The sequence below is a fragment of the Phyllostomus hastatus genome, unplaced genomic scaffold (genome assembly GCF_019186645.2).
Source record: "Phyllostomus hastatus isolate PE091 unplaced genomic scaffold, TTU_PhHast_1.1 phas_scaffold_93, whole genome shotgun sequence".
In the NCBI taxonomy this organism is placed as follows: Eukaryota; Metazoa; Chordata; class Mammalia; order Chiroptera; family Phyllostomidae; genus Phyllostomus; species Phyllostomus hastatus.
Window position 1 is genome coordinate 22,222,128 of NW_025334042.1, and position 144,179 is coordinate 22,366,306.

At 42.1% G+C, this 144,179-nt stretch overlaps 4 protein-coding genes across 12 annotated transcripts in view; 1 reads left to right on the forward strand and 3 right to left on the reverse strand.

Moving 5' to 3' along the window:
• Positions 1-3,893: 3,893 nt before the first annotated feature.
• SPATS2 (spermatogenesis associated serine rich 2) lies at positions 3,894-112,208 on the reverse strand. Of its 5 annotated transcripts, none has more exons than XM_045829345.1 (14): positions 111,912-112,208; positions 60,934-61,197; positions 47,918-47,997; positions 43,507-43,615; positions 40,828-40,877; positions 36,647-36,908; positions 35,300-35,467; positions 30,709-30,844; positions 21,223-21,281; positions 14,763-14,872; positions 7,775-7,877; positions 6,106-6,320; positions 4,696-5,055; positions 3,894-4,499 (listed from the first exon to the last, which is right to left on the reverse strand). In XM_045829345.1, the coding sequence occupies exons 2-13, from the start codon at positions 60,956-60,958 to the stop codon at positions 4,744-4,746; spliced, it is 1,629 nt and encodes a 542-aa protein (XP_045685301.1). In that variant the 5' UTR covers positions 60,959-61,197; positions 111,912-112,208; the 3' UTR covers positions 3,894-4,499; positions 4,696-4,743. The 5 variants fall into 5 exon arrangements, with proteins under 5 accessions (XP_045685301.1, XP_045685300.1, XP_045685302.1 ...); XM_045829344.1 differs by adding an exon at positions 80,062-80,169 and having other exon boundaries at positions 3,894-5,055; XM_045829346.1 differs by adding an exon at positions 110,958-111,037 and having other exon boundaries at positions 3,894-5,055.
• Positions 112,209-119,852: 7,644 nt separating this feature from the next.
• Positions 119,853-128,203, reverse strand: DNAJC22 (DnaJ heat shock protein family (Hsp40) member C22). 3 transcript variants are annotated; one of them, XM_045829441.1, is made up of 4 exons: positions 128,083-128,203; positions 126,224-127,181; positions 124,917-125,098; positions 119,853-120,216 (listed from the first exon to the last, which is right to left on the reverse strand). In XM_045829441.1, the coding sequence occupies exons 2-3, from the start codon at positions 127,061-127,063 to the stop codon at positions 124,919-124,921; spliced, it is 1,020 nt and encodes a 339-aa protein (XP_045685397.1). In that variant the 5' UTR covers positions 127,064-127,181; positions 128,083-128,203; the 3' UTR covers positions 119,853-120,216; positions 124,917-124,918. The 3 variants fall into 3 exon arrangements, with proteins under 3 accessions (XP_045685397.1, XP_045685396.1, XP_045685395.1); XM_045829440.1 differs by lacking the exon at positions 128,083-128,203 and adding an exon at positions 127,743-128,006; XM_045829439.1 differs by lacking the exon at positions 128,083-128,203 and adding an exon at positions 127,784-128,005.
• A 10,831-nt stretch (positions 128,204-139,034) lies between these two features.
• C1QL4 (complement C1q like 4) lies at positions 139,035-141,567 on the forward strand. The gene is made up of 2 exons (XM_045829934.1): positions 139,035-139,571; positions 141,388-141,567. Exons 1-2 carry the CDS (start codon positions 139,035-139,037, stop codon positions 141,565-141,567), a joined length of 717 nt encoding a protein of 238 aa, XP_045685890.1.
• A 1,486-nt stretch (positions 141,568-143,053) lies between these two features.
• The window catches only part of LOC123812803 (trophinin associated protein), a 6,538-nt gene continuing 5,412 nt past the window's right edge, over positions 143,054-144,179 (reverse strand). For all 3 annotated transcript variants that reach the window (XM_045829679.1, XM_045829678.1, XM_045829677.1), the window contains 3 exons: positions 143,781-144,179; positions 143,318-143,511; positions 143,054-143,175 (listed from right to left, as the gene is read on the reverse strand). The exon at positions 143,781-144,179 is cut by the window's right edge and continues 205 nt beyond it. In XM_045829679.1, the coding sequence (XP_045685635.1) occupies positions 143,128-143,175; positions 143,318-143,511; positions 143,781-144,179 (641 nt within the window). In that variant the 3' untranslated portion in view covers positions 143,054-143,127. The remainder of the gene's footprint in view (positions 143,176-143,317; positions 143,512-143,780) is intronic.

A 144,179-nucleotide genomic window follows, 5' to 3' on the forward strand; every position in this document is an offset into this window, starting at 1 on the left:
TGTGTTCTAGCAGCACCAGAAAATGGGTCTGTTTGAAATCAAGTTACAGAGAAAGCCTAACTGGGTTACACTGAAGAGTCATAAAAAGGAGACCTGACTTTTCCCTGAGGAATCAGAGTGGGTGGTGTTTTGGTATTTGTTCCTGCTGTTTTGACGGCAGTGAAGGGGCGGGTGGGCGGGCTGAAGAACAGTTGTGCTAGTTGTGGGGATGGTGGGTGAGTTTCCTCACCCAGAAAAATCTTCTTCAGATAGTTTCCTCCTTAGTAAGGGGTAGCAATGCAGGTAATAAAACCCCTTTGCACCTGTATGGAAATAACGTTCCGTTTCTCCCTGGGAAACCCTGGCCCCCTGCTTCACTCCTGCACTCCGTTGTGCTGGTGACTGCGTTGACCCAGGTCAGTGCCATCCGCACCTGGCCTGCCCCATCCAGACAGCTCAGCGACTGGGGACTGGGAGTGCTCCTCTAACAGCTCTGGTGGACAGACAGACAAGAAGGGATATGCACTCTGGGAAAAACCTGTGAAAGGAGTAGGATGACTGGATTATTTTATTTCGGGGTTGATGAGGTCTACATGGCTAGTCTTTCATTGCTTTAAAAAAAGATTTATTTTTAGAGAGGGAAAGGAAGGGAGAAAGGAAGAAAGACTAATTGGTTGCTTCCCACACACACGCCCCAACGGGGAGCCAAATGGGCAACCTAGGCATGTGCTCTGACCAGGAATCGAACTGGCAACCCTTGGCAATGCGGGACAATGCCCAACCCACTGAACCACACCAGTCAGGGCTGCCTTTCATTGCTTTTTAATAGGGCAGGAAACACAAAGACCAGAAGAGTTATGGTGAGTGATTTTTCAACCAGTCATAGGTCAACTGAGACACCAGGGTATTGCTTTACGACACCTGACACAGCAACGAAGTAGTTGCCATTGTCCCCACTTTACAGTCCCCAAAGGGGTTCAAAGATGTTATTTGCCCAAGGTTAGCTGCTCACATGGCTATCAAATTGTGAAGCCAGATTTAAAACCCAAGTGTCTCAAAAGCCCAGGGTCTTTCCACCCTACCACACTGCCTAGCCACGAGGCCTGGCTTCCAAGAGTTAAAGAGCTAAGCGCTCTATTTCCTTCACCTGCATAGTGGCTGAGGTAAGAGTTAGTTTACAACCATTCATCTCAGCCTCAGAACTCCGCATAGTGCCTGCCTAGGATACAGCAGGTGCTTCAGTGTTTGAAGGAAAGTACGTGCTGAGGTGACTAAAGCAACCAGAAGTCAAGCTTAACTGATTTGACAGGTGTGGTCTGGCTACCAACATTATGGTCTGGCACTCGGAACTGGTTAAAATAGTGACAAAATAGCTTCCTTGCATCAGTTGGTGACCTCCACACATGTACTGTTTTGGACACTTGTTTCCTTTTTTTTAAAATATTCTTAAAAGATTTTATTTATTTTTAGAGAAAGGGGAAGGGAGGGAGAAGGAGGGGAACAAGAACATAGGTAAGAGAAACATTGATCAGTTGCCTCCCACCAACACCACTGCCAGGGACTGAACCCACAACCCAGGCATGTGCCTTGGCTGGGGATCGAACCAGTGACATTTTGCTCCATGGGACTGCACCCAACCAACTGAGCCACAGCAGTCAGGACCTGGACACCGGTGTCTTCCATGCAGAGTGCTGCCTTAGGGATACACCCCTCACTAGGCGGAACAGAGTCCAGAGTGGGATGGAGGTTTATTTTTTATCACGCTTTTAAACTGTTTAAATTTTTTAACCATTTTTATATATTGAGTTTTCGTAAAACAAAAACTAGTTATAAAAAGGACAAGTGAAAAAAGCAAGTTTATAGAAGTATAGATTCCCATTTATATAAAAGAAAGGAAAACATATTTGCATGTTTGAATTCAGAAAATTTGTGGCAAGATAAATAACTTGTCAGCGAAAGAAGACGGGAGGTTTTTTTACTTTCCATAATGTATTCTTTTGTACCTTTTAAAAAAACTAGTCTGTCTTGCTTTTTTAAAAAGTGAATTTTAAGAATTGCCATAAGTAAGCGGCCTACGAAGTATCTGATGTTCATAATGAAGTCATGCTAATTTAAATGCTCTCTCTCACATGGCACATAACTGCCAGAGCTAGGGAACCCGAAGTTTCAAGTCCTATCTCTAAGGGGCAAAGGGCAAGACATCGACCTCTAAGAGGCATGGAAAGGGAAGGAAATGGGATGATTTGGTAGGACCTCTCCGACCAGCCAGTGGAAGTTTCCAGGGTTTGGAGACTCCCTTCGCTTGGGAAACCCAGAGCTATTCTGGGGATCAAGGAATGGGCTGCACAATGCAAACTTAAGACGAACCTAACTTACCTTCACTGAAGAAAGTCAGATTGGCAAATTTAGGAGAATATCTACAACAGAAGACCCAAAATGAACTATGATTTAGACATGATTTAAAAAAAGAGTCATAGAGCCCCGGCCAGGTGGCTCAGCTGGTTGGAGTGTCATCCCGTACACCAAAAGGTTGGGGGTTCGATCCCTGGCTGGGGCATGTCCAGGAGGCAACGGATGGATGTTTCTCTCTCACATCAGTGCTTCTCTCTCTCTCTCTCTCCCTTCTTCTCTAAACTCAAGGAATACATCCTTGTGTGAGGATTTATACATACATACATAACTAAATAAATAAAATAATAAAAGAATTGTAGAACACATATAGTATGATCCTTTTATAAAAACAAAACAAAGAACCTATATATTCATGTGTATACACACATGTATGCTTTGAAAAAGGTCTGTAAGAGTATATACCAAATTATTAATAGTCATTACTAACCCTGAGAAATAGAATGCGAAGATGGAAGCTTTAACTTTATCCTTTTATATTTCTGTATTATTTGATATTTTAAATAGTACTTTTGTAAGTAAAAACAAAATGTAGAAAAATCTTCACAATTTTCAATGTTTTTATAGTCACAGAAAAAAATCTTCAAATACTTTTCTATAAAGAGATTTTAATTTTGACTTGAAGACAGCTTTGACAAGCAGTGGTTTCCTGTCTGTCTGGGTGGTTAATACAGTTTTGCCTGGACACAGGGATAGACCTCATAATCCTTCAAGGTTGCTTCAATCTCTGGATTTCCTATAAAGTAAGGTAAGCAATTAATCAGAAGAGCAAGGCTTTCTCCTGACACCCAGCAGGCTGATGGTGTTGTCGGACAAATTCTCCAGAATGAGGTGATCAGCCTTTTAGAAAATGGCTTCCCAGGACTCCTTCACTACTGTTTTTGTACTGAAACACACACACGCTCTCTCTCTTTCTCTCTAAATCTGTTCAACCAACCTGAACCCTGGCAGCTCAGCTTCATCCAGAGCCAGGGGAAGCCCTGAGGCGGCTAAGTTCTGCACCACTGCCACTTGCAGTCAGGGCTTCAGACTTGGGAGAACAAATGCTGGAGAAATAAATAGCTCGGCTGTTATTAAATCAGAGATGCTGGGGGTGGGGCAGGCTGGCAGGGTCTGGCACCAGTGCCACCTGCTACATGCAGGCGCTCAATTATACCATTACATCCACGACTCCTGTCAGGGGGCAGGCCGGGAGGAGAGGGTGCTGATACAGCCTTTGGCTGCCTGGGAGAGTTGCTGGCAGCTGTGGTTTCGCTCAGCTGGTAAGCTCTCCTTTGGAGAGCCGCTGTTCCCTGTCCTATGAATCCTTCCCACAGGAACGGCTGCGTTCGCTCATCCCGCTTCCATATTTTAATTTGGTTCTGAAGCTAAGCAGTGGACAGATGACTGAGGTATCAGAGACCCTCATTTAAGCCCCAAACAAGCTGTCTGTGAGATTCCTACCCCATGAGGCCCAAAGAAAAACAGGTAGTGAAATGAAACCACTCGCTGCTGGCAAACAAACGTAGGACTGTTTATGCAGTTGTTTTTATTTACGCAAGTATAGAGACTGACTGCGGCGGGTTTCTGATGGGTACCACCTTAGATGAACACTAATTACATTGCTATAAATTTGGTTCAGGACGAGATTACAATTCAGGAAAGAGAGAGAATAATAACAACAAAAATCTTCAAACATTGAAACAAAGAAAATTTTCCCCCTTCTTTTAACTTTAATTAAATGCTCCTTTCCCAAAGACTGGCTTGCAGTCTAAGGTATGAGAAGCCGCAGGTTAAGCTACTATGCCAAGCCAGCAACTGCAACCCTGATCGGAGTGTCAGTCTCAGGCACATTCTGGGAGGAGATGAAAGTTATCTGGCCGATGCAGTGCGGGGCACGGCCCCTCGCCGCCTCTCCTGGAGAAACTGTTGTTGAGAGGGAACCTGACAGGCACATGTGGCTCTGCTCGGACTGGAGAGGCAGCAGGGCGGGCTCTGATCCGTCTCCTCCGGAGGGCCTGAGCAGTAGTAGGGGTTGCTGAGGAAGTCCTCTTCGGGCAACGGAAAGGCCTGGTGCCCTGGGAGGAACCCTGCTTCACCTTGGGAAACCTGGCAACGGTTGCCCATGATTCCTGGTAGAAAGGACCAATCAGAATTAATCCATATCACTGGGAAAGGTCAAGGGAAAAAAACAGCTTCCCCTCCAAAATGGTAAAGAGGAAATCAGGAAAGAAGAAACAAAAAATATTCAGAATGGCATAAAAAGTGATAGGCGAAAATTTCTTTTTGTTATTAAATCTAACTATAAGTTCCCCCAAGTCCAGTTACCAAGTTGAATTGTGTGGCACAGACAAGAGAAGCCAGCTGGAGTTTCCCTCAAGAGTTCACAGCTTCAGGATGAGAGGTCCTGGGTCTGCGCTGGGGGGAGCCCCTTTTGAACGAGGGCTTGGGCTGGCTGGGTTCCACACCGGCTCCAGCACCACTGGTCCCTGCAGAGTGAGCCTGGCCACGTTCACTAGCGTTTCCTGGTGCCCGGGATGGCGCACTCTGATACCTGGAGCCAGATGAATACCACGAACTATTTCTGTAACGGCCCACACTGTCATGCTGCCCTTGGTTTGTGGGGTCACCAAACTTTTGGCCTTGTGGCCTATAGCCTTGTCCTCCTCGTCTGTTCGCCGGCAACACCTAAGGATACAAGAATGCTTTGTTCAAAACACTCTGCATTGTGGCACTCCATTTGTTCTAGCTTAGCTGACAGGAGTATTCTGATAGCACAATTGTAGTATTCCATGTTTGAGACTCAGTTACCTCTCAAGACTCACAGAATTCTGCCAGCCACTTTAGCCCTGCCACTACATTAGACATAACAAGCCTTTCACTGTTTTTCCCCTGCCTTTCACCCCTAGGCTCTTCCCCACTGAAGAGGAATTCACTTTTCTTTAGCTGGGCAGGAGCTAAAGAAGAACAAAGAATATTCTTTGGGTTGTTACAAGCACTCAATTGGGCAGGAATCTTATCATGTGTCTGAACTTTGCAGATAAAAAGCAATTTGTACAGATGACAGACATTTGTTATATAATAAAATAAACATCATTATGATCTTCTTTGCTATATATCATGAACCACAGATCCAATCGTGCTGCTGTGACATGTAGCACATTTTTACATTACAGCCCAGAATGCTTATGGCAGGGGATTTTATTCTTGTCTTCCAATTCCGACGTAACACCAGTTTCTGAAGAACTGCTGCCAGCACTGCCTTGAACTGCGCTTGTGTATCTTTTTCAAATCAAGGAAGAGAAACTATGGATTATGCTCCAGCTTTCTGGTGTTCACTCTCCACTGCACCGGGTTCGCTCTGATATATTCTGTGCATTGCTTCTGGGGAGCTGCTGCTTCACTCTGGTGAGCCTGCCACTGTGGTACTCATCCACCTCGAGAAGGGTGCAGGACTCCCGGTGTGACTGACTACCAGGCGATACTACCTATGACAGCTAGGATCTCTGCCAGCATCAGAAAGTCAGCCGTCTTGGCAACAGGAAATCTAAGCTGGCTGGTGGCTTGGAACGTACATACCAAATGCTTCCTCTGGAACTAACTCGGGCTAGAGGAATTCAAAATAGATGTGGAATGGGAATAAAGAGAGGAAGATAAAGTACTGAGAGCTGTCAGCATTTAAACTGTCACAATCTGGCAGCTTTCTTCCTAACCAGCTCTGTGCAGAAGCCAGGTTACCTCTCGATGAGGCTGATAGGGCCGGCCGCTGCAGTGTGTCATGCCCGCAGGAGTCTCTCCTGGTGCCGAGTTTTTCTTGTTGGCACTTGTAAGGCTGGGAGCGGAGGCACAGGTGGAGGAGGAAGCAGCAGAGGCATCACACAGGCTACTCAAGGACACAGATGTAACTGAGCCACATCGAGACCTGGTTGAATAGCTATTCTTTGGATGGGACACTGAAACAGAAATACAAGAAATATGTGGTCATATGATGAAAGAGCATGAAGGGTAAGGTTCCCTATTTGCCCACTTCACAATGAGCAATTTAAGATAAAGAACTGTCTAGTTGAGTAGTTGTAAAGAAAATCTTATAAAATGGATAATGAAAAGGAAAATCTCCCCTCTGCCCTCTCCCCCTGCCCCCTCCAAATCCCCAGTGCACTGTAAAGGAACAGTGTTCCTGCACTAGCAGGACAGTAGTTTCAGAGCAGGGTGGCCCATCCCCCCACCAACTAAGGACTTCTCCACACTTCCTACTATCTAAACTGGCCCTACCTCTGGCAGTTGACTAAGCCTGGGAATAACAATGTAAGCCGTATGTTTAGTTTTCTATGTGAAGAACACTAAAGCAGTGGGCCTGACCTTTTCGGCACCAGGGACAGGTTTGGTGGAAGACAATTTTTCCAGACGGGTGATGGGCTGGGAGGGGAACAGGGGAGCTCAGGGGATCTGAGGTGGAGCTCAGACTCTTTCTCTCACCCATACCCACCTCCTGCTGTGGAGCGGGGGCTGGGGGCGGGTGAGGGTGGGGCAGAGATAGGACACAGGTCAGGTCAGCACCTGGTTCCTAACAGGCTGCAGACCACTAAGGGTCCATGGCCCAGCGGGTTGGGGACCCCTGTTCTAAAGTACAAACTTTGCAGAGAAAGAGAAAGGGGAAGAGCTAAATCTTTTTTTAAAAATTTGAATGATGCACAATATAAAAAAAATGGAGATTAGTTAATATGAACAGAACTAGTTTACAACAAGTATGTATCTTCCCAAGGTTCACAAAAATAATCTCAAATTCAAAATACCAATCAAGCTGAAAAATGTCATTAACATTTCCAACTAGAATGGTGTCTGAATTCAATGGTTTAATGCTGCCCACTAGATTTTTTTCTTGGCGCTAAGCCTGGACTAATGTTGAGTTCACAACCACAGCCCTGGATCCGACATTTCACTTCCATACTGAGATGGGAAGAACGAAGTTGCTGAGCTCAGGGCTGGTGTCACACAAACTCTCAATGTAGAGGCACCACCCCCTTGAGGGTATTGTTTAAGTACCTATTGTGTACCCGGCAACACAGGTACTGTTACCTCTATTTTGGAGAGGAGTAAAATGAGGTTGCAAAAGGGCAGCATGGAGGCAGGATTCAAACTTGGTCTGACGCCAGAGCTCTGTGCTGTCTACACTACATATCATACACCTCTCAGCACAATGGAGAATGCATGGATGAGAAACATCTTACTGCACCCACTGACTTCTTAAAGATCTCAGAACTACTTTTCATAAAAACAAGCAAAGAAACACGAACATGAGGGGCACTGAAGAACCAGTGGAGAAGCTAACCCGCCCCTGAATCTCTAATTAGTCAGGTGTGGTCTTCTCATGGCCATCTCCGCTGCCCCGGATCTCCCGCTCTCTCACCTTGTCCAAATGAATCAATGTTCTTCTTCAGGGTCTCTACATCACAGGTGAACCGGGCCACTCGTCCCAGATCCTCGTCATATTTACGTTCACTAACAAAGTGCTGGAGAAAGGGCAAAAACAGCCTCCAGGTAAGACACACAGTGTACATGGAATCCACAGATTGCTAGGTAAGGGTGAAACAGTTATTTTCAATTGAATTCTTTTTACTGCTTCAAAGTTTGCTCAGTGACCACAATATTACCCATGCTGGGTGATTGACAAATTCAGTTATTTTCTTCAGGACCCAAATATAAGTCTATTTGGGAGCTTTATAAAACACTGATGGTCAAAGCCCACTAAGTACAATCAAGACAAACTGTAGTGGAAGGAGAAAGAATGTACAGTAGAGGGCCGTCTTTCCACTGCTGCCTGGTCTCTACATTGTTCCATTTTGTACAGAAGCAGAGGCAGCAGCAAAAACACTCATAAGTTACAACATTTAAATAGATGGAAACTTCCTTAGTAAACCCACCTCACCTCTTTATAAAGCAGGATTTTTGGGTCCTTGAAACAGAAACAACTTCTTGACATGGAAAATCATTCATGTGAAAAGTCAACTTTACAAATAAGAAATTTATGCTGCAAATAATTTAATCCTTTTAAGCCAACTGAGCTGAGAAGTAACCAAACCCTTAGGTCAAAAACTATACTACAGAAATTGTGGGATTAAATACATATTAGAAATAAAGTGTTTCTGGGAATCTGTTTTCAATAAACAATTTTGAAGGTAGCCTGGAATCTTTTTTTTTTTCAGATGAGAAGGAGATGAAAAGGAAAAGTTGTAATTCTTCTAGATACAATTTAGAAGAAGAACTGAAGCCCTTAGAGCAGTCCTCTGACTGGCAGTAGTCTAACTCCACTTTGGATTTTCGAGGGGCAGAAGTGAATGCATCAGAACCCTTGAGAAGCAATGAAAGGGAAAGAAGAGAGAAAAATTACCTCTGGCCCTCGAAGCCCTAAAGCGTCCAAGTATACTGTGGCCTAGGAAAGCACAGGAACCTCTGTGACAAAGCTTTCAGAAATGTAATATCAGTCTGAGATTAAGTCTGAGGCAAGTTCTAGAGTTGGTTGAGCCAAAAACATAACAGGAATGACGGAAATAAAATTATCTGGAAATAAGACATTTAAATTGTATAGCACCCACTTCAGTATACTGCAAATGTGGAGAGAAACAGATCCTTAGTCAGCCTGCAGAAATATTTCTAGCAGCTTTTCAACCACGTGGGAAGGAGAACAGATGAAGTGTGTGAGAGCCAGAATTCCCACCTAATTCCAAAGGGGTTTCCAACTTCTCCCAGATAGTTGAATGAGACTGATTTGCATCAATGTGAAGACTTTCTAAAAATTTAGCAATATAGCGCTGAGCCGTGTGGCTCCGTTTGTTGAGCGTCATCAGCAAAGCAAAAGGCTGCTGGTTTGATTCCCAGTTAGGGCACGTGCCTGGGTTATGGGCCGGCTGGGCTCTGGTTGGGCACGTGTGAGAGGCAACCATCGTCATTTCTCTCCATCTCTTTCTCTCTCCCTTCCCCTCTCTCTAAAAATCAACAAAATCTTTTAAAATTTTATGTAATTGAATTTTAGTTAATCAGAAAATGGTAACTTAAAATTTGTATTGTTTGGCTATTTCACTCCAAAAGAGTCAAAGAGGAAGAAGTGAGAACAACACCATGAATGAGGGTGTGTGTGAAACACTGGGTCAGAATGACGATGAGGACACCTGCAGGCTTAGGTGATCTTCCAGCTATGTTTTCATTTTACAGAGGCTACTATATTGTTTCCGCAGCAAGTACTCCTCTTAAATATGGCAATAAATCTCAAGTCTTCAGCAAGAACAGAAGTTAAAGGTGCATGGGTAGGGAATGCCAACTCCCCTTGTTCAGACAGCTCATGGTTTATACCAGTTTATACCAGCCATGCCAACTATTTAGAATACCAGTGTCTACAACTACCAATGAATAGCCCAACCTCTCTTGGGTTCCCATGCTTAGTCTCAGAAACACAATTCTTTAGCTAAGAATTTAAAATGCATGAGTGTTAGAGAACCCTAAAGATTCCTCCAAAAAAACTACTGGAACTGATAAATGAATTCAGTAAAGTAGCAGGTACAAAATAAATATTCAGAAATCAGTTGCTAATAATGAACTATCAGAAAGGAACACTAAGAAAACAGTCACACTTATAGTTGCATAAAAAAATACCTAGGAATAAATTCAACCAAGGAGATAAAAAAACCATATTTAGAAAATTATAAGATACTTCAGAAATTGAAAAAAATACAAACACAGGATGGGGCAAAAGTAGGTTTAGAGTTGTTTCTATGGAAAATAATACAATAGTTAATAAATAAATAAGAATAAACTGTGTTTTGCCTACTCACAGCTGCAAACCTATTTTTGCCCCACCTTATAACTAGGAGCACATACTGTGCTCATGGACAGGAAGAACCAACATTGTTAAAATGTCCATACTACCAAAGCAATCTATAGATTCAAAACAATCCCCATCAAAATACCAAAGGCATTTTACAGAACTAAAACAAAAAATCCAAAAATTTGTATGGATCCACAACAGACCCCAAGTAGCCACAGCAATCTTGAAAAAGAAAAACAAAGTTGGAGATATCACACTACCTGATATCAAACTATACTACAAGGCTATCTATAGTGATCAAAATAGCACAGTACTGGCATCCAATAAGACACAGAGGCCAATGGAAGAGAAGAAAAAGTCCAGAGACAAACCCACCCCTCTGTGGTCAATTAATATTTGACAAAGGAGGCAAGCACATGCAATGGGATACAGATAGTCTTCAGTAAATGGTGTTGGGAAAATTGGAATCATACATGCAAATAAATGAAACTAGACCACCTTCTTACATCATAAATAAGAATAAACCCAAAATGGGTTAAAGACTTAAATGTAAGACTCAAACCACACAAATCCTAGAAGAAAACAAAGGCAGTCAACTTGTTGACATTTCTTGTAGCAGTATTTTTTGATATATCCTCTTGGGCAAGGAAAATAAAAGAAAAATAAACGGGACTACTTTAAACTAAAAAGGTTTTGCACAGCAAAGGAAACCATCAACAAAATGAAAAGACAACCTACTGAATGGGAAAATATTCTCACCAATGATACATCTGATAAGGGGTTAATTTCCAAAATTTACAAAGAACTCAGACAACTCAACACCCAAAAAACAAACACTTCGATTAAAAAATGGGTAGAGGAACTGAAAGGCACTTCTCCAAAAAGGACATACACATGGCCAATAGACATATGAAAAGATGCTCAATGTCACTAACCATCAGAGAATGCAAATTAAAACCACAATGAGATATCACTTCATACCTGTCAGAATGGCTATTATCAATAAATCAACAAACAACAACTGCTGGCCAAAGATGTGGAGAAAAGGGGACCTTTGTGCAATGCTGGTGGAAATGCAGATTAGAGTAGCCACCACAGAAAACAGTATGGAGGTTCCTCAAAAAATTAAAAATGGAACTGCCTTATGACCCAGCAATTCTACTTCTGGGTATATATCCAAAATAACTCAAAACACTAATTTTAATAGATATCTGCACCCCCATGTTCACTGCAGCGTTATTTACAATAGCCAAGACATGGAAGCAATCCATATGCTCATCAATAGACAACTGGATAAAACAGTTGTGATACATATATACAATGGAATATTACTTGGCCGTAAAAAGAATGAAATCTTGCCATTAGTGACAGCGTGAATGGACCTAGAGGGTATTATGCTAAATGAAGTAAGTGAGGCAGACAAAGACAAACACCGTAAGACTTCACTTATGTGCAAAATCTAAAGAACAGAATAAATGAACAAACACAACAGAAAGACTCAAAGACCCAGAGAACAAACTGATGGTTGTCAGAGGGGAGAAGGGCTGGGGGACTCAGTGGAAAAGGTGAAGGGATTAAGAAGTACAAATTGGGGACTTCCGGCAAGATGGAGGCATAGATGGAGGCATAGGTGGACACACAGTACCTCCACGCACAACCAAGATTAGAACAACAACAATTTAGAGGCAGAATTAAACCCAGAACTGATAGAAAATTTATCTGAATGGAAGTGGGACAGCCAAGAAGTTGAAATAGACCCGTTCATCCAGACCGGTAGGAGGGGCGGAGAGGAGCAGCCGGGCGTGGCGCGCGGAGAACAGGGAGAACTGGGCACATAAGGCAACCGGGAGCACATAAGGCATCTGGGGCGCGCAAGACCGCAGCGGTTGGACCCTGAGTACGCAAGCAGCAGCTGGCGGACCCAGTGAGGTGGCCATTGTGGACCAGGGCAGAGCGCACAACCCAGGATCCCAGAGAAGGGACTGAGGTCCCAGGAAAACGGAGCTACCACCATTGTTCCCTCCCGCCCCTGCCCCCACATACAACGTCATAATCTAGCGACTGGGATGCCCAGCTCCGGTGAACACCTAAGGCTCTGCCCCTCACCGTAACAGGAGCGACCAGACCAAAAAAAAAAAGAGAGAGAGAGAGAGAGAGAGAGAGACATGTCTCAAACAGAAGAACAGATCAATGCCCCAGGACTCATCCTTTTGAGCGACCAAGAGATAGCCAATCTATCAGATGCACAGTTCAAAACACTGGTGATCAGGAAGTTCACAGAACTGGTTGATTTTGGGCGCAAATTACATGAAAAAATGCAGGTTACCATAAAAGAAATGAAGGAAAATACACAGGGAACCAATAGTGATGGGAAGGAAACTGGGACTCAAAAACAATAGAGTGGACCAGAAGGAAGAAAGAAACAACCAAACAGTAAAGAATGGAGAAATAAGAATTCAAAAAAACGAGAAGCTTAGGAACCTCCAGGACATCGTTAAACATTCCAACATCCGAATTATAGGGGTACCAGAATGGGAAGGGGAAAAGCAACAGATTGAACACGTATTTGAACAAATAATAAAGGAGAACCTCCCCATTCTGGAAAAGGAAATAGACTTCCAGGAAATCCAGGAAGCTCAGAGAGCCCCAAAGAAGTTGGACCCAAGAAGAAACACACCAAAGCACATCATAATTACATTAGCCAAGGTAAAAATGAAGGAGAGACTCCTAGAAGCAGCAAGAGATAAGGGGACAGTAACCTACAAAGGAGTTCCCATCAGACTGTCAAAAGAGACCTTACAGGCAAGAAGGGGCTGGAAAGAAGTATTCCAAGTCATGAAAGACAAGGACCTATATCCCAGATTACTCTATCCAGCAAAGTTTTCATTTAGAATGGAAGGGCAGATAAAGTGCTTCTCAGATAAGTTCAAGTTAAAGGAGTTCATCATCACCAAGCCCTTATTTTATGAAATGTTAAAGGGACTTATCTAAGAAAAGAAGATAAAAACATGTATAGTAAAAGGACAGCAAACTCACAATTATTAACAACCACACCTAAAGCAAAACCAAAAGAAACTAAGCAAACAACTAGAATAGGAACAGAACCACAGAAATGGAAATCACATGGAGGGTTAGCAACAAGGGAGTGGGAGGAGGAGAGGGAGGGAAAAGGTACAGAGAATAAGTAGCATAGATTGTAGGTTGAAAATAGATAGGGGGAGAGTAAGAATAGTATGGGAAATGTAGAAGCTAAAGAACTTATAAGTATGAAACATGGACATGACTAAAGGGTGGGATATGGGTGGGAGAGGGTGTACAGGGTGGAGGGGAGTGAAGGGGGGAAAATGGGACAACCGTAATAGCATAATCAATAAAATATATTAAAAAAAAGTACAAATTGGTAGTCACAAAATAGTCACAAGGACGTAAAGTACAGCGTAGGGAATACAGCCGATAATACTGTAGTGACTATGCATTGTGCTAGGTGGGCACCTGAAATATTGGGGGAATCACTTTGTGAGTTATATGATTGCCCACCACTATGGTGTACACTTGAAATTAATGTGAAATATAATAATACTGAATGTCAACTATAATTGAAAAATAAAGTTAAAAAGTAAAATAAAATGTATGCGTGTTAAACACAAGGAACCATTATAAATAGATTATAACATAACCAACACCTCAAATTATTCATTTTTCTCTTTAAAATCAGAATCGACCAACCAATGTTTAAAATATTTACTCAATACCTATTATGTACCAAGGTACTATGCTAGGCATAGGAGAGACAGCAGTTCCTGCCATGAGAAGTTCACAATGGACTGGGAATGACAGGTTAATCAAATGTATATGGAATATAACTGCACTATGAAGGCACAAAACAAGGGGATATGACAAGAAAACCAGGAAGGGTGAGTAGGTCATGAGTGACTGTGTGTGCTGGGAGTGGCAGGGAGGGAAGAGTATTTGGATGGGTAGGGCAGCCTGTGCAGCAGCCCTCTAGCAAGAGGGAACAGAACATGCCTGTGGAAAGGAAAAGTTAATACGGCTAGAGCTGAGAAAAAGGGGGGCATGGTATGAAATGAGGATGGTGGCAGGACCAGACCATGCAGAGCCCTACGGCCCACGCTAAGGATTATAGTCTTTATTCTAAAAGCAACAGAAAGTTTCCTGTGAGGAACAGATTTGGAGGGATGAGAGGGTGGGGCAGTGAGGAGGAGTAGGGCTGCAATCAGCTAAGGGGCTATTACAGCAGTCCATGCAAGAGAGAACAGTAACTGGATCAAGAACGGCGGTGGGAGTGAAAAGGTCAAATGTGAGACTCAGAAGGAATTCAAGTGGACAAGGCCCGCTGATAGATTTCATGTAGGAAAGGAGACATTCCCTAAGGTTTCCAGCTTGGACAACTGGATAAACGATGGTACCACTTACAGAGAAAGGGAAGCTGGAGGAGGGCCAGGTTTTGAAAGGAAGATCAGGAGTTCAATATATTAGCCATGGCTATGAACTATGGAGATTTGCTACCTTAGTCCCCAAGGACAAGAAGAAAGGCAGAAAGGAAAGGAAATTTTACCTTGATATCAGCTCTGAGCTCAACCAACTGCTCCTCTGACATTCGAACAGCCACATCAGTCATCTTCTTTAAAAGTTCAGCTTTCTTTTGTCGGCCAAGCAAAATTTCCACTGTAGGGAAAAAGTAGTAAAACTCTTGTGATCTGCTCAACAGAATAAAGAACTGGAAGCACAGGCCTTACAGGATGTATGGGACAGCCAGAGGCTTAGCTGCCCAGCCACCCAGAAAATGGAAACACCGAAGGTGCAGTAAATCATTCTGCATGGCGTGGGCCCAGCTCCCACTCAGAGATGCACAGGAGCCACGCCCACGGATAGGTTCTCCTGTGGGGAATCAGGCCTGCAATGCACCTAGGCCGCTATGAGTCTTGCTCTTGCTAAAACTCCCTCACCCTGAATTGAGGACATTTACTGCAAAGCAACTTCCTAAAAACCATGCTAAACCTTCCAAGGATAAGTGTAACTGGTTCAACTACTTTTGCCTTTTCATTTGCAAATATCCTTCTTCTGTGATGTGATTAGCGGCACTGGCTCCTTTGTTTTCTGTAAAAGGTAACCACCCAAAGCGAACCTGTGCACAGTAAATGAGGACCATCTTGTAATGGGCAGAGAAACCCAATAAAGGCCTGCCACGGTGGAGGCTGCAGCTTTTGCTCCCCTTGAGAGAAAAGCTATGCTGTCCCCTTTCCTCCATCAGACTCGGTAGTCCATGTGAATGTCTCATTTCATCCATAATGACTCGGACACTGTGGGCTGGTGTCTGTATCAGAAGGTCCGGCTTCTGCCTTCCTGAGAGACTCTGAAGGCAGTTAAAGGGAAACACTTTATGAAATCATAAAGATTCATAAATCACTTGTCATTTCTCTTTTTCCTCTTCCTAGGCAAATAATTTTTTTTATCAAGCAGCACATAAATTAAAACAAAACATGCACAGTGGTAAAAAAATAATTACCTAGAATAAATGAACATGAATGAAAAGTAAAAGTGTCCTTCCTACTTCTGACTTTGTGGTCCCCTCCCCAGAGGAAACCATTATTAATTTTGTAAGTATACTTCCAAATATATTCTACGCATACATAATATATACTCTTCTCCCCTTCCCTCTCCTCACATATGGGTGTGTATCATATGCATGGTCCCTCCTTTACTTTAGCTATTTTTACTTAATATATCTTGAAGTCCAATCCTTATTAATACATTGGCTCTCCCTCACTGTTTAACAGCCCCTTAGTATTCAACTACATGGATATAGCACAATTATTTACCAAGCTCCCTAATGATGAATATTTAGGTTGTTCACAGTATGTTAAGAAGCATCTTCTGCCTTGGCTGGTGCAACTCAGTGGATTGATGCTGGCCTGTGAACCAAAGGGTTGCTGGTTCAATTCCCAGTCAGGGTACATGCCTGGGTTCTGGCCCGGGTTCCCAGTGGGCAGCATATGAGAGTCAACCAATAGATGTATCTCTCACACATCAATGTTTCTCTCCCTCTCTTTCTCCCCTCTCTAAAAATAAATAAATTCTTAAAAAAAAAAAAGATTCTCTCTTCCTCTTTAACCTTTAGCATTTTAATTATGATGTGTCTTGGAGTGGGACTCTTTGCATCCATCTGGTTTGGGACTCCTGTGCTTCCTGGACTTGCATGTCTATCCCCTTCACCAAATTAGGAAAGTTTTCTTTCATTATTTTTTCAAATAAATGTTCAATATCTTGCTATTTTTCTTCACCTTCTGGCATCCCTATGATGCAAATGTTGGACTTCTTGAAGTTGTCCCAGAGGCTGCTTATACTAACTTCATTTTTTTTTATTCCTTTATTCTTCATGTTCTTCTGATAGGTTGCTTTTTGCTTCCTTATGTTCCAAATCATTGATTAGATCCTTGGCTTCATCCACCCTACTGTTGTTCCCCTGTAAATTGTTCTTTATTTCAATTGGTGTATCCTTCCTTTCTGACTAGATCTTTTTAATGCTGTTGAGGTCCTCACTAAGATCCTTGAGCATCCTTATAACCAGTGTTTTGAACTCTGCATCTGATAGGTTGCTTATCTCCATTTTATTTAGGTCTTTTTCTGGGGTTTTGATCTGTTCTTTCATTTGGGTCATGTTTCTTTGCCTCCTCATTTTGGCAGCCTCCCTGTGTTTGTTTCTATGTATTAGGTAGAGCTGCTTTTGCTCTGTGTCTTGGTAGTATGGCCTAATATTGTAGGTGTGCTATAGGGTCCAGTGGCACAGCCTCCCCTGTCACCCAAGCTGGGTACTTGAGGTGCCCCTTTTGTGGGCTGAGTACACCCTCCTCTTGTAATTGAGCTTTGGTTGCTGTTGGGAGGTCAATGGGAGGGATTTACCCAGGCCAGTCAGCTGCAAGGACTGGCTGTGACAGCTTTACCAACCTCTGTCCTCCATGGTGGATCAGCTGTGTGAGGGTGGGGTGGTGGTGCTCCAATGTAGTTTTTAGCTGTCCACTGGGTGCACAGGCTCTGGGTATTCTTGGGTGGTACAGGCCAAGGTCAGGCCCCACTTGTGTTTTGCCCAGGGCCACCATATTGAGCTGTACAGCAATCTGAGATTGGCTGCTGCTATCTGAGATTGGCTGCAGCAATCTGAGATTAGATGGCTGCTACTTGTGCTGGCCTTGGAGATTCCCAGGCAAGGCCAAGCTGTGAATCTAGGATGGCTGCAGCTAGTGCTGGGCCTGGGGCTCACTGAAGCCAGCTGTTGCTTGTTTGATAGGATTTAGGAGTCAAGGCCAGCCATTCAAATGGAAAAGCAGCTTGGGTGGACCCATAAGTTGGGTGGGGCAGAGTCTCCCGGGATCTCCCTGGCAGGGTAAACAGTGTTAGCCAGGTTGATGGAGTCTCAGATGTGGCATCAGCCTGTGGGCTCTGTGGCTCTGCAGGGGGAGGGCTCAGAAAAGGGACAATGGCCTCTTCTCAGCCCAATGCCTGACACTTCAGCCTCTCCCAGTGTGCCACGGATGCCCTCAAGCTGCCACCCAGGAGCTAGAGTTCAGAGGGAATGACTCTGAGTAGGTAGGTGAGTCTATGTGTGGGCTCTTTAAGAGGAACTGCTTGGGGCTCCAGCAGTTCCTTCTGCTGACTCAATCTCCATTGGTTTTTGCAGCCAGAAGTTGTGGGGACTTCTCTTCCTGGCACTGGAACCCTGGGCTGAGGGTGCTGGTATGGGGCTGGAACTCCTAGCTCCCAAGATGGCCCTCCTGAATTTTTATCCACCATGTGTGGGTGTGGGTCCAGCCTATTCTGTGTGCCCCTCCTACCAGTCTGGATGGATGTGGTTTCTTTAGTTCTGTAGTTGTCAGACTTCCATTCAACTTGATTTCTGACAGTTCTGAGTGATGGTTATTCTATATTTTAGTTGTAACTTTGATGTGGTTGTGTGAAGAGGTGAGCCATGTCTGCCTATGCTTCCATCTTGCCAAACAATAATAATTTTTAAAAAATTTAAAAGAAACTTCTCAGAGTGGACAATAGGGGCAACAGAGGATGTGGGCAAAATCATCCCTCCTAGGAAGCAGAACTAGGGGCTGCCAGATGAACCAAGGAAATTGCTCTTACACCAGGGCAGGGACTCTGCTATTCTTGTCCCATAAGATTTGATCATTGGTTTTCTTTTTTTTTAAAGGTTTTTAAAAAATATTTAATTTATTTATTTTTAGACAGAGGGGATGGGTGGGAGAAAGGGAGGGAAACATCAATGTGTGGTTACCTCTCACACACCCTCTACTAGGGACCTGGCCTGAAACCCAGGCATGTGCCCTAGGCTGGGAATTGAACCAGTGACCCTTTGGTTCATAGGCTGGCACTCAATCCACTGGGCCACACCAGCTGGGGTTGATCATTGCTTTCCTGAGTGGGAATTTTTACTATGATTATTTCTTCTTTCTCTACCAGTGTAATATTGGAAGAGGGAATGTTTAACTTTTCTTTTAGTTTATGGGGTCCCAGACTGCAGTGTGCCTTATCCAGACCTGTTCAAAGGTATGAAATTCCCCAGAAGTCCAGGACTTTCAGCTGAATATACTGACTAGATGAGACTTTGGAGCTGAGGCCATTGAGGAGGAGCTGAGTGTATTCTCATTTTAGGAAAAAGAGGGATATTGGGGGACAGACTGTGGCAAAGACTGTTAGTGACTGCTTATCCATTTTCCTCTTTGTCCTACTGGAAGTTCCATGTTTTGGGGCACCAACCTGCTTAGGTGAAAATCTATAGTTCCTGACTTTGCTACAAATAAGATAGTCATGTAATACAGTTTGGCTGTTGAAATCCAAGCAGAACTCACAGGGCGAGGTCTACAGGAAAGCTCTTTAAAGGAGCCTTAGCCAGCATGTAACACTTTGCTCCTCCTTGACTGGAGCCTCTGACCATAAACACACCCTAAGGATGGCTGGAGAAGGAGAGAGAAGCCTGGGTCCCTCATGTCCTTTTGGAGATGCCCTTTAGCCCTGATCATGTACCTCTGGACCTTTCATTTCATGAGAGAAAAATAAACCCATATTTATTTAAGTCACTCTGTTGCATATAATCAAACTCAATTCCTAACTGTTATACTACTGAGAAATTAGCCAAATTTATTTTATAAAAACCAGAATTCTCAAAGAGCTACATCAGGTATTCCAGAAAGCTGAACCTCTTTAGTAAGTTTTCTTAACCTGATTGCCACATATATGCCCCCCATGGGTTGCCCATACCCATGTCAGGTTAATCAGTAAGGGTACCCTGTCCCAGTAAGTCAGGAATGTGCCCATATAAACACCAAGGTCCAGGAGCCACAAATGATCCATTGGTCTGCCTCCCAAGATAAAAACCTACTTGCTATTTGTATCAAATTCACTTTTTCTCAGCTCCAGCACTCTAGGATTCTAAGATGGAGAAAATTTGTTGAGTAAAGATTTCTACATATATCAAATTAACGCAGAGAACCTAATTACATATGACTGTAGACAAGCCACATTTTTTTCTTCATTTATGAAATGGAAAAAAAAAAAAAAGAAACCCTCAGTACTTTAAAAGTTGATATAAAGATCATATACGAGGAAAAAAAACTCTGAATGGTGAAACACTCTAAACATATAAATTAATAAAACTATAATGTATATTTAAAAAGCAGCACCTCCTTGATAATACTGGTCAATGAGTAGTTATATTAGTGTCATTGCAAACCAGGATTTTTAGCACGGGAGAAAGGAGACATAGATATAAAATTGATGAAGTTAAGTAAAACTATAGCTCTGAATTTGATAAAATAATATTGGCCATGAACTGATAATTGGTTGAAGCAGGGTGATAGGGGTTAATTATATTAGCCTCCCTATTTGAAATACGTTAAAAGTAAGCACTATGCCTTCTTACCAGGTTTTTGTTATCCGAACCTTCATCTTCAAAAAGAATACAAAGAACACATAAGTATATGAATGGACTAAAACCATCACATTTAGAAATTTCAGGATATACCACTAAATTTAAACTAAATCTTACCTCTGAAAACAAGTAGGTAACATCTCTGCTATGCATTGAACCTTTCAGTTTAGAATGAATCAAAACTGAATTCAGCTCAGTGCTTCCAAGTTGCCTCCTCTGGTCCATGACCACAGGCCGAAATGATTTAATTGTGAGTCATCATCTCAACCTATTTCCATTCTTACCAGTTTAAGAGCAGGTTCAGAGAAACAACCTTCTAATTACAGAGCTGGCATTCAGTGCATGAAAGTAAAACCTGCTGCTGGAAAGCCCTAAACTAATGCCACTGTATAAGTCGCAGTTGACATTTCCTTCTTTTCATACAGCTCCATGTACATCTTAGACCTAGGCTTATAGAAATTACCAAAAACAGGTGTTTATTCTTCCATATAAAACCTCAAAAATTACTCAAGTTAGACTCTATTCCTCCAGAATCTACTTCAGTAAGCTTTCAAGGAACCCTAGTCAAGGTATCTTGAACCCTCAGCCCACCGACTTTTCCTCTGCCCAATGCTAACAAACACTGAGTACAAACTGTCCTACAAACCAAGGAAACAGAGTTCTGAGACGGGGAATGACATGAATGTTTACACTAAATTGAGGCAACCTGGTGAAGTCTCTTCTGATTATGCCAAAAAATTCTTTAATCAGTGGACAAATAAATAAATACGTAAATAAATCAAGCAAAGGTGCCTCAGGGAGACCTTATTTTCCTAAGTTGATGCTGTGGTGGCAGACACCACGACAGTCTCTCAGACATGGAACTCTACACCCAAAACGTTAAAATTTGGAAATATTTTAAAAGTAGGCTCTTATAAAGCTGTTTGCCTAAAAAAAATCATACACCAGTGCAGTATAACTGCTCAAGATTGTTTAACTAAATATATAAACTCTAGTTGTGACATTTATATCGAACTTTTGTTATAGGGGTTGAGAGGCAAGTACCTACTAAGTGGTAAGATCTTTAATTAAAGATAAGTCTTACTTGCTTCGGCTTTCACTTTGTCCATTTCAGCAAGCAATGCCACTTCTCGATCCATTAAACTAAGAAGGGGTGAGAAAAAAAAAAAAGGTTTGATCAGAAACTTGAAACAGAAATAACACATTGTAGTAGTGCAGAAAGGGAGTTTCTTAGGGAGTCTGCTCACTAAAAGCATATTACCAAGTAACCACAAGGAAATTCTATTACTCTCAGTAAAGAACATTTTAAGGATTCCAATAAATGTGCCTCATTCTTTTATTTCTGTATGTTACAGTATACCAGTAGATGGCAGTAGCAAGCTAGCAAACACATTTCTTGGTAAACTGCTTAAAGCAAAAGTCCTTATGGAAATTACCTATTCCCACATATGTACTCACATATTTTGTATTTTATATTTTGGCCTATAAAGTTCGACAGCTTTGCTTCTGATGGATTTACCAGGCAGTACTCCAGCTGGAGTTCTGAAATACCCACCACTAAAATTTGTATACCTACAACATTTTGCCGCAGTTGCACTAAGTCTACAGGCACTATGAAGGGAAGTCCAATTTGTTTTGGTTTGGGGTAAACATTTACTAGTAATCCAGAAATACAGGATCAAGGTTTTCTGGTAGGCTTTTTACAGAAAAAGGACATTAAATTGACAGTCAGCACCTTCTCCATGGCAAATGCATACGGCATATACAGCTTTTCCACGTCCTCACAAAAGAGCCCAGACGGTAGACTGCCCTAGTATTCAACCTCTGGATGCAAATAATTTTTCCTTACCATTTTCAGTTTTGCTTAGTAGACAAAAAAATCTAAATTTTAATATCTATGCAACCATGAAATGTTCCAACTTTTTTTCAAGTCTGGAATTCATTCTGATTTCTCCTTCTGAATGGGAATATAATTACAGAGTTAATAAAAATTCTACTCTTGTTTCAGCAATCATACACACACACATACACTACTCAGTTTAGCTCAGCCTGTAGTTCCGTTAGCACAAAGTAGTTAATACAGAGACTACAGTGTAAGATATACAAAAAAGTATAAGGCAGGGATATTTCCTCACAGAGTAAAATCCTTTATAGTGAAGTGTCACAGAACATAGGTTTGATAATCATTATGCATAATGTTAATAAATGGACTTGGGACAAATTTGGTGGTTGGCATATTAATCCAAAAGCACCAGACTACAAAAAAGATACAACTTTTGTGAGGCAGCAGTATTTTGTTAGGAATGCGTTTCCCAAACCTTGGCAAGATTTTGCTCTGACAACTCTAGCAGCACTTGTAATACCTAAAAGGCAAAACAAAAGCACAGCTGAGACAGGAGCTGCTGGGCCTGGAGTTGGACAGGACTTCTCCTCTGTTGCTGAATCACTGTAAGATGCAGACGACAAATTTATCTCTGATAAAGCTTGTAAACTATCTATTACAAGGCTTCAGCAAACAAGTAAGCTTTGTATAGTTATGTTAATATTTATAACAACCTTAATTATGAAAAGTAGATTGTCACATGACCCTACTTTTAGGAAGGAAAAAATAAATTTTGCACTGTCACAATCAGACTTTTTGGGGGCATTATGAGCTAGTATATTGTGATGGCACTTTTTTGCCCTGAGAAAAAGCATCCATTTAAATAAACTTTGTTATTTGACTGATTCACGAGAGATCATGAAAAACTCTTAGGGTAGTGCATGGACAACCATACAACCACTCCATTGAAAAATTAGTTTACAGTTTTATGCAAAAAAAAAAAAAAAAAAAAAACCCTCCGAAAAGCAATAAGCACTCTGCTTCCTTTCGTTTTCAGGTTGCCTTCTATTGGTGACATATACTGAGAGGCCCTGGGGTGTCGACCACGCATTAGACAGAGGAACCTACTGGTCAGCTAAAGCTGTTAGGGTATTTTCTTGGAGAAAAGCTTGATGAATACTTGCAGTTTTGCCATTAAATTTTTCACGGGCCTTTAAAATACAAAAATGAGTAAATGTTAAAACACATGTGGTATGTTTGACATTAAGCTTTTGATTGCTGAGTCCATTTTGAAGGCATCCATCTCTAACAAACACACTGCCAACTACAGAACCAGATAAAAAGCCAAGAAGCTCCCCCACCCCCCGCATGGAGTCCCCCTCTTAGAAAGCCCTGGGTGACCTAGATAACTGACCACTGGAATGACCCTGCTTTCCCTTCTGCACTTTAATTCCCCTCTTATGTTTTAAATTCACCAATAAAGAATGAACCTGCAAAACCCTAGGCACCCACACTTTAACCCAATAAAGGAAGAATCCCAGGAGTCCTTTCTTTCCCCTCACTCCACCTTGCTGTGTGGCCCTGGGAGTGCCCCTACCCTCCAGACTCTGTGAATAATAAGTCTTGTTTTTTTGAAGTTTCTGGATGTTGTTGCTGAGGTGCATCTTGTAACCATAAGAACCAGAAGGGCCAGTCCAGCTACAATGGTTCATAAGGGGACTGCCACAGTGCCCCCAGGCATTGCTAGCTGATGGCACCACTATTAATAGGCTGAGACCAATACAAAACATATAATAATTTTCTTATTAAAAATACATCACATAATGTAATATTATAGTTGTGTAGAAGAACAACCATATTTTTACATCATTCATACTAAAGCATTTAAGGGTGACGTGTCATGTCTCCAATTTCCAAATGGTTCCACCAAAACACACACTCAGAAAATACACTGATCATTGTACTACCAACGTTTCTATTTCTTGAAAGTTTTCATAACAAAAAGTTGGGGAACTATGTGCACTACAAAATAAATAGAAAAGGTGGGAAGAGTCCAAAAGTGGAAAGTAGGCTAAGCACAAGAATAAATATCAGGGAGGGGATAATGGGGGGAGGGGGGAGGGTTTTCAGGAAAATCTATAAAGCACACATGGACTAAACCAATGGGGGAGGGTGGGATCAGGGTTGGGAGGTGGGGATGGCTGGAGTTGGGGGGAGTGGGGAGGGGAAATGGAGACAACTGTATTTGAACAATAAAAAAATTTTTAATAAAAAAAGAATAAATAGCAGAGAAATTTTTTACAATTAAAAACAATTTACTATAATACAACTGACAATGAAGAAAGTTAAGCTAAAGTTTCCCATCTGTACCTAAGCTAAACAGTGGTCCCAGGGTGGATCTGTGGCCAAGAGATTCAAAAGTACCTGTACCTCGAGGTGACAGGTTTTTGATGCGGTAAATGCAAGCAATGGCTCCCCTCTGAGTGTCAGACAGGGCCGTTCAGACTGTCACACTTTCTGCTGCCCTGCTCACTCCAACCCATGAGGCTACTAAGCTTGCAACTGTTTCCTTAAGGCTTTCCTGAATAGAAAGATACCATAAGAAGCATCTGATATTCTGGATTTTGAAACTGCTACTGTAATTCAGCTAAACATTGCTGGCACTCTGTTTAGAAAGGCCTTAGGTCTTATTAAGCCTGGACCTTATAGAGTATAGAGAATTTCCACATCTTTTCTTTAATCATGAAAGATGGCTTTAAATGATTACTCACCATTACTAAGGAAAAGTACTGGTAAATATCTGAATGTTCTGTATTTCCTTCCTTCCTTACCAGTACTTTTTATCACCTTCACCACTTGCTCAAATTACTCTAAAGCTTTTGTGTAATTTAGCTGCTCAGAATAGGTGTTTCTGTATTATTATCATTCATATCTCTATGATATATTATCTATTGTTCAAAGCTAAACCCTTTAATTATTATATTTAACATGCAGCTTACTGATTCTAGCCCCTGCTTTCAGTACCAAAGAACTGTTCACTATCATTTGTTTATGGTTGTTGCATTAGAAAACAATGTTATAATGGAAACACAATTCTGGCAATTCCACAGCCAATGATTTCATAGGATAGTACTATAAGCCACTCAATAATGTTCTTAGAAAACATTTGCACTTGATTTTATTTGCTGAAAACCTAAACCCTATTTATTCTGATTCCATTAGCCAACCAAAGCAGAAATCCAAGCAAAGCCAATGCAAACACCTTCACTTCTCTGGAGACACTTCCCTCTTCACATAATACAACAACCAAAAAAGAACACTGTCAGGAGTTTTTATCAGCAGAGAATTAATGATACTTCATGTGTTTTGTAAAATCCCATCCTCCTCAGCCTGGCCTTACTCGAGCATGGTACACACATCTGGGCTCAAAATAAAAACAAAAAATACCAGTTAGGTAGTCAGGTCATCACAGAGAGCTGAAGAACTAGGGCAGTAGCTTTTAAGCAATTGGAGCGTGAGCATAAGCTGTTCTTGTGGGACAGGCCCTCAATGAATAACCTTTCCTTCTGTTCTTTTCCAGTAGTCAAAAGCATCTTAATTCTGAAGTAACACTGGAGACCATAGGACTCAATAACATTTTACCATACATTTAGGGAAAAAAAAACAGCAGCAATCTAGATTACCAAGGAGTTTATTATTCAACTTTCTAGTTGGTAAGAAAAACTGGTTAGAGGTAAGCCACATAATGAGTGCCTGATGACATCCTCATTTGAAACTGTGATCAATTTTTTTGAATCCTCTCTCTTAGGCAATCGGAAAATACAGGCAAACAGATACCTGATAAGACACAGAGAAAGGAAGCATGGTATAATAGAAAAGTGTCACTTAACACCAAATGTGACTTTGGGCAACGTATTTTCTTCTGTGCCCATCTTTTCTTACCTATAAAATGGGTTTAATACTACATTTTACATCATAACATATACATATGACATATACAGCAGAGATATTGTGCAGGAAAGCTTCTGATATATATTAATAGCCCAAAAATGGCAGCAGCAATTATTCTAATTGTCTGTACTAATCTTGATTTCTCAGTTTCAGAATATCTATTTAGTAAAATGCCTCCATATAACTCCGATAAATCATTATACAGTCCAGATTCATTGTCTAGAAATTCTTAAATAAGCACACACACAATAACGCAGTGTAGGCAGTTATACAGACGTGAATCTAAGATAACTTGAAGGGAAAAGAATGCATTACAAAACTGCAGTCTCAGTATGATTACAACTATTAAGATTATGTATGCAGATAGCTAAGGGACCCAAGGCAACAGAGAAAATTATGTGTTAAGGTGGTAGAGTTGCATGACTTTCATTTCTATTTTTAAAATACTATTGTAATAATTATGGGAAATACAGCAAAAATAAGAGAATAATGAAACTTTTAAAAACAGAAAAACAATTCAGATTCTTTCATCAAATGCTCACATTCTGCCTTGGTCTCTGCCTTTACCCTCACAGCTTTCTAGTACATGTCGTCCCTTAACTCGCGCTGCACCGCAGGCCCTACAAGTCCCTTCTATCCCTTTGCTTGTATCGTATTTCCTAAATGCAGTATTCTGTCCCCATTCTTTCTGCCAATGTAAATTCCATGCTTCTTTCAAAGCTTGATAATGATTCATTTCCTCCAAGAAATCTTTTCTAATTGACTCCATTCCAAGTGAACTTTCCCTTAATCTTCGTACCTTTCCCACAACTAAAATCTGACCTGAAGAATATCTGAATCACAAGTCACTCCAAGTTGTGACTTAAGAAATGTATTATAAAATCTTATGAATTACAAAAATTTTTAAAGAATGAATATTTGGATGGAGTACTCCTTCTTATGGTGTTATTTTTGAACTAAAAAAATCACTATAAAGGCTTCCATAGGCTCAGTTGAAACCTCAGTCCTCCTCGTTCAACTGTGTTTCATAATGACTAAATTCCTTAGTCCCTGAATTCTCCCACAGCAGGGTTTCTCTGTTACATAGCTTTAAGCTGAGGGGGATATAACATATATGACATGTACCAATAACCTCAAACTTTAGTGGGGAAGTGAGCCATCAATGATGGATGGGAGGAAGATCATAAGGTTACTGGAAGTCAGAAATCCTAGATTCGAATATTGAGTCTGCAACTTAAGATGTCATGTTAGGCAAATCACTTAATCTAAGACTCAAATCCCCACCCCCTTTTTAAAGATTTTACATATTTTTAGGGAGAGGGTAAGGGAGGGAGAGAAACATCAATCGGTTGCCTCTCCCACACCCCCAACCAGGGACTTGGCCCACAACTTAGGCACATGCCCTGACTGGGGACTGAATGGGTGACCCTGTGGTTTGCAGAACAATGCCCAACCCACTGAGCCACATTAGTCAGGACTCAAATCCCTTTTAATGGTAAAAGGTGTTTGATAGTAAAGTAGAATGAAAAATTCCTACATATATAGATATATGATTGAATATGTTTGGCAAAATGTAAACTAATTTTCATGTCACTAGTTATTTCTAGATATGATTAAAAAACTTAAAATTTTATTTATTTATTTTATTTTTTAACAGTTAAATTATTAAATCAAAGAACACTGAAATTCATGGAGCTAAGTACTAGTAGAAATAAGGTGTTAATATCCTATACATAAAAGAATTGAAGAATTTAAAACTATAGAATGAGATGTACATTTTTTAATAATACATCAACCCATTCCTTTATTTCTATGCTTTTTTGACATTTTTGAAAGTGTTCTTGCTCATAAAATGATTCCAGCATCTCTGAATAAACTTTAAATGTAAAGATCTGAAAGTCTTTGGTAAGGCTACTGGTAGCTTAATACAGGAAGAAAAGAGAACCTCAAATAAAAGTAACTTTTCTAAAGTCAATGAGAAATCAGCTAGAAAAATTTTCAAAATCTCAAGTACAGACTTACATGGATTGACTTTATGCACTATAAATCTCTAATTTCTTGACAGCCCTTCTCTCCTACCCGTTTTCTCCTTTTCTAAGTACCTTTTGACTTTCAATAAAGTAGGGATTTTTATTTAAAAGGCAGGCTGAGTGTGTGTCCTGTGTGTATTTTTCACCAACACATGACAACCACCCAGAGCAGAGTCTGTGTTCCGGCTTCATGTTCCACTTCATGCCCCGCTCCTTAATAGCCTTACAACCGCAGTCAACTAATAGCTCCATGATGTCAGACAAATTTTATTAGTAAGAAAGTAAGCTTAGGTCCAGAGATGATTATTACTGAATCATCAATATGAACAGGTTTTTAAGTGTTATATACTAGAAAGCTTCTGATTTTACCCTCCCATAGGTATATGTCAGTTTTCATTTGGCCTCGAAGTGAAAGCAGTAATCAGTGTAATTCCCCTAGTGCCCTGTTCTTCTGGCTACAACCAACACAAAAAATGCTTCCTAAGTGACAGTAACTCCAAGCTCTGGTTTGGTGGCAAATAGAATTAGTTCACCTGCCAATTATGTCTTGAACTAACAACTACATGGGGCACTGAAATGAGGTAGTTTAAAAACCCAATCAGCCATACAGAAGGGTTTTATACCAGCAGGAAAGGGCAGGTAATCTCTTTCCTCAAGTTAAATTGACCTGGTTGCTACCTCTGCTAATCAATCCTAAATACACAGTTCCCAGGCAGGAAACCACTGCATTTGTCATTTATCGAAGGAGGCTCCCCCTGGCTAGGTTCCAAGTCAACAGGAACTCACAAATCTCTCTCCCGGAACTGTGTTTCCTGCTCCAGGCTGGTTCTGAATGGAATCAGATCCTGTGGCTAAGTAACCAGTAAGCTAAACAATCACTGGAGACCAGAGGCTTATCAAGGCAACGTTGTGATGACCTACTTTTAGCACTTTATTCTTTTCCAAATGAGCCAACAATATCTGATATGATCATGATCCAGGGCAAAGGGCATAATGCTTCCTCACAGAGGTGCAGAGAGAGAAGGAATCAGTTACCCAGAAAAATTTCCACAAGTTAGAACTTAATTTAAGGTAAGTTTGGAAGAATTAGTTGAATTTAGGTTAAGTTCAAGGATATAGGAGCCCATATTAGGCTGGGAAAGTGAAAGAGGAAGTGTGAATGTTAAGTTTTTGAGATACTGAGTAATGTGACTAGAGTAAAAATGCTTGTTAAAAAAAAATACTAAGAGCCCTGGTTGGCATAGCTCAGTGGATTGAGCACGAGATGCAAACCAAAGGGTCGCCAGTTTGATTCCTAATCAAGGCACATGCCTGGGTTACAGGCAAGGTCCCCAGTGGGGGCCACATGAGAGGCAACCACACATTGATATTTCTCTCTCTCTCTCCTTCTCCCTCCCTTCCCCTCTCTAAAAAAATAAATAAATAAAATCTTTAAAAAATTACTAAATATATGACAGTAAGGTTTTAGCTATACGAGTAAAACCTGAAAGCGGAAACTTGGGATTCAGGACAAAGCATGGGTAGACTAGTACATGAACTATCTATCCTAAAACTACTTTTTGGTTATAATGGTTTAATGGACCATTCTACAATCTGCAAATGAAACACATAGGGGTCAGTAACTTTTTGGAGGCTTTATTCTGCATCCTTATTAATTCACTCCTCTTCAAGTCCAGAGAACGGGAGGCCTGAGGCTACCCATACTCCTCTTGTCTGCTGTGGCATAAAGTAACCAGACTAAGTTCGTGAACAGACACAGTTGAATGTGACCTAAGAGAACGTGACAGGCAAGAAAACAGGTGGTTGGGAGGAAAGGTGGTATAGGTTCTCTCTATTCATGAATACTTCTCCCATTTTTCAGAGATCCAGGCAAGTTTTATAAATAAGCAGAGCAGACAAGTTCTCTATCCCCAAAACATCAGCCTAGCTGCTTTTCTTACCATCATTTTACTTATTTTGCTCCTTAAGTCTTTTCTAGTTTCAAAAAAGCCCCTTGTAAAAATGCAAATGCATTCCAGAAAGGAGTTAGGTTTAAACATCAATTAACACCTAGTATCTAATAATCGAAACAGCTTTGGTATTTTAGAAAAACATTAGAATATATTTCTCCCCCACGAAAGATTCTATAATTGGGTACATCTGAGGAACATCGTGTAGCTCAGCTCCCTCTTGTAGATTCACAATGCACATTAACATTTTAAAGGCACTAGAAGTCCAGTAATAAAATTTCTGTTAAAGGTATTTTAAAATCTCTTTAACTACCAAACCATAGTTCCTCTACAGAATATCTATTAATATATTTTAAGATATGAGTATCTTTTGGTCATGGTTTGAAAAACACAAAATTAAAACAACAACTGGTAATAAAGCACAAAGAGACCACTAGGGTGGGGCGCACTAGGAAGGATGAAAGAAGGTAGGAAAACAAAGACAGATCTTTTCTACGTTACAGTTTTATTCAAAAAATCCTGTCATTGATTATAGATCCCTAAAGAGAGAATGTGTGATCCACTCTGCGATTATTTGTCCCTTTACGAACAATATTAACCTCAGGCCCATTTCTAGAGCATTAGGAGTTCTCTGTCCCACTCCTTCCCACACTCTGGCCAAAAGCAGTAGAACAAAGCAGAAAGCTCAGTCTACCATAGGAATTTTAACTCCCCCACTACGCAGAGTAGTTAGCAGTCAGGAATTAAAGATCTTGGTGAACAGCTGCCCATCTTCATAAATGATCGTTTTTGTGCTACTGATGTCAAATGCAACTTACCAGCTCTGCAACTCAGCAAAAGCTTGTTTCATTTTCTTAATGGAAGCATCCATCTCTTCTTTCACTATAACTCGATATCGTGCAAGAGACACTGTGCAGCGCTGGAGGTCTTTCACAGATTTCTCAATATTGGAACCTTAGGAAAATTCCCAAAGATTAGTCTTACAAAGCACAGGTAACTTGAAAGACAGATCTGAACACCTAAGCATGTCAAGTAACAAATGTGTGGACTATGAATGTTTCCTACAGGGCCACCTTCTTCAACAAAAAACTAGTGTTTTCATAGATTTAAAAATATAATAAGTACCCTGGCCAAGATGGAGTAATAGGAATTTAATTCACCCTCCTGTCTTATACAACCAAACACACACACACACAATATTTGAAACAATGATTTTCAGACAGTGGGCGACAGGCAGTACTTTTTCCGAGAAAACAGAAACAAAAAGAAGTGAGGTCTATGATTGCCCCAAGAGTTTCCAGGCTGTGGTGCAAAGAGGAGAGCTCCTAAACTGAGCCAGGAAACCTCCCTGAATTGAGAGGTTAGCGTTGAGAATTCAAGGGGGCCATGGTTAGAATTCTCAAGGCAGAGTACTAGAGAGGAGAGAACTACAGGAAGATGAGAGAGTTGTACAAAGATCTACAGAGGATTCCGAATGCACGAGTGTGAGGAAACTACTTGAGACAAGGAAAAGAACCACTGGAAAGAACAGGAGAAACAATACCTAGAGCTCATCCAGGAACAGTTGTTTTGTTTTTTTTTTTTTTTTTAGTCCTTACCTAAGAACATGTCTGTTATTTTAGAGAGAGAAGAAGAAAGAAAAAGAGACAGAGACAGAGAGAGATTGAACGGCCCCCTTCTGTATTCACCCCAACCAGGGATTGAACCTGCAACCCAGACATGTGCTCTGACTGGGAATTGAACCTGCAACCCCATGTTGTATGGGACAACACTCCAACCAACTGAGCCACCCTGCCAGAGCCAGGCCAGAAATAATTCATGTTCACAACAGCCAGTGTGGGGCACTAGGTACAGCACTTGGAAATGCTCACTAATGAGTCAAAATTAGCTCTAGAATAAAGGGTGCTCTAGTACCACTCAACAAAGCTTAAAAGCAAGTCTCCAACTGTTTCCAAATAATAATCCCAGAACAAATCACAAGAATATTTTTGGAAATACAAAAATGTCTAGCAATCAACAAAGCAAAACTTATGTTTTTTGGGTTATTTTTTAGTCCTTACCTAAGGACTAAAACTTATGTCTGACATCTGATAAAAAATTACTAGACATATAAGAGGTAGAGAAATATACCCCATAATGAAAAGTCAATTAACAGAAACTGATATAGAAATGACAAAGATGAAGAATCAGGTAGATAGAACACCAAAACAGCTAATATAATCAGATACTGTATGTTCAAGAAGGTAGAGGAAAGCATAAGCATGTTAAAGAGAGACATGGAAGATATTTTAAAGACCCAAACTGAACCTCTAGAAATGCAAAAAAAAACAACAACAACAAAAAAAAACCAACAATGTCTAAGATGAAAAATATACTAGGTAGAATTAACAGGTTAGAAACTGCTAAGGAAAAGATTAATGAATTTGAAGACAGTACATTTAGAAACGATCCCAAATGATTACATGGAGACATAGGTAGATACACTTCCCTTCCTCACACAACCAAAAGAAGGATAACAACAAATTTAAAAACAAAAACAAGCAGAAATCCATAAAATCGAACTGTATGGAAGTCCAACAACCAAGGAATTAAAGAAGAAACACTCATCCAGACCAGTAGGAGGGGCGAATATGGGCAGCCAGGTAGAGAAGATCCATAGCAAGGTGGTGGCTGGCAGACTAGGTGGTCCCACATTTGCATGTGGATAAGTGGGAACAACTGGGGAGCAAGACAGACCACGCAACCCAGGGTTCCAGCACTGGGAAAGAAAGCCTTATAACCTCTGGCTGAAAAAACCTGTGGGGGTTGCGGCAGTGGGAGAAACTCTCCATCTCACAGGACAGTCTGTTGGGGGCGGCCCATGGTATCCTAGAACATACACAAGCCCACCCACCCAGGGATCAGCACCTGAAAGGGCACAACTCGCTTGTGGGAAGTGAGGGAAGTGACCGAAAGCAGGCCAAGAGCCAGCAAGTGGCATTGTTCCCTCTCTGACCTCGCTCCCAAATACAGAGCCACAATGCAGGAAAGTAGATTTCCCCACTCGGGCGAACACCTAAAGCTTGGCTCCTTATGTTGTAATAGGTACACCAGGACAAAGAAATATGGTCCAAATGAAAGAAAAGATCAAAACTCCAGGGAAAGAACTAAGCAATGAAGAGATAGCCAACATCTCAGGTGCAGAGTTCAAAACACTGGTAATCAGGATGCTCACAGAAATGGGTGAATACGGACGCAAAATAAAGGAAGAAGTGCCGGCTAAACAAAATGAAATCAAGGAAAACATACAGGGAACCAACAGTGAAGGGAAGGAAACGGACTCCAATCAACAATTTGGAACAAGAGGAAGAAATAAACATTCAACCAGAACAGAATGAAGAAACAATAATTCAAAAAAATGAGGAGAGGCTTAGGAACCTCCGGGACAACTTTAAATATTCCAACATCCAAACCATAGAGATGCCAGAAGGAGAAGAGGAAGAGCAAGCAATTGAAACTTATTTGAAAAAATAATGAAGGAGAACTTCCCCAACCTGGACAAGGAAATAGACATGCAAGTCCAGGAACCTTAGAGTCCCAAAGAACCTGGACCCAAGGAAGCACACACCAAGGCACATCATAATTATATTACCCAAAGTTAAAGATAAGGAGAGAATCTTAAAAAGCTGTAAGACAAAAGAAGACAGTTACCTGCAAAGGAGTTCCCATAATACTATTAGCTGATTTCTCAAAAGAAACCTTGCAGGCAGGAAGGGGCTGGAAAGAAGTATTTAAAGTCATAAAAGGCAAGGACCTACATCCAAGATTACTCTATCCACCAAAACTATCATTTAGAATGGAAGGGCAGATAAAAGTGCTTCCCAGATAAGGTCAAGTTAAAGGAGTTCATCATCACCAAGCCCTTATTATATGAAATGTTAAAGGGACTTATCTAAGAAAAAGAAGGAGATCAATACTATGAACAGTAAAATGACAACAAATTCACAACTATCAACAACTGAACCTAAAAAAAATGAAAAAATAAAACTAAGCAACAACTGGAACAGGAACAGAATCACAGAAATGGAGATTATATGGAGGGTTATCAGCAGGGAGGGGGTGGAGCGAGAATGGAGGAAAAGGTATAAGGAATAAAAAGCGTAACTGGTAGGCACAAAATACACAGGGGGAGGGTAAGAAGGGTAAGAATAGTATAGAAAATGCACAAGCCAAAGAACTTGTATGTATGACCCATGGACATGAACTAAGGGGGAGGTATGCTTTGGGAGGGTGGGTACAGAGCAGAGGGGGATAAAGTAGAGGAAAAAAATGGGACAATTGCAATAGCATAATCAATAAAATATACTTAAAAAAAGAAGCTACCCAAAATGAAATGAAATGAAATATAGTTAAAGAAAAAAGAACTAATAAAACCCTATTTGAATAGGTTTTAGAATATAATTCACCATGTAGACATTGCAATGTCACTAATGTCAAAAGTTAAATATACAATTAATAGCTGGAATCATGGATCTTAGAAATTTATACTGCATCCAGATACAGATTTTTAATTTTTTATTTAAATTCTTCATATCAACTTGATTTCTTTAAAAATCTAACTAAAAGCTTTCAAGTCTTGTGCCTTTAGTTTGAATATTGTTAGACTTGCTTTTCTGAACTAAGCTGAGGTTTATGTTAGAAAGATGAAAAAGTAGAGCTTCACTAATTAATTTTAGCTCATGTGGAATAAATCAATCAAGAATCACAGGTCACAAGTGTCTTTCACATTTCTATGTTTAATTTGTTTAGTGGAGTGAACCACTACATTTAGATGGATGATACTCAAAAGGGCTATTATCTCTGTTTAATTATTGATTGATTATTTAAATGACTATTATAGTTCAATTTAAAAAAATAATAAAAGCTACCACTAGACAATGGAAGGTGCTTAAAAAAAGATTTTGTTTAAAGCTAGAAAATGACAGAGTGTAGTAAGAGCATGGAATTGTGAAGAGAAATGAAAATATTTCTTTCAAATGTCATGTCAGAGATGGCAGAGGTTTTTACTATTATCAACCAGGAGATAAAAAAGAAGGAAACAGTGCAAAATGTTGCAATAAAGCAAATAAAAGAAACAGATTAATGGTAGCACAGAAGTCATTGTGACAGTAGAGTATCACTTTCATTCACAAAAAGAATCCCCACTATTATAACAAGACTGTACAGCATCTGAACTATTGCACTATTAGACTCCACTGTGTACACAGAGTCAGGTAAGAACTGGAAAGTCACTGCCTGGAAAACTTGAAAAAGATTACCTACAGAACCTTCTCAGCTCTTATCTATGAGAACAAAGAGGTAATTTGCCCTCCTTAGCCAAAAACACTGATTTTCTGTTTTCTCTGAAAGGTAGGCTAGGCCTCTGGTTACCTAGCTTTTTGTTGGTGGGGGAGAATGGAACATCTTCCATGCCCAGATTTGAAAACTGAGGTCTTGTGAGAGATTTGCCCGCATTCCTGTTTTGCTGAGAATTCTGAGTAGAGTGCACAGTCAAAGACTTGGCCTCAAAATCAGAGACACCATTTTGCAGTATGGATCCTGTCAAAGAAACAGGAGAATGTTTTAGCAAGACTTAAGGGTAAATCAATCAAGCAGTCTTAAGTGTAAACAAAGAAAAAGGTAAAAACATTTCAAGCAAAATGATGTTTATTTCTTTCCTTAAGTTTTTCCCCCAAAATTATGCTTCTTAAATTGCTGAGAACAAATCAGTTGAGCAGAATCAGCTGAACGAGGCTGTCTGACTCAGCCCTTGGCAGCGTCCTGAAGGAAGACGTTCGCAGTAACCCATCTCTAGACGGGCTAGCTCCGTCCTCAGACCTTGTTAGCTTCCTGGTAGCTCTGGGTACAAGGAAGTGAACAGGGTCAACATCACCGACTTCTGATAGTTTCTATAAGTTCTGTTGAGGAAAAAACTGCTTTACACTGTTGTAGGGAATGAAGAGTTTTAAAAGCTTTAGGGAACAAAAAGGGCAAAGAATCAGAAAATGAGAGGAGAACTAGCTTCCCCCAAAATTGAAGACTATCTTTAATTGGTTTGAGGTCAATTTAGGTGTTATATTTTAATGAAAGAACATATGAAAGTACAGCATAGTTCTGAAATTGCTGTTATATTTATAAAGCCAATAGCAATAAAGCAAGGGTACCTGGATCAACAAACAAATAATTCAAAAAACTATTTTAAAAGAGATTCCCAGTATCTTCCCAGCACTGATTAAAATGGTCAATAAAATAAAACATACAAAATATTTAAATTTATAACTAACACTAATCTTAATTCTTTGTTAGAAAACAAATGTGAGACTACAAAAACCAAGTGTCTACTTCTCATGAAAGCCATGGGTTTAGGGTTATTAGTACATATTTCTCACCGTGTTGGTACCTAGAATAATAATATCAGCATCAACTCATCATCATAATTTTCCTTAATAAGTATGCAATTTTTAAAAATCTTAATGTCACCTTCTGTAGTCTCTAAGTACTAAAGGACTATTAAATCATAAGATTCCCACAAGACTGCTTTAAACTAAAATTAAAATATGAGACAATGGAAAATATTTATATTTTTCTAGGCCTTTATTACAAGATGTGACTCTTTTGCATGAGAACTAACAAAACTTAAAAAGTAAGACTAACTAGTTTTAATTTATTGATTGCTTTTTAAACCAGGAAGCCCCTGGCCGAGAATGCAACTTTTCAAAGACCTGTTAGTAAACTCACCTGTTCTGCCCAGCACATCTGGCATGGCAGACTCAGGATCCTCCAGTTCTTTGGCATCTATTGAAAGCGTTTCCATACCTTCACTGAGGGAGTCCACAGACTCAGTATCATTGATGGCACCGTTCGCATGGTAACCGTTGATACCACCTTTTTCTGAAGAAGGTGCGCACTGCTCCTCTTGAATGGAAACTGATTTACTGGAGTCTGGGATACTGTTAGTTGCTTCTGCTGCAGGTTTTGGTTTGCTTTTCTTCTTTTTGTTCTAATGGTTGTCAAAGATTTGAAAAAAAGAAAAGAAAGAGAAAAGCCCCCCACCCAGAGAGGAACTCTAGTTACCCAAAGGCAACCAATGTTACCAGTTTCTCAAATGATTTTTCAGAAATTGAACACATTTCTGTGTATATTGAATTGCTAACCAAAAAAACATGTAAAATACTTTGGATAAACCCAAACACATAAGAAATTTATGCATGGCAAAATCCACCATATGCAAAATCAAAAGATAAATTATAAAGTGTAAAAAAATATGTGCAATTTATCTACAAAGAGCTAACTATAGAGAGAGCTCTAACAAAAAAACAAACAAAACAATAACTGAACAGAAAAAAATGGTATAATATATAAACATATGGAATGAAATGCAACCTCAGTAATAAGAGGCATAAATTAAAAATGCACTGCAGAAAATTCTGGGAAGACGGCAGAGAAGGAAGCACCGGGAACTTGTTGCCCCACCTAGCCTACCTTAAATGGGCTCAGAACATTCACATTAGCCTACAGCAGGGCAAACCATCTAATGCAGTAAATACAATGTAGAGTGTCTATCAGTTGTCCACCCTCATTTTCAGGTGGTCGACTGGGTGCTGCAGCTGCCCAGCATCATGAGAAAGTATTGTACTCTATACAGATAGCCTGGAAAATGATCAAAATTCAAAGTATGGTTTCTGCTGAATGCTATTGCTTTGCACCATCCCGAAGTAAAAAAAAAATCATAAGTCAAACCATTTTAATTTGGGGTCCATCTGTATAACATACCAAAACTTTTGTAACCATGTATGGAGACTGATGTTAGAGTTATTTGTGTTTTTTTTTTTAAGATTTTATTTATTTATATTTTAGAGAGAGTGGAAGGGAAGGAGAAAGAGAGGGAGAGAAACATCGATGTGTGGTTGCACCCCACAGTGCCCCAACTGGGGACCTTGCCCACAACCCACACACATGTCCTGACTGGGAATCAAACTGGAGACCCCCAGGTTCACAAGCCTGTGCTCAATCCACTGAGTCACACCAGTCAGGGCAATTAGAGTTATTTCACAATACATACAAATATTAGATCATTATGTTGTACACCTGAAATTAATATGTTGTTATACATGTCAATTAGCCTCAATTTTTAAAAAAAGTAAAATATAAAGCCTTCATTGGCAAATTAGTTCAGATACCAGCTTAGAATAAAAGCCAAAGGGGGAAAAAAGAGAGTTCTGGAGATGGATGGTAGTGACAGTTGTACAACATTATGAATGTATTTAATATCACTAAGCTATACACTTAAAAACAATTAAAATGGTAAATGCCATGTGTTTTCTACAGTAAAAAAACATTTGGAAAAAACTGCACTATGGTATCATTTTTTATCTACTAGATTAGCAAAGGTCAAAAAGTCTGATTACACTGCGGGGCTGACAGGGCTGAGGGTGTGGAGAAACCGGCATTCTCCTGTATTACTTGTGGGAGTGCAAAGTAGTACTCTCTATGGCAATCTGGTAATAATTACAAAGGTAAAATATACCCTTTACCTATCAATCCACATCTGGGAATCTATCCTCAGCAATACTAACACATGTGCAAAATTATATACATACAAGTTTATTCACTGAAGTATTCATAATAATAGCAAAGGATTGGAAACAACCAAAATGTTGATCAATAAAAGGACTAGTGAAATTAGTTACAGTACATTCAAACAGTAGGATGCCTACACATCCATAAAAAACAAGAAAGCTCCTTATATATTGATGTAAGTTTCAAGATATGTTATATTTTTAAAAAAAAGCCCTAGCTGGTGTGGATCAGTGGATTCGGACACTGGCCTGCAAACCAAAAGGTTGACAGTTCAATTCCCAGTCAGGGTACATGCCTGGGTTGTGGTCCAGGTCCCCAGTGGGGGGCACATGAGAGGCAACCACACTCTGATGCTTTCTCCTTTCTCCCTCCCTTCCACTCTCTAAAAATAAATAAAATCTTAAAAAAAAAAACAGGCAAAGAGGAGAATATATATTCATATTTGCTCATATATGCTTAAAATAATTCTAGAAGGTAAATGAGAGATTGATGATTCTGTCTGCCTCTGGGGTTGGGAACCAAAAGTCTGGGGAGCAGGAACAGGATAAAAAACATTTCAGTGTACTAACTTTTGTAGCTTTGAATTTGGAGCCATAGGAATACATTACCTAGGCAAATAATAAAATTAAAACAAACAAAAAAGTCCTTTACCTTTTATTCTGACAAACCACAGCTCTAGAAACAATACTTACTTCTACTCCTAAGGCTAGGCTGCCACGACACTCAGTGTCCCCACACCCTTCTCAGGACCCTGCCTCATGGGAGCACTGCTGGAACTCCGGATGCCACTTTCTCCTCCCCATAGTTCTCGTCTGTCTTTCTCTTAAATACCTTCTCCCATCTAAGCTGGACAAGTTTTCCCATCACTGTCCCATGGATGTACTAACAGTCCCAGCAACTAACTGCTCATGGTCGCACCTGTTGAACTGACCCCAACAGTTAACTGAGTTGGACTTGAGCATGTGGGACTGCTAAACAGAAGCCATTTTCCCTCCTTTAAATTTTAAGAAATTTATACTTGTCCAACATAGGCTTTTCCAGCTTTAAGCATATATTACATCAATAAATAACTTATTATCCTGGATCAATCAATTAAAAAAACTGGTGTTTTCCAGAGCACACAGAGCTATTTATGTTAGGTGAAAGCAATGGGACGAAGTTAAGCAAATATACAAAGTTTCAGGTTGGGAGAGCTTCATGGGAATCTGTAGTTATATTAGGTTCTCCTTCGAAAAAACTCTCAAGGATCATTGGGGCCAAGCATAATTTGGTCAAGACTTAACAGATGACCTAACGAAGTGATTTAGAGTCATCAAGAAAGCAGTCCAGAACTCTAGTCCTAACCTGATATAGGAAAAGAACTTGATTAAAATTCATACTTCAAACACTGACTGGTGTGGCTCAGTTGGTTGGAGGCCGGCCCACAAAGTGAAAGGCGGCTGCCTGGGTTCCCAGTCAGGGCACGTGCCTGGCTAGCGGGTTCAGTCCCCAGAAGGGGCGTAATGAGAGGCAGCAGATCAGTGTTTCTCTCCCTCCCTTTCTCTCTCTCTAAAAATAAGTAAATAAAATCTTTTTTAAAAATCCATACTTCAAGGATTTCCTAAAGGAGCTAGATCTAGAGTACAGAGCTGTGGAAAGCATTTTGAGACCAGCTACCACCCGGTGAGGAAAGCACTTTGGTTTCAAGTGGACAAGGAGAACGAGCATGTCACAAATTAGGTGCTAGTATTGGTTAGTATTAGTTCCCTATTTGGGGGATGAGCAAACTAAGGCACACAATGGTTAAACACACTTCCAGGTTGCAAAGCCAGTAAGTAGAACAGGATATAAAACCTGTCCTGACCGACCTCACAGCCCAAGAGCCTTCTTGCTCCCTAAACTGGAACGTCAGATCCCTCTGTATATCTAATAGTAGCAAAGGCCCTCGCTGGGCTTTAACTTGAAGCTCATCAGTATCAGAGACTATAACAGTTATCTGACCTAAATATCTAAACCATTTTAACTAGTCTATGATAAGAATGACCTTGAAAACCATGGACTACTGCATCACTTTCTTGTGGAGCTCTGCGTTAAATGACACTCCCTCCTGTTTCATTCCTGACTAATATTAACACACCCTCCTCAACTGCGTGTGGCAGGGCCACTCTGTTTCCTGTATGGAGTCACATGGAGGAGATTATAGCGTACTCTATACACACAGCTGTGCTTCAACATCACAGAAGAGTTTTTAAACCAGGTGAACAGGAGATGCACATGTAACCTTTTCTTTCAAATATTTTGCAGAGCCTAAATATTTTTGTAATATCAATATCATGCTTTTAAATTGAATTCATTTTTACCTTTTTCTTGCCTGTTACTGTCCATTCTTTCAGTACTTCACTGGCACTGCCTGAAACAGAAACCAATTACAGATTTTCTCTCTCAGCACGTGCATAGTCCAGGAGGAATTAGTGTCCCTGGATTTTGTAATTGCTGGAGAATTTCTACAGTTCCTAACAGTAAAAGTTAAGGTTCAAGTCTCTGAGCTAATGTAATGATATAATCATATCATTCTGATCTCTTGTCATACCTGCACATTTAGATTCCCCTGCTTCATGTAACTCCCTCAGAGGTAACTTCTTTCAAGAAGAGACTAATGTATCCTCATCATTTTGAATTTTTTCTTCTAAAGTATATTTTATTGAGTATGATATTATAGTTGTCCCATTTTTTTCTCCCCTTTATTCCCCTCTACCCTGCACCCCCCTCCCACCCACATTCTCCCCCCTTAGTTCATGTCCATGGGTCATACATATAAGTTCTTTGGCTTCTCCATTTCCTATACTATTCTTAACCTCCCCTGTCTGTTTTGTACCTACCATTTATGCTTTGTATTCCCTGTACCCTTTCCCCTATTCTTCCCCCAGCCCCTCCCTGCTGATAACCCTCCATGTGATCTCCATTTCTGTGATTCTGTTCCTGTTGTAGTTGTTTGCCTAGTTTGTTTTTGTTTTTTTTTTTAGGTTCAGTTGTTGACAGTTGTTTGTTGTCATTTTACTGTTCATAGATTTGATCATCTCCTTTTTCTTAGATAAGTCCCTTTAATATTAATAAGTCCCTTGTAATATGGAGTATAATAAGGGCTTGGTGATGATGAACTCCTTTAACTTGACCTTATCTGGGAAGTACTTGATCTGCCCTTCCATTCTAAATGATAGCTTTGCCGGATACAGTAATCTTGGATGTAGGTCCTTGCCTTTCATGACTTCATATACTCTCCAGCCCCTTCTTGCCTGCAAGGTTTCTTTTGGGAAATCAGCTGAGAGTCTTATGGGAACTCCTTTGCACGTAACTGTCTCCTTTTCTCTTGCTGCTTTTAATATTCTCTCCTTAATCTTGGGTAATGTAGTTATGTTGTGCCTTAGTGTGTGCTCCCTTGGGTCCAACTTCTTTGGGACTTTCTGAGCTTCCTGGACTTCCTGGAAGTCTATTTTCTTTGCCAGATTGGAGAAGTTCTCCTCCATTATGCTTTCAAATAAGTTTTCAATTTCTTGTTCTCCCTCTTCTTCTGGCACCCCCATGATTCAGATGTTGGAACATTTAAAGTTGTCCTGGAGGTTGCTAAGCCTCTCCTCATTTTTTTTTTTTGAATTCTTGTTTCTTCATTCTCTTCTAGTTATTTATTTATTTCTTCCTTCTGCTCTAAATTGTTGAGTCCCTGTTTCCTTCCCATCACTATTGGTTCCGTGTACATTTTCCTTTGTATCACTTTTCATAGCCTTCACTTCTTCCTCTATTTTTCGACTATACTCAATGGCTTCTGTGAGTGTCCTAATTACCAGTGTTTTGAACTCTGCATCTGATAGGGTGGCCATCTCTTCGTCATTTAGTTGTATTTTTTCTGGAGCTTTGATTTGTTCTTTCATTTGGGCCATATTTCTTTGTGTCAGCACGCCTGTTACATTGTAGGGGCAGTGCCTTAGGTGTTCACCAAGGCAGGGAAACCCAAGTCACTGCATTGTAGTGCTGTATGTGGGGGAAGGGTCTGAGAGGGAACAATGCCACTTGCTCGGCTCTCAGCTGGCTTTCAGTCACTTCCTCCACTTCCCACAAGCAAGTGGGGCCCTCCTGGTGCTGATTCCTAGGTCGGTGGTCTTGTGTATATTCTAGGACTCTGTGGGACTCTCCAACGAATTCTCCCATGAGGCTGGGAGTTTTTCCCGCTGCAGCAACCTCCACAGGTTTTTACAGTCAGAGGTTTTGAGACTTTATTTCCCCGTGCTAGAACCCTGGGTTACATGGTCTGACTCACTTCCCAGTTGTTCCTCCCAGTTTATTCACATGAGAATGTGGGACCACCAGGTCCACCACCCACCACCATGCCCACCCAGTCCTCTAGCTGCTGCCTTGCTGAGAGTCCTCTCCACCCGGCTGCCCAGCTCCACCCCTCCTACCAGTCTGAATGAATGTTTCTTCTTTAACTTCTTGGTTGTCGGAATTCTATACAGTTAATTTTCTGGCAGTTCTGGTGTTTTTTTTTTTTTAAATTTGTCATTGTCCTTCTTTTGGTTGTGCTAGGAGACAAAGTCCATCTACCTATGCCTCCATGTTGGCCAGAAGAGATTGAAATTCCTTTATTTTTATAGCTTAGACCAAATACAAAGATGAGAGCTTTCAGCCCAAGTATGCCATCCCATCTCCTCCTGAAGATTACCTATCACCTTGGCTACACTGTTTTAGAGACCTGTTCACTACCCTATACCCAAATACTAACATTATAAAGAAAAGTGATGCCAATGAAGAGAGACCTTACAGTGTTTGAACCTGTTTATTTCTAGTGGCAGAAAAATAGGGAGACCTAATCTGGTGTAGCTATTCAATGACGAGGTATTGTTTTAAAGTGGCATGGTATGTTATATTCTCATGGGGTCTACTGTATCATCTGTGAAACACCAGGTTGCTGAATGAATGTTATAGAAGTCTGAAGCAACTTCTATTTGAACAAACACAAACTTATTAAGAAACTGAACTAGGATTACCTTCCATAAACGCTTGTACTGTTTTGTCCACGCAATTGTCGAAGTGCTGCAAAACCAGGATGATCTCATTGTTGCTCTTGTTGGGAACTATTGCACGCACTGCATTTATCTGGAAAAGATGACAGGGTCATTTAATTTTAACAACTGAAGCTTATTACACAGTGACATTTCACTCTTAACAATATGTATCACTCTTTAGCATCAGTGAGAGTACATACAAACCATCTCACTGGGCATGATTATAGATGAGTGATAACAGCACATACAAATTTATTTCAAAACTTAGAAAACCAGAACATTTCTAGAAATAGAAGACGTGTGCTAGATTTTATTCCAAGAAAGGAAGATTTAATTTAGGTACCAAGTGTTAATTTTAGCATCAACATTTCCTTGTTTTTAGCATATTGTACAGAAAGGTGGAATGTTTAATGAACTTTTGCCCATGACAACTTAGGTTTTTATATAGCGTTTTTCAAAACATTTTATTTCATATCATTTAATTGTATAACACTACAAAAATAACTTAAATTACTATAAACTATTTCAGGCACACAAAACATAATGAGCATTCACTGCGTGACAGCCAGGGTTTTTTTTATCCTCACCCAAGGACATTTTTTCATTGCTTTTTAGAGAGAGATGAAAGGAGAGAAAGAAGCATCAATGTGAGACAGAAGCATAATTGGTTGCCTCCTGTATGCACTCCAACTGGGGACTGTACTGCTTGGAATGGGCATTGTATGCGCTCAGACTGGGGATCATATGTGCTCAGACCAGGGATTGTAAGCACCTGAGCCAGTGACCCATCCTGAAACCTAGGCATGTGCCCTTACTGAGAATCGAACCCACAACCTTTCAGTTAGTAGACAACACTCTAACCAACTGAGATACACTGGCCAGGGTGAGACAGCTTAATAAAATAAAATACAGGCAAAACTTGGTTCTTGAACAATTCAGTTCTCAACCAAGCTATTCACAGGAACAAGTTCTCAGCTGTTTAACAAAACTTTAGGTCTCAATTCTCTACCCAACAACCTTTTCGTGCTGATAACTATATGATCAGTCACACATCTCTCAAGTGACAAAGGAGATTCAGTGTTTCAAACAAATCACTTCTTGGACAGTTTTCTATAACGAATTAGCAAGTTTGAAGACCAAGGTTCCACTGTAGATGCAACTGAAGCCCCCATGAAGTCCCTCATAAATCCCATCTCCCTTCTCTCCACCTTCAATGTGATGTTACTTCAATAAACGTTTTACATTTTTAAAATGTATGTATGTATCCACAGGTAGTATTGAATATATACTATTGTTTCATATTATGTAAATATTATCATGTCATGCATGATTATATTCAATTTGCTTTATTCATGTAACACTGTTCAGTTTTTTTCATGTTGATAAATGCATCTCTTATTTAACTGCTACACAGCATTTCCATGGTGTGAATATAGCCAATTTATTCATTCTCCTATTGATAGACACTTAACACTGTTTCCAATGTTTAGCCAGTATGAAAAATGCTGAACATTCCTATGCTTATTTGCTGCTGAAAACTCAGTGCCTAAAACAATGTTTAGCATATTTCAAGAAAAAAAAAAATTGAGTCTTGTCCTGGCTGGTGTGGCTCAGTGGATTGACTGCCAGCCTGTAAACCAAAGGGTTGCCAGTTCGATTCCCAGTCAGGGCACATGCCTGGGTTTCAGGCCAAGTCCCCAGTTGGGGCACATGAGAGGCAACGACACATTGATGTTTCTCTCCCTCTTTTTCTCCCTCCCACTCCCTTTAAAAATAAATAAATAAAATCTTTAGGGAATCTACAAATTTATTAGATAATGCCAAACTGCTCTTTCAAATAGGTATGTCAATTTTGTTAGGTTCATTCCCAAGGTATTTTAATTTTTTGAGATTAAAAATATATAATTTGCAATTACTGTATCTTGTTTTCATTTTTTAAAAAAGATTTTATCCATTTATTTTTAGAGAGAGGTGAAGGGAGAGGGAAAGAGAGGGAGAGAAACATCAGTGTGTGGTGATCTCTCACTTAGCCACCACTGGGGACCTGGGCCGCAACCCAGGCATGTATCCTGACTGGGAATCGAACCAGGGTCCCTTCAGTTTGCAGCACACACTCCATCCACTGAACTACACCAGCTAGGGCTATTGTTTTCATTTTTACATATCAATTTTTACCCAGCAACCTTGATGAACTCTCAGTATTCCTAATATTTTGATGCTTTCTTGGTTTATGTACATAAACTATAATGCATATAAATAATGGCAGTTTTTTTTACTTCCTTTCTAATCCTTATAATTTTCATTTTTGTCTTACTGTACAATGTGAAATCAATTATTTCTCTAAAAGGACCTGGTTCTTCTTGGTAGAAACTGGTAGTTAAAAGCCAAAACCTAAGAGCTAGGTGTGTTTACTGCCAGATAGAGCTAGGAGATTTTGTTTTTTACAACATGAATTCATATGTAATATTCAAATATAATATTAAAAGGTTTTTTCTTATATGATTTTAAACATATATCTTTCTTCTAAACTAAAAGTTTTAGTTCCTAAAAATGTTAATTTACTGACTTGCTTTAATTCTGTAATATTCACAAATGCTACTAATAACACTATGATACATTACTATTAATGACAAAACATTGAATAAAATTTAAGATTTATTTGCAATTTGTTTTGTCCTTTAAATATATCCCTCTAATCATGTATAGTAAGAATGTTGTGTTCAGTGGGAAGATTTGTTCTAGTTCACCCTTTCCCTGAAGGTAAAATATTTTTAGGATCTCAATCTTATATAAGCTCTCAGCTCTAATTCCTAACCTAGGACAAGCCTGGAGCTTTATGACCCTGTGTGGTAAAGCCCATTTGTTATCGAGACGGACAAAACACATCCAAATTAGCTAGCTCAGGCTTACTACTCTGCTTTTTCATTCCCTCTATCATATCTATTTAGTCCCCAAGGATTTCCCTTTGTCTGTTCAGCTATGCATTTAAAATGATGTGTTATTTTTCATTCTATATTTATCAGTATTTTATATCATGAATGTTTTCAAGTTACCTAGTCAGCAATACTATTTGAAAAGGAAGTCCTTTCATATGTAAGAAGTATCTTATCCAAGTAATAAGCAGAGTCTGTATTAGAACCTAAGTCTTTTTTAGTATACTTGCTTTCACATCATTCTATGCTTGTTTTTGTTTCAGGCTGATTTAAACAATGATAAGGTTTAAAATCATACAAATGGGGAGGTATATAACCTATAATCCAAAGAGGGATAATTTGTAATTATACATTTCTGAAATGAGCAAAAAACTTAGCACTGACCACTAGAAAATGGATTTTAGGCAAAACTTACAGATTCAACAATAAAAGTAAGCTTCTGGTAATTTAAAATGTGAAAGTTTATATTATTGAAACAATATATGTATCTATGAGTCCATAATCAACAATATACTTTTATTAATAAGACAAAAAGTTTTCAAAGCACATAAAGCTTTTGTTCTATGTTTTTCTCAGTTACAGCTCACTCAGGGTTGTATTACTAAAAAGATCTGGTTTTGCCCTGGCTGGTGTGGCTCACTGTATTGAGCTCTAGCCTTCGAACCAAAGGGTCACTGGTACTATTCCCAATCAGGGAACATGCCTGGGTTGTGGGCCAGGTCCCCAGTAGGGGGCGCATGTGAGGCAACTACACCTTGATGTTTCTCTCCTTCTTTCTCCCTCCTTTCCCCTCTCTCTAAAAATAAAAATGAATAAATCTTTACAAAAGTAAAACTTTTTTAAAAAAGAAAACACCTGGTTTTCTTCCAAAGGAATGTTACTTGGAAGATCTATTTCTCATTTTGCTCTGAAGTCTCCTGAACCTCTTCAACTGAATGGAAAGATCCTCCTCAGTTTGTTCCTTTAAAAATGTTGCCAAAGGAGATACATACATAAGCAAAAAAAAATCATATTTACACTTAAGAGGCTCTGATTTCTCAAACCTTCATGGTATTTACCTTTCAATATACAGTGGCATCTCTTTTGTTCTTAAAGTTTCACTTTCTTAATGAGTCTGTGTAGTCCTGACTGTATTTCTGCCTAAATTTTACTGTGACATTCAAGTTTACTATCTATAGCAGTGATTTTCAACCTTTTTCATCTCAAGACACATGTAGACTAATTACAAAAATTCTGCATGCAGAACACCAAAAATGTATTTTTGCCAATATAACAAAAAATAGTTATAATTTTGATTCATTCACACCAGACAGCTATCGTGTTGGCTGTTGTCCTTTTTTATTTGCCAATCTAAGGGAAAAGAGGTCAGTGCCCCTGACTAAACAGTCAGGTATTACATGCTTTAAAAATTCTTGCAGCACAGCAGTTAAAACCTGCTAATCTACAGTAACTAATCATACCTTTTCTTTCATGTTCTCAAAAGCCCCTCCCTGGGCCAGTACAGTATTGGACTGCAAATCGAAAATGAATCCTGATGAATCTGAAAGAATGAGAAGGAAAAAATATATTCAACAAGATCCAAAACTGACATGTGGTCCATCCCCCAAATGGAAGGGCCAATAGAAACTGCTTTTGTGCCTTAAACAGTTAACTTACTTTGTAAATTCCATTATACAGATCACTGATAACTACATTTGAGTTAAAATTATAAAATTTGATTTTAATAGAAACTGTCACAGCTTGAGAAAAACACTAAATACATCAACTACATTAAACTGTCCAGTAATCCTTGGCATCTTTGTTAATTATTTCACCTTAATTTAAAAGGCCCTCTCGAAATGCTGAAAATAAATGGATCCCTGAGGTAAAATTCAACACTAACAAATCTGAAAATGTGAGCAAGGATGGGAACTTCTGTGGCATTAATGATAACAATAATAACACATGAAAGTAATTTCAACCTTCTTGGCTGTATCACACACATTATTTCTTTAGACTACGAACTCCATGAATACATGTGTGTTTGTGTTCCCAGTATAATGCTTGACAAAGCAACGTACCTGAGTTTACATTAGCAGCGCAACATGGGAAAACTTAGTTTAATGTGACTGATTACAGAAAGAGTTTAGCTTCCCTGTACTTACAAAGAAAAGGCTATCTGCACATTCAATCAATTCCTTTACCGGAGACTACCATGAATTACCTCAGCTTTAAACACTTGACAACTTTGTTTTAATCTAATGAGATGCAATCCAGGAAATGGTTAGAATGCTTCTCAGATTCTGATGTGTACACTTATCTGGGGAATCTCAGCTTAAAATGTAGGTTCTGATTCAGTAGTCTAGCCTGTGGCCTGAGATCTTTACTCCCTGGTGGTATCAACACTGCTGATTCATGCACCATACTTGGGAGTAGCTTGGGGGTTAGAATTTCAACAAAGCAAGTACAAGGGAAAGCTTTGAGAAAAGGGTTGGTATGTTCTGAATGTTTGTGTCCCCAGCCCCCCATACTCTTATGCTGAAACCCTAAAGGGATAGTGTTAGTAGCTGGGGCCTCTGGAAGGTAAGTAAATCATGAGAGTGTAGCCCTCATGAGTGGCATTGGTGCTCTTATAAAAGCTATTGCACAGAGCTCCCTAGGCCCTGCCACCACGTGAAGACTCGATGAGGAGTCTGTGAGCCAGAAGAGGGCTCTCATGCAACCATGCTGACACTCTGATCTCAGACTTGCAGCCTCTAGAACTGTGAGAAATTAATTTAGGTTGTATATAAGCTGTCCATGTTGTTATAGCAGTCCAAGTGGACAGGGGTTTAAAAAATACAGCACTATTCTAGCGTACTTTCCAAGTTCTTTTTTGTGTGTGTAATTTATTTTTAGAGAGGGAGAGAAACATTGACATGCAGGAGATAGATTGATCAACTGATCACACACCCCTACTGGGGACCTCGCCAGCAACCCAGGCGTGTGTCCTGACTGGGAATTGAATGGGCGACCTTTCAGTTTGCAGGCCGGGGCTCAATCCACTGAGCAACACCAGCCAGGGCCCTAACTTTTTTGCTATTATTACAGATGTATTTTAATTAAAGCCTCTTTTACAGCTCAATCTTTATCCTGTGTTTTTGAATACCTCCTACATGCTATGGAAGACTGATCATTTATAAGTTAGAATGACAACACATTTTGGTACTAAAAGTAGAAAAGAGATATGAATACAACGCACGTCATTCCAAGAGAACCTGCGCTTGCCAATTACCAATGAATGAACCGTGAACTCATTCAGGTTTAACCTCTGTAATACTGGCAGATTTGAGAAAGTTAACAAATGAAAAATCAGGTTGCACTTACACAAACTTGGTGTTTAAGCCTTAGTTTTCCAGATGACTACATAATTTCTAATTATCTTTAATAATTGAAGAGAAACAGTATAGGAACATGAAAATACTATCCAGCCAAAATACTATCCAGAAACCTTCTCATAACTGCTACCAGTTAACCAAATGATACAGCTTGAGTATGGTAAGTACTCTCTCCCAAAGATATTAATGAGCAGTGAGATGACAAGGGAATTCAATAATCTTATTAGAGAATCAAAACACCAATCTCTTTTATGGAAAAGGGGATACAAAGGAAAGCAGCATTCTGGTGTCCATACTTAAATGAACTATCGGTATCATTAGCTTCTTATATAATACAGCATCTATCACTATTTTTTCTTTAACAACACACTAGATGAAACAAAGTAAAAGGAAAACAAAAGATAGTTCTGCAAACACCTTCAGTTATTATCCCCCCCAAAATTAGCAGTATTATTAGGGTTCAGCTAGTATACAAATTAGGATAATAATTAAAAATACATAAAGCAGCTATCTCAGTCAGGATCCCAGCAGGAAACAAATGCACACTCAACTCAGGAAATCTGGGAGTTTTTTTTAGAAGACTGTTTCAGAAGGTGAGGATAGGGAGTAAGGGAAGCTCAAGGTGCAGTGCACCACCCCTTGGGTATATATCAGCAATGTGCACTGCTACCCTGAGGGTTTAAATGGGTGTAAAGTGATGGCAACAGCTGGAACCCAGGGACAGAGGACTTTCTCACCTTTGTTTCATCTGGTGTGCTAAGGGCTATAGGACAGTAGCTATTACCTTTGGTCAAAGGTCACAATAAGCCCACAGTGACCCCTCAGGGAAAGATTAGGGGTACAAACACCCCTACCTCATTCTCCTCCTTGCCTGATCTGCCCAAGCTGCCCAAGGGCCAAACCCAGCCAGAAGCCAGAGGGTAAAAGAGCCATTGAGGGAATATTTATCTCTTAAACCATGAGTTCAGCAAAAAGGGAAAGCAATAATTTTACATCTTAACTTGTCTATTCACCAGTTAGTATTGCCTCTTAAACCAACAATTCAAGTAGATATAAAACCGAGTATCAAAGAACTAGAGCTTAAATACCTCCCGGCATTACAGAGAAAGTTACTTTTAATTTCCATAAAAAATATTTAGTGATTTAACAATTTTCTTATTTTTATATGTAAAAAATGCCCAAGATTTACTAATTCCATTAGTAGGAAATAAGGCAGTATTCTCATTCTATGAGAAAAGAGCACGTATACTCTATTAGAAATAAGTTTTTAAAGAAAAAATGCAGTTAAATGCTATTATCAGGGAAGAGTCATAAAGGAGATGAGGAATAACTGAGAATGAGTTTTCTTTTTATCATTTATTTCCCTCTATCAGGAACCATCTCAGAAATTTCTTGGAATTACTTCAAATAGCACATATTTAGGAACATTTTGAAAAAAGTATGTTATTTACACTATCCCTGATATATTTGTAAATACTGCAGGTTTGTTATTATTGTTTTAGCTGGCTTCAAAAATCAGACAAAAGTTATTTTAGGCACTGAGAAGACACAGAAATATCTGAGTTTGATTATCCCATATATCAAACCAACCTTGAACAATTTTTTAAAACTGAAGTATAATTAACATTTATATAACATTATATCCATTTCAGGTATACAACTTAAGGATCTGATATCTGTACATACTGTGAAATAATCACAGTAAGTCTAGTAAACATCATTTACCATCCATGGGCACAAATTTTTTTCTTGTAATGAGATTTACTCTTTTAGCAACTACAAATATGCAATGCAGTATAATTAACTGTAGTCACTATGCTGTACATCACATCCTCAGGGTTTAGATAATAACTGGAAGTTTGTAACTTCTGACCCTCTTTACCCATTTTGACCCCCCCACACCTTACCCCTGCCTCATAACCACCAATCTATTCTCTGTATCTATGTGCTAGGTTTACTTAGTTTTTTATTGATTTGAGGGAAGGGGAAGGAGAGAAGAAGGGAGAGAGGGAGGAGAGTGGGGAGAAGGAAGAGGGGGAGGAGGAGAGGGGGGGAGGGGGGAGAGAGAGAGAGATGGATTTGTTGTTCCACTTATCTATGCATTCATTGCTTGCTTCTTGTATGTGTATGTGCCCTGACCAGAGATCCAACTCACAACAGTGGTGTATCAAGACAACACTTTAACCACCTGAGCTAGCCAGCCAGGGCTGGTATTTTATTTTGTTTTGTTTTTAGATTACACATACGATATTTGTCTTTTTCTCTCTGACTTGTTTCACTTAGCATAATGCCGTCAAGGTCCACCCATGTTGTCACAAATGACAAGATTTCCTTCTTTTCATTACTGAATTATAATCATACATATATGTCACATTTTCTTTATCCTTTAATCCATCAACGAATGCTTAGGTTGTTTCCATATCTTAACTATTGGGAATAATGTAGCAAGGGTGGTGCACATATTTTTTTTCTTTTTTCTTTCATATCTTTTTGAGTTAGTGTTTTTGTTTTCCTCCAATACCCAGAAGTAGAACTGCTGGATCACATGGTAGTTCAATTTTTAATGTTTTGAGGAAACTCCACACTATTTTCTATAGTGGCTGCACCAATTCACACTCCACCAACACAGGGTTCCCTTTTCTCCACATGCTGGATGATGCTTGTTATTTCATGTCTCTTTTATAATAGCCATTCTGACAGGTGCGAGAACTGTGGTTTTGATTTGCATTTCTCTGATGGTTAGGGATGTTGGGCACACTTTCACATACCTGTTGGCCGTCTATGTCTTCTTTGGAACTGAGCAAGCATCATAACAAGTTTTGAACCATAGTTACTCACCAAATACACTGGTTCTCAAGTGCTGTTATTTGGACAGCACCTTGGTATATCACTACCTTTCTTCTAAGGATCTCAGATTCTTCTTATTACTCACTGATATTCCTTACACATACATAAAACAAGTTGAGTTACAAAATTATTCACATTTTACCCAAGCCAAAGAGAGGCCACAAAGGTGAGATCCAATTACATGCAGGTACGCTCTGAGGTGAAGATACCTATCCAAACAGATAATCTAACAAATGTGATGATCACTTGTCATATTTTCTCAAACTGTACAAAATTCCCTCAAAATTAAAAAGTAACTCAAGAGCAGAGGTTAAGTGCCAGTTCTTACAGAAGTGGTGTCTCATGAACAATTAAACAACCTGAAGTTCTCCTTTAGAGTGAACATAGACAATACTCAACCACCAGTGCCTTCAAATAGTTTTTTCTCGTGCCAATTTTGAGAATAATCCACACATATGTCAAGTGGAGTTCAGTTGCTTCCTGTGCACTAGTGGCAAATATGGGGAGGGGCTTATCCTGTGCAAGTGACCCATGGACTTGGACAGCGCTGTGTGATGGCCTGAGGGGAAGAGGTGAGTAAAGGGGGAAAAAGTGGGGACAACTGTAATAGTATAAACAATAAAAAAAAAAAGAAAAAACATTACATACATGCAAAAATCAATAAAAAAATGAGTGCAAGGAAAAGTCATTGTCACAGACACTACTAGCTAAAGCCTAGAAGAGTGTATTTACAACTTCAAAACTGAATATGCCACCAAGGTCAATTTCCTAGGTCATAATACTCTCTTCTGGAATTTGCCACCTAAGCTTGGAAGAATTATGCCTGTTTTGGTGAGAAATAAGATATTTACATATTTTTAAAGGGGAGAAATGTGTAAATGGGAAATCAAGTTTGGAAGGGGAGCAAATTGGAGACAGGAAATTTTGAAAGACAACTATGTCAAAGCACCATTTTGTAAGGCTTCTGTGAGTCTGTTTGCAGTAATTCTATAGTATTTTACTGTACTGTTCTGGCTTTCTGAAATGTCAATACATTTTTATATTTAGATCTTTAAAAGTTATAAAGAAACCTCCATCTTGGCTGCCAACGGCCAAATACATGACTCCTCTCAGTACAGGCTCATCAGCTGGTCTTCCTGGCCACCTCAGAGGACCACCGTGGCCGCACGTTCTGAAGAAGCCACTCTTTAATGATCAATCTGCTAAGTGGGTCTTTAATGACAAAAGCAGCCTTTTTTTTTTTAAGCAGCCTTTTATCTTCCTGTTAACTCTGCTTTCATTTGTCATATAGTGTTAACAGCTGATTAAATTTTTTTCTTTGCTTTGTTCCTTTGAGTGCTTCTTCAAGTACATTCTAAGATGTTGGGCCTCTTCTTATAAGACTAAGTACTTAGGCTGGGAAATTTCCAAACTTTTAGAATGAGTTCTGACTTTTTCAGGTAGAACTTGATGGAAAGTCAGGGTTTTTATTAAAGATACACACAAGCAATTAAATCCTACCTTACTCACACCGATAGATTTTCCTGGGTTTCCAGCAGGGGCAATAGAATAAGCTTCCATTTTTTAAGTTCCAAGAATTTTTGAGGATCTCATTGTTTAAAAGGTTTGCTACTTCTAATAACAATTCTGTCAATTCTTCCACAAATGGTGATTGGATAGGAAACTCCATCCACCTTTCAAAAACTTTCTTATTAATATACACTAGAGAATAGCCAGGAGGCAATAATATTGATTTTAATGCCCAAACTCTTCTAACTCAATGCCACTTAGCATTAGTCTGGAATCAGTTCTCCCACATATGAAATAAATGATTTAAAAAATTCTTTCCTACTCTTTACTATCCTTCAGATACTCAGGAATTCTACCAGCTGTTCCAGGAAAGAAAGTCAACTTCGTAAGTCAAATATTTAAAGCATTTAAGAACTGTGATTTAAAAAAAAAAACCTCAAATTTTTTTGCATTAGCAAGATCAGTACGTATTCTCTGCTGACTCTAGATCATCTCTGAGTCTGTTTATTTAAAAAACTTTGCATATATCCCTGGATGGTGTGGCTCGGTGGACTCAGTGCCAGCCTGCAAACCAAGAGGTTGCTGGTTCAATTCCCAGTCAGGGCACATGCCTGAATTATGGGCCAGGTCCCCAGTGGAGAGTGTGTGAGAGACAACCACACATTGATGCTTCTCTCCCTCTCTTTCTCCCTTCCCTTTCCCTCTCTCTAAAAATAAATAAATAAAATCTTTTAAAACAAAATAAACAAGAAAACTTTACATATCGTTCCAGAGATTACATGAATTCAAACAGTTAACTTAGAAAATTCTGAAGCCACATGATGATTATTTTGATATCTGTTTACAGCAACATTCAGAATTTTTAAAGAAAAGGTACACTAAAATAAAATTAAAATCAAAATATTCAGTCATGTCTTTCTTTGTTTCCAAGTTGTGATAAGGATTGATGTGAGTTTTATCTTTCTACTTGCAAATCTCACCCTTTCATTTGGGAAAGGTAAAAATAAATTGTGATGTTGCTAATAGATGGACAGCTAGTAAAAAGAGGGGAAAAGAAATCAAGAAACCTGGATAATCTAAAAGACAGAAAAATCAGTCTGCAAATAAATCATGTTTAATAAAATGCCCCTGTGTGAGCTGGTCAGTTAAGTCTGAAGAAAAACACATTTTCAGCTACTAAGGGCTTATTTTCAGTCTCTCTTACAAGTCAAACCTGCATTTTTAGATTTCATTAACATTTCTCCATTTAAGGGGATCTCCTATTTTATGGGATTATTACTCTTGGATGTTACTCTTGGATTACTCTTGCAACACATGCCATACTCCGGGGCTTAGATGGATTAGATGAGTTGAATGCACGTCTTTTTAAAAAAAAATTTTCCTACTCCTCACTGTCCTTCAGACTCAAGAATTCTACCAGCTATTCCAGGAATCTCAATTACATAAGTCAAAAAAAAAAAACCAAACCCAAACCTAAAACATTTAAGAACGGTGATATTTAAAAGTCAAACAAATCTGCCCTGGCCAAGTAGTTCAGCTGGTTAGAGCATCATCCTGATATAGCAAGGTTATGGGTTTGATCTCCAGCCAGGGCACATACAAGAAGCAACCAACAAATGCATAAATAAGTAGGATAACAAATTGAGGTTTCTCTCTCCCCACTCCTTTCTCTCTCTCTAAAACAAATTTAAAAAAATTTTTAAGTCAAATTTTCAATTACTAAGATCAGTACAGACTACTTGGTAGAATCTTTGAGAACCTGAGGGAGAATGAGTGGGGAATAGGAAATTATCTTTTTAAAACTGTATGTTAGATGTAAGAGATATTCTCTTATCATTGTAAAAGACTGCTTTGGATGTTCCTTCTAGCCCTGTCAAATAGTCAACGTCATCCCTCTCCACCGCATCCCATCCCCTTGTTTCAAAGTACAGAAACGAACAAGTCAATTCTAGTCACATGCTTCTGTCTTCAACAAAACACCCTTCCCATTAAAAAACCCACGGCACTGCAAAAATCTGTCAGTCTTCACTCATTAACCTCATGCATGTAAGAATTAAATCTACTAGATTCTTCTTTCTTAAAATGACTTATGAACCAATAATCTACTTTAATTATAAATATTTCTATTTCCAAATAGTTGTTATAATTATCACAAGGTGAACCCCAGCTTTTAAGTATTATACTTGTGAAGGTAGGAAACTTGCTACTTAAATAACATTCTTGTCTAACCCATTCTGTCCTGGAATTTATTGATTACACCAAGGTTGCAGGATACAAGATTAATATACAGAAATCCATCACTTTCCCATATAACAGCAATGAACAAGTGTAATTTAAAATAAAAACACACAATATCATTTACATTAGCACCCTCAACATACTTGGGTATAAATCTAACAAAGTATATATGAAGGCAGATCCCCTGCCCTCAAAATGGAATTATCCTCTGGAGGGCAGGCCCCTTGTAGTACAGGCTTCCCCCACTAAGTGAGTGTTCTAAGAACCCATCTGTATCAGTATGCCATCAGGTGTTGTTGTGAGAGGCTGCATTCAGCTTCAGTGAAATTTTTTGATGACTCTTTCAACACATCTGCCCATCTCATAGATGATTTATGAGTGCACCTGCCCACACTGTATTGAGTATTCATCAGCTTTCAACCAAAAATGACATGACCTCTGTGCCCCACACCCCCTATTCACCTGATTTCACCCCAAGTGACTTTTGTTTCTTCAGATGAAAAAAGTCCTCAAAGAGAAAAATTTTGCCAATGTGGAAGAGGTGAAAGAAAAAAAAAAAGCAGAAGCATCAAAAGGCATCAAAATCAAGTTCAAAAACTGTTTTGAGCAGTGGGGAAAGTGTGTTGATAGGTATATTTCATTAAGTGGACCGTACTTGGAAGGTTATTGAAGTTTAAACGTGTAAGAATAAATACACAATTTTTAATAAATAAATTCCAGTTTTCTGGGGGTCCTCCCTCTTGTGTAACACCTAGATGTAGAAAACTACAAAACTCTGAGGAAAGAAGTAAAAAAAACCCTAAATAAATGAAGAGACATTCTGTGATCACAGATAGTAAGACTCAGCATTGTCAAGATGTCAGTTCTTGCCACCTTGGTCTGTAGATTAAAAGCGATCCCAATCAAAATCCAGTTATTTACTTTGTGGATATTGACCAACTGATTCTGAAGTAAATACAGAAAGACAAAAGACCCAAAATAGCCAACACAATACTGAAGGAGAACAATCTTGACCTGACTTCAAGACATACTATATAGCTACAGTAATCAAGACATTTTTATAGCTCTGGAAAAGCACAGATATGAAATAAACAGACTCTAGTTTTTAAAAGGTCAAAGCAATCTGCTGAAGTTAACATTTTTAGGAAAAATTAAATGCTAAACTTTTTAGATGAAATTATTTTAAAGTCTGGAATCCTATTGTTACTATAGTATTCTCATATGCAGAAAAACAAAAGCTCAGCATTTCAAGCATAACTTGGAAAAAAGCAAACTGAATTATGATAAAATTAAAGTCTGAGGAAGAAACGAAAAGCTGATAAAAACTTTTCAGTTGATATATCTCATTTCATAAAACAGTTCAGCTTCTTTAGTAATCTAACCATTCCTTAGAGGCTAGATTTTCTTTGTATGGAGAGCTTTGTTATATTATTTTCTTATAATGAGGTTTTTGAACTGCTAAGTGAAAATTAAGTTTAAAAGCATTTCTTTCATATTTAACATGTGAGATCGGTATCTACAGCCTTGTTTTCCATTAAAGAACATTAAATTCAAAATTAAATTGAATGAGTGTGGGGGGGGGGAGCCAGAATAGCTCTGATCATTCTTTTTTTTTTTTTAAGATAGTATTTATTTATTTTTAGAGAGCAGAGAAGGGAGGGAGAGAAACAGCAATTGGTTGACTCTTGCACACCCCCAACTGGAGACCAGGCCCGCAACCCAGGCATGTGCCCTGACTGGGAATCAAAGTAGCAACCTTTTGATTCACAGGCCAGCACTCAATCCACTGACCCACACCAGCCAGGGCTCTCTTAACAAACACTTTCCAGTTGAGTCCTGGCCAGCTCAGCTGGTTGAGAGTCATCCCACAAAGACAAAGGCTGCCAGTTCAATTCCTGGTCAGGGCACACACCTGGGTTGCAAACCTGGTCCCTTGTTTGGGTGCATGCAGAGGCAAACAACTGATGTTTCTCTCCCTCTCTTTCTCCCTCCTTTCCCCTCTCTCTAAAATAAAAATCTTTTTTAAAAAAGCAAAAACATGTCAGTTGTGTATAACCATTGTATGCTATTGTTAAATTTGTCCCTTATCATTTTTGCAGCTATTCAAAGAAATTGGGAAAGTAATTTTATACAGTCTTTGTTGTCCTTCCCCTCCTTATAACTATTCTTGGTATTTCTTGACTCTTTGAACTTTATATTTTACTTTCAACAAGAAGCTAGAGCAGTAACTCAGAAGGAAAGCTAAAGAAGGAATAAAAACCTAGAAGCATTTGCTCTTGCTTCATTTCCTGTCTCCAATGAAACTCACAGGCTACAGAATATTCTGCAGTAAATTATCTCCTATCACTTTCCCCAACGTATGTTCACTCTCCAAAAGAGTGCACTTTGAAGAGGCATTTGGCTTTCCTGGAAGTATATTCCAATTTATTAGGCTTATAAGACTAGAAAAGCAACTGTTACATGAATTTATAAATTAGTAATACACAAATCTGTAATGTAATATCTACAGATACTTAATGAGATAACACACTATTATGAATGTTCGTACTTTCTAAAATTAATTTCTTTTGTTGTGCCAAAACTTTTTATTTTGATGTAGTCCCATTTTTTTACTTTTTCTTTAGCCTTTCCTTGCCTGAGGAGCTACAACAGAAAAAATATTGCTACAAACAATGTGAGACTTTACTGCCTATGTTTTCTTCTAGGATTTTTATGATTTCAAGTCTAACATCTAAGTCTTTAAACAATTTTTAATTTATTCATAGCATAAGAAGGTGGTCTAGTTTCATTTTTCCGCACATATCTGTCCAGCTTTCCCAACACCATTTATTGAATAAATTATCTTTAGCCCATTGTATATGCTGGCTTCTTCTGTCAAATATTGACTATAAAGAAGAGGGTTTATTTCTGGGCTCTCTATTCTTTTCCATTGACCTATGTGTCTGTTTTAATGCCAGTCCCACACTTTTTTTTAAATTACTATGGCCTTGTAGTATAGTTTGCTATTAGGTAGCATGATTCCTCCAACTTTGTTCTTCCTTCTCAAGATCACTGTTGCTATTCAGGGTCTTTCATGGTTCCATATACATTCTTGAAATATTTGTTCTAGTTCTGTGAAATACGTCATTGGTATCTTGATAGGAATTGTGTTGAATCTCTAGATTGTTTTGGGTAGTATAGACATTTTAATGATGTCAATTCTTCCTATCCATGAGCATGGTATGTGCTTTCACTTATTTGTATCTTCTTCAATTTTTTAATTCAGTGTCTCCAATTAAAAAATGGGCAAAACTTTCCTGGCTGGCATAGCTCAGTGGATTGAGCGCGGGCTGCAAACCAAAGTGTCACAGGTTCGATTCTAGTCAGGGTACATGCCTGGGTTACAGGCCACAGCCCCCAGCAACCGCACACTGATGTTTCTTTATCTATCTATCTATCTATCTATCTATCTATCTATCTCTATCTCCTTCCCTTCCATCTCTAAAAATAAATAAAATCTTTAAAAAAAACTTTAAAAAAAAAGATCTTTGATCACTGCTCTGGAAAAAAAAATGGGCAAAAGACTTGAATACGCACTTCTCCAAAGAAGACATACAGATGGCCAATAGATATATGGCCATCAGAGAAATGCAATTATCAGAGAAATGCAAATTAAAACCACCATGAGATACCACGTCACACCTGTCAGAATGGCTATCATCAATAAATCAACAAACAACAAGTGCTGGCAAGGATGTAGAGAAAGAGGAACCCTTTTGTACTGTTTGTGGGAATGCAGATTAGTACGGCCACTATGGAAAACAGTATGGAGATACCTCAAAAAACAAAAAATGGAACTGCCTTATGACCCAGTGATTTCCAGTGATTCCACTTCTGCAAATGTATCCTAAAAAACCTGAAATGCTGGTTCAAAAGAACATTAGCACCCCCATGTTCATTGCAGCGTTATTTACAATATACAAGATTTGGAAGCAGCCCAAGTGCCCATCAGTAGATGAGTGGATAAAACAACTGTGGTACATTTACACAATGGAATACTACTTGGCTATAAAAAGGGAAATTTTGCCTTTTGTGACAGCATGGATAGACCTGGAGAACATTATGCTAAGTGAAATAAGCCAGTCAGAGAAGGGCAAATACCACATGATTTGACTCATATGTGGAATATAATGAACAAACTGAACTAACAAGCAAAACAGAGACAGACTCATAGATAGAGGGCAGGCTGACAGCTCTGGGGAGTTGGTGTTTGCGGGGTGGAGGGATCGAGCAAAAAAGCAAAAGGACTCATGGACATGGACAACAGTGTGGTGATTGTGGGGGGTGTGTGGGTAGAGGTGGAAGAGGTTATAAGGGAGATAAATGGTAATGGAAAAAATACAATAAACTATTAAAAGAATTAAATTAATTTGTTACGACAAAAAGTTGTAATTATCCGTAGTAAGAGAATGTTTTTTAAAAATATAAATGGTGATTGTTACTTCACAACTATGCTTTTAACAATTGATGCCCACATATAATCTTACCCTTCTGGTTTTGTTTCCTAGACATTGTAGTTTCTTTGATCTCAAAAGATACAGAAGAAATGTATTCTTTTGTCTTGTCTGGGTTCTGATTGCAGTGATCTCTGATTTAAAGGTAGGCAAGAAAAGTCTACAGTTGGAGGTGATAAATACCAAATCCTGGTTATTTGAAATTCTGTTCTCTAACTGGTGATCTCCTTTCCTTCTATTAACTTCTTGTCAGGGAATATCATTGCAGACATTCATGTCTCTGTTTCCAGGGAGATTCTGGAGGAAAAAAACAACACATATTTACTGTTATAGTAATAGCTGTCTGTACAAAATTTCTAAGAGATATCCACAGATTTTATTTGTATTTTTCTGAACAAAACTAGTGATTAGAAGAAAAGTATTCTAAATGTGTGTGTGTGTATACCTATAAATACAATGTTTTGCTCCTTTAGAAACTTTAATCTTAGAATCAAACCATCTTCTCAGTTCAGAAAGCATGTTTTCTTGGTCATCTTATATTTTGTGTCTACCTCAAATATCTTATCCAAACCTCTGCTTCACAGACTAAAATATTACCTTTTATCACTGCTTAAGGTCTTTCTTACTACCCTGCTCTTCTTGTCCAAACCAAGGGTCTTTTCTCTTCCTCTAGAATTTCCTATTTCTAATCTCTCCTCAGGTTTCCCCGACAAATACAGCTGCAAGAAACTTGGGAGTAGGGGTGAATGGATGGCACACAGAGGAATTTTAGTAAGGAAAACTGAAACATCAAAATTTGGATTAGTTCAATTGCATGAAGCTTCTATAAATTATAAAGATACAAGTGCTATTTTTTCCACTTTACTAAACATTTTAAAAATACATGCCCAAGATTTCTGGGTAAAGAAAGCATGATGAGGATTATAGAACTTATACCTAGCAACTGACAGAAAAAAAATTTTATGAAATGCAACCCAAGAAGGAAATGAAAGTAACCTTATATGAGATACTTCCCAATGTGGGAGAAAAATGAAGGGATGAATCAATAGCCCTGGGAAAGCTTTTTAAAAATCCATCAAGAGTAGGAGCCTCTAAAAACCACTATGGGACCTGAGGAAAGGTAGCTGAAACTCTGGGGCTTATTATCTTTCACAGCATTTGAACCAAACTGGAGAATCAGCCAAAGCCTATGGAAATACATGGAATTTACTAGTGGATAGTGTGGGCCTGACAGAAAACATTTTATTAGATTTAAGGGCGAAATTCAGATCTTTAAGGCAAAAAAATATTGCTAGAAGAACTGTATCATTCTAATAAAAGTGTCATTACATCCCTTCTCCAAAGGGAGGGTTCCCTCTGAGAATGAACACAGGGAACTTTCTGAGGGTACAATGTTCTATATCTTGATCTGGGTGGTACTTAAATGGGTACACACATGTATAAAAATGCAGTGAGTTGAGACAACTGTACTTGAACAACATTAAAAAACATAAATGGAAATGAAAAACAAACTCTTTAGCTGTATGTACTCTTAAGATCTGTGTACTTTACAGAAAACACAACTAAAAAACTAAAAATTTTTCTGTAAAAACTAAGAGAAAAAACCCAAAGGATTCTTGACCAAGCCACTCATTTGTATATAAGAAACCATTCAGTCACGCATTTTTTTCAAAATGTGAACATAATGTATGCAATACCTGAAGTGTGGGGAAAGGGGTAATCAATAATGGATGGATATATTAAAAAGAAAATGGAAATGATTAAATCTGTATTAATTTTTGCTGCTTATTAAGTATTTTTTCAACTTTTAGAAGCTGTTTATCTTCCATCAACCTTCACTTTTCCTTTTGTAGATGTCCTGGTCCATTTGGAAGTCAAGGTTGGCGCCACCTAAGTGGGTTCCTGCGGCAAGGAACTGGAGGACACCCTCCTCCTTCACTTGCAGGACATCAAGGCCTGCGGGCATGGTAAAAGTTTCCCTTTAAGTTACATGGGAACTGAGAACAATGCCATTCGGGCCCTTCTCTTGTCAGCGCAGAAAGGTGCTTATTAAGTATGAAAGCCAATTCAAAACGGTCAATTGGGGATTAGTTACTTCTGTGAGCTAGAACTTAAAGCTAAGAAAACTAGTGAATCCCATTCCACATTCAGTTAGTTTTGCTCTAAAGAAGTCCATTGCTGCCCTGGCTGGGTGACTCAGCTGAATGGAGCACTGACCCATGCACCAAAAGGTTGCGGGTTTGATTCCTGGTCAGGGCACATACAGGAGGCAATCAATCAAGATCAGTTTCTCTCTTTCTCCCTTCCTCTCTTTCTAAAATCAATAAACGTATCCTTGAGTGAGGAAGAAGAAAGAAGAAGAGAGAAGAAGAAAGAAGAAGAAAGAAGAAGAGAGAAGAAGAAAGAAGAAGAAAGAAGAAGTCATCGTCGTCCATGGTCACAGACCTCACCCCTAGTACCAGCTAGACAGACATGCTACTGGCTCCTAGGCACCCTGAGCCTGAGGGGACGACGGCCTGGTGACTCTCAGTGGGGAAATGGGAAGAGGATGAATATGCTGTTTTAAAACCTATTACAACAGAGAGCGTAAGATACACACACACACACACACACACACACACACACACCCCAGAATGGGTTGAAAGGGATGGGAAAGAGAAAGTAGAAGACCGGTTATCAAGGCCAGGGGGAAGAAAACATTTGCAAATCATTTATCTGACAAGGGGTTACTATGCAGAATACACTGAGAACTCCTACAACTTAACAACAACAACAAAAACCCCAATTTAAAAATTGTCAAAGGACTTGAATAGCTATTTCCAAAGAAGATACACAAATGACCAACAAGCATATGAAAAGATGATTAACACCACTCATTAGAGAAATAAAAATCAAAACCACAATGAGGTATCATCTCATACCCATTAGGATAGCTTCTACAAAAAGAAAATGTGTTGGTAAGGATGTAGAGAAACTAGAACCCTTGTACGCTGTTGGTGGGAATGCCAACATGGTTCAACCACTATGAGAAACATATATGGAGTTTCCTAAACATCCAAAATAGAATTTCCATATGATCCAGCAATCCCACTTCTGAGTATACAGCCAGAAGTTAAAACAGCGTATCAAAGAGATATCTGCACACCCATGTCCAAGGTCGCACCATTCATACTAGACAAGAGGTAGAAACAATCCCCAACATCCAGTGACGCACGATTAGATAAACAGAATGTAGTATATACATACAATGGAATGTTATTCCGCTTTTAAAAAGGAAGAAATCCCATCACATGCAACAATATGGATGAATCTTGAGGACATTATGCTAAATGAAATGTCAGTCACAAAAAGGACAACTACTGTATGTTCCACTTCTATGAGGAATCTAAAGTAGCCAAAGTCATAGAAACAGAATGTAGAATGGTGGATGCCAGGGGCTGGAGGGAGCGGGAAATGGATATTGCTATTTAACAGACACAGAGTTTCAGTATTTCACTACGAAAAAGTTCTGCAGAGCTGTTACACAACTATGTAAATATACTTAACACTACTGACCTGTAGAATTAAAAACTGTTAAGATGGTAAATTTTACATTATGTGGCTTTTTTAAACCACAATTAAATTTTTAAAATTATTTTAAAAATCTTCAGGAATACATTGATTTGGAAAAACAGAAATGAGAAATGTTACACATAGTTAGATTAGCACAAATCCATCACCACTAGTGGAAAACCAAACCAAAGCACATTGTCTGCGAAGGCTGAGTGTATCACTGATACACGCGAGGACGCAGTGCAGCAGAGTAAGTGACGGCTTTGGAGCCAGACTGCCTGGTTTCCATCCCAGCTCCACCACCTCCTAGCTGAATGACTGCAAGCAAGCTCCTTACCTGTCCTGTGTCTCAGCTTCTCCATCTTTAAAAATCAAATAATGCAGCATCTTCCTCACAAGATTGTTCTATGGTTTAAAGGAGTTCATACAGATGTAGCACTTAGAACAATGCTTGACACTCACTGACAACCACTCAGTAAATAATGGCTGATATTTACTGCAAGATGTGCCCCCTAAAACTAAAAGGTTCCAAGAATCATAGATTATATATGTTAATTAACAAACAAACTGGAACTTTACCAAGACTATAGGTTACCAGCAATAGGTCATAATTACAGTTATTGTTAGAGTTTAGAATGGCAACACCATAAAATTTAAATGATGTGCAATTAGGAAATTGAATGATCCAAAGCACTCGAAAGATAGAGTATAATTTTCAAGTCTTGGAGTACTGGCATGCATTATAAGGACCTGACACACTAACAAATAATTAACTGGGCTATACACAAAGGCACTCGCAGTTATTTTAAATTTTAAAATACAGACTGTTAAAAAATCTACCTATCAAAAGAACCAGGAAAAAACAGGGACAGGTGAGGAGGGAAGAAAACTAAATCCTCATCTTCCATAATAGGACTGTCCCCGAAAAGATCAGAAAGTCAGTCAGTATTGCCATGTTAATCAAAAATATGGAGATTAATACTAGAAGAAATGTTTATGATTACCCATGGAAAGCTAGAATATAGAATTGAGAGGGGAGAGCAGAGGAGGGTTTTTTAAATGAATTATTATAGGCCTTATATTATTTGACTTCTTATACTGTGTATGTGTATACTTAAACAAAAAAATACTTTAACCTATTTCATGCAAATTAAAACTACTAAGACACAATTTTTCACCCTCAGACTGGCAAATATCCAAAATGATCACACATTGGTAGAAAGGCTACAGAAAAACAGGCCCCCTCATATCTAAGTGAGAGTGTAAATCTATATAATACCTATGGAAGACAACTAAATATTAGTTATCAAAGTTAAAAATGCATATTCTGTTTGACACAACAAGACAATTTGTAGGAATTTACCCTATAAACACATTTGCAAATGTGTGAACTGATGTGTTCAAAGTTATCCAATATTATTTATAAGAGCAAAAGATTGGAAACAACCTAATTGTACATCAAGAGGACAGTAATTTAATAAATGATGGTTCATCCACACAAGGAGATACTATGCAAATATTTTTGAGACAAGAGAAAGTTTTCTGTATATTGATATAGTAAGACATATTTTTAAATGAGTATGAGGGGGAGGAGAATATAGATATACTCATTTATATACATATACATGTTGTGTATCTGGAAGGATAAACAAGAAACCAGCAACAACAGTGATCTACTGAGGAATGCAAACTTAATAATAGGAGACAAAGGCACCTTTCCATCTGCCTTTTTTTTTTGGTACCGGAACTGTATAAACAGCTTATCTGTTCAAAAAGTTTTTTTTTAAAGATTTATTTATTTATTTTTAGAGAGGGAAGGGAGGGAGAAAGAGAGAGGGAGAGGGAGACAAAGAGAAACGTCAATGTGCGGTTGCTGGGGACCATGGCCTGCAACCCAGGTATGTGCCCTGGCTGGGAATCGAACCTGCAATGCCTGGTTCGCAGCCCAAGCTCAATCCACTGAGCTACGCCAGCCAGGTCAAAAAGTTTTAATACCTTTTTTTAACAGACTCCTTCCCAGTAAATTAAATCAAAACTGAAAACCCTCCATTGATTCCAAATATTTGCTCCAACTCAGAAACCCAATGAACAAGCCCTGGCCAGACAGCTCAGCTGGTTAGGTGTCAAACCAATACACCAAGGCCGCAGGTTCCATCTCTGGTCAGGGCACATAAAAGAATCAACCAATGAATGCATAAATAGGTCGAATAACAAAATGAATGTTTCGCTCTCTCTCCCCCTTTCCTGCCCTCTCTTTCAATTCGATAAATGAAAATTTTTTAAACCAATCAATAAGTTCAAGAAATATGTCATTAAGACCTACAAGACAAGGCCCTGACTGGTGTGACTCAATGGATTGAGTGCCAGCCTGAGAACTAAAGGGTTGACGGTTCGATTCCCAGTCAGGGCTCATGCCTGGGTTGTGGGTCAGGTCCCCAGCAGGCACGCAAAAGGCAACCACACATTGATGTTTCCTTCTCTTTCTCCCTCCCTTCCCCTCTCCAAAAATACATAAAATCTTAAAAAAAAATCTACAAAACGCTCTCTAACCAAAAACAAGAAAATGGGAAGTGCCAAGTAAAATTTTTTTCTGATTTTTAAAGAGTTTTGGTTGTAAGAAAGTAATCAAAACTCTTATCCTACAAAATCATCAGTTAGCCAATAAATATCATTCTCATTAGCTTTATAAAGTAATAAAAAAAGGAGAGACTCAAATTAATGAACTGATACATTCTATAAATAGTTAGAAACCAAAAAAAACATTTCCTTAGGTCAAAAAAGGGGAATGTGAGGCCTTTCCAAGACTGTTTCCTCAACAAATGTCTATTCATTGGCACTTTTTGATCCATATGCCACTCTAATCTAAAATCTCTCCTATAATTATAAGATCTGATCATCATAAACTTTATTTTAGAAAATAAAATTTTCACTTAGAAAAAACAATAAATTATTTTTTGTTAATAAAAACCTTGAATTGAAACAATACGGAATTGGAAATTGGAACCAAAAAGAATTCTGAAAATGTAAAATACAATTTAAGTGGAAAATCAGAAACTATGTGATACCATAACTCTTCTTTATACCACAACAGTAGTGATAGCACTACTATTAAAAGGTACAGGCCCCTCTAAACTGCTCCACATTAGTCATCAGTGGTAGCCGTAAGTGTGGGAGTAGAGGGGGCTCAAAAGGAGGACGGAAGGAATACATGTGCTTGTCTCTTCCTGTTTCACTGCTGGCTGGGTGGTTCGAGTTGTCTGTATCCTCCTCCTCACGCAGGTGGCTCTTTCCCAAACCCAATCAAGCCAAATTATCCTCAACTATATAAATTCTCCAATAACTATGTTCAACAATACTGATCAGTTCATCCTCATCTCACACACATACATAAACCCCATTCCTCCCATCTCCCCAAAGCACAGAGGCATAAGCAGCTCAAAGGAATGGAGACAGGGAAAAACAAAACAAGCTAATTAAAAGCTAAAAGCAACATCATTCATGTATTCCAACCCATAAAGGGAGATTCCATGCACATAGAAAGTGATTTATAACATCCCAGGTAACTTTACAAACATTACTAACTGACCAACTAATAAGTATTTAATGTGAATCTACTATGTGTCAATGTTTGTAATAAAAAATTATCAGCTTTTCCTTCTGGCCACAGCCATTGGATAAGCAAAGGTGGGCACTTACAAGTACATCCAGGAGCTATGGAGGAAGAAGTATCCAATGTGCTTCTTCTCAGGGTACACTGCTGGCAATACTCGCCCTCACCCAGCCCCACATGAAGGGCAGGCTGGGATACAAGGCCAGGGAAGGTTACGCAATGTATCACATTTGTGGCTGTTGCGGTGGCCACAAATGCCAAGCTCCTAAGGGTGCAACCCATGGTAAGCCTGCCCCCCATGGTGGTAACCAGCTACAGTTTGCTGAAAGCCTTTTCTGTGGTCGAGGAGCGAGCTGGACGCCACTGCGTGGTTCTGAGAGTCCTGAATTCTTACCGGGTTGGGGAAGATTCCACATACATACAAATTCTTTGAGGTTATCCTCACTGAGCCATTCCGTAACACTGTCAGAAGGAATTCTGACACCCACTGGATCACCAAACAGTCCACAAGCCTGAGGAGATGTGAGCGCTGACACCTGTGGGCCCCAAGAGCCATGGCCTTGGAAAGGGCACAAGTTCCACCACACTATTGGTGGTTCTCGCTTGGAGAAGGCGCAACACTTTCCAGCTCCACAATTACCACTAATATAAGTAATGTTTGTAAAATTCTTACCTAATAAACAACTTAGGGCAGTCAAAAAAAAATTATGAAAGATGAACTATTATTCAGCCTTAAAAAGGAAGAAAATTCTGAGACATGCTAAAACATGGATAAACCTTGAGGACACGTTAAGTGAAATGAGCCTGTCACAAAAAGACAATCACTGCATGATTCCACTTCTACCAGGTACTCAGAATTGTCAAAATCATACAAAGTAGAATGGTAGTTGCCAGGGGTTGTGGGGAGAGGAGAATGAGGAATTAAGTGTTTAGTGGGTACGGTTTCAGTTTGGGAAGATTAAAAGATTCTGGAGATGAAATCAGTGATAGTTGCACAACAATCTGCATGTACTCAATGTAACTGAACTGTATACTTTAAAGTAGTCAATTTTATGGTATCTGTATTTTGCCATAATTTTTAAAAATTTAATGCAATAAGATAAAAATATAAAAGAAAAGTTGATTTCTTGACCCAGCAAAAAAATCCCTAGAAATACTGATCAAGGAGAATGAAATAAAGCATAAATACCAATACCAAGACTTTTTTTTTTTTTTAAAGAATCAGTATAGGCCTGACTAGTGTAGCTCAGTGGGTTGGACGTCATCCCACAGACTGAAAAGTTGCTGATTCAATTCCCAGTCAGGGCACATCCCTGAGTTTTGGGCCAGGTCCCAGGTTGGGGCTGTGTGACAGGCAACCGATCCATGTTTCTCTCACATATCAATGTTTCTCTCTCTCTCTTTCTCCCTCCCTTCTCATCTCTCTAAAAATAAATAAATAATTTTTTTTAAAGAATCAGTACAGATTCTTCGACAAAAGTATAATATAAAAATGTTATGTAAGTACATTTGAAAATTTAGAGAATTCCTTGAAAAATAAAAGTTACTGAATAGGCACACACAAAAATAGAAAATCTAAATAACCCTATGTCTCTAAAAGTAATTGAAATTGTAATCTCAAATTCTCTCATAATGAAAACAATCTCATCTTTGATCTGCTGCTGGTAGGAATGTAAACTGGTATAACCTCTTTGGAGTACAGGAGTAATTTTGTAAAGTAAAACACTTATCAATCCTATGACCCAGAAATTACATTAAGTACTAAGAGAAATTCTTATCATGGAAAAACACGTGGAAATCATTCTTAACAGTAAGAAATGGAAACAACCTAAATATCACTGACAGGAAAATGAATAAATTGTGATGTATTCACTAAATGATGTATTACACTACAGAGAAAATGAGTCAACTACAACTCTGTCTAACAATATGGATAAATCTCAGGGATATAATGTTAAGCATAAAAAAAGAAAAGTCAATTTCTAGATTATATACAAATACAACTAATACTGAACAATATATTATTCAGACACATCTAACAGATAAAACTATTATTTGAAAAGGCAATGAAAAGTGTAAAAAATAAATTTAGAATAGCATTTACCATGAAAGCCAAGGGGACATTAGAGAGAAGAATATGTAAGATATTGTCAATATTCAGTATTAAACTTCTTAGGTTAGATGGTGGGTTCAGGAACCTTCCACGTAATATTTTTTGAAACCAAATGCACAACATAGATGAAATGACAAAAGTACATAATAAAGCTTTTTTAAAAGGGCCATAGATGAATATGGAGTAACTGGTCCCACACATTGCTAGTAGAACATAAGCACATCCTCTGACCCAGATGTTCCACTCCAAAGTATATGCCCAACAAAAATGTATGTATATGTGCACCAAAAATGTGTACAAGAATGCTTCTAGCAGCATTATTTGTAAGAGTCCAAAACTAGAAAAAAATCTATGAATGACAGAATGGATAAACAAACTGTGGTATATTCACAGAAAGTATTGTACCACAGTGGAAGAGAAAGCTACCAATGAACATGGATGAATTTCAAAAACAATGCTCAATGAAAAACGTCAGGTGTAAAAGAATACATGCTATATGACTCCATTTATATAAAGGTCATAAACCAATAAAATTGTCTATGGTAACAGAAGTCAGAATCGTGGTGGGAGAGAAACTGGGTCAGGGCACAGGGGGGCTTCTAGGATCCTGGGAACGTCCCATTACCATGATCTGCGTAATGGTTATATGGGTGTGTTCACTGGTAAAAATTCATCAAATTGTACTCTTACGGATTTTGCACTTCACTCTGTATATATTACATACAAAAGTTGACCAAATAGGCTAGACATCCTTTTACCGCTTAATGTAACAGTTTACCTGATATTTTCCACTCCCCTTACCATGCACAGCCTGTACCCCTGGGTGAACATGGCTAGCTAACAGGCAACACTGACATGGGGGCTTTTCTGCCCCCACTATTCTACGCTGATCTGATGTATTAGTTCTCAGACCTACTCAGTGCCAGTCATGCCCACAACTGCAATTACATAATTATACTGAAATACTAAATAATAAACTATGAATGTAAAAAGTTGCTATTTCTTTGAAAACTAAGTTGAAGGCTCTGGAAGACTAAATACAAATCACTTGAAAAACTCTTCAATTTAGGTGTGGTGAGAAACATAAATAAGCTTGGGGAAAATTTAAAATCTAGGAGGAATCCATACTCATTGCTTCAAGTAACTAAGAGTTCTCACTCCACTTAGAAAAGCTGTAATTGGAAGTTTCAAGCAATACATCACAGGGTGTAATTAATGCCAAAAAGATGAAGAACTCTAATCAGCAGACTCATATTTAATACATCATAAGGATGGTGAATAAATGTGTATTTTTTTAAGCTGAAATAAAATGCTTATGGTATGTATGTATCATTTTTAGCTCCTGCTTTAACCAACTTTTTCAATTAACAGTAAACTATATAAGATAGAATAGTAATAGATAAGAAAACTTCTATAATCAAAGAAAGCTTGTAATAACTTTTGGCAAATTAATATTATATACTAGACAGCTAAAGCAAAAATACTAACTGCAAACAAGTCTACTTATTAAAATGACAAAAGAGAAATCAACTGACCAAAACTGGGACTGAAGTATTTAAAAGAATATGCCACCCTGGCTAGTGTGGCTCAGCGGACTGAGTGTCACCCTGCTAACCAAAAGGTCTCAGGTTCGATTCCCAGTCAGGACACATGACTGGGTTGTAGGCCAGGTCCCCAGTTAGGAGTGTGCAGGAGGCAACCAACTGATGTTTCTCTCATACATTGATGTTTCTCTCCCACTCTCCCCCCCTTCTCTAAAAACAAATGAAATATTTTAAAAAATAAAAAGTAAAAGAATATGCCTTTGGTGCTGTATTAATTATCATTAACCAAAAGAGCAGTATGGTTACCCTATTGTGGCATAATTATTAGGGGAATTTAGGAGTTAAATAGTTTAGCTTCAGTCATAGTTGATGTGGAAAGTGTGCTCAGGAACTGGAATGCAATGACTCCAAGAGGTCAACAAGCAATTCAACCTTTGTGCACCAAGGCGTCTGCAAGCAATGGAGATGGTATGTGAGCCACTGTGTTCCAGGGAGGGAACATCTGTGATGCAGGTAAGGAATTGTTGACCAATTGATAAAGAAATACTAGGAAAATCACAGCCTGACTGTAACTCTTATCTAATTAACCTTTTCCCAAACCCATTACCTACCCTTTCCTGCTCTTTAGAAAAAGGTCAGCTTCAGAAGAGATGTTAAGATAGTTTTTAGGGTATATAACCTGCTGTCTTCTCAGACTGTCAGATTATGAATAAAGCACCCATAAAGATCCCATCCTTGTCTCTACTAATCGGTTCTGGTAGTGACAGGCAGCGCAAAGGCCACCTTTTCTGGTTTCGTAACCTAGTTAATATTGAATGTAATGGAGGTCTTAGAAGAAGATGGCTGTTGAGATGCCTACATGGGGCTCAAGAACCAAGGTCTGAGTATCACTGAAATGGAAAAGCAATGGTCTGATAATAAATAGAAAGATGATTTTGCTAATAAATTTTCCTTGAAAGTTAAACTTTCTATAAAACACAGTATTTTTTAAAAGATTTTATTTATTTTTAGAGAGAGGGAAAGGAAAAGAGAAAGAGAGGAAGAAACATCAATGTGCAGTCGCCTCTCACACACTCCCCACTAGGGATCTGACCCACAACCCAGGCATGCACCCTGAAGGGGAATCAAACCAGGGACCCTTTGTTTTGCAGGCCAGCACTCACTCCACTGAGCCACACCAGCCAGGGCTTAATCTTTTTTTTTTTTTTTAATCCTCACGGAAAGATATGTTTAGAGAGAAAGGAAAGAATGAGGGGGAGAAAGGGAGAGATCAAGAGAGAGAACACACATCCTGATGGAGGTCAAACCCACAACCTAGATATGTGCCCTGATCAGAAATCGAACTCACAAACATTTTAACCAACTGAGCCAGCTGGCCAGGCTCAATTAATCTTTATTTAATACTTAGTATGTGCCAGGAAATGTACTAAGCTATTTTATACACATTACCTTGTTTAATCCTCACAAGAATGCTGCAAGATAAAAGTAAGGTACTTCTGAAACCAGAAAAAAAGATAAGAAGAAATACAGAGATAGAACAGGGAAGATAAGGGAGGTCATACCAAATGACTGCAATTCTTTCGGGACTGAAAACAGGGAAGAAAGCAGGAAGGCTTGAGGGCCTGAAGGAATGAATACGTAAGAGAACTAACCTTTACTGCCTAATACATGCCAGGCACCAGCACATCCTCGATACACAAATTTCATATAATTTTGTTTGGTAATTATTATTCATTTAATTGAAGAACTTGGGATTATAAGAATTTCCCAAGATAAAAGAGCAGGTGAGTGGTAGGGTGATGATTCAAACTCAGGTCTACAAGACTACAAATTCTATTTCTTTCCACAATACCACACTGGTGCTTCAAAATCAGGGATATGCAAGGGAAGAAATCTGAGGAAAATAAACATACTATGAAGCAGCAAATGTCCAGTTAAAATAAGTATGAATTTGGAGCAGAAAATGCCAACCCTATACTCTCTTCTCCCTAGGTTCAACTCCTTGGTAAAAAGGATTTTCATGAGGAAGATACTAAAGTTATAATAAATTAATATGTACTCTTAAGGACTAAAGTTGGGAAGGACAGCTTCTCTTCCTTTCAAATTATTACTACTGTTCTTTACTAATTAACTTTCTACAAAATAGTAACTCAAGGGTAGTGTTACAGAACTTGCTACCTAACCATATGAAGCTACAGTTTAAGTCTCTGTTTAATATTCAAACACTAATCTGAGGAAGTGTTCTAATGCCAATTAAAATAACAGAAAACATCCATCTAAGAATAACTTACTTTTCTTTCATTTTGAAAACATTTTATTTACAACAAACACTAATAAGGACCTAAGACTAACAGACATTGTACTTTTGGCCAAGATGGAGGCATAGGTAGATAGATTTTGCCTCCTTGCACAACCAAAAGAAGGACAACAACAAATTTAAAAACAAAAAATAATCAGAACTGCCAGAAAACACAACTGCATAGAAGTCCAACAACCAAGGAGTTAAAGAAGAAACATTCATTCAGACCGGTAGGAGGGGTAGAGACAGGCAGCTGGGGCAGAGAAGACACACAGCAAGACGGTGGCTGAAGGACCAGGGCAGACAAGGCGGCAGGTGGTGGGCCAGGCAGTCCCACATTTATGTGCAGATAAAGGGGGGAGGGGAACAACTGGGGAGTGAGACAGACCACACAACCCAGGGCTCCAGCTTGGGAAAAGAAAGCCTCAAAACCTTTGGCTGTAAAAATCTGTGAGAGTTACAGTGGCGGGAGAAACTCCCAGCCTCACAGGAGAGTCCACTGGAGAGATCCACAGGGTCCTAGAATGTATACAAACCTACCCACCTGGGAATCAGCACCAGAAGGGCCCAAGTTGCTTGTGGGAAGCGGGGGAAGTGACTGAAAGCCAGATGAAAGCTAAGCAAGTGGCATTATTCCCTCTTGGACCCCTCCCCCACATACAGCACCACAACACAGCCATGTGGGTGGCCCTGCCCTGGTGAATACCTAAGACTCTGTGCCTTACTCAGTTAACGGGTGCACCACGACAAAAAATATGGCCCAAATGAAAGAACAGATCAAACCCCCAGAAAAAATACAACCAAGTGATGAAGAGATCGCCAACCTATCAGATGCAGAGTTCAAAACACTGGTAATCAGGATGCTCACAGAAATGGTTCAGTATGTTTGCAAAATAGAGGAAAGAGTGAAGGCTATGCAAAGTGAAATAAAGAAAAATATACAGGGAACAACAGTGATGGGAAGGAAACCAATTTTCCTCAAATCAACGATTTTGAGTAGAAGGAAAAAATAAACATTCAACCAGAACAGAATGAAGAAACAAGAATTCAAATAAATGAGGAGAGGTTTAGGAACCTCTGGGACATTAAATGCTCCAACATCTTAATCATAGAGGTGCCAGAAGAAGAGGAAGAACAAGAAATTGAAAACTTATTTGAAAAAATAATGAAGGAAAACTTCTCCAATCTGGTGAAGGAAACAGACTTCCAGGAAGTCCAGGAAGCTCAGAGAGTCCCAAAGAAATTGGACCCAGGAAAGAATACACCAAGACACATCATAATTAAATCACCCAAGATTAAAGGTAGGAGAGAATCTTAAAAGCAACAAGAGGAAAGGAGACAGTTACCTACAAAGGAGTTCCCATAAGACAATCAGCTGATTTCTCCAAAGAATCCTTATAGGCAAGAAGGGGCTGGAAAGAAAGTATTCGAAGTCATGAAAGGCAAGGACCTTCATCCCAGATTACTCTACCCAGCAAAGCTATCATTTAGAATGGAAGGGCAGACAAAATGATTCCCAGATAAGGTCAAGTTAAAGGAGTTCATCATCACCAAGCCCTTATTATATGAAATGTTATAGGGACTTATAAAAAAAGGAAAATCAAAACTAGGAACAAAACAGTAAAATGACAACAAACAACTATCAACAACTGAACCTAAGAAAACAAAAACAAACTAAGCAAACAACTAGAACAGGAAAAGAACCACAGAAATGGAGATCACACAGAGGGTTACCAGCGGGGAACTGGTGGGGGAAAAATAGGGGAAAAGGTACAGGGAATACGAAGGATAAATTGGGAGGTACAAAATAGACAGGGGAGGTTAAGAACAGTATAGGAAATGGAGAAGCCAAAGAACTTACATGTATGACCCATGGACATGAATTAAAGGGACAGGAGAATGCTGAGGGGTCGAGGGTGCAGGGCAGAGGGGGATAAAGGGGAGAAAAAAGTTGGGACAACTGTAATAGCATAATCAATAAAATATACTTATAAAAAAAAGACTAACAAACATCAAAAATCAGATTACAGACCCATTTATTTTGACCTTTTATGGTGGAGAAAACTGTAAAAGACTTTGAAATGAACCAAAAAGATCACTGAGCATCTCCAATGAAGAAACTGGTCCTGTGTAACATGCACCCTTCCTAGTTATCTGATTCTACGGGGTTTGCATCCTTTGTGATGTTTGAGCTATTTTATATCTGTAAGTTGTAGATAACTGACTGGGAGCAATGCAAAGGATTCTTGTCTATACACAATCAAATAGATTCTGTCCAGTGAAGGGAAGAATGTCAAGTGGAAAAAAACAGTTTTATGTCAATCTGCAAATACATTTCAGCATTCTTGATGCTATATATGTATAGTACTTTGAATTTTCCTTTAAATTACTTTTAATATCTTACTGATTCTTTCAATAATTAACGAGTTCAATTATATCTTTTACATGTGTTCATTTCATGTTTGTACAAAAATAATAATTTTGCCTATTTTAAATAATCCTTTAACAATGAATTTCACTCATGAAGTAAATACCATGGAAAATGAAAATTTTAATGTAAAAGCTCAAGGGAAGGAAACATCCTTTTCCATTCATGTATATATTTAAGGAAGGCCAGACAAAACGTTGTCTTGTCTCTTCCAAGCTCCAAAATTTTTAAGACTCTAAGAGCAGTCATTGCTGAAGCTGGTAGCTCTTGAAAGAGCCTGTAACTGACAAAAGAATTCTTTCAAATGATATTTCCAGCTGCTTTTTTCCTGATGCATAATGTAAAAAAGCACTGTCTTAAGAACAGAAGCTTCATCATTTCAGAAATGCTAAGAATCTTTTACCTGAATTATTTTTCTTAATTATACTCACCAATAAAATAGAAGGCACACTTTCATACTGAACTAAAAATCTACATTTGAAAAATTATCTTTCTGATCCAAAAGATTTTTTCTGCCAGTTACATCTATACAATCATAAAAACACCACCACATCTGTTATTTTCAAAATAATGTCTCTTTTCAAAATATTGTATGTCCGTTGAAAGGGCATAATTTGATTCAATATATACATATAGTTTAAAGAAGTCCAAACCAGAAGTCCACACACAAACTAAACATTAAATGAACAACATATTTTAAATTCATTAATACATGCAGAAAGAGCGTATCAATGCTCAGATCTTCTGGCTTTCTAAGCCCCTAATTTAAAATGTCTCCAATACCACTAGTCTCTATGGAATCGCAAAGCAGCTTTTTTCTTCTCCTCTCTTAAGATCAAACTAATCTGCCAACACTCCAAGGAAAGAAAGAATAAAATCAAGTAGCACTAAAGATCTTTATACTCAGCATTCATTCAGATCCTCCCAAACCACTCTCATGGCTCATAACATGCCAGAAAACCATTGCTCTAGCAAGTAATTACTCTGTCCAAAAATGAACAGAGCGATTTTAGACTGGAAATAATCTGCTATCCATGTCATTCATAAATCAATGCTACTATAATTCTTAAAATGAATGCATCATGCATGCAGCATATCACACACTGAATATTCTAAAAGATAAATTTTCATCTAGTTGAAATTAGTTAAGTACCACTAGCAGATCTGAAAGCATGAAAAGTTAACTCTTCCTTCTCCCCACCTACTCCCTCCAAACCAAACGTGCGTCAATTGGAAGGAAAGAGAAAAGAGAATGCAGATAAACAACTGAAAAAGGTACAGAATGCTAATTCCAAAAGGAGATGTTAGCTCTTCCTAGTTGCAACTGAAGTTAAAGAACTGTAGTGAGAAGTCTTCCCCATTTTCAGTAGTGAAAGATGGGTATAAATTGTCCTTCGCCTTGGGAATGTAACTTACTCCAAAACTGTGTTTTCTGATTCTTCTGGAGGTTCTCATACCATTACAAATTATTAACATGTGTTTGTAGGGGTCTATCAAAGCTCTGTAAAATCATCTTTCAAATATCATATAAAAAAAAATAACTGAGCCCTGGCCCGCTCAGTTGGTTGGGGCCTCATCCTGATAGGCTAAGGTTGTGGGTTTAATCCTGGCTCAGGGCACATACAGGAAGCAGCCAATGCGTGCATAAATAAGTGGAACAACAAGTGGATGTGTGTGGGAGTATGTGTGTGTCTCCCTCTTCCTAAAATCAATTTTTAAAAAAGTGAATTGGTCAACCACCTTCTACTCAGCACCATAGCTGCCCTCAGATCCCTCATGAAACCCAAGATTGTCAAAAAGAGGATGGAGCAGCTCACTGGGCACCAGTCAGACCAATATGTCAAAATTAAGCATAACTGGTAGAAACCCAGAGGAAATAGAGTGAGCAGAAGATTCAAGGGCCAGCTACTGATGCCCAGCATTGGTTATGGGAGCAACCAGAAAACAAAGCACATGCTGCCAAGCGGCTTTTGGAAATCCTTGATCAATGATGCCATGGCACTTGAAGCGCTGCTGATGTACAACAACTCTTACTATGCTGAGACTGTTCACAGTGTCTCCTCAAGAAGCCACAAAGCCACAGTGGAGAGAGCAGCCCAGCTGGCCAGCAGACTCACTGGTCCCAATGCCAGGCTGCACAGAGAAGAAAAAGAACAGAGAGCTTATGTGCACACTGTACTTGTGTTAATAAAACCATAAAATTCTGCCATCTGGCATTTCAAAAGTAAAATAAAGTAAATAAATAATTTAAAAGAAAAGTTAATAGACTTTTCCCTCTACTCCCAATTCAACAATGTATACATCTGGATACCACAAAAATAAAACAGGTAAATGATTAAATACAGGTATTTCTTTTTTCTAGAAGTGGGAAGAGTTAATGGCAGGTGGTTATTTCTATTACAACTTCTTATTCACTAAGCTATCTTCTTTCTTCAGATCATCAGAGAGTTAGTTTGGTGTACAAAACTGGAAAGAAGGGTAAAGAAAGAAGCAAAATGGGAACAACATAAAAATGCAATATTCACATTGCCTGTATGACCATAAACAAATAAGGCAAAACATATTCACTGCCACCTTCTTCTATCTACAACACTGATTTTCAACCTGTGTGCAATACCTGACTGTTTAGTCAGGGGCACTGACCTCTTTTCCCTTAGACTGTCATACAAAATGACAACAGCCAACACAATAATAGCCATCTGGTGTGCACGAATCAAAATTATACCTATTTTTTATCAAATTGGCAAAAAAAATATATTTTTTGCTGTGCCACAGAATTTTAGTAATTAGTTTATGTGTCATGAGATGAAAAAGGTTGAAAATCACTGATCTAGAGAGAAAAGAAAAAAAAATAACACAATGGCCTCTACAAAGCACATACCATAAAATACCAATTATTTTACTCTCCAGAGCCAGATCACTACATAAGGTGAACCAAATCTTTTTGGATGGGGTCAGGGAGTAAAGCAGTTCTAGACACCATTCCCAATGCTATCTGAAGTCTCTTATAACCTGCTTTACCACCTGCTCTAGAGTCCCCAGATTTTAAATTATTTCTATCACCTACTCCCTCAGAAGTACTGCTGCAGCCATTAAGAAAGCTAGCTAAACTAGCCCTGGCTGGTGTGGCTCAGTGGACTGAGAGCCAGCCTGTGAAGCAAAGGGTTGCTGGTTGGGTTCCCAGTCAGGGCACATGCCTGGGTTGAGGGCCAGGTCCCCAGTGTGGGGTGTGTGAGAGGCAAACACACATTGATGATTCCCTCCCTCTCCTTCTCCCTCCCTTCCCCTCTCTAAAAAATAAATAAATAAAATAAAATAATTTATTTTTATCTTTAAAAAATAAAAACAATAATAGAGCAGAAACCTTAAAAAAAAAAAAGAAAGCTAACTAAACTGATTCAATGGGAAGTACAGTGACAAACAGGCACACATACTCTTTAGCCCTTGCAAAAACGTTCCTCATCAACTCAAACAAATCTATAAATGGTAGAACATTTAATAGTTTGTGAGATTCTGTTTGCTTTGTTTGTCTTCTCTTTTGGGTTGGAAGCACCACTGTGCCTACTTTTATACAAAAGGAAAAAGAATGTTAAGTCCAAACCTCCCAGGTCCTACCTCCACTGAAGACCAGAGGCATTTGTTACTGTGGAGTCTCCTTCCGCAGCTCTTGACATCTTGACAAATCCATTTTTGAACATTAAATGAAGGGAGGCGATCTCCTACCTGCACCCACACGAACAGGGAAGAGAGTGAGCCTGCCCTAACAAAGCAAGACCCAACTACATTCAGCTTTCAAAACTTTTTGATATGTGGGGGCAAGAGGGGGCATTTTGTTTTTTAGAACATGTTTGTAGGTTCTTTAATACTACTCCCATCAAAAGGCAGAGTCTAGTTCCCCTTCCAATAAAGAGAATGAAGTAGAAATGACACTGAGCAACCTCAGAAGTTAGGTCACAGAAGCTGATAAAACTTTTGCCTGGCACTCTCCCAGGTCAGGCAACTTTGAAGCCTGAATCACCATGGAAGATATCCAGCTTCCCTAAAACCCTCATGCTGGACAGACTATGACCAGACCTCAGAGAGCTAGATGCTTGAGGAGTGCCAGCTGTTTGAGTCTTCCCAGCCCAGCCATCAGACTTGTGAATGAGAAATCATCTCCAGGCTGCCTCCAACTGCACTAAGAGACTTTGGTGAGGAAGTCTTTTAAATGATTCCATTCCCAGCTATTACCTGATTGCAACCTCATGAGAAACCCTGAGAAACAATTGCCTCAGCAAAGCCTAAACACCAGACCCATAAAAGATAAAAAGGAGTGTAATTTTTACACCACTCAATTTGGTGTGGTGTGTTACACAGCAATAGATAACCAAAATAGATCTGGGTTGTAGGAAGTGGGTGGTCCCCATAACAAAAATTAAATTGCTTGGCTTTGGTACTGGGTGGCAGGAGGAGGAAAAAGGGCCTTAAAAGCCCTGGCCGGGTAGTTCAGTTGGTTAGAGTGCCGTCCTGATACACCAAGGCTGCAGGTTAAACCTCCCATCGGGGCACACACAAGAATCAACCAATGAACGCATAAATAAGTGGAACAAATTCATGTGTGTCTCTCTCAAATTAATACATTTTTTTTAACTTTAAAGGGAGAAGAAGGGCCTTGAAAGTGTTAGTGAATGCCTGAAGGGTCTTAAGAACACTGTTAGGAAAAGCTTCAAGGAAGATGTCAATAAAAATTTAAAAACCACCAAACACACTCTCCTGGTGAAATTCAACCTGCTGCCTGTTTTTGGTTTTGTTTTTTCTGCTGCCTGTTTTTATAAATAAAGTTTTACTGGAACACAGCCACCCCCATTTACATATTGTCTGTGGCTGCTTTCTTCTGTAACAGAAGAGAGCACAGCTGAACGGGTATGCCAGAGATCATATGGCCCCAGAAGCCTAAAATATTAATTATTGCCCTTGACAGAAACAGGTTGCTGCTCCTTGGTTTAAAGGCAAGTGTTACTGGAAGCTGAAGGAAAGCAGAATCTTACTAGATAATGGTGTAAAGTTCAGCAATGCTGTCACCTGCAGTAATGTGGAAAACAGAAAGTATAACAAATGAAATGATGAATCTGGGTGAGATTTCCAGGCAGAATGTCAAAAGTGTCAATCAGTTGGGGTTTTTATTGTTGTTGTTGTTTAGCTATGTATCATAAAATGTAGGTAGAGATGAGAAAAAGAAGGAGTTATATAATTTTCAAGTAGACTATAGAGGAAATACCAAACAAAGGACTTGTTAGATTAAAAAAAAAAACACCTGTTTCTTATTCCCAGCTTCTCCACATAGCAAGATGGTACTTAAATTAAGAAATGCTGCCCTGGCTGGCATAGCTCAGTGGATTGAGCGCGGGCTGCGAACCAAAGCATCACAGGTTCGATTCCCAGTCAGGGCACATGCCTGAGTTGCAGGCCACAGCCCCCAGCAACTGCACATTGATATTTCTCTCTCTCTCTCTTTCTTCCTCCCTTCCCTCTCTAAAAATAAATAAATAGAATCTTAAAAAAAAAAGAAAGAAAGAAATACCTTCTGGGCCCTGGCTGGTGTGGTTCATGGATTGAGTCCTGGCCTGTGGGCCAAAGGGCCACTGGTTCAGTTCCCAGTCAGGGCACATGCCTGGTTTGCAGGCCAGGTCCCCGTACGAGGTGTGCGAGAAGCACTGATGTTTCTCTCCCTCTCTTTCTCCCTCCCTTCTCTCTCTAAAAATAAATAAAAGTAAAATCTTTTTAAAAAATGCCTTCTGGGCAAAGATCAAATCCAAGACAGAGAAACATGGCCTAAAAATTAAACTTTTGGCCTTGGCCAGGTAGTTCAATTGGTTAGACCATCATCCTGATATGCCAAGGTTGCAGGTTCAATCCCTGGTCAAGGCACATACCAAGACTCAACCAATGAATACATAAATAAATGAAACACCAAATCCATGTTTCCTTCCCTCTCTCTCTTCCTTCTCTCTTCCTTCTTCTCTCTAAAATCAATATTTTTTTTATTAAACTTTTGTTAAGACTACAGATCATATAAAGATAATATTTTAGGCTTTGAGTGCCATATACAGTCTCTAGTAAACTTTTCTTTTTTTACAGCCTTTAAACACATATGCAAAAACAAATGTTAACTCATTGGTCAGTTTGCCTACCCCTAGTTTAGACTCCAAAGAGACTTAAGGTGGTGCCTCACAGATACTTTCAAAATAAAAGGCCATCTAAGTATCTTAAAGGTGTTGTCCCACAAAAGTCTTAATGGGAGCTCATAGGGCTGAGGATATGCTACCCTGAAGTATGGCACCTTGGCATATTGAAAATTTTAAGCTGAAGGAACTTGAGCAAATAACAGAACCAGGAAGGTCACCCTGACCTTCCCCGGCCCTTCTCCCCTGAAGCAAGTAATAAAATCCTCAAGTGAAATATGCCCTCCCTAAAACCAAAGTAACATCCTATCTACAAAGACAAAGGCACACAGAGAAGATTCATAACAGAGAGACCCTGCCAAATTTCTCCAGTTTATACGCTTAATTCATACTCGTTAACCTATCATACTCCTTCACAACTGTCCACTCTTCATCAAACAGAACATAAAAGTACTCAGGTTTAGCTTTTCTTAGGGTCTTCAGTTACTTATGAAGGCTCTATGTCACATAAAACATAAATAAATTTATCTGCTTTCTCCTTTTACTCTGTCTTTTGTCAGTTTAATTTTCAGACCCATCCTTGGACCTCAGAGGTTCAAAGAAAACTTTTTCCTCCTCTACAGAGCCTAAGGTAGAAAAGGGTTGATACCAATGCACGAGTGTGGCTTTTATCTAATAGAGTGAATCCGCAGTAAGATTCAGAAAATTTCATGCTCAGAAACATTGTCATCTTAGACTAAAAAGGACAGAGACAATACAAAATGAAGACAGGCTTTTGGGGGACTCCTGATCCCCGTGCCCCCATACATACACTCAAACTTCTATGGCCAGAAAACAGGCTGAGAAAATGACTCAGCTACAAACACTGGATACATTTTATGGAAGAGAATAATTCAGAGGTAAAAGCGAGAGCTGTGGAGAATGGTTCCCAGGCAGCAGGGCTAAACAGAGGACTGGTAGTATGTGCCTGGCTGGATTTCAGAATTGCTATGAGCTAGTGACTATTGTGTTCCATATATATATAAATTTAATTTTTAAACAGGAGTGTCTATAGTGGTTCTCTTATGCCTGCCCACTGTTGCATAGTGGGTGGGCTGGGTTATAGGGGAGATAATGTGACTCTCTAGTTTTCAGGTCTTTAAAGTGAAAGCAATAGTACTCAAGGAGCTATACTCAAGGAACCATACCCAAATAGCCTTATCTCCTCCTGGACCTGATTTAGATGGTAAGATCCTAGACATCAAGCCTGAGCCCAATGCTGTACTAACTAGATACGACCTTAGAGGCCTTGAGAAGGGGAAAGTGTGTTTTGAATGTAGGAGGGATGTAAATAATTTGTAGCCAGAGGGAAGACAGAAGTGACTTTGAAACATGTCTGAATATTCTTCACGCTTCTCCCAGCAAGAGATGAAGTAGTTCTCTTCCCTTGGAACATGGGTTGGACTTAGTGATTCGTTTCTAGTGAATAAAATGCAGTGGAAATGACACTGATTCTGAATTAGGCCATAAAACACAATACAACTCTCCCTGGCTCTCTTACTCAAAACAAGTGCTTTTGGAGCCCTAAGCCTCCATGTAAGAAGTCTGGCGACCACGAAGTGCCTGTGCTGGAGAGACTACAAAGAAATAGAAATAAAGATGTCCAAGGAGCTACGATTATCCCAGCTCTTAGCTATTTGGACTTCCCTGCCCAAGTGCAAGTCTGGAAGGAAGTGCATGACAGAATTCATGCAAGAGTAACTTAGCTGAGCCCACCAACATCTAGAACCATAAGAGTTTTGTGTTAAGTTTAGAGTGGTTCTGTTCCTTAGCAGTAGCAAACTGTGACAACATGCCTGGAGACCCTGGCCTGAAATGTCAGGAGGTCAAATTCGGCCTGCCTCTCTATAGTACCAACCAAATAACATCAAACAATATCATTATGCTCACCCAGTTCCTTCTTCTTCCCCCCACCTAAAATACGTGACTTGACTATAGTAAAAAGATACATTTATGATTAATTTAACATGTATATAATTATAATGTGATAATTATTGTGTTTCAAAGTGTATGCCAGTCTGAGTGTCATCTGAACCACCTCTATTTATAAACACACACACAGTCAATGACTTGCTGCTTACTAGCATGATTTCACTTACATTATAAATATTTTTTAAATGACTAAATAATTTGAAACTGACAGTCATAGTGCATCCTCTGTAACAAAACACTAATTTGTAGTGTTTTTAACTGTGTATATATCTGCAGCAGAACTAGAATAATCATCACTAATAGGTTATAAGCTAAGGTCTCTTCATTTCTAAGGTCTCTTTATTTTTATTATATAGAAAATCTTTTTGAAAGATTTTTTTAACCCTCACTCGAGGATATGTTTATTGATTTGAGAGCAAGCAAGCAAGCAAAAGAGAGACAGACAGATGGAGAGACAGAGAGAGAAAGAGAAACATCGACTGGTTTACCTTCCAGACACGGCCCGACTGGGGACGGACCTGCAGCCTTCTGCTTTACAGGACCATGCTCCAAGCAACTGAGCCACCTGGCCAGGGCAGGTCTCTTCGTTTTTAAATGTCATGAGCTCAGTTCAGAGAAAATAAATCTTTTGCATCAGGAGATACAGAATTCTACCTGTTTTAGATCACTGGCAAGGAACTTAATGTTCTAGCACACAGAAGAAAAAAAGGAATTTGACGTTCACAGATTATAAACATAGTTAAGCTCAACTTCTGTAGAGAAGCTGAAACACCTGATCCCAGAACTAAGCAGCCCCAGCAGAATGGCAGAACGTATGCCAGGATAGGAAGAATACGGAAGCCTTAGGTCAACATAACTTACTCTGAAATGTGTACTTTCTCCTTTGCATAAGTAGGTCCAACAGACATTTTAAGGAAAAAAGCCTTAATCCTCTATGTCACAAAATAACTAAAACATCCTACTTTATTTAGCAGCAACTTAATTAAACTTTTTTTCACTTTCCTAGACTGTCAATTTTTTCTTATTCTTTTTCTTCTCCTTTAACTAGCCAGCAAGCACTGAGAAGAAATCAAATATAATCAGTCTGAGAAGAAATTTTAGAGAATAAAATATGTGTCCTGCCTCAAACACTGAGTAATACATGTAACTCAGACTTGGGTAACTAAGAGAAAAGATCAGTGGGCAAAAGTCTATTTAACCTATAATATGGCTGATCTGAAATACCAATCTGGGTTCGGGGTCCTGACAGCAGTGAACCATCCAATACAAAGAGAGAAAAAGGTTTTCTCCTGTTTAGAGGGCAAAAAGTTTAGACCCTATGCAAAGTATGAAATAAGTTAAGGTCATTTTCCCAGAGAATCCACGTTTACCTAATTCTTCCATCCTCATTCAAAAATTGCAGTCCTGCAGTAAAACTGACTTCAGGTGGCTGCTGAACACAGAACTCTCCCCCTGTTCTCTTTGCCTGGCTGACTGCAGCTCACCTGTCAGGTCTCTGTTCAAATGTCACTACCTCCAGAATTTGTGCTCTTCTGAGCCCTACCCCTGTCTGAGACTAACCCAATGCTTTTACTACACTGCGGGGGTGTAAAACTCGTTTTCACCAGGGGCCACATCAGTCTCGTGGTTGCCTTCAAAGGGTCAAATGTAATTTCAACTCCTTAACAGTTAAGGAGTAGTTACAGTTATACAGTCCTAAAATTATTTCGGCCCTTTGAAGGCAACTGCAAGGCTGATGTGGCCCCTGGTGAAAATGAGTTTGACACCCCTGTAACTACAGGCTTCCGAAGAACCCTTACTACCTCTATCATAGCACTCACATTAAACTGTAACTTCTTGTTAAGTTGTCTTTCCTGCTAGACTGTAAATCCATGTAAATAGGAACCCACGCAGTTGCTCAACATGATATCCTGAGCATCTAGCTCAGTGCCTGGCACATAGTCGGTACTAGTAAATATCCCCTGAAATGAATGAATCTCCCAATAGTAGTCTCCCGTGCAGCAACAGCTCTTTTAGGAACCTGTCAGGGAATAGGTCCTCGGGCAGGTGCCCTCCTCCCAAACAGTACTTTACTCTCTACTCCCTGGACATGGGTCAAACTCTTTCCCTATAACTCCTCTGTCTCCTTGGCCAGATTTAAGGAACATTACAAAACTACTTGATTCTGCAAACTATGTGTAGAAACTTTTGAGGAAAATTAACCCTAAATAAAAGAAAAAAAAACTAAATAATCCTTTGAGGAAAACAAAGAAGAGAGAAAAATGTATGTGAACATGGGGAAAATCTAGAACAGCTTTGTAAAGGCTGGAGACTAACATGCTGAAACAACCTAAGATACAAAAAATCGGAAGTGTCAGGTTGTTTTAATTGAAATGGCAAGGACCAGACCTTCTCAACGGAGCTCTGAGTTACCTAATGTACATCATCTCCACCTCACTAACCCACAGGAAACTCACATCTAGTGAAAGAACCACTTAACTCAAATCATTTTCTAAAAAATAAGGAGGTGGGCGGGTTTTCTATATTGACATATACAGGATTAAGTTTCCTATGTTAAAAGATTAATATTTCAATTAAATTCACCCACTCCCAAACCTACCCTTCTTCTTACAGTACTAAAAATAGGAGGTATTAGTCTCTCAGACAAGAAACTCAGAAAGTGATGTTAGACCCTTCTCCTTACTTACTCCCTCATTTTAATCCAATCACATTTAACGTGTTTCTGAATTACTTTGAATTAATCTCCTCCATTCCAGCTACCTGATATCAGGACTTAATCTCATCCTTGGATTAAAGCAATAGCTTTGTAATGTTCCAACCATCCTCCCTGTAATTCCTAAAGGGACCCTTCTACTGGTCTGGCACAAATAACGCCCCCAGTTTTATTACAAAATCTTTTATTAAAAAAATTGTAAGCATGTAATTCTGAGGCATGACAATACCACACTCGAGCATACCATATGACGTTGTAGGGAAAATGTTCAAATTAAAACTATAAATTATTATGTGCATCTTATTACCCTGCCAACCACACTCAAGCAGGCTTTACTTCCTCCAGACCCTGTAGATTGAATGTAAGCCTGTTCATGTCACTCCCCTGCTTAAAACCCCTCAGTGTCTCAACTTTAAGGTCCTCAGCACACAAATAAAACTCTTTATGAAGTAACCCAATCTGGCCTCTATCCTTATTTAAAACCTTATCTCTTATATAGGTGCTCAAATTATTTATTGAGGACCTATAACATGCCAGATTCTGTGCAAGGCCCTGGGACACACTCTAATGAACAAACCACAATGTCCTACCCTCTCAGAGTTTACGGTCTAATGCAGGATATTGGTCAGATGAACATATTCATCTACTTAAACATTTTCTGAATACCTACTTGTATAAGCACTCTTCTCAATGTTAGAAACAACACTGACGAACAAAACAAAGTCCCTTCCCTCAGTTCATATTCCAGTGAGAAGTTGTGATAAATGCCATGAAAATAAAACTGAGGATGCCATGAGACACACAGGGACAGGGAAACCTAAGCCAATCTGAGGGGTCAAGAAAGACTTCTCTCCGGAAGCGGCAACTGAGATAATATCCCAAACATGAGCAAGCAATGACAGGGAAGGGGTAGTGGTGGTGAAGAACTTTCCAGACAGAGGGAATAGCAAAGATATAGGCCCTGAGGTGAGTGCGAGGTCTGGGCATTAGGGAAAATTAAAAGCCAGGGTAACTAAATAGCAGAAAGGATGCCAGAGGAAGCTGACAACATAGGCACTAAAATCTAAAACAAATACATGATGACTGTGTTGGGAATGAATTATTAGGAGTGTAAGAGTGGAATCTGGGGAGCCGATTTAAAAGGCTATTACAGAGTCTAACGATAAACAGGAATATCTAAACCAGACAGATGCCTTAACGCCCAGGAGTTGCAAAGGAGTCTAGGCCATAGGCCCTGTGCCAAGCCCACAAGTTAGAACTAGGTATAAATTCAAGAAACACGAACAGTACTCCAAACTTGAAACAGGACATAGAAACAAACACTCAGTTCACTAACTGAGAAAGAGCAAGCACTGCACTTGGGCCTAGTGATGGAGAGAATTCCCTCGCAGAAAATGGGACCCAAGGCCTGCACCATTCAGAGAGGTGGGGTCTAAATTCACCCTGCACTTGTGGTACAGGAACCCAAGCTGACACTTCATTGTAAGGTTCCAAACTAAGAATGAAATAGGATCACAGCAGAAACAAATGAGCGACTACAGTGCAGGGATGCTTGCACAATCTGAGACACACAGGACGTAAATTCAGGATTTACAGAAAAAACAAACACACACAAAGAAGCAAACCCTCTCTGAGGCAATCAGTTGATGCATCAATCAAAGGCTGTGCCCCAAGAATAAGAAGTACTATGGCATTCTGAAAAAGACATTTTAAAAGAAGGTTTAAAAACAAGATGAGCTCAGAGGGAATGAGTCTGAGTAGGTAGGTGAGTCCATGTGTGGGCTCTTTAAGAGGAACTGCTGCCTGAGATAAAAAACAAGACAAGGATATCTACTGTACTTCTCTTCAATATTGTACAAGAGGTTCTAGCCAGCAAAATCAAGCAAGAAAAAGATATAAAACGCACCCAGTTTGAAAAAAGAGAAGTAAAACTGTCTTTATTCATAGATGACACGATTATATGTGTGAAAATGTGATGAAATCTACAAAAAAACCCAGAATAACTTAGGGAGGTTATAGAATACAAGAATGACATTCAGATTCCGTTCAAGATGGCGGCATAGGTAAACACAGCTCACTTCCTCACAACCACATCAACTAAAATATAGAGCCACCATTACTCAGAACTGTCAGAAATCGAGTTGAATGGAAGTCTGACAACTACAGAATTAAAGAAACCACATCCATTCACACTGGTAGGAGGGGTGCAGATACAGAGCTAGGAATTCCAGTCCCATACCAGCACCCTCAGCCCAGGGTTCCAGTGCCAGGAAGAGAAGTCCCCACAACTTCTGGCTGCAAAAACCAATGGAGATTGAGTCAGCAGAAGGAACTGCTGGAGCCCCAAGCAGTTCCTCTTAAAGAGCCCACACATGGACTCACCTACCTACTCAGACTCATTCCCTCTGAGCTCTAGCTCCTGGGTGGCAGCTTGAGGGCAAAAGTGGCACACTGGGAGAGGCTGAAGTGTCAGGCATTGGGCTGAGCAGAGGCCATTGTCCCTTTTCTGAGCCCTCCCCCTGCAGAGCCACAGAGCCCACAGGCTGGTGCCACATCTGAGACTCCATCAACCTGGCTAACACTGTTTGCCCTGCCAGGGAGATCCCGGGAGACTCTGCCCCACCCAACTTATGGGTCCACCCAATTTATGGGTCCACCCAAGCTGCTTTTCCATTTGAATGGCTGGCCTTGACTCCTAAATCCTATCAAACAAGCAACAGCTGGCTTCAGTGAGCCCCAGGCCCAGCACTAGCTGCAGCCATCCTAGATTCACAGTTTGGCCTTGCCTGGGAATCTCCAAGCCCAGCACAAGTGGCAGCCATCTCAGATTGCTGTACAGCTCATATATGGTGGCCCTGGGCAAAACACAAGTGGGGCCTGACCTTGGCCTGTACCACCCAAGAATACCCAGAGCCTGTGCACCCAGTGGACAGCTAAAAACTACATTGGAGCACCACCACCCCACCCTCACACAGCTGATCCACCATGGAGGACAGAGGTTGGTAAGCTGTCACAGCCAGTCCTTGCAGCTGACTGGCCTGGGTAAATCCCTCCCATTGACCTCCCAACAGCAACCAAAGCTCAATTACAAGAGGAGGGTGTACTCAGCCCACAAAAGGGGGGCACCTCAAGTACCCAGCTTGGGTGACAGGGAGGCTGTGCCACTGGACCCTATAGCACACCTACAATATTAGGCCATACTACCAAGACACAGAGCAAAAGCAGCTCTACCTAATACATAGAAACAAACACAGGGAGGCTGCCAAAATGAGGAGGCAAAGAAACATGACCCAAATGAAAGAACAGATCAAAACCCCAGAAAAAGACCTAAATAAAATGGAGATAAGCAACCTATCAGATGCAGAGTTCAAAACACTAGTTATAAGGATGCTCAAGGATCTTAGTGAGGACCTCAACAGCATTAAAAAGATCTAGTCAGAAAGGAAGGATACACCAATTGAAATAAAGAACAATTTACAGGAGAACAACAGTAGGGTGCATGAAGCCAAGGATCTAATCAATGATTTGGAATATAAGGAAGCAAAAAAATAACGAATCAGAACAAGAAGAAAAAACAATCTGAAAAACTGAGGTTAACATAAGAAGCCTCTGGGACTACTTCAAGAGGTCCAACATTCACATCATAGGGGTGCCAGAAGGAGAAAAGCAAGAGTAATAAATTGGAAATCTATTTGAAAAAATAATGAAAGAAAACTTCCCTAATTTGGTGAAGGAAATAGACATGCAAGTCCAAGAAGCACAGGAGTCCAAAGAGGCCCACTCCAAGACACTGTAGTTAAAATGCCAAAGGTTAAAGAAAAGAAAATAATCTTAAAAGCAACAAAAGAAAAGCAGCTAGTTACCTACAGGAGCATTCCCATAATTGACTACCAACTGAGACTTCCAGTCAAGGTGGAAGTATAGGTAAACACACTTTGCCTCCTTGTACAACCAGACAGAATTACAGCTAGACCTCAAAGCAAATAACACCCAGAACCATTAGAAAATCAAGCTGTATGGAAGTCCAACAACCAAGGATTTAAAAAAGCCACATTCATTCAGGCAGGTAGTAGGGGTGGAGATGCAGAGACAGGCAGAGAGACACAGAGAGGTGATATGGCATGGAGAGATGGCAGCAAAGGAACTAACGGTCCCACACTCACATGTGGTGGGTAAAAATCAAGAAGGATACCTTGGTAGTGAGCGATTCCAGACCCAGGCCAGACCTCCCAGCCTAGGGTTCTAGTGCCAGGAAGATAAATCCCCACAACTTCTGGCTGGAAAACCAGTGAGGGTTGGGACAGAAGAAAATGCTGGATTTTCAGGAGACTCCATTTAATGGGCCCATACAGACTTAATATGTTTCCAAGCTCACCCCCTCTGAGATTTAGCACCAGGGCAAAAGCTGGAAGGGCACCAGTCACACGGGGCAAGTGCCAGGCAAACCTCCAGAAGCCAGGAAGCATCAATGTACCCTCTCTGAGCCCTCCTCCCACAAGGAACAACAAAGCAATGGAGCGTGTTGCCCCACCCTGGTGATTACCTAAGGCTCCGCCCCACACAATCTACAGATGCCTTTTCTACAATAGGCCATGCTACTAAGACAGGAAGTCAAAGCAGCTCTACTTAATACACAGAAAAAAAAAACAAAAAAAAAAAAAACAAAGGGAGGCTGCCAAATTGAGGAGACAAAGATACATGGCCCAAATGGAAGAACAGAACAAAACCCCAGAAAAAGAAATAAACGAAAACACTCTCTGACTTCCGGCAAGATGGAGGAATAGGTAGACGCACCGTACCTCCTTGCACAACCAAGAATAGAACAACAATAATTTACAGAAATAATATCACTCAGAACTGTCAGAGGATTTATCTGAATGGAAGTCGGACAGCCAAGAAGTTGAAGTAGACCCGTACATCCAGACCGGTAGGGGACGACGAGCTGGGAGGGCAGGGGGCAGGCGCAGGTCAGCGGCGCGCAGAGGTCGGGAAATTTGGTGCAAAATCCACACGACAGCCATCCGGGGCGCAAGAACGCAGCAGTGATCCCTGAGTACGCAAGCAGTGGCTGGGGGAATCAGTGGGACAGCGATTGTGAACCAGGGCAGAGCTCGCAGCTCAGGAGCCCAGGGAAGTGTCTGAGCCCAGGAGAATGGAATGTCGCCATTGTTCCCTCCCGTCCCCACTCCCGCCCCCACATATAACGTCACAATCTAGCGACCAGGATGCCCAGCCCCGGTGAACACCTAAGGCTCCGCCCCCCCCACCGTAAAAAGAGCGACCAGACCGAAAAAAAAGAAAAAAAAAATAATAGGAGAGACAGGGAAAGACATAAGACATGTTTCCAGCAGAACAGATCAGTCCCCCAGGACTCATCCTTTTGAGCGACCAAGAAATAGCCAATCTATCAGATGCACAGTTCAAAACACTGGTGATCAGAAAGCTCACGGAATTGGTTGACTTTGGGCGCAATTTAGATGAAAGGATGCAGGTTACCATAAAAGAGATGCAGGAAGATACGCGGAGGAGAGCCAATAGTGAAAGGAAGGAATCTGAGTCTCAAAACAATACAGTGGACCAGAAGGAAGATAGAATCAACCAAGCAGGAAAGCATGATGAAATAAGAATTCAAAAAATCGAGGAAAAGCTTAAGAGCATCAAGGACACCTTTAAACGTTCCAACATCCGAATTATAGGGGTACCAGAAGGGGAGGAGCAACAAGTAGAAAAGTTATTTGAACAAATAATAAAGGAGAACTTCCCCAAACTGGCAAAGGGAACAGTCTTCCAAGAAATCCAAGAAGCTCAGAGAGCCCCAAAGAAGTTAGACCCAAGAAGAAACACACCAAGGCACATCATAATTACATTAGCCAAGGTAAAAACGAAAGAGAGAATCCTAGAAGCAGCAAGAGATAAGGGGACAGTAACCTACAAAGGAGTTCCCATCAGACTGTCAGCTGATTTCTCCAAAGAGACCTTACAGGCAAGAAGGGGCTGGAAAGAAATATTCCAAGTCACGAAAAGACAAGGACCTACATCCCAGATTGCTCTATCCAGCAAAGCTCTCATTTAGAATGGAAGGGAAGATAAAGTGCTTTTCAGATAAGGTCAAGTTAAAGGAGTTCATCATCAACAAGCCCTTATTTTATGAAATGCTAAAGGGACTTATCTAAGAAAAGAAGATAAAGAAAAAGACATGTATAGTAAAAGGACAGCAAACTCACAATTATTAACAACCACACCTAAAGCAAAACCAAAAGAAACTAAGTAAACAACTAGAACAGGAACAGAACCACGGAAATGGAGGGCACATGGAGGGCTAGCAGCAGGGGGGGGGGTGGGAGGAGGAGAGGGGAGAAAAGGTATAGAGAATAAGTAGCATAGAATGTAGGTTGAAAATAGATGGGGGGATGGCAAGAATAGTATGGGAAATGTAGAAGCTAAAGAACTCATAAGTATGACACATGGACATGAACTAAAGGGGGGGAACGTGGGTGGGAGAGGGGGTACAGGGTGGAGGGGAGTGAAGGGGGAAATGGGACAACTGTAATAGCATAATCAATAAAATATATTAAAAAAAAAGAAATAAACGAAATGGAGATAACCAACCTATCAGATGCAGAGTTTGAAACACTGGTGATAAGGATGTTCAAAGCATTCACTGAGTACAGCAACAAAATAAAGAAACCCAGTAAGAAACGAAGGTTATATTACGTGAAATAAAGAAAAATCTACAGGGAACCAACAGTGGAGGGCATGAAGCTGGGATTCAGATCAACAATTTGGAACATAAGGAAGAAATAAGCATTCAACCAGAATAGCAAGAAGAAAAAGAATTTAAAAAACGAGGATAGTATAAGCTGCCTCTGGGACATCTCCTAACAAACCAACAGCTGAATCATACAGATGCCAGAAGGAGAGGAGGAAGAGCAAGAAACTGAAAACTTATTAGAAGAAAAAAAAGAAAGAAAACTTCCCTAATTTGGTGAATGAAATAGACATACAAGTCCAGGAAGCAGAGAGAGTCCCAAACAAGTTGGACCCAAAGAGGACCACACCAAGACACATCATAATTAAAATGTCAAAGGTTGAAGATAAAGAGAGAATCTTAAAAGCAGCAAGAGAAAAGAAGAGCGTTACCTACAATGGAGTTCCCATAAGACTGTCAGCTGATTTCTCAAAAGAAACTTTGTAGGCAAGAAGGGACTGGCAAGAAGTATTCAAAGTGATGAAAAGCAAAGACCTACAACCTAGATTACTCTTTTCAGCAAAGTTATCACTTACAATGGAAGGGCAGACAAAGTGCTCCCGAGACAAGGTAAAGCTAAAGGAGTTCACCATCACCCGGTCATTATAACATGAAATGCTAAAGGGACTTAAGAAAAAGAGGAAGATAAAAACAGTGAACATTAAAATGGTAACAAACTCACAACTATCAGCAACTGAATCTAAAAAAACAAACTAAGCAAACAAGAACAGAATCAAAGAAACCGAAATCATTTGAAGGGTTATCAGCTGGGAGGGGGAAGGGAGAGAATGAGGAAAAAGGTACAAGGATTAAGAAGCATAACTGATAGGTACAGAATAGACAGGGGGATGTTATAAATAGTATAAGAAGTGGAGAAGCCAAAGAACTAATATGTATGACCCAAGGACATGAACTAAGCAGGGAGGGGGAATGCTGGAAAGAACGGGGATACTGGGCAGAGAGAGGCAAAGGGGGGAAAATGGGAACTGTAATAGCATAATCAATAAAATATATTTAAATAAAAAAGACTTCCAACTGATTTCTCAAAAGAAACTTTGCAGGCTACAAAGGATGGGCAATAAATATTCAAAGTAATGAAAAGCAGGGACCTACAGCCAAGATTGCTCTACCCAGCAAAACTATCATTCAGAATCTAAGGGAGATAAAGAGCTCCTTAGACAAGAAAAAAACTAAAGGAGTTCATCATCACCAAACCATTATCATATGAAATGTTAAAGGGACTTATTTAAGAAAAGAGATAAAAACTGTGACAAAATGGCAAAAAACACAAATCTCTCAACAATTGAATCTAAAAAACTAAGCAAACAAGAACAGAGACACAAACATGGACACAGAGCATTCTGCTAATTGTCAGATGGTAGGGAGAAATGGGTGAAGAGATGAGGGGATTAAGAAGTACGAAAGGTAGTTACAGAATAGCCTTGGGGATGTCAAGTACAGTGTAGGAATGGAGTACCCAGAGAACCTATATGCATGACCCACAGACATGAACAATGATGTGGGGGATATGGGTGGAGGTGGACAAAGGGGGAAAAGTTGGGACAACTGTAATAACATAATCAATAAAATATAATTTTTAAAAAATCAATGTCCAAAAATCAACTGTATTTCTATTTATTAGCAATAAACAGATATTGAAACTAAAAACACAAAAACATAAAAAATATATGTTATTAAGAATAAATTAGATAAAATACGTGAAAGATCTGTATATTAATAACTACACAACACTGTGAAGAGAAACTAAAGATGGAGAGATGTATATCCACTCACAGGTTGGAAGACTTCATATTGTCTAGACATCAATTCTCCCCAAAATGACTTAACAGATTTAATGCAATCTCAACCAAAATTCCAGCAGACTTGTTTTTTGCAGAAACCAACAAACTAGTTCTAAAATCCATATGAAGATGCAAAGGTCCAAGAATAGCCACAACAACTTGAAAGGGATGTTAGAGGGCTAAAACTACCTGATTTCAAATGTGTCGTCAAGCTGTAGTAATCAAAACAATGTGGTATTAGGACAAAGATCAATGGAACAGAATAGAGGATCCAGAAAGAGAACCACACTTATATAGACAATTGATTTTCAACAAAGACAAAAAAAGGCAATTCAGTCTTTCAACAAATGGTACTAAACTGGATATACATACACAAAGAATGAACTCTCATCTCATCAAAATGGATCACAGATTTAAAAGTAAACCCTAAAACTATAACTTTTCTAGAAGAAAAAAGAACACCTTTATGACCTTGTGTAAGCAAAGAGTTCTTAGATTTGACACCAAAAGCATAAAACTTTTGTTCTTTGAAAGAAATTAAGAGAAAAAACAAGGCATGGACTAAGAGAAAATATCTATAAATCATATATCGATGAAGAACTTATATCCATAATTTATAAAGAATTCTCAAAATAATAATAAAGACACAAACAACCCAATTTTAAAAGCAGAAAAATAAACCACTTCACTAAAAATGCAAAAAAGCACGTGAAAAATTGCTCAACCTCCTTAAAATACATAATAAATCATTAGTTACCACTGTGTGCCTGTTAGAATGGATAAACGTTTGTTTTTTTATAATGGTCACCCCAGGACATGCTTATTGTTTTTAGAGAGGAAGGGAAAAAAAGAAACATTGATGTTAAAAACATCGATCGCTTGCCTCTCCCACGCAGCCCAGCCAGGGACGGGATCCACAACCCAGGTGTATTCCCTGACCAGGATCTTTTGGTTACCAGACAGTGCTCCAACCAAAGTCACGCTGGCCAGGGCAGAATGGATGAAAGTTTTAAAAATGGTAGGTATTTACCCAACAGAAAATAAACATATGTGCATACAAAGCCATACACACAAATCAATGTTCATTAGCAGCTTCATTTACAGCAGTGAAAAACTGCTAACAATCCAAAAGTCCATCAGCCATTTTGAATGCAAAAAGAAATTGTGATAAATCCTCACAATAGAATTCTGCTTAGCAATAAAAATGAATGAAATATAGATTCATTCATTAAGGATACTATCCACTTTTAAGATACTATTATTAAAAGTAGCCCTGGCTGGCGTAGCTCAGTGGATTGAACGCGGGCTGGGAACCAAAGTGTCCCAGGTTCGATTCCCAGCCAGGGTACATTCCTGGGTTGCAGGCTATAACCCCCAGCAACCGCACATTGATGTTTCTCTCTCTCTCTCTCCTCTCCCTCTCCCTCTCCCTCTCTCTCTCCTCTCTCTCTCTCTCTCTCCCCCTCCCTCCCTTCCCTCTCTACAAATAAATAAAATCTTTAAAAAAAACAAAAAAAAGTAGATTAATCTTAATATAATGATGCTGAAAGAAGCCAGACCCCCACAAAAAAAAAATAGTAAATATATATAGTATGAGTCCATCTATATAAAACAGAAAATACAAACTAATCTAGTGACAGAAGGCAGATTAGTGGTTGCCCTGGGGGGACAAGGGAAGTGGAAGAGGAGAAGGCATGACAAAGGGCTGGGCAGGGGGCTCACTGAGGCAAGCTGTTGCTTATTTGATAGGACTTAAGAAGTTGTGAAGCATGAGCCAAGACCAGCCATTCATACAAGCAGCTTGGGTGGGCCCATAAATTGGGTAGGGTGGAGTCTCTGGGGATCTCCAGGATAGGTAGAACAGTGTTAGCCAGGTTGATAGGGTCTCAGATATGGCACCAGCTTGCCAGCTCTGTGTAGGGAGGGTTTAGAAAAGGGACACTTTGATGCCAGATACTTCAGTTTCTCCCTGTACACCGCTAGTACCTTTCAAGCTGCTACCCCAGTGCTAGAGATCAGAGGGAGTGAATCTGAGTATGGCTTCTTTAATGGGCACTGCTTGGGGTTCCAGAAGTTTTTTCCACTGACTCAATCTCTGTTAGTTTTTGCAGCCAGAAGTTGTGGGGACATATCTTCCTGGCACTGGAATCCTGGACTGGGGGGCCTGGTGTGGGGCTGGGACTCCTTGCTCCTGAAATATCCCTCCCGAATTTTTATCTACCACATGTGTGTGAGGGACCAGCTCATTCCACATCTGCGCCCCTCCTACCAGTCTGGATGGGTGTTGTTTCTTTAATTCCACAGTTGTCAGACTTGCATTCAACTCAATTTCTGATGGTTCTGAGTGATGGCTGTTCTATAGTTTAGTTGTAATTTTGATGTAGCTGTCCAAAGAGTCGAGCCATGTCTGCCTGTGCCACCATCATGTCTGGAAGTCTGTATCCTTTATTCCTTGACCCTCATGTGTTTTGTTTTACTATCTTGGTAAAAGCTTTCTCTGGTTAAATCCACTCCAAACATATACCACTGCAGCTGAATGTGGCTGGAGGGAAAAACCATACTGACTAATCTCACTTTAAATGCATGACCACAAACCTCAAGGGGCCCTTAATGCCACCTGGCAATCATACAGTATTCCCCTGCTTCAGCCATTCTCCCACCCTCCTGAACACCTTCACACCTGTGCTACAAGCATTCATTACCTCCTCCTCCCCACCCTCATTCTCAGTTGAACACTTTGATTCCTAACTCACTGAGGATATGAAAACAATCAGGTGAAAACTGTTACAAACTCCTACTGTCAAATTAATCCACCTACTTGGTGGGTAGGTTTGAGTTGTATTTTGAAGATAAAATCAACAATAATTGGAGATGGATCTGATGTGAGGTATGAGGAAGAGAAATGATTCAATAATGACTTTTAAGTCTATGCTCAAGTATTACTTTCTCAACAAGCTCCTCCCGCCCCCACCTTCCCACTCTCTCTCTCTCTGGCACACACCATCCCATGCTAACAGAGCATCTCTATCACCTTTCCTGATTTTGTTTCAGGTTTTATATTTCAATACCAGTTACCACCAACTGAAACACTAAACATTTTACTCCTTTGCTTAATATCCGTCTTTCCCTACTAGACTATGAGCTGCATGCAGGCAAGGATTTTTATTTTTACTTTACTTCTGTGTATTGGAAAGGTAGTAGGCACCCAATAAAACTGTTAAAAAAATAAAATGCTACTGGCATGAGTAAATGAATGGATGGTGGTGCCATTTACGCAGGAAAATACCTTTACAGTAGAAAGAATCACAGTCTCTATACAAAGGAGCTTATAGTCCAGTGAAAGACACTGAAACATACATTTACAACACATTAGCATTCTATGGTTTGTTAACTCTATGATAACAGCAAAACTAAAGAATTAATACTCTATGATCCCATTACTATAAAAAATGTATGCTTTTATACGCACACGTATGTGCACACAACACCTGTATGTATTTCTGCACCTGTACAGACAAAGTTCTGGGAGGAAAATAACAGACTGCTAGCCTGTGCGGTAAGAACAGCACTATGCACAGGGAATGACGCCAAAGAGAGCACAAGGAGACATCCACTTCTCACTTCATACATGATTTACAATACACATGTTACTTCTGTAATTTAAAAAACAGAGAAGGAAAACATTTTTCTCAAAAGGAAAAAATATATATTTAATGGAGAATTCATGTCCAGAGCGTAAAACTTCTATGAAACAAAAACTCAATTTAAAAATGGGCGAAGTATATTAAAAGATGATTCACAAAGAAGTATAATCGATAACCATATCAAACACACTTCACCTCATGTTTCATCAGGAAAAATAAAAGTGTTTTAATTCATCAGACAATAGCCAATGTTGTAAGTGTGTAAGTTTGTTATCTACAACTACTGGTAGGAGTATAAATTGTTACAGGTTTTTTCAAAGAAATTTAATAAGCAACAAAGTAAATAATGTTATGATCCAAAGAATAAAATAATGTTATGATCCAAAGAATAAAATCCACGAGCCCATAGTGATATAAGTAAGTTGTTAAATAAATGGGGGACAAAGTACAAACCTACTTGGCATTAATTAGCAGAAAACTGCTAATTAATAAATGTAGAAGCGATGAGAGAAATGAAAAATAGCCATAGAACACCACAGTGATAACTGCTGCAGGCAAGATCAACTGATGAATGCTAAAATTACCAGCTGGGACTTTTAAAGAGAAACAATATATTTGCATAGCCTCAAACTATCCCCCTAAAATACATTTTATTACTGCAGCAGTATAAACATATGTCCAAATTCACCCTAACCTGTGTGGCTCAGTTGACTGGGCGTTGTCCTGCAAAGTGAGGGTCCGCCAGTTGGATTCCTGGTCCCAGCACATGAGTGGGTTACGAGCCTGGTCCCTGGTCAGGGTGTGTGCAAGAGGCAACCCATCAATGTTTCTCTTGTTCTTTGTCTCCCTCCCTTCCACTCTCTAAGAATAAATAAATAAAATCTTTTTTAAAAATGTCCAAATTCTTTGATACTTCTTCCAGCTGGTGACACTTAAGTGTGACCTGTACTTAGTGACTCACAGAGTATCGGAAGGGAAAAGCAGAAATTTGACAGTGAAGAAACCTGGCAGACACCACCTTAATCAAGTCACCAAGGTCAACATCGCCAGTAATAAGACATGTTGATATCATCTACCCCAACATGATTCAATGAGAAGGGCACATGACCTCTGTGGTATTCTTCCCCCAAATCCATAACCTTTGTCTGATCACAAGAAAACATCACACAAATCTATATTAAGAAATGTTCTACAAAATTCCTGACCAGTACTATCAGGAATTAAAAAGTATCAAGGCAGTGAAAAAGACAAGGAAAAACGGAGAAACTGTCACAGACAGGAAGGAGGACACTATAGAGACATGATGGCTAACTACAGTGTGACACACTGAATTGGGTCCTACAACTAGTGGAAAAACCAGGAAAATCCAAATAAAATCTGAAGTTTAATACTGTCATACCACTGTTAATTTCTTAGTTGATAACAGGTACTGTGATTATGAAAGATGTTAACATTAAGGGAAGCTGGTGGAAGAATATATGGGAACATTCTGTACCATCTTTACTCTTCTACAAATATAAAAGTAATACAAAATAAAAAGGTTTTATTTTATTGATTTATTTATTTAGAGAGGAAGGGAGGGAAAAAGGGGAGAAAGATCAATGTGAGAGAGAAACATCAACCAGTTGTCTCTATCTCAGGCCAGGGACCCAACCCCCAAGCTAGGCATGCGCCCTGATCGGATTTCCAACTGGCCACTCTCCTCACTTTGTAGGAGGACACTCAACCAACTAAGCCACACAGCTCAGGGCAAAAAATTTTTTAAAAAAAGCAATTTGGCTCTGGTTGTGTGGCTCAGTGGACTGAGTGCCAGCCTATGAACCAAAGGGTCACCGGCTCTAGTCTCAGTCACAGCACATGCCTGGGTTGCAGGCCAGGTTCCCAGTAGGGGGCACTCAAGAGGTAACCACACATTGATGTTTCTCTCCCTCTTTCTCCCTCCTTCCCCCTTTCTAAAAATAAATAAATAAAATCTTTTAAAAAATAATTCAAAAAACAAAAGCAATTTGGCAGTATTCAATAAAAATTTTAGAATACACCTTTTCACCCAGAAATTCCCTTCTAACAACCTAGAGGAATACTCACAGATGTCCAACGAGAAGCACAGAAAAAAGTGTTCATTGAAACACTGCTAGAAACTACAATGGACACCTAGAGGAAGTTATAGAATATATAAAAATCATAAAAACAGCAATACATGCAAAAATTTTTTATATACATATGTAAATATAAGTGGAACAAGCTGAAAGGGCTTAAAACAGGATTGCCTCCGAAGAGAGGAATGTTGTTGAGAAGGACAGTTGTTATATGAGAAGGACAAGAATTAAGGATTGCCCTGACTGGCATAGCTCAGTGGGTTGAGCTCAGGCTGTGAACCAGGCATCGCAGATTCGATTCCCAGTCAGGGCACATGCCTGGGTTGCAGGCCATGGCCCCCAACAACCACATATTGATGTCTCTGTGTCTCTCTTTCTCTCTCTTTCTCTCTCTCTCTCTCTCTCTCTCTCTCTCTCTCTCTCTCTCTCCCTTTCTCCCTCTCTAAAAATATATAAATGAAATTAAAAAAAAAAGAATTAAGGATCAAGGGAAATGAGACCTTTCACTTTTCACTCTATACATTTCTGCAATGCTTGAATTTTTTCCTTTGTAAAAGAAACTAAGAGAAAAATGAGCATTGCATATACTATAAAAATTCTTGTATCCGTTCTCAATAACTCTGGAAAGATACAGAAGAGAAAGCCTTATCAGTGACTGTCTCGGGGGGAAGAACACCAGGAAAACTGTTTTCACCATTTACCATTCAGTTTGATTTACCATGTGCATGTGCTGCTTTAAAAAAAAAATGTAGTGCACATTTTTAAAAGCACCTTATGATAAGTACTGTTATGAAAGTATGTAACAGAATGAAAAGCCCAAAAGGAGTGTTTGGTAGGCCTGAGAGATTTCAGAAAGGCAGGTCACTGTGAGATTTGGAAGACACTGCAGACAGAGTCTGGGGAACGGGCAAGGGCACCGAGGGTAACAAAAGAAAGGAGGGTTCAGAGCTGAGGCATACAAAGCCTAGAAGCAAGGGCAGGGGGGGAGCTACAGGTGGGTTTCAGGAGGGACTGGAATAATCCCCAGTTCCCGAAAGCATACACTTCCCCTCTTTGCTGCCTTTTCCAAGTAAAAAACAAAATTTAGACTTGCATATAGTTTTCTACATGTTCTGATTAAAGCTACCACTTCACTCCAAATCATGACATAATGAAATGAATTTGTCTATCTATAAACCTAGTAAAATATATTCATCAGTTCAAGATGGTACAATCCTGACTAGAGAGTAAGATCCTGAATTAATAATTACTCTGATCTCCCAGTCTCACCCATCTTCTTTTGACTAGCCCATATAGCCAAGTTGCAATTAGCATACAAACTTGACAATACATAACCTGCATACCCGTAAATATAAAGTCAGTGTCCCTGACCCAGTTAGCAAACAAATTTTCATTGTAGTATTTATAACAAATATCTCATAGGGTAAAATAAAAATAATCTAAATTTCAGCTATAATGAGATGGCACTACAGCAGGTCCTCGAATAACATCATTTAGTTCAACATTGTTTTGTTATAACGTTGATGAGATGCCATAGGAACTTAACTCTGGTTTATATCAATTAGCCTTTGGTAAAACTGGTTTTGTTTTATGACATTTCACTTCAAGTCACAGAACGTTATTAACAAATTATTAACAACGTTAAGTGAGGTCTTACTGTACTGATTTCTGCCAAAGATAAACTAATGTTTGCTTGTGTGTGGCTAATTTCTTGACTTGGGGACATCAATTAAAAGCAAAGTACCAACACTGACACAGTCAAACCTTTACTCACAACAAGTAAGTTTTGTTGTCTCTCCACTCCTATGCAGAAAAGCCAGACAAAGTTTTTCCAGCCTTCCAATTCAGACCACATGTAGCAAAAATAATTCTAACTATATTATTAGTTCATCTTTATTGAGTACGTACTATGTGTACTCACTGAGCTAAATGTTTGCTAGCCATTGAAATTCAATAGTCATAACTCAACAAAAAGGTAATCCAATTTTTCAAAAGGGCAAAGGTCTTAGACATCTCTCCAAAGAAGATACACAAACGACCAATAAGTTCATGAAAAGATGTTCAACATCACTAGTTACTAAGAAAATGTAAATCAAATTCATAATAAGATACCACTTCACACCTCCTAAGATGGCCACAATCAAATAAAAGGAAAATAAAAGTGTTGGCAAGGAGGTGGAGAAACTGGAACCCTCAAATATTGCTGGTGGGAATGTAAAATGGTGCAGCCTCTGTGGAAAACAGTATGATAGTCCCTCAAAAAGTTAAATATAGAAATATTATATGGCCCAGCAATTCCATCCTCAGGTATAGACCCCAAAGAACTAAAAACAGGTATTCAAACAAGTCCTGGTACATTATTCACAATATTCACAATAGGCAAAGATGGAAATGACACAACTGTCCATCAGCAGGTAAGTGGACAAACAACAGGTGATGTATCCACACAATGGAACAGTGTTCAGCTATAGAGAGATGAAGTACTGACACATGCTACAACAAGGATGAAGCTCAGAAACATCACACTGAGTGAAAGAAGCCAGACTCAAAAGGTCACTTACTATGTGATTCCATGTATTTGAAATATCCAGAATTTCTGTCTGTAGAGACAGAAAGCAGACCGGTAGTTACCGAGAGAGGGGCAGGGGAGAATGAAGAGTGACTGCTCAATGGGAACCGTGTCTCCCTTGGGGCTGATGAAAAAGTTCTGGAACCAGAGTGATGGTTGCACAACATTGTGAATGTAATACATACCACTGTGCTGTACACTTTAAAAGAGGTTTCATGTTATGTGAATTTCACCTCAAAAAAAAAAATTCAACAGTCAGGACAACTCTGTGACAGGAATTACTCCTACATCAACTTTGTGGACTCAGAAACACAGGCTCTGAGAAATTAAATGACTTGATCAAGGCACCAGAGGGAGTAGGTAGAGGAGCAGAAATTCAAAGCCAGATCTGTGCACAAGATTGCAGTCTTTTTTAGTTGTTGTTGTTGTTGATAGAATGTAGGGCCTTCTTAACCCCTCTCCCCCAAAAGTAATTTTATGCCCAGCTATCTATAATCCTCCTTATTAGCAACTCCTATGTGATGCAGCTAACAAGTCTGCGCTCTTAACATGACATACAGCTTCCCTATTTCAATAAGCAATTAGAAGAAAAATATTACAATATGAGAATATGATAAATATACTCTTAATATTAGCCTGATCCTAACTAACACCACTCAGTAAATCCACATTTCAGGCCTCAAAAAGTTCATCTGCCAAGAAGTTAAATAATATACTTGGGATTATTTCATAATGAAAATGATTAGCCAGCAGAGTATGAAAGGATGGTGTGTTCTCAGCTTTACTGCTCAATCAAAAATGTAATTATGTAAAAACTGAATATAATTCTACTTAATCTTACTTAAATTTCAAGTAGCAAGTAATCAGGTTGAAGGTATCAAATATCCCTCCTCTTTCAAGAGATTTTCCTGTGTCATCAAATTAGATGCCCACACACGAACATAGTCATCACTGTCGCTGCACTGTTTCCTTTGCTCCCAAATTACATGGCTTCACATATTAACACATTGTAGTCTAACTTACAGGATCATCATAACATCACAGACAGGCAGACTAATGACAATGTCAAATATAACCTGTAAAAGATCGACACAAAATATGTACAACCTTTGAGTAGTGACAAAGGTGAAAAAGATTACCCAGCCAAGCCTTGTTTAAAGTACTGCCCGCTTAACAAGGAATCAGATAAACCATCTCAAGAAACCTACTGGGTACTAATAAAATATAATAAAACATCAAGTTTGTATCTAAGCTAAATGGCTGATTCAGTCTGGGGTGGTTCTGTACCACCTACCATCCAGGCCCAATACTTGAGCTTCCTGTCATTCAATCTTATAGACAAGTTTCATTGTTTTCTTCAAACGTGTGGAAGCTTCTTATGATGAGATCCTTGTACTGAGAGCTTGTGAAGGATATGCAGGCAAGCTATGAAGACAATTTACTATACAGAGGTAAGAAGATAACCAAACAAAGTAGGCTGAAGAGTCACTGCCATCACACACTAATGCGTATTTTCAGTCAATGTAATAGTGGAAGATAACCAGGAAGAGCCAGCAGTGAGCTGACCACACTGGCATGCTATAATCAGAGACCAAGTGGCTAATTTAAAGAAAAGTATTGCTCTACTACCAGCTTTAGCCTTAAAAACAACAACAAATCGTTTACTCCTGGACAGGTCATATGTGTTCAACAAAAGGAGGACTGCAGGTTTTTCAAAGTGAGCTTTTCAGTCCTAAGCAGGTCAGTAGGAACTAACATCCCAGGCAGCATCTCAAATCCAAGACATTTTCACATATCTATAATGATTCATCTACAATCATAAAATTGCCTTAAACACCTCCTTCTTCTCCTCAGTCCCAACACTCTTTAGCCAATTCTAAAGAACACACATAACCACCCTCCATAACTAGTAATCATGTCATTTTGCTAATTAAGTAATGTAAAAATCCTTCTTACCAGCAATCCAAAGTTATTATTTAGGGTTTAAACTATAAGAATTCCTTGCTAACCCCTAACCACAAATTAGTCATAGAACAATGAATGACTGCAGAAGTTGCCTCTAGCTAATGGCTACATCCTCAGACCCTGCAGAATATTTTATGGGCCTGGAGCTGCTCAGAATCCGTGTCGAAGATGATGTATATAGTCCAGGAACCCACCCTTAAAGGGTGCACGGTAGATTTGAACATGGATACTAAATGCTGGCCTCTGACCAACCCTTAATACCCAGTAACCTAAAGAAAAAGTGTTTATAAACTTTAAACCTTTAGAAATATTTCAGTATCAACATAGCACCTCCAAGGTAAGCATGGGCTTACTAAATCTCCTATGAGGTTCCCAGAAAATGGCACACGAGCCTTAAGTCTCTTTGAAACCCAATAATCTCAAGAAGCAAGATGCAGGGATAATTAACTTCCCAGTGGCATTTAGAAATAATGACATGGGGGGGTGATTAGACTCATCCTAAGAGACAGCTCACTGCCAGTCTACAGCTACTTCAGCTATTGTATTGGTGCTGTATGTCAACTTTCTCTCACACATGAAGGGAGGGGGAAAAATGGAATCAAACAAATGACTTCAGCCAATTTTACTTCCTGTATTACAGCTACCTTCCTGAAATATTTAAAGCACATAGCAGTCACTAAAACCTTATTCAATGAATGAGAAAGGGATACCAAAGATAAGCACTAATCAGTAGCCCACACATGTAAAACATTTTAAAATGAAAAAAGCACCTTAAATTTCAATTAAAGGTAGCAAAGTAAACTGAATGCTACAGTACTGGCACATCGTTCACGTGAGCAGACAGATGATGTTCTTGAGCTGATTACCCACATTTATCGGTATGACTAGAAACCTAACAAATGGTTCCTTCCACGTCAAATACATTTCACACCATGGAACAGAAACTCCCACTGTACTCATCAGCTGAAATGTCTAAAAGATTTTCAAAAGTACTTTCAATGCAAAGTTGAAATGTATTTTAATGTGCTTGCCAGATGTCATGATAAATACAAGGCAGAAGCTAGGAGAAAGCCATGAAGACTGGGTAAATCATTTCCTTTTCAATCATTTCCAGTACGAGAGTCCTCCAAACAGTACAGAAAACATCAGTAGAGGAAACACCATCCCTCAAACATAAGGCCAAGCACTACCTTCAGGGGAACACATAATAAAACCACCATAAGTAACTAAGCTTCCTCAAAAAATTAAACACAGAATTACCATATGACCCAGAAATACCCCCAAAATTGTTCTAGGTATATACCCAAAAGAACTAAAAGCAAGAACTCAGTCAGATATATGTATACCAATGCTCACAGCAGAATTATTTGCAATAGCCAAAAGGTGGAAAAAATGCAGGTGTCCACTGATGAATGGATCAGCAAAGTGTGGTATACAAATACAGTGGAATATAATGCAGTCCTAAAAGGGAGTGAAATTCTGACACAGGCTAAACAATGATGAACCTTGAGGACATTGTGCTCAATAAGCCAGACACAAGTGGACAAATACTATAATTCCATCTACATGAGGTATCCAAAGTAGTTATAGTCACAGAAACAGAAAGTAGAATGGTGGTTGCCAGGGGCTGGGAAAAGAAAAGAATCGGGAGTTATTGTTTAGTAGTACAGAGTTTCTGTTTGGAAAGATAAAAAGCGTTCTGGAGATGGATGGTGGTGATGGTAGCATAGCGATGTGATTACACTTAGTGCTGCTGAACTGTACACTTAAAAATGCTTTACATGATAAATTTTATTATGTATATTTACCACAATTTTTTCAAAGTAACCAAGCAAGAACCATCATCAAACTTTTCTGGCAAAATTATGTCAAGAGAAGTGGTCAAAGTCTGTAACAGGCATGCTTCACTGTCATCCTCCAGAGCCTAGACCACTTACCTTAAAGTCAAGGTCTCAGAATAGCCCTGGCTCAGGGGCTCAGTTGGTAGAGCATCGTCCCCTCCCACACACCAAAAGGTCCCCGTCAGGATGCCACAGAAGACAATCAATCGATGTTTCTCTCTCACACTGATGTGTCCCGCCCACACCCCTTCCTCTCTCTAAAAAAATCAATAAACATATCCTTGGGTAAGGATAATTTTTTAAAAAGTATTCCCAGTTTGTCGCCCTGGCTGGTGTAGTTCAGTGGATTGAGTGTGGGCTGCGAACCAAAGTGTCACAGGTTCAATTCCCAGTAAGGGCACATGCCTGGGTTGCAGGCCACAGACCCCAGCAACCGCACATTGATGTTTCTCTCTCTCTCTCTCTCCCTCCCTTCCCTCTCTTAAAATAAATAAATAAAATCTTTAAAAAAAAGATTTTATCTTTAAAATCTTTAAAAAAAGGAGGGAGAAAGAAAGAGAGAGAGAGAGAGAGAGAGAGAGAGAGAGAGAGAGAGAGAGAGAGAGAGAGACATCAATGTGCGGTTGCTGGGGGTTATGGCCTGCAACTCAGGAATGTACCCTGGCTGGGAATCGAACCTGGGACACTTTGGTTCCCAGCCCACACTCAATCCACTGAACTACACCAGCCAGGGCTAAAATAAAATCTTTAAAAAAAAAGTATTCCCAGTTTGCCAAGAATAAAAAAAGATTAGATGTTTAAGTTTTTTTTTAATCTCAGAATATAGGAGGGGTGGATATGACATTTTCATGTTGCTACAGATATATACCAATCAACTGAAGAAGCTGAATTATACTCTAGAAGAGGTTATTTTTGTTAAATAAAATGAATGGGCACCCTTTCTCATTAAAAAAACAAAACAAAACTTTTCCTTCCAGTTTCCAATGGAAGTGGCAAGATTGAAATAACCAGTTTTACTTCTAACAAAGAAGCACAATGGATCCTAAAAAGTGACTTTTAAGCTCCTGATTTTAATATGGTGGTTCTACAGTGGGAAACTGCAAGCAACAATTTAAAATAACAACAACAACAATAATAATGTACAAACTTCCTTCACTACTATTAACTGACTTTGTACAAGTTACTTAACCTTTCTAGGCCTCATCTGAAAAATGGGGATAATGCTTACACCTATCTACCTTTAAGAACTGTCTGAAGATCTAATGAGGTAATATATATAAAAAACACACTGAGTTCAATGCCTAGAACACATAAATGCTCCACAGATAATTCCCTCTCCTCCTGCCTTTTACTAACATCTGCCCTTTGTTACTCCTGGATCAGCCTCCAGGGGCTATGCTGATGTTTTGGCTGGTAACCTACAGTTCCTCCCTCAGGTCCCAGCTGTTTCTCTCAGTTCTGGTTGTTTCACTTGGGGTTTCTTAGAGGATCCTATCTATATTTAGAAATAATGCTAGTACCAACTGTGGACTCAACAGGTGCTTGGAAGGCACTTGAGCACTCAGCAGTTTTCGACTGTTTCCAGTGTGAATTCATTTTGGTTCCACAACTGGCTGTCTTGACTTCCACAAGGAAGAGGGGCACGCGTGCACAGTGCTTCGGCAGTACACTAAACAGAAAATTAACTGTGCTCACAGGACAAACCCTTAGCAAGATGTATTAGCCCTATTATCAGGACCCCAGATTTGTTAAATCGCAGGAGCAAACGTTTGATTAACTCTATAGGTGTAGCCCCTTAACCCAATCTTCATCTAAATCACTAATATCATATCAGATCCAAGTTTCAACCAATTCATACTGCTTATATATTACACAACCAAAATCAGAGGAGGGAGAAAGCTGGAAGACCCACCAGGCAGTGAAGATTTAAAGGCGTCCAACAGAGCTGGGCCTGAATTTAGCTTGACTCACTAGCTCTGTGACCTCGGTAAGTTATTTCATCTCTTAGTTTACAAAATAGGAAATAATTGTGAGGATTAAATTAAATGAGATAGCCCTGACTGGTGTGGCACAGTTGGTTGGGCGTTATCCCTCAAAGCCAAAATTCACAGGTTAGATTCGGGGTCAGGGCACATGCCTGAGTTGCGGGTTCAGTCCCTGATTGGGGCAGGTTGGGGTGCATATAAGAAGAGGCAACCAACCAATTGATGTTTCTCTCTCATATTGATGTTTCTCTCCCTCTCTTTCTCCCCCACCCCCCTCTCTCTAAAAATAAATAAAATCTTTTTTAAAAAATTAAATGAGAGAATGCATCTAAAACAATCTTAACACCTTGCCTAGCCCACTAAAGAGGTCAGTAAGAAGCCACATTATCATTAATGAGGACTCTGTACTCACTCCTTGCTTTGTTCAGTTTTTATAACATATAGGAAAAGTGACAATTTAGATCATTAGTTTTGGACCTTTATAAAGTGGTCTAATGCTGCCATCCAAGACCTAGCTGCAAAATAAACATAAACTCATGAATTCCCAGAAATCTTAGATGAGTCAGCAAAACTTAATGCCCAAAAAACACAAAGCTTAAGGTGGACTATTTATGAACACACAAAGGTAACTACAATTTCAAAATCAGCAATCTTGTCATCTAATACCATTCAAAATTTAGTCTAGAAATCCAAGTATCAAGGAAATGCAAAGATCATGACTCCAGAAATACTTTCCTACAATATTTTTAAATAAAGTGATTTTTTCAAATCACCTTCATTCAAACTGGAACGTATAAAGCAGCCTGACAATTTGAAATCATCATCAATAATTTCTTGAGGCAGCACACAAACTCTCTCCCACGAACTTAAAACCAGTAGCAGACCATACATGAAATTTTCTCAGTAAGAACTGCAGTTCTAACATAGTACAGATAACTCTGACTTTATCGAGGCTGTTCATCACCTTTTGGTCTTGGTTCTCCACCAAATACCCTGAACACTGCTTTATCACTGACCTGACTTAAAAGTAAGATGCCTGATTCTGGTTATCCGTTCTCTCCGGCTTCCTTAACAACAGGTAAATTACATACATAACCTGATGAACAGAGGAGAAATTACCATTACAGGCATACTTCATCAATGAAACGGACTACAAACGAAAACCAAATTATTTAAAGAACAATTTGTACTCCTTAGCAGAGAAGTCTGGGAAAGATCCACCTTCTAAATGAACCGTCATCCTGGATGAACTAGGAGAAAAAAGCCAAGTACTCCATACTCTCCAACTGGCTGTACCCTCTGCTTTAATTCAAGCCCAAACCACATTAACTTTATTTCTCCGCTCCACTTTGCATTATTTTTCGTTCCCGTCCTCCTCTCAACTCCAAGAATGCTCTTCTATCTCTTATTTTCAAATCCCATTTGGTCCCCAAATCTTTTTTTTAAGTTGATTTAGAGAGAGGAAGAGACTGGTTGATGCTTGTATGTGCCCTGACAGGGAATCGAACCTTCAACCGTAGCTTATGGGGAGAATGCTCTAACCAATTGAGCTACGTGGCCAGGGCCTCCACTTTGTCCCCAAATCTCAAGGGCCTCTGGCACCCACTCAGATGACCTTACGCAACCCAACTGTATTCCCAATTCATTGTACTTCTCCGAAAATAACCCATTCTTTCATTATTTTCCATCTCTTGTTGTTTCTTAAAATCCAATACCCCCCACACGGTCACATCAGAGAACCCCCTCACTCCATTGTTTCCCCGGCCTATGCTTCTTGAAACACCCCAACTCAGACCGGCGGGCTTCGGCTCGCCCCAGACCCCCAAAACCTTTTACCATCTGGTCACCCCAAGTCCCAAGGGCTCGCGTCGCCTCCCCTCCGTACCCAACCCCCAACAACTACCCCTTCCCCGGTGCTCTCCCTCAAACCCGCTCTCTGCACCTCTGTGCCCCCTTTATCCCCTACCAACCTCCTCCACTCAGCACGCTCAGCTTCACCTACTCCGGGCCCCCGCAGTCGCCGCGTCCCCCCAGTTCCGGGCTCCGCGTCCCGGACGCTCCGGGGTCTGAGAAGAGGAAAAGAGCTCCGCCGCCTGCTTCGCCTCTTTTAGAGCCGGCGACGTCGCCGCCGCGCTGCTCCCTCGGCTCTCCCAGAGTCAGACGCCGCCCCGCCTCCGCCCGCCCCTTTCCCTGCTTCCCTCCTCTGCCGGCAGGCTGACTGGGAATCGCAGCCGCGACTAGGGGCCGGAGCGCCAGCGGATCCACACCGACCTCGCTGGGGCTCGAGCTATTCGCCCCGCCCCGGAGCGCGCTCGGGCGCGTGCGCGCCAGCCAGCCAGCGCACGGGGCACGTGCTCGCGCCGGCGCGAACCTGGCGTGCGAGTGGAAAGGCGCCGGGAGGGAGGAGGTCTGTGGTCTGTAGAGTTACCGTTCTTCGCGCGACTAAGTCCCTCGCGCCTGAATTGAGGGAGCTTGGGCGTCGCCGGAGATTGGGATAACAAGGAAGGGGAAGGATTGGAGGACTGGATCGGAAACAAACTCATAGGTGGAAGCGGCGGTGGATGGGATGCGAACTCGCGTCCACGTACAGAACTGCCATTGCTGAGAGAAAGCGAGTGGCGTGTGGGTGGGGGATAGCAAGCTGGGAGTGCTGCACCCAAGCTGAAACTGCCGGAAAGACCCGAAACTCTCTCGGAGGCGGCCGAAGGCGGGCGCCTCCAGGGGCAGCGTGCGAGGGGCTTTTTCTGTTGGTCTTGGCTGGGATCTGGTCTGTCAGGTCGCCTTCCCTTTCGCCGCTTACGTCTTCACCCCGTGAATTTTTCCACCACTTTTCCCTTTGCCTCTTTCCAAACCCAAGTTTTACAACAAAAGGCCATTTCAGAGCCACCGGCTGCGAGGAAACTCTGGGACGTCCGGATTTGGCGGCCGCTCGGCCTCCAGGGAGGCATGGAGGCCTGTGCAGGGTGGGGCAGGGAGGAGGTATCGCTCAGGCCTGGCGCACAGCAACCTCTGGAGCGAGTCGGGGGTTCTCTACCCCGGCCACGTATCCCCGACACACCGCCCAAGTCCGTTGCTGAGTCTTCTTATATCAGCTGTCTGCATCCACCTCTGCAGTTGTGGTCAATCTCACCACTCGTCGAATCTTTCTGTTAAATATTCCCCTGTCTTTGTGGTCAGATTCCCAACCTCCTCAATGCAAGAACTACTTTTTAAAAGATACTTATTTTTAGAGAATGGGGAAGGGAGGAAGAGAGGGAGAGAAACACCAATGTGAGAGAACTATTGATGTGTTGTCTCTCTTACGCCCCGAATCATGAGGGGACGAACCGCAACCCAGGCTTGTGGCCGGACCAGAATCGAATCTGGGACCTTTGGGAACCACGCCCAACCAACTGGTCAAGGACACAACCCCTAATACCTGTGTAGCTTCTTGGCCAATGTCCTGCGTGTGTGAAGCACTTGCCCCACTGGTCGGCCGCCTATTAGGAAAGGCTACAAGCTGAGAATTTAGGTAATTGACATTAAAAATATCAATCAGAGCCCTGGCTGGTGTGACAAACCGAAAGTCCACCTGTTTGATTCCCAATCAGAGCACATGCCTGGGTTGCGGGCCAGGTCCCCAGTTGGGGGGCACGCAAGAGGCAACCACGCATTGATATTTATCTCCCTCTTTCCCTCCCCCTCTCTCCAAAAATAAGTAAATAAAATCTTTTTAAAATACAATAAAATAAAATTAATCAGAATCTGTCATCATATTATCTACTTTTGAGGCCAAAGCATAAGGGGATCTGGACAAACCCGAGAGGATATACAAATGCATAGAGTCACAGGCACAATGCAGTTTGGACTTCCACATACTTATTGCAGCTGCATTAAACGTTACGGGAGTAGTAGAGTAAATCTCTACAAAGTCATCGGTCCTTTGATTTTTAACTTTGCATGGCGTGAGGCTTCAAAAATACCTTGGAGCCCACTGATCCCTGGTTAATAATGCCTAATCTAGTCCAACCATATTATTTACAGATCTAAAGAAACAGAAGAGTAAGTTAGTCATCCAGCTAGTTAGGGCACTACACCATCTGCTGCTTCCTATGGAATTCTTTCAAAGATTCAAGTAGTAGCAGACCATCCAAATATCTTTCACTGAATTGGCATAAATACCCAATGAGTGGTAGGCATTGCCCTAGGCAGTGGGTCACTCACAAAGAAGAATAAAACAATATCATCTCCAAGGAGAGTATCTACTTATAAAGGAGGGTATAAGCTATTAAATAATTAATTATAATAACGTGGTAAATGCTGAAACAGAAAAGTGCAAAGTGGAATGAATGACAAATTCTTTCACAATTCCCCTCCCTCCCATACAGAATGGGAACGAGGCAGTAAGTCCTAGTTAATAGGAAACTTCATACTAAAGAATGGGACCTGAACCAATAGGATCCAAGATTTTATTCCATAATGACTGATTTCACCTACCAAAAGTCGCTCCAGAAATGCCTTCATTACAGGGCCTGTTGCTGCTGCAGCCCAATATAGTTTCTTTTGGGGGGAAAACAAACAAACAAACAAACAAACAAAACGGCCTTACTCTTGGAAACCTTATGGTCTATGTAGGAAAGACATTGATGCCTCCCCTAAGAGAGCCCCTGATCTAACAAGAAAGAGTTTTTTTCTATGTGGGTATCCCGCCCAAAGAGAAGAGAAGTGGACTAAAGAGCACACACCTAGGCCCAATCTAGGAGAGCTGTCAAACATCATTGGAAATCTAAGGAGATGAAGAATATCATATTTAACAGAACTCCTCCAAGGGAGAATTCTGAGTGTGGTTGAGAGGAACATTTTGTTAAATCCATTGGGGTGGCAGTAAGGGTAGTCTCCTCCCAAGTATTTTACTAAAAAAATAGGCCTCTAAGGAGGGCAGATGACATAGGGCATATGTCTCGCTGATTGGGGTTTGCAAGTACCCCTACTGCAAGTCACCGCCCACCTCTGCCTTTTCTCCATGCAGCACTCAACCTCCCTAAGAGGACATTGAACAGATGTTTGAAAAATACTTTGTTCCTGACTGATGTGGTTCAGTGGGTTGGGCATCATTCCTGAAACCTAAAAGGTACAATTCCTAGTGAGGACATATCCCTGGGTTACAGGCCAGGTCCCCATTTGGTGGCCTGGAAGAGGCAACTTATCCATGGATGTTTTTCTTGAACTTTGATGTTTCTGTCCTTTATTTTCTCCCTCCCTTCTCCTCTCCCTAAAATAAATAAATAAAATCTTAATTTAAAAAAGAACCTTTTGGCCCTGGCTGTTGTGGCTCAGTGGATTGAGCGCAGGCTGCAAACCAAAGGGTCACAGGTTCAATTCCCAGTCAGGGCACATGCCTGGGTTGCAGGCCAGGTTCCCAGTTGGGGGTAGACGATAGGCAACCACACATTGACAATTCTCTCCCCCGCTTTCTCTAAAAATAAATAAATAAATGAATAAATAAATAAAATCTTCAAAAAATTTTTGGAACTAGGTTACAAAGATTAATTTTATCCTTGTTTTTTTATACTACATATACATTTTTAACTTTGTAAGCTATACTTCACAATAAAACAAAGTGATTATTGCCTGCTTTGAAATAATTACAAATTGTTTAAAGTCTGTCTATAAATTATACTGGAGGAAAATAAATGCTATAATAAATTTGACATATAATTCTTGTGACCTGCTCTGAAGAAAACAAAATTAAAAATAATTTCTGAAATTACTAGAATAACTGCTAAGGATTACAAAATAAGTTCATTTTGAAATAACATCTATATGTCTCAGTTCAGCCTTAAGGGAATTAATTTATCCCAGGCTACCTAATGATCCAGTGGAAACACTAGAGCCAGAAATAAATCATGACATAATCTTCACCGTGGCAGATATATTCTGCAGATATTAACCTGACCTAATTTTATATGTTTCAAATAGATCCTGAAGATGAGAACTTTTCTTGTGTTTTTATTTTGAGTTGATAATTTTGTATCATTGCCAGATTTTCTGTTTTTATGAGGAATAAAAAGAGGCTAAAGTTAATAATCTGAGAAAGTTAAAAATTTTACTAATTATCTTGGAGACTTGATAACCAATGACTAACTGAGGAACATGATTTTTCAAAGTCTCTGTTGACTAAAGATAAAGCTACAAGCCACAGCAGGCATGAAGACTAGCAGAGAACATCTCATAAGGGCGTACTTTGCCCTTTGCTTGGACTGCTTCTAATACCAAAGCCTGTTCATGTTGGCAGTCCAAACTATGTGCCTTAGAAAATTAGTTTCATGGGATGCTAAATAGATGTTATATGAAAAAAACTATTCCTGCCCTGGCAGGTAACTAAATTGCTTAGAACATCATCCCCATATGCCAAGGTTGTGGGTTCAGTCTCTGGTCCCTGCACATACAAGAATAAACCAATGAATGCATAAATAAGTGGAACAACAAGTTAATGGTTTCTCTCTCTCCCTCTCTCTCTCTCTCTCTCTCTCTCTCTCTCTCTCCTTTCTTTCTCTCTCCCTCTCCCCCCTCCCCCCTTCTCTCTCTGTCTCTCCCTTCCTTTCTCTCAAATCAATAAATTTTTTAAAAAATGAAAAACTATTCCAGGTCCAAATAAGTTTAGGAAACACTGGGTAAAATCAAGTTAAACTGGTTGCTTTACTTCCCAGAGCATTTGGTATGGTAATGTGCTTTGCTAATATTTAAAGGGATGCACTATATAGTGTGCAACTTTCTCCCAAGGAAACATTTTTTTCTCCCAAGAGACTTCTGTCCAAGGTTAATGTTTCTTTGAACATCAATTCTATAAAGTTCTAGGGTTTCAATTAAAGGGTTTCAATGAGAGAGACATTCCCATTTTGTAGATTACAAAACTGAGGTCCAAAAGACATAGGTAAGATATACAAATTCAATTGTGTATCAGATGTTTAGAGCTGGAAAAACCCTTGAAGTATGAAAGGTTAACTTATTACATCACAAAATTAGTGACAATGTCACAACCAAAACTCAGATTTTAAACACTCAATTCAGTGCGAGTGTCTTGCAGGTTCATTAAAAACTTGATTTTGATCTTTAGTGGATTTGTTTCTATGTGTAAGATATATAACTAACATTGCTTTTCTATAAGTTCATTCATGTAATTTCAGCATACTCTTTCATTTATACAGCCTGTCACCATTTTTTAAAAATTGGTAATGCCTATCCTCTGTATGTTTTTTGGTTTATAAGTCACTCTCAATACATTGTTTCATTTTATTATCTGAATTTCCCTATGAGGCAGACATCATTATTCCCATGTAACTAATAAGGAAACTGAGGCTTTAAGCTGTTAAATAACAAGTTAACATATTTAGTAAATGTCCTGTGAGTTAAATTGGGAAAAGACGGTCTCTTCCTTTAAAGGGCTTTGTCATAGTCAAGGAGACAAGACTTATAAACATGAGAGAGTATGTAAGAGAATGCTAAGTAGAATGGTACAAACTAGACAAGAATGCTGAAGGAATTCAAAGGGGAAAGATTACTGCAGATGGAATTAATCAGCGAAGTCATCATGGAGGGATAAACCTTAAGCTGGATCATAAAAGAATTATAAAGATTTCAATTAGCAGAAAGGGAAAATAATCGAAAAGAAGAGTGACATCAGCAAAGGCATTAACATGAGAACAAGAAATAACATTGATGGAAAAGAATTAGAGTTTGAAGGGAGATGGGTCTGAAAGGACCAGTCCCTTGGCTGTGCAAGAAAAGCCAACTGCTAGCAGACAATGAGTTCCCAGTCAATGAATATAAAATAATATGGCACTATTCACCCAGAATGAGCAGTTAGTTGCTTTCCAACCCAAATTATATAGAAATGCAGTAAATGTACACTCTCTGCTGTGGACCCCAGGAATGAAAAGGAGAAAGAAACAAGAGAAGGCAGGTCCAAACTGGTAGATATGGGTATGGAAGAAAAGGTGGGGGAGTAACATGAGCCTCACTAGCCATCAGATCTGTTAATGGGAAACATGAATAGAAGACATTTATATGCTCCTCATACCCCTCCCATTCCTTTCTTGATACTATTTCATCTGAAAGGCGTTTGACCTACTAATGCTAGGGAAAAAAATGCCCTTTGAGGTGGTTCTTGCACAGCCAGATGCACATGCTAACTCAGTCACCACCCAGCAGAGGGTGTTCCCTACAACCCATCTCAGCCCAGAAATGAGACTAAGGTCTGGCACAGAATAAGTTAAAATGAGTCCCTTCCAACTTTCCCACACAAGGTACTGCTTTGTTCTGTTTAAACTTGTCAGGTCTAAATCCAGGAAATTCAAGGTCTTGCTTAAATTTATAATAATTTTCAAATAAGCCATCGCCTGCAAACTGAAAGGTTGCTGGTTCGATTCCTGGTCAGGGCACAAGCCTGGGTTGCGGGCCAGGTCAAGGTCCCGAGTTGGGAGTGTGCAAGAAGCAACCGGTCAGTGTTTCTCTTCCTCTCTCTCCCTCCCTTCCCTCCCGCTAAAAATAAAATCTTTAAGGCAATTTTTTTAAAGAAGTGTAAGAGAGCCTAAGTAGGAAATAAAAAAAGAAAGAAACCTCTAACATGAAATACACTGCCCCAGAGCCCCCTAAGAGATCAAATGACAACTGGAAAACATGCTTCAGTTGGAGCTTTCCCTGAATAACACGTGAATCCAACTGCACAGTTGCTCTCTCCTTCCCCAGAAAAGGGGAGGACTGACCTCTAGTAATGAACCTGCCATGGAGGTGCCACTACCAGATCCTGAAAAAGGGAAGGCACATATTTTACCCTTGTGACAGCCTTAAGGCGCCATCTGCAGTTACCAGCTAAGACTGCAATAAACCCACACCTCCTGCGAGCTTGTTAGGATCAACCACTGTTAAAAAAGAAAACAAAGAAACACTAAATTCAAGTTAGAGAGTCCTCAGAAGACCCTGGGTCATAGAGCAAATGCAAACATAGCTTTAAGGCACAGTGCCTAGGAAAAGATCTAAAGGCCTTATTGGCTATATGTTCAATGAGCAACAACAACAAAAGCTAATAAATTGGTAGGCTGCTTGATTTAAAGAATGATATATTGTCCAGACCTTGAGAACTTAATAACCCCACAGTACCCTGCTCTGTCTGAACACATCTGTGAATCACATTCCGTTCCGAGCACCACGATTTAAGAGCAATATTGACAAGAGCCATAAAAATGTTCATACCTTTTGACCCAGTAATCCCACCCATGGGAATTTATTCTGAAATAATTCAAGAGAACAGATAAATTAGATGAATGAAGATATAGATGCCGTAGTCTTTGTAACAAAAATATATATGAATAGCCTAAATGTCTCCCCAAAAAGGGAATATTATACAGCATGAAAATATATTTATTTGAAAAAAATGTGCTCATGCATGCTACAACATGGATGCATCTTGAAAACATTATAAGAGAAAAAAGCCAGACACAAAAGAAGATATTGTATGGTTCCATTTATATAAAATGTCCAAAAGAGGCAAATCCATAGAGACAGAAAGTACATCAGCGGTTGCCGGGAGCTGGGGGGAGAAGAGAATCGGGACTGATTGCTAATGGCAGTGAGGTTTCTTTTGGGGGTGGTAAAAATATTCTGGGGTTAGTGTTGCTGTTTGCACAACCTTATGAATATACCGAAACCTGCTAAATTGTATACTTTAAAAGAGTGAATTTTATGGCATGTGAATTAAATCTCAATAAAGTTTATATATGAATTTTTCATAGTAATATATATAAATGCTCATGATTCTGTGAGGGGGAGAAAAACAGTATAAAATTATACCCCTGATGTGATTCAATCATGTAGAGTTAATTATGTGCATTTACAGATGAGGACAAAGAGGTCATGAATAAACGAAAACAGTCTGACAGAGGTGGATTTTTTATTGGGGGGTGATGGTGACCATTACATTGTTCTTCAAGCCATTACCTATTTTCTTTCCTTCACAAGACAGTGTCCACAACAGGGCACACAAAAGATGACAAACCAAGCCATTTAACATAAGGCTGGGCAAAAAAGAACCCAGAATCCAGTGTTGAAAGCAATCTTAGAAGTCATCCAAGTCCCACTTCCTCGTGCTGCAAGGAAAATCCTGAGGCCCAGAGTGATGAAGCGACTCATCCAAAGTCAGCCCTCTGGTCACCGAGAGGGATATGAGATGAAAGGCGGGTTCTCACCAAGACAGGACTTCTTGTTGGTTTTTGTTCTTTGTAGCAAAAGATGGCTAACCTAGAAAGAAATTTTAGTAAAGCTAATTTCAGTCCAATAAAATAGTTCTTAACTATTACAGACAATCAATAGGTGGAAAAGTAGGAAATTTCCTATTCAACAGAAGCCAAAATGGTCATCTCTGAAGCAAGCTATTCTCAAGATGCTGTACTAGACAGGGACTTAGGGTGGAGGCCTTTTCAGTTCCTTTCAGTGGATTGAGTGCAGGCCTGTGAACCAAAAGCCAGTTTGATTCCCAGTCAGGGCACGTGCCTGGGTTGCCCGCCAGGTCCTCAGTTTGGGGCATGCAAGAGGCAACTGATCTATGTTTCTCTCTCTCTCTTTGTCCCTTCTCCTCTCTCAAAAAAAAAATAAAATAAAATAAGTGAAATCTTTAAAAATGTTTAAGAAGAGGTCCTATGAATTTTTTATTTGTGGCAGCAGGACAATACAAATGCACTGGATTTCATTAAATCAATTCAGGTAGAGACTAAGGAAGACTTCTTACTTACTAGTTAATCTTAGTTGTTGTTTTTTAAAATAATTATTTTAACCCTGGCCAGGTAGTTCATTTGGTTAGAACATTGTCCCAATATCCCAAGGTTCTGGGTTTGGTCCCTGGTCAGGGCACATGCAAGAACCAACCAAAGAATGCATCAATGAGTGGAGCAACAAATCAGTGTTTCTCTCTCTTTCTCTCTCTTCCCCCTTCCTTTCCTTATCTAAAATCAATAAATAAATTTTTTGAAGGACAATATTTATTTAAAATTATCTTAGTGAATTTCTGCTTTCCGCTGATTTCCATTACGTCAGATCCTTTGGGAAGCACATCATGAGAAAAATCAATGACTATGTCCCAGGGTTGGCATCAAAGTAGAGTTCCCTACCAGAAGGTCTAAATTTATATGGTTTTATATCATTTCTTCCTTTTAAGAAAAAAAGGCTGTTTGCAACAACATGGGTGGACTGGGCCTTGAGGGCATTATGCTAAGTCAAATAAGCCAGACATAAATATAAATATCTTATGATCTCATATGTGGAATCTAAAAACAAAAATAAAAAACAAGGTCACAGATACAGAGAAGAGATTGTGGCTGCCAGAGGCAGGGGCTGGGGGAGTGTGCAGAGTGGGTGAAGGTGGTCAAAGGTGCAAACTCCCAGGTACAATACATAAGTCCTGGGGATGGGATGTACACCATGGTGACTACATTTAATTACACTGTGTTGCTATTTGAATGGTGTTTGAAGAGTAAACCTGAAAAGTTCTCATCACAAGAAAAAACTCTGTAACCACGTATGGTGATGGATGCTAACTAGCCTTATTGTGGAGATCATTTCACAATATACACAAATATTGAATCATTATGCTATCCCCCTGAAACTAATATTATGTACTATAGTTATACCTCAATTTTTTAAAATAGCAATAGAAATAGAATGTCATGACTAACAGCACAAATTTATGTTACAATGATCAGAGTTTAAACCCCAGCATAGCCACTTAAAAGTCATTGGGTAAATGAATCTCCCTATGACTGTGTCCTAATCTATATAGTAGAAATAATAATAACCTTCTCTGAGGAGCTGATGGAATTGTTTGATGGAACTGTTTGATTGACATCATTATATGTATTGTGCTTAACAAGTTGCCTAGATTCAAGAAATAGGTTTTTAAAAATATTTTATTTATTCATCTTTAGAGAGAAGAAGGGAGGGAGAAAGAGAGGGAGAGAAACATCAACGTGTGATTACCTCTCGAGTGCTCCCCGCTAGGGACCTGGTCAGGTATTTGCCCTGACTAGGAATCGAACCGTCAACCCCCTGGTTCACAGGCTCATGCTCAATCCACTGAGCTACACCAGCCAGAGTGATTCTAGAAACAGTTTGACAAAACATTACTGTTATCTTTAAAATAGAAAGGCCGGACTATACCATTGGCTGTTAGATGTATGAACAGATGTCCTCTAGGGGTGGGTGGGTAGTCTATTCCTGGCAAGGACTGTTTCAGTACCTGCTCACAGACAGGACAAGAAGGGATCCAAACATGAGTTAATCAGACAGACTTTTCTGCTGAGAGGTAATAAACATTTGACCGCTTTCTCATTTCTCACCTAGTGCCCCAGCCATAACCCTCCCCACCCCCCCCAAAAAAAAACTATCTCCTGTGGAATGCTTATTATCAATCCACACTAAAGTAACCAATGGGGGTAAAAGTCGGGTGTCAGACCACCCAAACTATAGCACCTCAAAAATATAAGTACCTCTGTTTTTCTGCATAAAAGGATTGAAAACTACTGATATCGGGGGACAGCCTCCCTAACTGAAATGAATCTGCCAAAGGAAAGACAAGAGAGTTGTGCAAGGAGAATGTGCAGGTGAAAAGGGGTATCTTGCCCTGATGAGGTAGCTCATTTGGTTAGTGTATGGTCTTGATATGCCAAGGTTGCAGGTTTGATTCCCAGTCAGGGCACATACAAGAATAAACCAGTGGTCCTGAATGGTGTGGCTCAGTGGGTTGAGTGCCAGCTTGTGAACCAAAAGGTCATAGATTCAGTTCCCAGTCAGGTCACATGCCTGGGTTGGGGGCCAGGTCCCCAGTATGGGGTGTGGAAGAGGCAACCACACATTGATGTTTCTCTTCCTCTCTTTCTCCCTCCCTTCCCCTCTCTCTAAAACTGAATAAAATATTTTTAAAATAAGATACCACTTTATTTTAAAATATATATACACCCATATTTTTATAACAAAAACAGAATGTGAGGACAGTAAAATGATTTTCTAAATCAAGTAAAGCCCCTAATTACTCTTTTGCCTCTTTTACTTCACAAATTATTTTTAATATATTTACATTTTCAGATGTAGTACCACATATCATAAGTTAATAAGTTACTAATTAATAGTCTATGAAAATGTCTCATTAAAATTCCATGTAATAATATAACAAATTGTGTTTTTCAAAGGAAATATATGTCACTTTTGGCAACTTTAAAAAGATGTGAAAGTTATTTTGGTCTTGAAATCATGGTATTTAAGTTCTTTGGAAAAAAGCCCTGGCTGGTGCGGCTCAGTGGATTAAGCTTGGGCCTGCAAACCAAAGGGTCACTGGTTTGATCCCCAGTCAGGGCACATGCTTGGGTTGCAGGTCAGGTCCCCAGTGGGGGGCATGCAAGAGGCAAACACACATTGATGTTTCTCTCCCTTACTTTCTCCAAAAATAAACAAAATCTTTTTTAAAAAATGAGCAAGAAAGCTGGAGTTAAGGCATATAATTTTATTGTTTAATATTTTATTTATTTGTAGAGAGAGGGGAAGAGAGAGAGAAGAAGAGGGAGAGAAACAGTGTGAGAAATATCCCTCGGCTGAGAGGCAACCGGGGGCCTGGCCTGCAACCCAGGCATGCACCCTGACTGGGAACTGAACCAGTGACCTTTTGGTTTGCAGGCCGGTACCCAACCCACTGAGCCACACCAGCCAGGGCTTATTTTATTTTTTAAAAGATTTTGTTTATTTAGTTTTATAGAGAGGGGAAGGGAGGGAGAGAGGGAGAGAAATATCAATGTATGGTTGCCTCTCAAGTGCCCCGCACTGGAGACCTGGCCAGCAACTCAGGCATGTGACCTGACTGGGAATCGAATCAGCAACCCTTTGGTTCACAGCCCATGCTCAGTCTATTGAGCTACACCAGCCAGGGCTAAGGCATATAATTTTAACACCCTGTGACTGGTCTCCAGTCTTCCTCTGCATCCTGGACCGTGTCTTCTACACTTGGCTAGTAACTGGGAATTAAGTAAGGTTCCCTTGAGATACTCAAGCTGTTTCCCTAGGGTTTCCCCTAAATCCCCATAAAGGCATATGAGATATAAAATCATGAATTGTTACATGAATCCCCATAAAACAATGGCATCTGTCCCTTCTCCAATATCCCAATGCACTCCTTTCACACCTCTTAGGACACATAACTCAAAAAACAGAACAAGGCTGACTTTGATATCTGTGCATCTGGGTGAGCGCCCAGGCAGCGAGGTGTTGCAGCTTCAGAACCAGATCCTAAGTTTGGATCTGAGGATCCAGCCAGTCCGACCACCCATGTAAAGGTTGAGGACTCCCCACAATACCCCTCCAAGCAGAAGAGTCTGTGAGGGGAGACTCACCACCCTCTACTCCCTAGCATCTTGTTCCTTCTTGGGAAAAGTGTAGCTCTTGGAAAGTTCTCCTACAAATGGAATTAAAATATTTTTCTGAAAGTTTGAAGTTCAACATCAGCCTTACTTCTTAGTAATCCACAGAACAGATCAAATCCCTTTTGTCACAGAGTAATTTGTAAAATATTAGAACCTTCACATTTTTTCTTCAACCTCCTAATCCAGTGCTTTGAACATTTTAAAAAATGTTAAATAAGCTTCCTTCTTCACTCATTAATGTACTAGGGGTAGGATAAGGTGGTATAATCTCTAAAGATATTTTATTGGTTTTACAATGTCTTTCATTTCACTTTATGGTTTTAAGAAAAAAAAAGTCAGGAATACAACAGCCAAGAACTCAGAAATTCAATACATAAATACATTCCTCCACCACAATAGCTTCGTCACCCCTTTAAGGTTTTCTCATCTCCACTACAAGCAGTTTCTTTAATGCTGTTGGGTGCCTCCTATGGGCAAAGCTGGGCTGGGACAAGCTGCCCAGCTCTGCCAGGAAGAGTCCATCCTCAAATTTCTTCTCACCTCTAGAATCCCCTGGGCTTCCTGGGCTGACTCAGGACTTCATATGCAGCCTGGATTTCCAGGAAGTGCCTCTGAGCCTCTTCTGTCTGGTGCTGGTTGTGGTCAGGGTGCCAGATCTTCACCAGCTTCCGGTATCTCTGATGTATTTCTTCATTTGTTGCCCCCTCTAAGAGACCCAAAACCTTAGGGAAGCAGAAACTGACAAATTAGAACCCCATAAGTTGTTGAGGCACCTGGGACTTTCTCTGCTCCCTTGTTAAATCAGACTGTGATGCCCTGGCTGGTGTGGCTCAGTGGATTGAGCTTGGGCCTGCAAACCAAAGGGTCACTGGTTCGATTCCCAGTCAGGGCACATGTGTGGGTTGCAGGCCATGTCACCAGTGGGCAGGGCACGAGAGGCAACCATAGACTGATATTTCTCTACCTCTCTTCCTCTTTCCCTTCCCCTCTCTAAAAAGAAATAAATAAAATATTTTAAAAAATCAAGCTGTGATATCTCTGGGATGGGCTCCTACTTGACCATAGAAAAGGCCTAGAGCCTGACATTAGAATTCCAGCCTTTTGAAACACAGACAAGCTCTGGATCTCATGGCAAGAACCAGAATTTGCCTTTAATCACAGCTGCCCATTTTCCAATCTGGAACTTCACATCCCTGATAAGATCTCCTCCCTGCAAGAGAAATAAGCGTGTATGGCCACCAAAGACATGTACAAGAATGTTCATAGCAGCCTTATGCAGGACAGTCCCATACCAGAACCCAAATGTATCAAGAGTGGACAAATAAATTCTGGCATACTCATACAATGGGATACTGTACAATAATGAAAACAAGCAATCTACAATTGTGTACAACAGTATGAATAAATCTCACAGACATGAGGTTGAATGAAAGCAGACACAAGAGTACATACTCAATGATTCCACTTATATGAAGTTCAAGACTGGGCAAAATCAATCTGGTAACAGAAGTCAGCGGTTACCTCTGAGGAAAGGAGTATACTCTGGGAAGGAGTGTGAGGGGCTCTTCTTAGGGGTGGAAATATTTCATACCTTGACCTGAGTGGTGGTTATGTAGGTCTGTACATGAAATTAGTATACTTTGTATATGTTATACCTCAATAAAAAGTAGATAAAATACACATATTTTTCCCACTATTAGAGCCTCTGTACCTTCCCCCATTACACAGAGAAACTCAAAGAAGCCAGGACCCAGTGGCCATGAAAACAGGACTTCCACATCAGGGCACCAGATCCAACAAAGCTTAGTCTAACTCCCGGTCAGGAACGAGAGGGAAGAAAGCCTTACCTGGTAAGCCAGCTGCCGCTTCTCATCCTGAAAACTGTGAACAAACTCATAGAGCTTCTCCCACTCCTGGAAGTAGCTGCTGCTGAAGCCAAGAGTCCCCACCAGCAGCCTCCAGACACGGTAAGGCAGGAGGAGGACAGACTCCATGAGACGGCCAAGGAGGGGGAAGAAGCTGAACCAATTCAAGAAGGAGCCAAGGGTCTCTGCCACATAACTGAGGGTGGCAGCTGTGTTGCAGAGGGTGCTGTATGCTAGCGGGCCCGTGAACGCAAGGTAAGCTAAGCCCAGACGGTAGAGCCGCACACTAAGTGTCTCTGACGCAACTGAAGTTTTGTAGCGGCGATGCTTCTGGGCTGTGATGCTGGCCGCCAAGCTGATGGGCAGGATAGCTATGGGGCGGCCATAGAAGATAGGGGAAGTGAGAAACGCCACCCCTAGTGTGTTCTTAAAGTCTGAAGTCTGGTTGCCAACAGCAGCCACCAGCAAAACTCCTAAGCCAACTGCCAGTGGGAGGCCCACAACATAGAAGCTGGCCATGAAGGAAAGGCTAATGAGAGCCACGAGGCCAAAGTAGATGCCCACTATCATCTGGGCGGCAAAGCGAATGGGACTCAGAGGGGGTGTCCCCCGTCCTGAACTCTGCCTCTGTCCCTGGGCCCTGTTGGCCTGAGCTACAAAGCTTGGGAGCTTCCAGAACTCCCAGAGCCAGCCCAGACCACCACCTCCCAGGGTAAGCATCCAGAGCAGTGCATGGCTGTCCCTGCCCAGGTACAGGTGGTGCAGCCCAGCAGGGCCCCCGATAGCCCAGAGGACATAGGTCACCAGGAGCCCCTTGGCCATCCTTCAGGGAAAAGGTCTCAGGACAAGTCTGGTGACATCTGACATTGCTCAGAGTGCAGAAATCTGGGGTCCTCTGTGAGAATCATGGCCATCATGGCCCCAGAGTTATCCTTAGACCCTAGGAGATGGAAGAAAGTAGCGGTGAGACTATATCCAGGTCACAACACAGTAACCATATCTCCTTCCAGGGAGAGTCCAGGTCTTCCTGAGTGTCCCTGGAATGCTGCTCCACCTGGACCCTTTGCACTAACACCTCACGTCTGTTTTTGACAACCACAGTGACTCCAAATTTAGGGGGCAGGAATGTTTCAAATGCTTTCACTTGAGTAACTGAGAACTCAACACAGGGACAAAAAACTCAGAAGCTTAAATTTTCGACTTCCCCTCAGACGACTGGCCCGGGGAATGACTCCATGGGGAGTGGAGTGCGTTGGATGCCCTTCTAAAGCCCCTCCACATTTTGAAAGTTCCTGCCCAACTCTGACTATGGCTGTCCTCAGACACTCGGCCAAGGTTTTAGCCCTTCTCCAGCCTTCCCAGCTCCCCAGGCCATGAAATCCTTCCACGTGTCAAATTTGCAAAAAGCCCTGAATTCGTTCCACTTAAACAGCTCCGGAGAACTACGTTTTGGCCTGGACCCTGGCACCCCCTAACTCCACCACCTCCCGTCAGGGCAGACCTGGAAAGCCTCTCCAAAGCAGCCGTGAACCCCCAGAATACCAAACCAGACGCCGCAGTGTGCGTGCCAATCTCCCCTCCTCGTAGAGCGGGCCTCAGGACCACCAGCCAGTCCCGACGAGCCCCAGGGCGAGCGGCCGGGCCTGGGCGCCCCGGCGCCCCGGCTCCCCGGCTCGGCAGCCCAGCCACTTCCTTGGACCACGGCGTCAAAATGGCCCCTCTCACTCCGCTCCCACTTCCATCCAAATGGACTTTGTCTTTCTGTGTTTGCAGTGCCACGGAAGTCAGATCGTTGGGGCCAGGCCCCTCCCTAAGGCCCTCCCCGGCCCCCTCGGGATCACCTGTCTGCCTCCAGCCTCCCCGGCCGGTCCTCGCCGACAGTCAGTCGAAGGTTTGGGGGGCGTACCCAGCCTCCCCAGACTCCACGGGGCGGGCGAAGTGCCCAACTCCCGGCCGAGCGCTCCTGCACCGCGGCGCCGCAGCCGCCAGGTGGCGCTGCTGCTCACATAGGGCCCGGCGGACCCCCCGGACTCACCTTGTCCATTTTCCCGGGCAAAGCCGCAGTCCCCTATAAAGGCAAAAATAGTCCCTGGATCTCCCTTTTCCACTCCCACAAATGGGAGAGTGACTCCCCCTCACCTCAAGAAGCACTCTATCCCTACTTGTCCTTAGAGACTGCCTTGGATGGCTCCACTTCCAATTCCTCTATGGCAGGGACACCCAAAGATAGGCTGCAGAGAGAGACTCCCCTCCACCCCTGCGCACAAACACAGACACCCGAGTTTGCCTCGCCTCCCCGTTCCGGGCGCGCCAGTCAAGGGGCTCTACGTCTAGACCTGAGCCCGAGACCTCAGGAGCCTCTCGATCCAGCAGGAACCTCAGGTCGGCTGTATTCCGCCAGCTATGGCGAAAGGGAGAACCAGGAGCAAAAAGGGGTGGGGGGTGATGGGAGTCCCGCCAGGAGAGCAAGGCCGCCGTCTGCCTTCCTCTCGCCTCGATGCTGGGTTGGAGTTGGGCTGAAAGATGCCTTCATTTTAGCATCCTGGGCTCCAGTCCTGGTTCTGCTATGTGACCTTGGCCAAGTCACGCCGCTTCTGGGGACTGCTTCCTCCTCTGTACAGAAAAGGCTTGGCTCTCCAAGGTCTCCTAGCCTTGACTTGGGGGTGGGCTGGGCCTGGTGAGCCTCACGCATGTCTCCTCCCTGCAGTTGGCAATATCTGTTCCCTCCACAATCCCAGGCCCCTCGGTCCTTATCCCAGCCCGGGGGAGGAAGACGGCGCTCCCTACTGCCTGTCAGAGCGCGTTGCGGGGCCAGGGCTGAGAGGGGCGGGATGAGACGAGGGAACCACCCGCCAGGGGTGGGCGCGGACCCGGGCGCTGAATAATGAATGAGCCTTAATTGGGCCCGCACTGCGAAGAGGCGCGCTAAGCTCAGCAAACAGTTCTGGCGGCGGACGCCGCCGCTGCACAAACAAACTATCTCCAGGCACAGGGATAGGGGCGGGGGGAGGCAGCGGCGGGAGGGGCGGGGGAGGGCAGGTCTCCCAGGCCCCTGGGCCACTGACGAACCCAGGGTTGCGGGCCTGCGCTGGCCTCCCAGAGAGGAGGCTCAGGGTTCAGGAAGCGAGGACTGGGGAGGGAGAGAAGCGGATTGTGCGAGGGAACCAGGGGCCCCAGGGCGACCTGAGCGCGAGGAAAAGATGGAGAAACGAGTGGAGGGCGGAGGAGAGAGGGAGAAGTGAGAGAGGAAAAGGCGCACCGGGGGAGGGGCTGCAGCGGGGCGGAGGCGAGAGAAGAGCTGTTACCAAGAGGAAAGGGAAGAGCGATGGAGGAACAAGCGAAGGGAGGCGCCAGGGGCCAGGAGAAGAAGAATTGGAGAGGAGTCAGGGAGAGGGATGGGAGGTGACCGGAATGAGAACTAGAGGGCGGCGGGGCGGGCGGAAGGCGCCCCTGCCTCCGCCTGGGTCCGCCGCACTCCCGCCCTAGCGCTCTCTCCAGGCGCCCGCACTCACTTTGTCACAATTACGGGGCCGTCACTCGGCCCGGATTGTTTTCCCCAAATTGTTGTTCCATAAGCTGGCGCGGGGTGGGGAGTTGGGGGATCCGACAAGCCGAAGTGGGAGCGAGGGTCTGAGCTGCGCCGGGGGCGTGGTGGTGCTTTTACCAAGAAGCGGGCCTGGTGCAGGCAGGTGAACTCAGAGGTCCTCGCGGGAATTCTGGCTGCCTCCTCAGCCTCGGCGCTGATCCCGCTTTTAACCTTCCTTGTTCTTTTCAGCAGCGCTGCCTCGGTTTCCCCAACAGAGAACTTCAAGAATTGCAGGGCAGGTGCGCTGGAGGCAGTCGTAGTTTGGGACTTGAAACTCCCCGCTTAATCCATTCTCTTCTGTTCTTCACTATCCCCGTCCCGGGGGTGGGGGCGCCTATCCCAGTTCAGCCCCCCTGAGTGGCTGGACTCCCACCGCTTCCCCGGCCCCGCCCTCCAGCCCCGGGCTCCGCGACGCTAGGCGCCCCGCGCCACTTCGCTGTCCCTCAATTCCGCAAACATCTGTTGCGCTCCCACTGTGAGTCAGAGCCGCGCCGGCCAACCCCCGCCCCCGCCCCCTCGCCCCGACCACTGTCCCCCGACACCCGCCCCTTCCCGGCCCGGCCGGCCTGTAGGCTTCTTGACAGCCGCCGCCGAAGCCCAGGCCCCGCGGGAGCGGCCGCAGAGGAGCAGCCGCACGGCTGGCTCCGGCACCGGCCTCCCCCGCGGCTCCAGGGGCAACGGAGGGTAGCGGCCGCTGAAGCGAGACCGGAGCCGGCCCGCAGAGTTGCCAGAGCTGAGCGGGGGAGGAGGGGACCGCTGGGCGGGCTCGTGTCCCGATCTCTAAGACCTGTCATCCCATCGCCCTGGGGTTCGCGCGGGCAGAGACCCTGCCTGGCTCCACGTGCCTGGGACGGGTTTGGCTCCCCGAGACCCCTCCCCCACTCCTCGTGATTTACACCCGGCTCCGCGCAGCGGCCGCTTCCCAATCAGGAATATCGACCCCGGGCGGGGCCCCGGGGCCGCATCGATCCCTCAAAGACTCGGGATTTAAAAATGTCAAATTTGCCTTTTCCAGGAAGGCGGAGGGGGCGAGGGCCTGGAGAAGGGCGGCGTGAAGTGGGGCGGACAGCGGGGCATCGACCAGGCGCCTGTGCCCTGAATGAGAAGCGACCTGGCCGTGGCCGGGCCCTGACATTGGCCTCGGTTGCAGTCGCCTCTGGATGGGAGCAGGAAGGGAGCCCTACCCCCTCTCTTCATTCCAGTGGGCCTCACTGTTGCCCTGGGGTATTCCCAGAGGGAGAAGCCCCAGAGGAACACAGAGAGACCCCCAAATATAGGGAGACGAATTTGGAAAATATCCCTAAATGTGGAGACTTGCAGACACAGGGAGGAGGGCTGCAGGAACAAAGATACAGAGGATCCAAGAGATACCTTCACTGTAAGGAATAGCAAGGCAAAAGGAAGATGGCTGAAAGACACACTGAACAAAACAGGGGACCGGAGATCCAGAGTCGCCCTAAATCTCTGCCCTGTAGACCCGGGAGATTCAGAGCTAGGGAGAAAGATCAGGCTTTTGGTGTGTTTGAGAGTGGGGAGGAGAGTGGAGACAACGTCAGGTAATGAGAGCTATCAGGGAGAGGAATTAGAATATGATTATCATTATCCTCCCAAGGTGTCAACTAGTAACTGGACCTGGGACCCAAAGCAGGAATCCCAGGAGCCACTAGCACAGGCCCCAAAGAGGAGGGCGGCCTTGGCGGTCTCATGGTCTGCCTCTTCCCTTCCTGAGATCCACCTCCTCCTGCTGATCACCACCAGCCTGAGAAAGCCAGGTGGGTTGGGCTCAGATCGCATATCAGAGACTGTATATGTGAGGAGACTGTGTGTGGACTACAGAAAACTGGTAGTGACCACTTCCTCCCCCAGGACTCAGCAACTGGGTCTCCAGACTTTGGGGGGGGGGATATCCATCACTTCCAGGAAGCCTGGGAAAAGGACGATGTCTGGGATGGAGGTGGGGAAAGGGAGCAGTCGTCCAGACCAGCATTCCCACAGGTAACAGGTATCTCCCTACCCCAGCAGCGCCCGTGCAGGCTGCCATTTCCTACACAACTGAAAACAGAGCTGACAGCCAGTGGTGGTGGGTGGGGGGAGCACAGACACACAGGGGAGGCACCCGCTCATCCTCAGACCCTCGAAGCTCGCACCTCCATGGACAAACTCAGGCTGACACGTCCCTAACACCGACACACACAGGCACTGCCCCTCATGTGAGATCCACACACATCAATCCCTGTCACACACATCTCTGTGTGTGCAGACACGCACAATTTCTCCCAGGTCGGGCAGAAGCTCCTAGTCCTAAGGCCCGTCTGCACCCTTTCTTGGCATCTCAGACCTTAAACCGTCTAACCTGAGGAGAGGGCTCAGGTCCCCGTCTCTGCTCCCCAAATTCTGCAACCAGCGCCAGCTCCAACAGCTGAAAGGCCAAATTCAAGAAGTCAAGTACCAGGATCGAGCCCAAGATCGGGGAGCTGATCAGGCAGTGGGGATGCTACACGCCTCCCTTACTCTTTCTCTCCTGCCACAGGCCTCTTCCCGGCACGTCCACTCGCGGCCCGCCCGGCCCGCCGCCCGCCTGTCATTCGAGTAATGAATGCGCGCTCGGGGCCCCGGCCCACCTCCTCCCCCCACCGAGTCGTTCATCACTGCCAGCACCGCCCACCTCTATGCCGCTTGCTGGGAGGGTTAAGTGGTCCAGGCGGCGAGAGCCCCTCTCCCCCCACCTCGACCACTAATTGTCAGATTGAGATGTTGATTTGTCAGCTGGAAGCTAGCGCCAAAGAATCCACAGCAAAAACCCGGCCTCCCTGAACTTCCTCTAGGCCCCATTCGGGCCCATTCAGCCTTGGAGTTTTTCCGGATTTGATGTAGGGGGGTTGGATTTCACTTAAGAGATGGGGGATACAAGCGTAGTATCATTCTGCTCTGACAGATGCGCAGCAGGCTAGACTCTCAGTTTCTCTAAAGGGGCTCGTCCTGGGTGCAATTCCACTCGTACGGACCCGAGACTCTGGGCCTTCAGTCTCCCGGCCTCCCAGCAGTGGGCACCGGGGCCAACAGCCTCTCCTCTCCAGGAGCTACAGTCCCCGCTTCCTCAAGGGAAGCCCCCAGGCACCCGTCCCCCAGCCCGCCTTCAGGAAGCCCTCCCGGGCGCATCCTGCCCTCTCTCCTCCAGGCGCCCTGGGTCTCCCGCAGCCCTGCGTTCTCCCGCAGAAGGCGCTCTGGTGCAGGTTCGTCCTCGCTCTGCCCTAAGCGCCTAGGCCGCCGTGCCAGCCCCGCCCCGCCCCTCCCAGCCCCGGCCCGGAGCTCCCCCGGCGGCCGGCTGAGTGACGGGCGGCGGGTGATTATGCAGAGCGGGGAGCGGGGTGCGCCGCGGGCGGCAGCGCTGACCCTTCACATTTCCGATCCGCCGGGACCCTCATCCATCCGAAGCTGCTCTTTGTCTGGCCGCCTAATTGCCGGCGGACAGGATGGATGGTGGGACCGACAGCCGCGGAATCCCTAATAAAGGCCGCGGCCGCCGGGGAGGGAGCGCGGGAAGGAGGGGGAGCAAGAACGAAGGGATGGAAGGAGGTGGGAGGAAGCACCGGGCCGCGGCCGCAGAACCAGGGACACGACGCGCGGTACACAAGCGAGCCAGGCCTAGGGTGCCGGGCCAGGAGCCTCGGGTCCACCCGGGTCTGGGCGCGGTGGGTGTGGGGCTCGTTAAGTCTCCTGCGTGTTGGAGAAGAGGAAAAGGCTAGGGGCCTTGGGCACAAACAGCATCCTAGGGCCGACGTCCCTTAGCGGAGCCCTCGGGGCTTTGAGCTTGGCGCTGCCTCCCGCGCTCTGAGCCCTCACCAGCCCGCACCCCTCCCTCGGCTCCCTGCAACACTCCTCCTCTGCTCACCTGTCGGTGTCTCAGCGCGGGATCCAATATCCCGGCAGAGAAATGAGGGGTCTGACAGCTGTCTGTGCAGCCGCTCACCACATTTCATTAACTGGAGGCTGGAGCGGCAGGACGGCGGGGATAAGGGGCTAACAAAAGGAGGTGGGGAGGAATGTTGGGGCGTTGGACCAGGGGTCAAGGGCTGCAGAAACAAGTCAGCAGGGTGCTGTGGGCCTGACAGACACCCTAGAAGCGATCTGTACCCGCTCCCTGTGGAGCCAGGAGCCGGTCCTCTGCCCTGTGGGCACTGGCGCAGTCCTTTGAACCCAAGGCTGCACTGAACTGCGGCGCCGGGGGCTCCTGCAGCAGATGAGTGGAAGCCTTAGGCGGGCGGCTTCCACTCGCCCTCTCGCCCGGAGCCTGAGGTCCACGGGCCCTCCGTGTGAGCGGGCGAATGGAGTGCGGGGTCACGACTGTTTTCTCAGCCGGTGGTGGGTGGAGGAGAGCAGCCCTCAGTCTTCTGGGCCAGCTCTCCTCCCTTCTGCCTCCTGAGCACATTTGCTTTAGGGTCGCTTCGTTTCCTTCTCCCTCCCCTCTTTTCTCTTCCGTCTGAGCACCACTTCTCTGCAGCCACCATCCGCTGACATCTGCTAGCTAGCAGTTGAGCACCCACTGGGTGGCAGTCTCTGTAGTGCTGATGGTTAGAGAGAGAGGTCGCACTGAGCCAAGTACTCGCCCCGTTGGCCTCACACGCAGGTCTCCCCCGCAACAGGCGTTCAGATCCTGCTCCCCACTCTTGTCCTGCTTCTCTCACTCTTCCACTGCCTCCGGTGCCTCTTCTCCGGCACGCCGAGAAAGGAAGCTAGGAGATTGGAGCTCTAGTTTTAGAGCTGCCACTTACAGGGTGATATAGGACAAGCCATTTTTTTTCTTTCAAGGCCCCAGTTCCCTCGTGGAGACAATATATCCACCTCCCAGGTGCTGCGAGGATGCACTGAGAGCTTGCATGTAAAAGCCCTGGCACACAGTAAGCATTCAATAACGTTATTTCCATTTCCATGCTATGAGGTGGGCAAAGTTCCGTCCTCTTCATATTGGGTCTGGAACCAGGAAACACGGGCTGCTTCCAGTAGATGTGGGAGCTGAAAGCCAGAATGTGTGCATGGGGTGGGAGGGAGGAGAACCACATCATGAATGACCCTAAAAGATGAGGAAGGAAGGAGTGCAAGGAGGGGGGGAAAGTGCTTCCTTAGGTTTTCATATAACATCGGCCAGCTGGTTCCTCTCCCCTTACAGATGAGGAAACTGAGGTTTGTGGAGGTTACACTGCAAATGACAAGGGCAGATCACACTGCCAGGGTCTTCCCTCCCATGAGCCCCTCACTGCTCATCTCCTCACCTCCTTTTTCCCCTTGAGGGCATCTCAGTCTGTGGTAAGAAGTGTGGGAGAAGGAACAAAAAGAGAGAACCCTCCAGAAGCCAGGGCCTTTTTGCTAGACTTCATGAAATTTTAACATGAAAACTTGCACAAAGTAGAAGGCACATGTTACATGCAAATCATATGCTAATCACATGCTAATCAAAAGTCTGATCCTCAGAACTCTGAGGCACACCTGACTGAAGCCCTTGGGAAAATTCTTGGGAAAACCCTGGCTTCCAGGACAGGATGGATTCCATTTAGAGTGAGGTTATGGAGTTAGGGTTCAATATTAGCATTGGAGAGGAGTCAAGTGTATAATTTGGAGCTAGGATCAGGGTTAGCACAAAGTCAAGGGGGGAGGTAAAGGCGGGATTGAGAACTAGGCTGTGCTTTCATATAGGGGAGCCTAGGGGACTCCTTAAGGGCTTCCTCCCCCCTCTTCTCCCCCATCAGCCTTGTCACCACCTCCACTGCTCCTTCTGTGCCCTGTAGCACAACCTTTTCTGTCTACCTCCCATTCCCACCATATCTGGAGACCTCCCTGGGGTCTCCCAGGTTGGCTGCCTGAGGAGCTCTGGGTAAATCGTCCCAAATCCCAGCCTGGGCCCCAGAATTTCCCCTTGAGCCCAGACACTTGGCTTCTGACCTCAGGAGCATGGACTGGTCTTGACCCTACCCAGATCCCTCCTTGTGACAGCTGCAGGCGAAGCAATAAGGACCTGGTGAGCTGGCAGCTTCATTCCAGAGTGTGGGGAAAGAGCAACAGAACATGAATAAATTCATGGAGCTGGCCCTTCAGCTCCCTGTGAGCCAAGCCTGCTCCCCCCACCACACACACCCTTTGCCGCCTGCAGCCCTGCTGGTCACCGCAGCTCGTAGCCTGGGCGGACAGGGATAGGAGGAGAAGGGAAGCTCCAGAGGGAAGAGGGCTGGGACCTGAAAGGGGCTGAGATGAGGGGCTCAAAAAGAGGGACTTGGTGAGTAGGAGAGCGGGATGGGGAGCGGGGCTGAGCAAAGACCCCTGGTGAGGCAGGAAGAAGACGGGTGGCAGGACCTGGGGTCAGTGGGGCTTGAGGACTGGGCAGGGGAGGCTGATGCGAGCCCTGGCCTGCTCTCTCCTCTCTGATCCATCCATCATCCAGCCTGGGGGAGCAGATCCAGGATTAAACATGCATGGGGTGACATGGCCCTCAGCCCCCCACCCCCACCCCAGGAAGACAAATGGCGACAAAGACCTTGAATAAAATTTGTATTTATGGTTGGAGGAGGAGGCCCCTCCCCCACTGACTGCCAATTCTTTCTCTCCCAACCCTTTCAAAATGTAGGAGCTTCCCTCCATACAGGCCCAGCCTCAGCAACCTCTTTCTCCTGGCACCAGTATGGGCTGGGAGAGGCAAGAAAGAGGTACAGGGAACAAGAAATGAGGAAACCACCTTCACCAATAATCACGCTGCAGTGTGCCCTCCATCTTACACATCGTATTCCCATACATCACAGTCCTGGCTTACGCTGGCCTCTAAGAGGTCCTTTGCAGCTGTCCACTTTCAGAGTCTTCAAACATCCCCACTTTGCCTGCCCCGGAGCCCCTTCTCCAAGCCTCTGGCCCTAGGGTCCCTCCCTGTAAGTAAGCATTTTCCCTCAGAGAGGCCAGACCCTAAGGAAGAATGCATCCACTAGCTTTTTCTCTGGACTCTGACCCCTCACAGAGAGGGATCTCTCACAGCCTGAGTTCTCTCTTGGTCACCCTGAATGGCAGACACAGTCACCTCTTACTGGAGGGAGGCTGCCTGGCACTTAATCTGTATTTTGGTTATGGTAATTTACATAACCAACTTCAAACTCCTGCTTCAAATAGTTATTATGTGGGGTCCAACTTCTCTGGGTTTCAATGTAACCATAGACCTATGAGGAAGAGGGAAGGAAGGTGGTAGAAATCCTAGGGCTGGACAAAATCTGGGACTAGGGCAGGACTAGAGCTAAGCTGGCCTGGGCAGAGCAAGGGACAAGAGCGTCTTTCTGACTGTTTTCCCCAATGTACTCTGCCCAGTCCTGAGATGGCATTCACAGGATCCCATATTTAAGGACTAAGAGAAAGACAAATATAAAACCTCCCCTCAAATAGCCTGGCCCTCTCTCTCTCTCTCTCTCTCTCTCTCTCTCTCTCTCTCTCTCTCTCTCACACACACACACACACACACACACACACACACAACACAATCCACAATCTCACTCACCCAGGGACACACAAGCCCAGGGTCCCACGGCCACGTCCGCACCTGCCAGCACACTGTCACAACGCACAGGCCCCAGCCTACCACTCCGCTGAAGAGCCGCCCCGCCCCCTTGTCTTCCCCACAGTTGATATGTCACATTGGAGTCCGAACACGGACCTGGGTGTCTCTCTGCAGCGCGCCATTTACATTTCTCTCTCGATCTGTCAACCTGTCTCGGCTCCTGTCTCTCTCTCTCTGTCTCTGTCTCCCCCTCTCCCCCTCGGGGGCTGTCAGTTAGTCTCTTTTCCCAGCTTCGTCTCTGTCTCTCCGTCTCTATCTGGCTCTCTGTCTCTTTGATTTCTGTCGTTCCATTTCCTGCGTTCCTGCCGGTTTCCTGCCCGCTTCCACAGGCGAGTCTGTGTTCTCACTCTCACTCTCCCGCACTCTCTCGGCGGCTCTGCGCTCCCCGGCGCTGAGGGTCGAGGGGAAGGGTGGCCGCAGACGTGCCTGTTCTAGTTCAAGCCAACATGTGCCATTGGACCCTTTACCACATGACTGACATTCCCATCAAGGGCGCTGAGAGGTGTGGGGTGGTGAATTTCTTTTTGCTTGCCCTTCTTGTTTGTTTGTTGAATTTCCTTTTCCTTTTTCCTTTTTTTGGGGGAGGGGGCATGGGGGAGCTCTTTCTAGCTCAGGAATCCACCTCTATCTTTTCTGTGTGTGTATCTCACTCCCCCCTTTTCTGATCCCATCGCTATTTCTGGTTTCCCCTGGGCTCTAGGAATACCCAAGTCGGGATAGAGGCTGAAAGTAAGGCTAGTCGGGAACAGTGAACCCCTGCAGAATCCGCTCTGAGCCAGGCATCAACCAAGAGGCGGGGGACCGCGGGTGGGGGGCCGCTGCCTGCCCCGCCCCCGCGCTTCCCGCTCTGGGCACCAGGGGTCGCTCCGCCGCGGGTCGCTTATAGCGGCTCCCGGCGCGCAGCTGCTCACACCACCGGCACAGCCACCCCGGGAGGGAGGAAAGGAAGGTTAGGGACGCAGAGAGGGAATGCGCTAGCAGGGGAGGCGCGCGGGGCCGTGACTCTAGCAGAGGCAGGGGCCGCGGCCCGGGGTAGAAAGGCGGGTCGGTGCTCGCCGAGAGCCAGAGCGCAAATCTATGAGGGGATCGCGTCCGGGAGTTGCCACCCTCGGCGCAGAGCCCGGGACGTCCGGAGAGCGGAGAGGAGTCCCGGCTCCGACCAGGAGAGATCCGTCTGGGCAGCTGGGGACTAGGGTCCGAGCCATCCTTGAGAAAGAAGCTGTCCAGAGAGCAAGCATCCTAGATCTGTAAGAAACCAGCCGCCCAAGAAGCCGCAGATGTCAGACACCCGGGAACGTTAGGCTGAGCAGGAGGGGAACAGAGGACCACGGGCTCTGAACCGTCGGGAGCTGCCCCGGCCCAGCCCAGGCGGGACCTCCGCCTTGACGGAAGGTTTGGGGAACCGCACCGCTGAGGCGAGAGCCTGCAGGGGACTGGGGGGCCAGGCGCGGCCGTCGGGGTGGTCCCGACCCAGACGCGAGCCCGGGTCCGCCTCCGGGGCCCACAGAGAGCCCCGCGCCTCCGCCGCCATTGCGCCCAAGAGTGAGGACGATCTGCTGGCCCTGGCCGCGTCGCGTCTGAGCCGCCGCAAGCGGGTGGCGGGGGCAGCCGTCGGGGTGGCCATGGTGCTGCTGCTGCTGGTGGCTATTCCGCTGCTGGTGCACAGCTCCCGCGGGCCAGCGCACTACGAGATGCTGGGTCGTTGTCGCATGGTGTGCGACCCGCATGGGCCTCGAGGCCCAGGACTCGACGGCGCGCCTGTCTCCGTGCCCCCCTTCCCTCCGGGCTCCAAGGGAGAGGTGGGCCGGCGCGGGAAGGCGGGTCTTCGAGGGCCCCCGGGACCGCCAGGTCCCAGAGGGCCTCCAGGGGAGCCGGGAAGGCCAGGTCCACCCGGCCCTCCTGGTCCAGGCCCCGGCGGCGTGGCACCCCCTGCCGGCTACGTGCCTCGAATCGCCTTCTACGCTGGCCTGCGGCGGCCACACGAGGGTTACGAGGTGCTGCGCTTCGACGATGTGGTGACTAACGTGGGCAACGCTTACGAAGCCGCCAGCGGCAAGTTCACCTGCCCCATGCCGGGTGTCTACTTCTTCGCTTACCATGTGCTCATGCGCGGCGGAGATGGCACCAGCATGTGGGCTGACCTGATGAAGAATGGACAGGTGAGATGCCCCTCTCCACCCAGCCCCAGATTCGCCAGGTAGCTTTCTAAATCTCCCTGCACTCATTGCACAACCCGGCCCCCTTCCCCGGACACTGTCACTGGATCCAGGAATGCCGGGCTGCCCCGTCCCAGGCAGCGCTCAGTCGGCAAGCACTCCAGTGTGAGGGCATTCAGCTTGGATTGTTTAAGGAAAAGCTGAAAAACAAGAAAAACACTAGCCCATTTACCATCAGCTCTATTGCTAGTCCCAGGGCTTGGGGCCAATTCTAGAGTGACCTTACACTCAGCTGACACTGAGTCAGTAGGCAGAGGTGAGAAATGGTACGGTAGCCCTTCAGACCACCAGCCAGGTAGCCTGAAGGTACGGATTTGGAGAAGAAAAGAGGCAAAGGAGGAGGAAAGGCAAGGCAGAGAACGTGGGCCTACTGGACCAGGCCCCACATCTTCACTGGCCACCTCTGGCCTTCAGGTTCTGCTGCTCCCTGCCTCTGTGGTCAGAGTCGCTGCCACCTTGGCCTGGGAGAACAGCCCCCAAGGACTTAGCTTGAGGACCCGGGACACACACAGGGGGAGGGAAAGGCCTCAGGCATAAGGGCTGGTTTAGGCGCCTGGGCCACCAAGCAGCAGGGGATAAGGTTGGGATGTAGTGGTGACCTCTGAATGCCCCACGCGGCTGGCTGGTGTGGACTGTGCCTTGCCGCATCAGGCCTGCTCATCCTGGCTGTGGGAACGCGGGTCCTACCACCGGCTACAACGATCTGCTGTTCCAAGACCCATGTGCACTGCATTGGGGTGGCCTTCCATCAGGGCCCCCCAGGACCCCAGGGAAAGGGAGAGAGAGAGTGTGTGTGTTTATGGGAGTGATATGGAGTATGTGTGCAAGGGAATGTGTGTAACTCGAGTGTGTCTGTTGTTGCAGGGGTGTGAAGGTGTGAAAAATACGAGCGTTTCTTGTTTCTACCTGCAGGTAGAGATGAGTAGGTGTGTGTGGTCTATGAGGGGTCTCTGTGAGTGGGTGGAGGGGGCAGTGTGTATCTAGAGTGTGTCGGTTTCCGAGGGGGCAGGGGCCGTGCAGATCCTACTCAGTATTGCAGGAGCTGCGGGCCCTGAGGACAGTAAATAGTGATTAGAATAATGATAAATAATTAATGAGTTAATAACCAGCCCCCGCGGGACAGGAAAACCGGGGTTGTGGGCAGGGCTGGTGGCGGGAGGCAACCAGCAGCAGCGAGCCAGAGGGGAGGAGGGGCTACCTGTTGGGGCAGAAGGCGACCCCCATGTGGGTGCGCCAGAGGGAGCTCGGAGAGAAATGGGCATCATCGCAGTACCTTCCCGTTCAAGGCCTGCACCCTCGCATTAGCATATACACACTTTGCCTTATCACTTGGGAATGCAAGTTTAGGAGGCCAGAGGGGTTCAGAATCTTAGAAATTATCCTACATCCTAATTTTATTTTTAAATGATAATAGCAAAGCCATAGTGTTTTCTATGTGTCAAGCACTGTTCTAACACACTTAACATGTAGTATTCATTTAATCCTAACATTAGAAGGTAGGCTCTGTGATTACTTCCCACCTTATAGCTCAAATTAAGGACCGGAGAAGGCATGAAACTTGCCGGAGTCGCACAGCTAGTGAGCGGTGGTGCCCGAGCAGCTCAGAGGCCTCCTGCCCTCTCCTTGTCCTCCCCAGCCCCTGCAGGCAGCCACCCCTGCACGGCCTCTCCCAGGCCCAGCTGCGTCTCCTCGACTGGACCCATCTCACCACCCCAGCTCCGCACAGGGCATGAAGGGTGGTTTTGTTCTCCCTCGGTAGGTCCGGGCCAGCGCCATTGCCCAGGACGCAGACCAGAACTACGACTACGCCAGCAACAGCGTCATCCTGCACCTGGATGTGGGGGATGAAGTCTTCATCAAGCTGGACGGCGGGAAGGTGCATGGCGGGAACACCAACAAGTACAGCACTTTCTCTGGCTTCATCATCTACCCAGACTGAGCCGGGCCCCAATCCAAACGTCCCTCGCTTGTCCCTCGTCTCCGTTCCCCTCCTCATCCACTTTCAGTCGGCCCCACCCAAGGCGCCATCCCATCCTTTGAGAGCTGGGCAGTGGGGTGGACCCGCCTGCTCCCGAAGGCGGCCTTAGTGGGCGGACTCAGTGCCCCGGGGCGTAAGTGGCTGGGGAGCAGAGGCCCCGCTGGAGGAACAGAGCGGCTTGGGAAGGGGCCACTCACTTCCCTGTGTGGCGGGGGAGGGGGAGGGTGTGTGGGATGGGCGGGCTGTGAAAGCCGGTCTGAGGGGCCGAGGTCCGGGTCCTCTCCTCGCCGGAGCTCGGGAACAGCCTCACTAGCCAGACTAGGCGTTTGGGGAGGCAGAGAACTGAAAAAGGAGCGCATCTGGGTGAAAGGCCACGTTAGGACCGGTGTAGGTGCTGGTCCACCGTCAGAACTTTCTCTTGCCATCCCGTCCTCCCTTCATCTTCATTTTTCGGGCTCCAGGCTCCAGCTTTGGCAGCCTTCCTGCGGACTGGAGGAACCGGTGAATTCCTTCCTAGCACTTAAAACTCATTCTGCACAGTCCCCATTTTACCCGGATCTGGGCTAAGCCCTGGGGCTACAGCTGCTGTTGCCTCTTCCAATAAAGTGACATTAGAGTGTGTGTGTCTTCACTGGTGCAGAGTGGGGACAGGGGCCTGACCTTTACCCCTACTCCCCTCAAGGGCTCTCACCCACCCTGCCAGAGACAAAAATTTAGTCCTTCGCAGCAAGGCCTGCCTGTGGAGGAGGGGAGGAGTAGCCCAGTGCTTCTGTGACGTAGGGTGAACAGGGTGGCATCAGCTTCTGCAGAGCTTCCAACCTTACACTGTTCAAGGGTGTCCAACTCACGGCCCAGGATGGCTATGAATGCAGCCCAACACAACTCTGAAAATTGTGCACAGACCTTTTTTTTTTTTTTTCCTCATCAGTTTTCATTAGTGTTTGTGTACTTCATGTGTGGCTTGGAGATGCCAAAAGTTTGGACACCCCTGCAGGGAGACACCAATCAGAGTGACAGGGAGGGTTCCAAGACTGTGGGTCCAGTGTTCAGCTTTCTGCCTGATGCAGGGAAAGTTCTAAGAGAGGAGCTCTAGGGGATAAGGGAGTTGTTGATGGCTCCTGGAAGTGCCACCCATCTCAAGAGCCAAGGGGAAGAGCAGGTCTCCAAAGGGAATTGACTATGGGTGTCCTCCCCCAACACACTCACAGAGCTTCCTGAGGTGAACCAGAGTGGGGTGACTTCCTCCCTTCCCTACCCACCCACCCACCCTGCAGAACCTGGGAGCTGAGAGCCCAGGGCTGGCTCTAAGGTGGAAGACACTGCCACCAAGTGGACCACTGGAGAGCAACAGCAGTAGCTGGCCTAGGGCAGACAGAGGGAAACACATTCAGACACTTGAGAAACTTTATTGAAGGACAAAAGGGTGCCGGCTCCCACTCCCATGGGGAGTCCTGAGGGCTAAATAAATAAGGGCTAAAAGGAAGGAGCAAGGAAGAGCAGGAGCAGGTGGAGGCGGGTGCCTCATGATGGAGAGTCCTGAGGGGCAGCAGAACCAATTGGAATAAAACACTGGAGAGAGAAGAGACCTTGTCATGGGCCAGTCATCCTTGACCTGAGCCAACCCTTCCCCACTAAGCTCTGTAAAGGAGCTAAGGATGGCCCCTTGCCCCTTCCTACTTCCCACAGGCTTGCTGTGGGCAGGGAAGCTCACCAGGGCGTCCTGCCATTCCAACAACTTGGACACAGGGTTGGTGCAGACCCGAGAGGGGCCTGAGGGAGGCGCTCGGCTGGTGTAGAAGGCACACTCATCGTCCAGGCGCGCCTCGTGGAAGCAGTGGATGGCCGTCAGACATGCTTTGAGGCGCTGCCTCAGGGCCAGGGTTCGGGGAGCCAGACTACTGGGGCCTGAGGGTCCAAGGGCCAGAGTTCAGGATGGGCTCTGGAGTCATATACTCTCACCTTGTACTGCCCTTTCTCAACCCCCCACCAAGGGCCAAGGCAGTTAGAAGCACAGGACTGGAGGTCCAGCTCCTCCCATCTTCCTAAAGGAGAGCCGGCTGGGCAAATTAGGCAAAAGAAAGCAAGCCTGGGATCACCTGGTACAGGGCAGGGGTCTTGCTCCCAGCAAGATGAGGATCTCCTTTGTTCATAATCCTTTCCGACCAACTACTTACCTGCCTGGCCTGTTGGGGGCCTCAGAGACTGGAGTGAGCGGATAGGGGGGCTGGCACAAAGTGGGTGCTGGGAGGAGAAGGTCACACTGGTGGTCACTGGAGCCCACTGACAGCAGCAGGGCTGCGGACTGCACTCTGTACTCCTAGGTTCCAGGGAGCCCGCCTCTGATGCCCCAGGCTCCACCCAAGGGGAGCAGGCTGGAAGGGGTCCAGGCTCTACTGGAGGGCAGGCCTCAGACACCACAGGCTGTTCCTGGGTGGCAGGCTCTGGAATCTCGGGCTCCCTCCTATGGCAGGACTCTGGTGGCCCCGGCTCCGCTGGGGGGCAGGCCTGAGCGACCGCAGGCTCTGCTCCAGGGCAGAGCTGTGCTTCCCCACACTCCTCTGGAGGGCAGGGCT

Excerpts from the sequence above, each read along its gene's own strand:
- SPATS2 (XM_045829345.1), bottom strand. The coding sequence starts at position 60,958 with ATGTCTAGGAAACAAAACCAGAAGG. Across the intron at positions 43,616-47,917 it reads TTGAGAACATGAAAGAAAAG|ATAAATGCAGTGCGTGCAAT; the intron begins GTATGATTAGTT and ends CATCTTTTCCAG. Across the intron at positions 6,321-7,774 it reads CATTGATTCATTTGGACAAG|TGTCCCATCCAAAGAATAGC; the intron begins GTGAGAGAGCGG and ends TTTCTGTTTCAG.
- DNAJC22 (XM_045829441.1), bottom strand. The coding sequence starts at position 127,063 with ATGGCCAAGGGGCTCCTGGTGACCTATGTCCTCTGGGCTATCGGGGGC. Across the intron at positions 125,099-126,223 it reads AGCGGCAGCTGGCTTACCAG|GTTTTGGGTCTCTTAGAGGG; the intron begins GTAAGGCTTTCT and ends TGCTTCCCTAAG.
- C1QL4 (XM_045829934.1), top strand. The coding sequence starts at position 139,035 with ATGGTGCTGCTGCTGCTGGTGGCTATTCCGCTGCTGGTGCACAGCTCC. Across the intron at positions 139,572-141,387 it reads ACCTGATGAAGAATGGACAG|GTCCGGGCCAGCGCCATTGC; the intron begins GTGAGATGCCCC and ends CTCCCTCGGTAG.